Source organism: Phoenix dactylifera, unplaced genomic scaffold (genome assembly GCF_009389715.1).
Source record: "Phoenix dactylifera cultivar Barhee BC4 unplaced genomic scaffold, palm_55x_up_171113_PBpolish2nd_filt_p 001307F, whole genome shotgun sequence".
NCBI classification, from domain to species: Eukaryota; Viridiplantae; Streptophyta; class Magnoliopsida; order Arecales; family Arecaceae; genus Phoenix; species Phoenix dactylifera.
Genome location: NW_024068639.1, coordinates 20,346 through 148,051, shown reverse-complemented (window position 1 = coordinate 148,051; position 127,706 = coordinate 20,346). Strand labels below are relative to the sequence as shown.

Genomic DNA, 127,706 nt, shown 5'->3' with positions numbered 1-127,706 from the left:
AACTTTTTATTGATGATTTTTCGAGAAAGGTCTGGGTGTACTTCATGCAGCACAAGTCAGAAACGTTTGCCAAGTTCAAGTTGTGGAAAGCTGAAGTAGAGAATCAGACAGGGAGAAAGATCAAATGCCTCAGGTCAGACAATGGGACTGAGTACACAGATTCAAAGTTCATTGAGTTTTGTGAGCAGCATGGGATTAAGAGACACTTCACAGTACGCAAGACACCTCAGCAGAACGGTGTGGCGGAAAGGACGAACAGGACTATAGCTGAAAGAGCACGGTGTCTCAGGTTAAATGCAGGGCTTGCAAAGAACTTCTGGGCAGAGGCAGTGAATATGGCATGCTTCTTGATTAACAGGTCACCTAGGGCAGCACTAGATGGTAAGGTTGCAGAGGAGGTATGGACAGGTAATGAGGTAGACTACTCAAGTTTGAGAGTATTTGGATGTCCTGCCTATGTGCATATTCCTAGTGAGGAGAGGTCAAAGCTAGACCCGAAGTCTAGACAATGTATCTTTCTGGGGTATCAGAAAGGGGTGAAAGGGTATAAGCTTTGAGATTCGAAGGCAAACAAGGTGGTGATCAGCAGAGATGTGGTTTTTGATGAGAAAGCCATATTGAAAAGTACTCAAGAAGAAGAGAAGCAGATGCCAGAAAGTTGCAGCAGCAATAAGCAGGTGGTGCAGGTGGAGTTAGAGAGTTCTGTCAAGGAGAATAATGTTCAGGATATAGAGACGTCTACCTCAGCCGATCAAGAGCAACATAATATAACCACAGACAGACCCAAGCGTACTATCAAGCCACCAACTAGGTATGGTTTTGAAGATTTGGTTTCCTATGCATTAATCACTAGCAGTGGAGATCCTACTACTTTTCAGGAGGCAGTACACAGCCAGGAGAAGAGTAAATGGATGGGTGCTATGATGGAGGAGATGGAATCTTTGAATAAAATCAGACATGGAAGTTGGTGGAGCTTCCAAAGGGGAAGAGAGCGATAGGATGCAAGTGGGTGTTCAAGAAAAAGGAAGCAGTATCAGAAAAAGAAGGAGAAAAGTTCAAGGCACGTCTGGTAGCAAAGGGATACTCACAGAGAGCTGGGATTGATTATGATGAGATTTTCTCCCCAGTGGTCAGACACACTTCCATCAGGGTAGTGTTGGCATTGGTAGCACATTACAATATGGAGTTAGAGCAGATGGATGTAAAGACAGCTTTTCTTCATGGTGAGTTGGAGGAGCAGATTTACATGCAGCAGCCAGAAGGATTTTCAGAACCTGGACAGGAGCACTTAGTCTGTAAATTGAGGAAGTCACTTTATGGGCTAAAGCAGTCTCCGAGGCAGTAGTACAAGCGTTTTGACTCCTACATGATTCGGATTGGCTACAGAAGATGTGAGTATGACTGTTGTGTTTATGTGAGGAGCCTTGATGATGGTTCTTTTATTTTTCTGTTACTGTATGTGGATGATATGCTGATTGCTGCGAAGAGTATAAATGAAGTCAACAAGTTGAAGATTTTGTTGAGTAGAGAGTTTGATATGAAGGATTTGGGCGCGGCCAAGAAGATTCTTGGGATGGAGATTCGCAGGGACAGAGATTCCAGAAAATTGTGGTTATCTCAGGGTAGTTATATACAAAAGGTGTTGGAGAGGTTCAGCATGGGTAATGCGAAGCCAGTGAGCACACCTTTAGCGAATCATTTCAGATTGTCTACCTCACAGTGCCCAAAGACAGAAAAAGAAATTGAAGACATGTCAACGGTTCCATATGCTAGTGCAGTGGGGTGTCTGATGTATGCTATGGTTTGTACCAGGCCGGATTTGGCGCATGCAGTTAGTGCAGTGAGCAAGTTTATGGCGAATCCAGGGAGACAGCATTGGGATGCAGTCAAGTGGATTTTCAGATACTTGAGGAGTACTATAGACCATGGTATCATGTTTGTCAGACAGCAAGATGATCCTTCAGTCGTAGGATATGTTGATGCAGATTATGCAGGGGACTTGGATGACAGGAGGTCGACTACAGGCTATGTATTCACTCTTGCAGGAGGGCCTATCAGTTGGAGGTCCATGGTACAGTCTCTAGTTGCACTATCTACGACTGAGTCAGAGTATATGGCAGTGGCTGAGGCTGCCAAGGAAGCATTGTGGTTAACAGGATTAGTCAAGGAGCTGGGTGTTCAGCAGGTGGAGTTCAGTTGCATTGTGACAGTCAGAGTGCGATCTATTTGGCGAAGAACCAGGTGTATCATGCGAGAACCAAGCACATAGATGTGAGGTATCACAAGATCAGGGAGTTGGTTTCTTCCGGTGATATATGGCTTGAGAAAGTTCACACTTCTGAAAATGCAGCAGACATGTTGACAAAATCCGTTACTGCAGACAAGTTCAAGCATTGCTTGAACTTGGTTAACATCTCTAGGTGCTAGAGAGGATGTGTTCCAACCTATCAGCGTCAGGTGGTGTCCCAGGTTATTTTTCTCCTTAGAGGTGAATATTCGCCAAGGTGGAGATTGTTAGAATAAGTGGCTCATATTAAGTGGTATTCTTATTTGAGTGGTACACTGGTATTCTAACGGAGCGGAGCGAAGCGACGGAATATATTTATCTTTGGGATAATTATGTAATATTTTATTTTACCAGGGATGCTGATAGGGATTGGGACTCTAGGGTTAGGGTTTAGCTATAAATATCTTGTAATCCTTGTTATTTGGTGACAGAAGAAAAGTTACGGCCGTTTCGCTCCCGTGGACGTAGGCACATTGCCGAACCACGTAAATCCCTGTGTTCAATTTCTTCTTCCTCTTCCCTTCTCAATTCTGTGTATTGTTCTGTTCGTCATTTGGATCCTGTATTTTTGCACAACAGTCTCTAAGTGATGCAATGCTAGCTCAACTTTTTTGTTAACTCGTAGGCCATGCTGGGATCTTGATGTATGGTGTTCATCATAATAAATAATCCCATAACTTGTAATTAATTAATTAAACTGCTCAATGTATTCAACAATTGTTATATTTCCCAAGTTAAGTTGTATAAACCTCCTATAAATTTGATTGCGATATTTGCAAGTATGTACTTCTCTTTTAGCTTCTTGTGCATAGCATCTTAGATGTTAATAGGTTCATCATAAGCACAAGCATAATATTTGACAATCTTCCTCTAACTGTTAGCTTGGTTTTTTGAGCTTGTTTTGATGACATGCTTCATGGGTTGATAAGCTTATATCAATCAAGATAATCTTTAATAGATATAAGTCAATCAATAAAAGCGTCTAAATCCAATGTGTCAACTTATCAAGCTAGTAAAATCCCTAGCACATGGACCAAATGATTTGGAATCAATCCCTCCTTTACTTTAAAGTTGGGGATTTCCTACAAGCCCTTTTATTAAAAAAGAACAAAAAAACTCATGCAAAAACTTACAAGAGCAAGGAAAGATGTTACTTCATATTATCTTCATGGCTTTTGATCTATGAGATGGTTATGGAAGAGTTGCATTGACCAAAACCTTATGCAATTAAATACAAACACAAGATAGTATAAACCATCCCAAGTTGCAATAAGCACAATTAAGGGACTCAACTTGATGAGGAGATATGGTGCTAATGGTTTAGATAAGGATAACAACATATCAAATCTTGAGATATACTGAACTCAACCCCATGTTATGACTATACTTCTTGACTCATACCTACCCATGGGTGGGTTCCTTGATCCTAGCCATTCATTTGACCCTTATCGAATCTATTTTGCAAGATTCAATTCTCGATGGATCTAACTTGATATGTCAAATCCAATCCTTACTGGTTCTTGTCCATAAGGATTTAAACAAATGTTGCTAAAAAAAAATATCAATGAAGAAAATTTTTATCCAAGATGACAACATAAGCCAACTTATATGGTTTTGATCCAAATAGAACTATACATTTTATGTCACTGATTGGATCAAAGCTGTAAGCTATACATGATTCATTTAAAGTTCAGGTCAGAATGTTTGACCCATATATATTTGACAAATATTGTCGACCCAAGCTGACCAAAACAAGGTGGAATTTGGCGAGCCCTCTTAGTTGCGGTAATTTTTGCCACCATAAAAAGGTCGATATATAAGGTTACTGCTTAGCACAATGATAAAAGCTTCGGTTGACAAGTACAACAATAGCATAGTCTTGAAAAAAACCATTTAATGTAAAAAAAAAAGTGCCAAAGGTCAAGGCTGTCCTAGTTAGCCCCTCCCTAGAATCTAGATCGTTGGATACATAACTAGGTAATGGCCATAATAATTAAGAAAAAGCTATATCCTAAATATTATTTGTCACTTTTTCAAACAGAAAAGCCATTTTTTTGTTCAAACTATCAATATCTCTTAAATAAATAGTAGCAAAAATCGATTAGATTTTTACAAATTGGTCCTTAAATTCTATCATATTTATATATTAATCCTTATTATGTTATATATTTATATTTTAAGACTTGGAAACTTGTAATTTATTGTTCACACATCCATCAAGTTAAGTTAACAGGATGATAACAAAATAATCTGTTTATACTTAACATCATTAATCTCATATATGTTAAATATTTTTACTTTTAGTATGTACACTTAATCGAGTCTCAAGTTATGTCCTCCTAGCATTGGTCCCCTAGGGAGAGGGTGAAGTAGAGATGAGGGCAAACAAGGGAGAAAAAGCAAACTCTCTAGCCATTAATTAACATTTGGTTAATGAAAACTAGCTAAAGGACTGATTTGTACAAATAAAAAAAATAAAATGATTTTTATATAAATATGTAAGGATAGGAATTAACATTCAAATATGAAATATTTCAGAAACTAATTTATATAAAATCCTTTCTTTTTTGAAACATTAAGTAAGACAGGACATTAGTTTTATTTTATCTTTCTTTTTTGTTTTGATCATTTCACTCATTTATGTATTGCCAATCACAAGCCAATTAGACCATTCAAGATCTATCAACATTTTTATTTCAAAGTTTTAATTGTTAGAGTAATTCAATTTAAAATCATCAATTATTTTATGGAAATATCATTTTATTTTATTTGGTGGTACATTATTTTTGTTTAAAAACATTAATTTTATTAGGTAGTGAGGAAGTAAAATTCATGTTACCAAATAAATAATAATATAAGAAATAGAAATATAAAAATTCTAAAAGGAATTCCAGTGCACAAGACTCTCACCACTATGAAATTTGAAAAGGTCGGATAATATAACTGTTGCACGAAGGCTAAAGATACGAAAGAACTAAGTTATTATATTTTTCAATGTACAAGAATGGCTAAGTTTTGAATTTGTTTAAATATACTTATATCAAAATAAAATTATTTGATAAACATGAAAATTCGGTAGAACCTTGAATAGGATTCGCTCAAGATTTCCTCACTACTCGAGAATCATTTAATATATATAGAAAATAATTCAACACAATGATCTTATTAAAAGTATTAATATCTTACTGTAGAAGGATGAACATTTATGGTCAATATTTTGAGATATTTTTTTGAGTTAACTGGAGGATATTTTGACGGTAAAAATGAATAAGAGAATAATAGATTAGTATCACCGTGTATGGCGGCTATACACTGAAACCACGTGTATAGAGATTTCACACCTCTATCACGCCAAATTTTTGCCGCCCGCTGCGTGGACGCCAGGTGGTGTCCTTGAATTGTAGCTCTTAAGTGCCCATAGATTCCAAAATCCATCCAATGGCTAATAAACTACGTGCCGGCTTTACAAAGGTGGGTTCGTACACTGACTTCTGCTGTATTGTCCTCTGCCATCAGCACATGGACATCGGCGTCAACATTGATCCAACGGTCCGGATCAAACTACCAGTCGGTTTATTTGACCGAGACCCGACGGTCAACGTCAAACGAGTTTCCTAGTCTCGTCTCATCAGTCATCACATGCGCCGACTTCTCCACGAGACTTCTTCCATGTATCAGCCTCACAGGCTTCGTCCCGTTTTCCACACTTGCTAAAGAGGTGAATGGTATTTTAGTAATTTAACTTATATTTCCGCCTTATTTTTGATGAGATCGGAGAGAACTCATGCAGCGGATCGGTGAGAACTTATAACTCAATCGTTTCCCTAATCGTTTGACACGCAAATTATAAAAAAGTGGGATCAAATTAGCGTGTTACGTGTCACATAGTGGTGCAATCACTAAGGTTTTATTTGCAAGCAGCCTCATAGCGGATCTCTTCCGTACCGTCATTCACTCCTCCCTCCTTAAAAGCCCTCCCCTCTCTCTCTCTCTCTCTCTCTAAAACATTCATATAATAATAATAATTTTCTTTTTAATGACCTTTCTTTCCTTTTTCTTTGTTTTCTTCTTTATTTTCTTTATTTTTATTTTTAATTTTTCTACTTTTCGCTCTCTTTCTTTATCTTTATCTCTTATCTCCTTCTAATCGTTCCCAAGAATTCCCGACTTCTGAGGGCACGAAGGACGGAAGGAGAGAAACCATCGCTATATAAACCGAGGTAAAAACTCCCTCTCGCTTTCTGTCTTTAGAAATGATTATTTTTAATTTCTTATATATTATTATTACAAAATATATAAATGTGTGTGTATATATGTACAAGAGTTTGGCCTTTTGCCTTCACTTATATGTACCATTTTTTTTTCGTGAAGTTTTCGTTAAAAGCTATGCTCGAGTTCGGCTCTTTCTCGTCTGAAAAGTTACAGCCATCGATTTCGCTCTTGGCGTAACGATGGAAGATTGATACCCATTCACGTAGGTATTCTCTCTCTCCTCCATCTCTTTTCTTGTTCTTTTAGCAATCGAATATCTTGTCATCTATATGCTGTTAGTTCTCTGTAAGTGCTGCTGTCACAGTTTACTTTGTGGTTATGTGTTAGATTTAGTAGATCTTAACAAGGATCTTTAGTGTTGTTTGTATCAAATGTAGATTCTATGTTGTTTCATGTGTTCTTGTGGATTGAATTTTTTCCTTGATGCTGTGGTTCTTTTGGGTGAATCGATTGCTGGTTTTTGGATTTCTTGTCTCGCGTTATTGGTGCGTTGTTCTTGATGGTTGCAGTTTGGTCGATATATATATCTTTGCTCGTAGTATAGGTATTCTGGTGATCATCAAGGATTGTTTGCGATGATATGAATTTATGAGAATTCTGGTGCCCTTGCTTGCGTTGTTTCATTTTGCTGATTGAGAGGCCCTCAACTTATGATCATTTTATCATCGAAGGGAACTAGTTTCTTGTTAATATAAGGGATATCTAATGGGAATGGACGGGTTTTGTCCGGGTTCTTTGTGATTAGTAGCCTCTCTCTTTGGTTAATGTTAATCTCCATCAGCAGCTGCTTTTTGTTTGAATATGGATCTAACCTGATTGCCTTTTCTTTTCCAAGTTTGGTAATACTTGGATTTTCATTCAGCTTGGCGATCACTTGCATGAAGTCTGTTAGACTTTGATCTTCATAAGACTATTGCCAGCGACTACTTTCCCTATGATATATAGGGTTTATAATATAGATGAAATACCTGGTTTTGGTTTCATGAAAATTCTAATTCTCTTATTATGTCATTTCTGTTTTTCTAATTTTCAGATCCTGAATTCATAAGTTCATTTTTTCATTGATCTGAGTTAATTTCATGTTTATAACAAGTACATTTTCTGGATCCTTGTGATCTGTAGCCTTTTTCAATTTTTTGGATTAATGATGATTTATAACATTTTTTAAAAACATTTGAATAGCAGATCTTATTATGTTGTTTTAACTTACCTTATTTTGGAAATTTAATTTACTATTTTTTTTTTTGACCTCTAAGGTCTCATGCACGAACATTCTTTAACCTTGGGAGATAATCATTAGCAACAATTTTAATCTCAAAATATTTGAGTAGCTTTCATTCATGTGTTTACTATAAGCAACAAGTCAAATGGTCCCAGTCCTATCTGAGATACCTGACTGTTCATACTTCATAAAATATCATCTTTAGAGTGTGATCTTTATATTCCTATTTTCATATTGCCACCACTACTTTCAATGCTTACTATCACGCCTCTAGTGGATGTTAAACGTTCTGTCATGAGGGATTATGATCTACTCAGCAGTTGATGGTTATCCTTGAATCTGATCAAATGTATGGAACATTATTTTCTGGACTATCTATTGTGAAAAAGGAACACACTTGATATCTTAAAAGCCTATTAGTTCTGTGAGAATCATTCCTTATCATTTGAAATGTCAATGAGGTTTTAATCTGTAAGCACTTAGTAGCTTAACCATCTTCAGGGAACTCCTATATAACTGTTTGTAGCACCAAAATCTTGACCGTGGATCATCGATATATTAGCTTTAACCTCAATTTTCAATGTTTTATGTTGCATAGGATCTAATTGCAGATCTACCATAGTGCATAAATATTGTTTTTCATCAATAGTTTAGCATAAATTTTTGTGATTATGGAATCACAAAACAGAGTTCCAACTCATAGGCAAGTGGGGCTTATTCCTCTATAAAGTTGCTACATTGTACTTGAGGCTCTCAGATAGAAGAAGCTATTTTTTTTCATCATGGCAGAGGTGATATGTTGAGATATCTTGAGCTTATGATACTTGAAGATGAAACATCTTTGTTAATAGCAAGAAAGTCAGAAAATATACTTTGGAAGCTAATGGTTATGTTAGTAGTGCACTAATGGAGGTGCTAGGCTGGAGTTGTCTCTAAGGTACACTACAGCAGCAATGGGAAGTCTAGTCAGATGAGTTGAGGCTATTAAAGTTGAGTATAACTCCTACAATACTGTTATATAGAAAAATCCTTGTTAACGCGAACAAGTTTGTTGCTAGTTAGAGTTCTAGACTGCAACTTAGCCAAAAGGTTGGGGGTAGAGATTGCCTTCTTTTCTGACACATGAATAACTTTTTCTGTAGAAGGACGCAGTCAGTCTTCTTTACTTAATTCGATGCCTATCTAGGCTATGGTGCACATTTTGGTTGCAAGTATAGGCGTTGCAGGGCATTTACAGTGCTGCAGTTTCATGTGCTACTACCAGCTAGCTGTATGTAATTCTTTATTTGGCTTTGACATTTTCAACTTCTTTGTGTGCAAATACGTATGTACATTTTCCCTTATTAACTACTTGAGTTTGTTTAGTTTTGGTCAAGATGAAACTGACAGAAATATGGACAAGTTCTGCATTTTTCTAGTCAATATGCAACTGCCAATTCATTTTAGTTACCGTGGTAGTGACACAAATACTGGTCTATCAGAGTCACCTCCATTGGTTGGAACTTGGAAGGTTCAATGTTAGTAACATGGATATCTATAAGTCTTATGATTTAATTCTATTTCTTGTAGGAACAAATCTAAGTTTGATAACAGCTTACGAGAAGACGAGTTATGTTGATTGTTGACTCCTTTAGATGGAATACATGACAAGAGATTGCTTAGGCGAAGGATATGAATGTAGTAAGAAATAATGAAGCGTGTGATCAAGAAAGTTAAATCCAAATCAGGTGAAAATAAAGATGTCTTAAATTTCAATAGTTCTGGTGATACTTGGAAGGATGAAGTTATGATAATGGGAATCTTTGTTGGAGTGGTCTATGCTCAATCTCCTTTGATACAGATATGATAGGATCTCATTTTGAATTGTGGTTTTCTTCCAAATCAGTTATGTGGTATGACAAGACCGGGATTCAAGTATCAGTGTATACTGGCTGTACTGGATTGTATTGGTAAAGCATCTGTATCAGTACCATAGTGATATATGTTACTTCACTTCTCTTTTGCTGTGCCGGCACGAAGACACATACCATATGTCAGTATGGTACCATGCTGCACTGAACCATACGATACTAACAAGGGAAGTATACAGGTAGTTCTACCAATATTCAGCCCTTGATGTGAGATATTTGAAGGAAACAAAATTATTTGTTCTGGGTCAATTCTAGTGGGGGTTTGTGGTGTAATAGACAAATAACACTTGAAGCATATTAACTGCTTGCTAGTTTGGTGTCTCGGTAGGTTTGGCGATTGGTTAGATGTTGGAGTTAGGGTATTTAGAGGGGTACGCATGAAGGATGTCTAGTTTAAGGAATGTTTTAGGTATAGGGTGTAACATGGTTTTATATCTAATTCTAGTTTTGGGAATGTATTGTTTGGTTTATTCCCTTTAGATTGTTTGTGTTGCTAATCCTCTCCTTGAGATATACTTGAAAGGTTTCATTGGCCCATAAAATGCCCATTAGGATCATAAACTATTAAGAGTTTGCACGCGACTTGGTACCTATGGGTCTTCTAAGATTGTAATCATCTTTTTCATTGTTCTTTTGCTAGTGCTTTAAAAGATGGCCATAGTATGGGGCGGTTAAGGGGCCGCATACCGGACATGCGGTATGTGGGCTGCATTTGTGGGTGCATATAGGGTTAGAAGTTTTAAATTATATAAAATAAATAAACTATACCAAATATAATAATCAGTTTGAACATGTTCCATCTGCATAGGCCCATATAGGAGTGTGCCATATACTTGGCCTCAAATACTAAGTGGGAAACATCAGCTGTCATACTATGCTAATTGAGCCACATATGTGGCTGCATAGTGCTAAATGGACTGTTTTTTCAGCCTATATATGGTATGACCGCACATAGTAACTGCATATAGACAATGCGGTATGGTTAAGGCACCGCATATGCATATGCGGCCTCATGCACCACATTTTAAGACACTATCTTTTACTTGGATGCTTAAAGGCACATTAATTTAGTTTTTTAGGATCTATTTTGTGGATGATTTTATCAGTGACTTGTTTTCATCAACATACTTAACTGTTATTGTGCTTTGATGACAATGCATGCCTGCATCTTCCTCTTGAGTCATACTCATACAACAAATGAGCGAGCAAGAGAGAGGGATGCAAAACTGTGCCATGGAAACATGTGGGAATATCCTACTTTCTTCCTTAAGATATCGAAACGGAACACGGAATTCTGAAATTCTGTGTTCTAGAGGAGTGAAAGAGGTAACGGAGTTACCACTTTCACGTAGGAGTGTTATAAGGGACGAGGGATAAGAAACCCGAAGGGTTTCTTTTCCCGAAGCCGAAGATTAGAAACCCGAAGGGTTTCCGAGTTGATTTCCAAGCTCTCTTGCAGGACAACATATACACTTTAAAGAATTCTTGGTTTTTAGTTGTTGGCCAAAACATATATTTTCTGTTGTAGGAAGAATTAAGTCTCACATATTCTATAATACCTATACCCCAAGTAATGCATATACACTCCCAAGTAATGCATTATGCAACTATATGAATAAATCTAGTTGTTCTATGTTTATGTGAATGTTTGGCTTTGTCCATCCTGCATTGTAATTTGTTCCTATTACCTGTTCATCAACATTTTCCTTACATAATGCCTTAGAATTGGTAAATCTAATTTCATAATTTGAGCCTATTTTTTCCGGTGGTTGACTTCCATCCTGTCAAAATTGTCTGCTTTTTTATCTTGTTTATGGTCAATATCAACTGTCTTTGGGTTAACGCAGTCAATCTTATGACTGATTATAAAACCCTACTCCTATCTCTTTTCAACAAAACCATCTCTTTAAATATGACATTTACCCTTTGTTGCTTGAGGTAATGTAGGCTATATAGCATGCGAAAACATGAAATGTGAAACAAAGCCTTCACAAAACTTTTCAATGGTTTTACATAATATTCTTTAGGAGCATGTTTAGCATGCATGTGGCCTTCACCTTTTGTGCTGCCTTAAGACTTGGTTGCACCCCATGTTCATCAGTAAGGCTGCTGTCATAATACTTGGTAGCTTGTTGTGCACTACTTTATTTAAGAATGCTGCTTTGCTTATTGGCTGTTCAGGTACACTGCTTTTTTCATCATTTATCTGTAAGATAGAGAGTATTTGTTTCTTCCAAGTGCAAATTAATTGGGTAATATGCTTAGAGTTTGTAACTTCAAAGAGATTGTTGATCTAGTACATACCTTTAAACTTTCGTCTTCCTCTGCTGACTATCTTTTGTTGGGTTGCTTTTGTATCTTATATAGTCACATCCAGATAGTAAAGCTGTCAATCTGTTTGTGCTATCATTTGAGAATTCCTAAGATCATTAAGGTGAACTGAATATTGAAGGCCTTTGGCCATTTTCCTATAGGCACATCTCTATATCTTGATGTTGAATGCCCTGGCCTTCTGTTTTTATGAACTGCGATCTGATTAAATTCTAAATGGACCCAGATACCGAAGTATATCATATATTTATGCATGAAAATAGACCGGATTTATATTAAATATTATTCCTCCTAAATGGAATATTTGGCAAAAATCTACTCATTGAAGAAGTTGAATGACTCCAGCAGCTTAATTTTGTCAGTTAAAGTTTCAATGCATCCTATGAGCTTGTATTGTTAGTTTATCATAGTAGTTTAATGACCATTATTTTGGTTGATTTGGTGGCATTACCATTTGATTTTGAATCAGCCCTTCCAAATTTTATTGCATGGTATTCAGACTGTATTTTTTTTGGTGATCATGGTTTTTGGAGAAAAATAGTTGGTTTAACTTTATAGTTGATGTGTCATTGTAAAACAGCTTCCAAATTTGCCAAAGTGTGCGGAGACCTTATGCTTCCTGACTGACATTTTGGATGATGGACTCTGTTAAACTTATTCACAATGAAGAGTTACTAATTTGCAATAAAGAGTGTACTGCAGAGATATGCAATGATCAAATAACTTCTACAGGAGATCCACTAGTTCTTCCTCGTTTAGGAGATCAATATCAGGTTCGAATTCCATCCCTGATCACAGAATTTGAACATGATCAGCTGCAAGATAGGCCAATAAAAGGTGATGACATACTTGGTGTAGACTATTCCAGTCAAAACAGTTTACCCATCCCAATTATGTGGGTTAATTATGGAGGTGGTAATATCAAACATGAGCAGCAAGATTATCCTGGCACCACAAGTTGTAGTAAAAGAGCTGGGCCAGGGGACTTGATATGTAAAGTTGATAGTGGAATTAATCCCAAATGCAGCGTAACAAGTGGATTTCCACCTTACTGTTCAAACAGTTGCAGTACATTTTCTCAAGGTGCAAAACCTGAACATCCAAATAACTCCTTAGAACATGGTAAAGAACTTTTTAGATCCACAAGCCAGGAAGACATGAACCCATATAATCAGATGTATTTTGGTTTACGGTGGACTGGTGAAGGTTGCAATCCAGTGCCTGATTTACCATTTATCTCTTGGACTGATGCTGAAGTGCAGAGTTTTCTCCTTGGTCTCTACATTTTCGGGAAAAATCTTGTTCAGGTGACAAAATTTATGGAGAGCAGAAGTATGGGCGAGATATTATCATTCTATTATGGGAAATTTTATAGGTCTGACGCATACCGCAGATGGTCAGAGTGCCGAAAGATGAGAAGCAGGCGATATATATACGGGCAGCGAATTTTTACAGGCTGGAGACAGCAAGAACTATTATCACGTTTGGTGCCAGTCATATCTGTGGAAGTTCAACATAATTTGCTGGAGGTATTTAATTACTTAACATGCATTGCTGTTTGTTAGACTACTACTTGTGACATCTTTCAGATAATTTTGACAATTGTTAAAAATTTGAGCCTAGTTTATTCCTTTGTTAGCAATAAAAAGGCTTGATATTTGACATTCAGTTTTGCTTGAAATTCAGTTTACTTTGTTGATTATACACACATAACTGAAAAGTAACAGTGTCTAGGTGGGTGTGGTGAAACAACTAAATGCCTTACAGTAGTTTCAAGTGAAGTAAATGAGTAAGAGATGGAAGGGACATTTATACTGTTTCATATTAGTTTATAGAAGGTGGGAAAACAGATCAATCCTTGGAAAACAAATGATTAGACTCAACAATAAATGGGACCTTTGCAACTAAATACTTCTAGGCTGGCTATGGTATGTTTTTTCATAGTTCAGAGGGGCATCAACTTTGAGTCATATGCAGTCCAATCTATGGTTTCAGTCATAACTTTCAGATTCGTAGTTGTTTTACCATGGGTAAGATTTTGTAATTTTGAAGATATTCAGGAGATGGAAGTATTGAAGTTAAACATATAGTCTGATATAGACTTCCACAAACCCAAAAAATAATTCATCAAGTATTCACGTAAAAAAATATCTGTAAAAATAGCCAATACTTGGTAAAAATATTGCTTTTCTTCCTGTTCTGAAAATAAGTGGAGCATCTTTCCAATAATTTGGAGAATTTTGTCACTAAGATTGGCAGAATATATGCATATTTTTGGATGGTACCTGATGGGGGGATATGGTGAATTTGATTGCTGCCAAAATAAAACTCATCTGGGTCTCAAGCCTTTAATTAAGGGAATAATGTTCAACATAACCAGCTACCTTGTTTCACATTCTAACATGTAAACCAGATGAAATGTTGTAGACCTCATCTAGAATACTTGGTTGACTAGTAGGTTAGGTCTGAAATTTAATGCAGATCTGAGTTTCTTTTATAAATCTGAATTTCATTTCATTTTTATGCAAGATGTCAAATTAAACTTTGTTTAATTTGCACGCCAATATTCCATACAAACTACAAAGTGTATGCTCATATGTTGAAGCATGTAACTAGGAGCTTGCTTACTTTGGTTCAATATATTTGGTTTCTATTACTTTGTAAAGTTAAAGTGTACAACAAAAAATATCTGTGTTGCCAAATTTTGGCACTTTATCTGACAACTGATAATAGCATAGAAAGAGGGAAGAAATGCCTCTTTTTTTTTATTTTTCAACATGACTATTTCCATTGTTTCTTTATTTATCACTAGGTATATGATAGATAAAAGAAAAGAACAGAAGAATGTTTAAAATAAATGGGGCACCATCTTTACTTCAAAAATAAAAAGAAAACAGAAAAGAGAATAGAAAAGAATTATCTTTCACCCTTTCCTGTATATAGTAGCAAAAAGACAAAATAAATGCACTTCTCTTTCCTGCTCTTCCTACTCCATGGTCAATGATATGGGCTCTACATATTTTATCATGGTTGCTTGAAGCATTGGCAGGAAGAAGTTTCCTGAAGTGACTAATTGGTTCAAACGTTCCTGGGCCTTGTTTACTTTCTTTATTCCCCAATGCACTAACAGCTATATATTACATGTTTTGCTTCAATTAAAAATTTCACCATTACTGCATAAATCCCTTTGATATTAGCTACCTGGAATGCGTCAATTCAGAATAATTGGTATCATGTTTATTCTATTATCAAGAAATTTTCATTTCAGACCTGTGTGCGTGTTTGGAAGCCTGCCTACCTCTTCCATGAGTCTCAAAGTATATATTACTAAAACAAATAATTACAAACACTGATTGCATACAAGTTTCATAAAGATACAGGGTTGGGGACACTGATTGCTTTATTACAAGTTTCATAAAGATACAGGGTGGGGGCCTTTTTTCCATTAAAAATCATTTTGTAGGTTTTATGGCCTTGTAATAGTTGGTTTTTCCAATATGTGATTCATCAAAGCAAAAAAATAAAGAAGACAGCATCGACATGAAAGTTATTGTAAAATTTGTTAATCCTTGTTAAGCTCGATATACATTGTACACTCTTTCCGTATAATCTTAAGCTCTTAGGGGGCGTTTGGTAACCCTAACAGGATCACCACGGTGATCTAAGATCCTCGGTGATCCGAATGCTGGGGTGATTTGATCCTCGGTAATCTAAGATCAATGTGTTTGGTAGGCCATGGTTCAGTGATTAAAAATCCCCGGATATCCATGAGTAACTTATTTGGTATGGTATGGGGATCCAAGATCACTGACTATATAATACCACAAATACCCTTGATATATCTTAGATGGATTTTTTTATGTATTTTTAATTCTCATGAATTAAAAATGTAAGTCAATATACTAATTCCTATAATAACTCCATAATTTTGTCACATATTCTACTTTTAATAGTCCTTATCATATATTTATTAATCATATAAAATATATTATAATAAAATATTAATATATTTATCAATATATTAATTATTAATATATTCTATAAAATATATTTATTACTCCTATAAATTATTAATCTTATAAAAATATGTTATTTTTCATTATAGAATTAATATTTTTATTTATACTTATAACAGATTTTTTTAATAGTAATAATTATTTTGATTAGAAAAGTAAGGTAAATAGAAGTAATATAGTAATATATTAAATATTTTCATTATATAAATATAAAAAATAATAATATATTTCTACTAGAATTTAAAATTATCCTTCAATAATAATGGGATAATAATATGATTAGTAATATATTATAATATAATATATATCATTAATATAATATATAATATCAACATAATATATATATATTGACATAATATATTGATGGTATAGTGATATATCAATTTTTCTGCTAACTTGAGGGGTATTTTTGTCTTTAACTTTCAACCCAGGATCACTGCCTTGGGGTGATGTTGGATTTCCGACCTCAAGGACGGGTATCCTGTCACCGAGTTGGAGGGTGATTTGAGGAGTGGAGGTTATTTAAGATCACCGCCACGTAGGATCACCGTGATGCAACCAAACACGGTGATCTCATCACCTCCACCCACATCACCCTTGACGATCACCCCATACCAAATGCCCCCTTAGGGTCAATTGGAAAGTCAACATTGTATCAGATTTCAGCTTTGCTGGAGGTCACAACTTCCAATCCCCTACATGCTAATTATTTATTTAATTATTCCGATTATAGTCTTGTCTCATTTTAGTCATCGTTGTTCTTCCATGTGCATAATCCAGGATGCATGCGAAAGGAGGTGTTAAGCCTGATATACATTATTGACCCTTTTCTATTAGCTTAAGCTTTTGGGGTCAATTTGTTAGTCAACAATCCCATTTTAGAAAAACTTCACAAGCAAACAGTCCCTAAGTGCTTCACTGTGAGCTGTGAGATGAAATGAACTTCAAACTTTTATTCTAAAAGAAGTTAAACTTTCTAAAAAAGTAGACAACATACATGCTAGCAGACCAGGATTTTGGATTGAAGCACTTGGTAGTGATAATAATTTTACAGAACAAGCACTTGTGCCTTGTGAAGGACCCAAAGCAAATCTGTCAAAAATAAATTCTTGGGATCAACATGAGTCTCTTTGTTCAATCAAAGATTAATAAGTTATCTCACCAAAACCACTTACAGATGTCATGCTTTACAAAGGAATTTGATTTTCTAGACATGATGAACAAACAATACCTGAATTATTGGGTCAATCCTTTGTCTTGGGAAAAGTTTATCATCAATTATTTATAAAGTAAACCTTGTAATAGACTTTGCTCGGAAAGGCATAACAATGTAGTAAACCTACAAGTTGCAGTCTTTCAGGAAACCTAAAAGATAAGTGTTTGTTTGTATCTGTTACGAAAGGGGATTTCTCATACATATTTAATGACCAAAAAGTTGATGATCCCCATTTGGGACTGGTTTATCTCTTGAGACTATAGGATGTATTTGTAGCTCAGGAGGTTTTAATGAAACACATGAACTGGTTACTGGACACTGGTGTTGGGGAATATCTAGTGAAATGGATGCTAGGAAAGGCATACTGGTTTGGACCTTGTTTTTCCTTTGTTAGTCATGTGATGCTTTCTGTGTGTTTTGCCTGAATGAATGTCCCCTTTCTCATTAGAGTGAGGTGTCTTCAGTATGCCATATCTTATTCTTCCTTCAGAATGTAGTAATTGAGTTTATTTCTGGCTATTTTAACTTGGTGATGTCTTTTGATTTTTAGTATATAATCTTCTCCTCAATTTCCTGTTTTCCTGTATTTTTTTAAGCCTATTATTGAAGCCAATGTTATTGTAATTAAGCACGAAGGAGTAGGGTACACAAAACTTCTCTTTGGCATAGTGCAACAGGACACAAGCTCAAAGTAGCATGTTTTGGTGGAGACTAAGGAATATTAAATTAAAGCCTTAGGAAATATCTTTCTCAAATTCTTACTTATAAGTTGCTTCCAATTATTGAACAGGAGTTTGAACACAAATAACATACTTCTTTTCTTTGGTTCTTTTATCTTAGTACTCATTTAGATGTTTCTCATTCATAGTTAGCTCTATACAACTCTCAGTCAGATTTCCAGCATACACTGCCTGATAAGGATTAAGAGACATGTTTTCTTGTACTGTATCTTGAAGAAATCACTTGCTGATTGCTGTCTCCTCTGGGAGTGTTCAAAACTTCACTTGCTGATTGCTGTCCCCTCTGGGAGTGTTCAAAACTTCGAACGCCATGGGAGAAAATTTATTCCTGTCTATCCTTCTTTCTTTTTCTTTCCCCTATCCTTGTTTTGTTTAGAAAAGGTTGATGAATACTTTAAATGGCTAACAGCCTATGTATCATGTAGTGAATTGGATATCTTTATGCTTGGCTTCAATATGCATTAGAATATCCTATGCAAGATAATGTTTTACAAAAGTTTTTTTTTATAAAAAAAATCTACCCAGTAATCTAATATAATTTTTTTATCATTCACTATGTAAAGGTGTGTCAAGACCCTTTGTTATATTTTATATGCTGAATCTACCTGTGCTTGCACAGCTGCTGGGCACTATCAACAAGGTTTTATCCACTGGACCATACCAGTCCAGGCCAGACATATTGTACCATAGCAGTAGGTTTCTTACTGGTAGCACACCGTACTAAAACATGGTATCGGTGTTGTTCCATAGCACTTTTGCTGTGTGTTGGTAGTTGGTACAGTGGCATACCGCACCATACCAGTAAGGTACTTGTATGGGGCATGGTATCAAGATGCAAAACCTTGCTATACACAACCGAAAAGCTTTTTGAGTTAAGTGGAGGCAGTATGAGCTTTCCTTTTTCAACAGAACTCAATTCTTGCTTCTATTTAGGATGAGTTTCAAGTTTTTATTTGGCGTCTGCTGTGAAAGCTTCTGCACTGCATCTTGTTGTACTTTACCCTTGGTTTTTCATGAAATGAGTAGCATCTTCCTTGCCTTTTCTTGTGACTTCAAACTGCATAACCAACAAAGTAGGATTCCTTCCTGCTAAATGCTCTTCCAGGTAACATGGTAAACCCTTCTCTTCCCTTAAGTTGCTTTAACCAGCACTTCAGTAGTCACAAAGGTTAGCATATAGTTAAAAGCTGCCTTACTTAGACTAGGGCAAGTTGTGCCTGGTTCCAAAAATCCAATATTCAGTGATGAGTTAAGGTTTGCTATTTGTGTGGCTATCCTGAGCTGATGTATATGATTGGATTATTTTCTTTTTTATTATAACAATGTCCCTCCTGTTCAATTACTGTATTTCCTCTGGCAGGTTATCAAGACCTTCAGTGAGGGAAGGGTTTCTTTGGAGGAATTTGTCTTAAATTTAAAGGCCTTGGTTGGTATGGAAGTTCTTGTAGAAGCTATAGGAATTGGTAAGGGAAAGCATGACCTGACTGGATTTGTATCAGATCCAGTTAGAGCAAATCCAGTTAACCCTATCCTACCAATTGGCAAAGCTTTCTCATCTCTTACAAATGAAGACATCATCAAGTTTCTAACAGGAGGTTTCAGGCTAAGCAAAGCAAGGTCCAATGACATTTTCTGGGAAGCTGTTTGGCCCCGTTTACTTGCAAGAGGGTGGCACTCTGAGCAGCCCAGGGGTCATAGTTCTGTTGGTTCCAAAAATGCTTTGGTATTTCTCGTCCCTGGTATCAACATGTTCTCAAGGAGAAAACTTGTGAAGGGAAACCACTATTTTGATTCTGTCACTGATGTCTTGAATAAAGTTGTAGCAGACCCAAGGCTTCTTGAGCTAGAGGCTGAAGGAGCTAAAGGAAGTGACAGCACTGAAGACAAATTTCAATGGGATGTAAACACCAAATTGGACCAAACTTGTATGTTTGATCATCAGCGTCAACGGTATCTGCATCCAAGACTTCCAGGTATTAATTCGGAACTTATGAAATTCACTGTTGTGGATACCAGTCTTATTGAAGGTGAGACACAATCCAAGGTTCGAGAACTGCGGAGCTTACCTGTGGATGCTGTTTGTAGCTATGGTCCTATTAATCAGACAGGAGAAACATATGGTAATAGCTCAGTGGAGCAGCCAGATTCATCTGATACATCATCTAATGATCAAGGGGGTTCCAATCAAGGCATCTCTAATGACAAGAATTCGGGGAATGGAAGGTGCAACTTTGAAAGGGGTATGCTGTCTGACCTATCGGATTGTTTGTTTACTGTCTCGGAGCTAAAAATTTCAGCAGATGGACATGATATCAATGAACAGTACCATGTTCCATTTAGTGATAAGAATCCAGTGAAGGATATAAAGTGTCAGTACAATCGCAGGGTAAAATCTAGCCAAAGAAGCTATATAGCCCCTGCTTCAAAGCGACAGAAGTCAACTTCCTGTGACCATGTAGAAACCGGTTTTGGCCTTGACGGTTTTCTAAAAAGCCATCGGTCAAAGGAGGAGGATCATTGTCAACTGAAATCACATGATGCAGGTGAAAGCAACCATGCTGAGACTGGCATATGTCAGGGGAAGATACCTGCTGGCCCAGAGGATAGCAGTGAGTGCATCTGCGGCAGAAACCGTGCTGGTTCTGGTGCTGTTAGCATGGCAGGCATCTTTCTGGAAGATCCTCAACCACGAACTTTCATCGACCTTAACCTCCCTCATTTCCCTCCATATTTTGAAACTGAGGCCTGCCGAGCAGAGGTTACATGCGGCCAGGGGGATTCAAATCCAAAGGAATCTTCATTGCCGCTAGAAGAAAGGCAGCAGGGTGATGATTCCTCCACACTGGAGATTAACAACAAGTCTAGCAAGCAGGATCCTACCTTGAGCTCCCGAAGGCAGAGCACTAGAAACCGACCACCTACTACAAAAGCACTAGAAGCTCTTGCTTGTGGATTCCTTAGCACAAAGCGCAAGGGGAGGGGTACAAAGGCCTCTGCATCAAGTAATTTGGCATCCAGATTGTCACGCCATGCGCAAAAATCTGTTGGAGCTCCTCGCTCTGCTCCTTATCCCGATACCATTACCCCTAACATTACAGCCTCTAATGATGGTAATGGTCAAGAGTATGACATTCACAAAAGCCACGCAAGCATTTTCAGGAGGACCTTTATTCAGCCTGAGAGGAAAGAGACTCGGGAGTTACTTGGCATACTTTGAGTCCATAAATGTCGTGGTGGAGGTTGAGGGGGTGGCGGGGGGAGGTGTTGTTAGAATGGTCCACCGCTTGCTTGAAAGTCTCAAGGCTCTTGTTATACATCATGGAATGCCTCTTGGACCTGCCGTTCTGATGTTATACGGCAAGTCATTGGTGAGGTTACAAGGATATTCTGTTCATAACTGCAGTTTTGAAGTAATCTGGTGTCTCAGCAGATTCACTGTTCCTAAGGTCTTCAGATCATCATTTGAGTAAGTCTTTCAATTTAAAAAGGACCACTGATTATCAAACAGTTCATCTGTTCACTTGACAGATTCTTCAGCTTCCTGTCAGCTAACTTAAAAGTGAAATTCATCTGTTCATGATCATGAGTCTTGATCAAATAAATTGCAAAGCAATAGTGGCAACCTTTTTGAGGAAACTCATGCACCACTGTGAAAGCAAGCTCCCTGAGAAGGGCTCTGACCACAAATCTGAAGAAACTTATCAACTTGTTGACTTAAATTGATTATATGACTGCAGAAATTTTATGGGAATATGCTCTACTTTATAAGTTAGCAATTGCATTTATATTCAACCATGTACGAATATTTAGTTAACGTAAGGTGGCAACATTCTTATCTGGATGACTCGATTATATTACCAGAGCTGGATCACCTCCTTTCAGCAGGGGGGCTAAATCTTCATATTTGTGTATGTTGAAGCCTCCAAACTTAAAGGGGTTGATTCTCTTTCTTTTACATCTTGCCTTTGATCAGTGCATGGTGGGATTGGTCAAAGGCTCCCTTGTGTGCTATATATCTCAGGTTTATGAATAACTCTTTACTATTCCTGTTTCTCAATTTATAGGATGCTTCTCTTTTCTGACCAAAATGACAAAATCTACATTAAGTAGGTTTATTTTCATGCACTATTATGTTTATTCCGGCAAGCTTGTTGACATCAAGAAACACTAATAGTTTCTGTATGTGGTCTTTAATAAATATTAGGCTACTTGCAACCACTGTCGACTACATTACAGGTCAATTTCATTCTATAGATCAGTTCTTTCTTCCTGATTTGATGTCTATGTTTTCATTTGATGCCATGTTCATGTGATTACAGAACTAAATAAGGACAAACTTAAAACAGCTCATAAGAGTTGTTTGTGGCACTCTCGAGATGTGCCATTAACTTGAAGGAGTTCTAGTACTTTCTGATTCTGTAACAGGTTTTTAGCCAGCAGCTAAACAAAATCATCATGCATGGTGTTGTATATTTAGAAAAGGGAAGAGTTATGAAAATGTAGAACATCGAATGATGTAAGATATAACACATATCAGTACATTTAAAATAATGTTCAAATTATTGGGTTTGAATATATTAATTGATGAATATTTTTTGTTTATTTCATTTTGCAGGATTGCATGATTGTTGAGCCAATAAAAGAAATCTTTAATAGGCGGAAGTCTTGATTCAGATCAAATATAAAACACTTTTTTCTCATCTTCACTGAAAATATTCTCAGTTCATCTTAAAAATAAATGATTTCAGTGAACATCACGTTGATTTGTGCCAATATAAAATTTATCTTCCCGCAGAAATTTTTATGCAGTTTCCAGAATTTCTTTGACGGTAGCTTTTTTCTTGATTGTTAATGCCCCAAGACAGAGACTGTAGTAACTAGGCTTCCCAAAATATTTAGATATTCTTCCTATATTTTCTTTCTTTTCGCAATAACCTCTAGCACAAGAAAATTTGAGATAAGTCTGGTAATATGTTATTAACATATAATTATGATCATTTTGATCTTTTAATTTCACCATATGATAGCTTTGGAATTATGAACAAAAATGAAGATATATAATTTTTAAAATGCTTGCCAATGTTTCCTTTTTTTTTGGGTCACAAAGGCAATGACTTGCCAAGCTGATAAATTTTTTTGACAGTTGTACGAAAAGGTATGTAGGCCTTTATGTAGGTATAAATATAGATGTGTGCACGTGCCTATATAAATATGCAGGTAGAAACATACGTAGCTATATACAAATGTGCGTACATATGTATGTATACATAAATTTATGAATGTATATATATACGTACGTACAAACATATGCATGTATACGCGTTTGTATATATGCATACATATATAGGTTAGAGATCTTCAAATCATATAATTTTTAGTATGTAAGTATTTTAGATGTAGTAGTTATGTCCAATGGCTCGGATTATTGATATCGGACTCTATCGTCCAGCGAAGACCTAACTGAATCTAAGTAGAAATTCGGAATCCTAGTGTGTGTGTGTGTGTGTTTGTGTTCCAAATTGAGTAATCTTGTTGGGTTAAGCCAAAATAGCTCGACGCTTCGATCTAGTTATGCTAACTTATACATGATAGGTTTACACTCATTAAACCTGACATAAGCCAAACCTAATCCATTATTCTAGTTTATCTCCAACCTAGTTCCACGCCATGAGTGAATGGATTCTACCCGACCCAACCTAGCACGACTCAAACGAAGTAATTATTAAGTTGAATTTTTATGTTCAGATTTAGAATTATCAAGTTTGGTCAAATTCAATCGTTTGTTGGTGTGTTGGTCTTGGCTTAAACCTCAACCCAGTCCACTCTGCTGAAACTGAAGCCATCTTTGTGCTTTGATTTAGACACTTAACACAATTATGGGATCTCATAGCAGAGCTTAAGACTGTTAGCCTGTGATTTAACTTGCCCACCAGTTAGGCCACGCTTAAACCAGTCATATTAGACCAAATTAGAAAACATCCTCTGTCTCAAATTAAGGTTATTTAGTGTAAATGGACACCTAACGTGTCCCCTGCGTGGGCCATGATATATAAACTAACAATTTATCACACTTATAACGTGGTTAGGTATGCTATTACTTAATCAGAACTTGCTTACCCTGAGACCTGAGTCCAGTTAAATTAACCCATAGGTGATATCGGAAATCGAGGGGGTTGACAAAAGATCATGTAGCAGAGATCTTGGGATCCACAAAGTTTAGGGGAAATTTTGAGTGGTCTACTTGTTGGAGTACAGCAAAAAAAATGTTGATTTGTAGACTCTAACCATGTTATTTCCTAGGGCGAGACTTTCTTTATATTAGCCATCATTCTTCCTGGTTTTAATTTTCTTCCCTGGTTCATAGGATCCATAGAACCCTGGTCTACTCAGCTACATGGGGGGTGACTTTAGGTCAACTTTCCCTTGCCAATTTGTATAAACCGGACAATTTTGGGCAGCTGTGATTTCGATCATCTTCGATGAAGGTCGGTTTGGATTAATACTTAACCTACCTAAGTTATAAACATGGTTAGAGGCTCCAGAGGCAACCAACCCTGCCTTCTATTTCTTTAGTACAATATTGGAGTCAATGAATCATATAATAAACATTATAATTGTTATAATGTTTATTGATTCATTAACCCAAGGCAACCCATCCTGTATTATATTGTATCAAAAACTGAGTTAGGGAGGGGTATGAGGTGCAGTTTTGGTTAGCGCAATCTAATCCAAACTATCCTGAGCTGATCTGCTGGTCTGATGGGCTTAATTACCTACCTCGATCTAGAAGATTATATCTGTCGAATCCAAATATGTTAATTATTGACAACAAAATCTGTTAATTCGGAGATTCGACAGATTGCGAGCCACATAGTCTACCAAATCTCCCCCCCAATTATTTATGTAGATCTTAAAAGTTTGAGAGTGGATATGAAATTAATAGTTAGATCGCCGCGCATAAATTTGAAGTTTGTTAGTCAATTCATTTATTAAAAAGAAAAAGGCTTCAGCTAAATGAATCTTAGTTTGTTGTTGATTAAAACCCGGATTGAGTTTATTCATTGTCCCCTGAATCAAATCAGTGTATCAACTAGGAAAGTCTTGTAGATTGTTTCTCTAGTGTTGGTTTACACAAAAGTTCTATTTGTAGGGGACTTATTGCCAACATCAACATCATTGTTCGAATCCAAACCTTCCCTCCAAACACTAGGGCCCTTAGGGAAACCCTCAGGCCTCAAATTTTCTTCACAATTGCGTTAAGTATACCAAACTTCACCTCCAAAGAAACCCTATTTGAAGATGTAGGTTTCATGGGTCCGACATCAAGATGACAAATTCCTCTCGGCAACACCTAGATCCAAACAGTTTGATGTCATTTTCTGATAATGTCCTTGTCAATTGATTGGCTTTTCTCCCCATTTTTAATTCTCAAGCAACAAATTTATCATTTAAAAACTAGATATCAGATATTTTAATATGCAATATATGGGTGAAGAATGGAGAGCGTAATCTTTGGGCGACTACTTTTTTTTGCTAATGGGCGACTACTTCGGTGAATGAAAGGTTATCTTGCTCAAATCACCAAGTACTTGTCTAGATTGAGAAGTATAAAAAATGAGACATGGTTTGCCTTTTTCATAGTATGGTATGTGTGTTTCCTGCCTAAATTTTATTAATTTCTAGTCAATACGAATGACGTAGTTTAGTACTATTTGATGAGTAAGGTGATGATGACTCCTATTTTTGGTGTCATTTCATGCATGTAAGAATGAGCTAGTTATATTGTTACACGTTGAATGTGTTTCCACAAAAGATCTTATTAAAATTAAGATTATATTACTTGACTTCATATGCCGCGTTTTCCAGTTGCAATGCAGAAGATAGTTTGATTCCAAGGCCATGGCCGACAAGGGGCCAAAGATGTTATGGACTCCTTAGATTTGTAGAATTTAGAGGGAATTAGGGGATTTAAATTAATGCTGTCCCCAGCTAAGGGACCCTCCTTTGACACTTGATAAGCTGCATGTGGAAACTTCTCTTCCATTCTATCTTAGTTCTTTATGGCCAATAGGTACCTAATTTTTTTATATAAATCATCATTTATTAAAGAGTTTTTTTTTGCATGAATACCCTCCTAAATATCGAATTTTGCATATATATCATCGTAAAATACTTGTTTTGCTATTCTATCCTTTTTGTATCCTTATTTTTACACATGTACCCACGCCATCTAACGCTGATAAAAAATTAACGATTTTAAATTAAAATAACTAAAATATTCTTAATAGATAGATATGCAAAAAAAACTATTTATAAGGCGATCACGATGGAGGACAAGAAATTAATTTTAAAATTTTATTTTATTTTTAATTAAAATAAATATGGTTTTTATTATAAGTATTAGAAGAATCGTTGTATTAGGATATTTGTGTAAAAACAATGTTTTATGAGGATACAAAAATAAATATAAATTTAAAAGAATATTCAGAAAATTTTGATTTTTAGATAGGTATTCATGCAAAAAGCTCTTTAATAAAACATTTTCTCTCTCTCCGTCCAACTACCAAGATGATCAAATAAAACTATGGCAATGGATTTTAGCCCATTCAAGATCAGTGATATTTATTGGTCAACATGTTTAGAATGGGGGACACATGGATGGAAGCATGGGGGTGTGATTGCTTCAAACTTCACTATAAAATACTTACACGTTCATACACGGCCATTTTCTTAAAAGAATGCACTGTTATGAGAAAGAGAGAGAGAGAAAGAGAGGGGAAGGGGGGTGGATGAGGATGGGAGGCATAGATGAGAGCATGGAAAGGGATTTGGCCTTAGAATAAGAAGGGATTCGTACTATAGGTCAACATCTATCTCTTCCTTGTAACTTTCTTAGTCTATGCATTACATAATATGGACAGAGACCACGACATTATCGACCACACAAGGCACGTCATTCTAAAATCGCTTTCCTCCAACCCTAAGACTTGCTTAAAGATCTGAAGATTATAATAAAACTAAGATAGCCCCTGCAGCCCTTCCTCTCTTTTGCCATTTTTTTATGTATAAAATCTCTAGTTTTCATGGACTCTTGTGGTCGCACCGGCAAGCGAGAAACGAGTGGAGAGGGAAGAAGAAAATGGGACTGCCGCCTGCCGGCCTTCGTCGCGAGGTTGCTGCCAGGCTGGCAGTTTAAAATTTTTTAATGATTTCGAGCAAAAATGTAATATTCCTCTAATTTAATCTGTTAATATATAGCATACCATCTAAGTTTTGAAACTTTAATATCTCTAATTTTTTAAGTAAATTACAGGAGCACCCTCTCAATTTTGAATCAATCTCGAAAACACCCTTCATCATTAAAAAATTTCAAATGAAACCTTGAGTTTACGGACTGTTCTATTAGACGGCGTTAAGTCTGCCATTTCGATTAATGAAAATTCCCTCTCCCTCTTTCAATCTATTCCAATCTTAAAATTTGTATTGATGGATGAATAATCCAGATCATCCATATAGTCATTTTGAGATCTATCCAAAAGAATGAATATTTAGATCATTCATGTGGTGGCTTTAAGATCTATGCAGGCGGATGAATATTTGGATCATCGATCGCATGAATCTCGAAGTACTCTAAACTTCTTTTATTCATCTCTAGCATAGATCTCAAAGCAACCAGTGAATGATCTAGATTATCAACATGCCCGCACAAATTTCAAAGCGATCACATAGACGATCTAGATTATTTATCCTTCTGCACTGATCTCAAAGTGATTGGTGGATTATTAGAATTATTCATCCTTCTGCATAGACCTCAAAGCAATTGTGGATGATTTAGATATTCATCAGCATACACAGGTTTCAAAGCAACCACCGATTATCAATCTATTCATCCGCCTTGGCTGCTTTGAGATCTATGCAGGCAGATGAATATCTGGATCATCCGCAATTTTTTTGAGATTTGTATGGGTGGATGGATATTTAGACCGTTTGTGGTTACTTTAAGATCTGTGTAGTAGATGAATGTCCAGATCTTCTACGGTTACTTTGAGATTTATTCAGATTGATAAATAATCATGATCATCCACCGATCATTTTGAGATATGGGTAGAAGGATGAGTAAGTTGGATCATTCATGCGGGCGCTTTGAGATTTGTGTGAGTGGATGAACAATCTAATTTATTTACTAGTCATTTTGAGATATGTGAAGGTGGATGGATGATCTTGGTCATGTAGTTATTGCTTTGGGATTTGAGCGGATGCATGAATAAAGAAGTTTGGAGCATTATGAGATATGTATGTTGGATGATCCTATAGTGGATTTATATGAAGAAATGTGAGTTCTTACACTGCTGTACAATGAGATCCTTTTATGATATGAAGGACACTTTGGTCCTAATATAATTTATTTTACTATATGACTAAGGATCAGACTAGTTGGAATATTTTGTATATTTGAGTAATCTATTTGAAAATTTTCAAAGTTCGAATAAAATTGGCCTAAATATAAAGAGATGCCCTATAATTTTTTTTTGTTATTTAAAAAACATTTTTTTAAATATATAAAACATAATCTACATCTAATAATGCAAAGAACCTTTTCCGAGCCAAAAAAGCAAATCTGATATGATAAATAAAGATATTAAATTATCCTCTTTCCAGTTTCCTCTAACAAGTAACTAATTGGCTTCCTTGTGGTCGGTGATAACTCTTATGATAAACGCTTTTATAAGTACACGTGGTGTGTCACCACTGGACCATGGGTATCAATCATAGACACGTCCGTACAGTGATTTGGGGAGGTTAAGGCGTACGTTAATCTGAAGGTGAGCTCACCCCCTTGTTGGTGGAGGGATGCCATCATCAATAGGGGGTGGTTCTATATACACCCCCCCTATTGCTAAGGACACCCCAAAAACCAAAAAAAAATACCCAAACTAACCTTTAGTGTAATTACCATATTGCCCTTGAAATTTTCTCAGTACACCCCCTCTTCCTCCTCACTGCCGCCTCCTCCTCCTCCTCCTCCGCCTCACTGCCGCCTCCTCCCCTCCCCTCCTCCTCACTACCGCCTCCTCCTCCTCCTCCTCCTCCTCCTCCTCCGCCTCCCCCATCACCCCTCCTCCTCCTCTTCCTCCCCCCTCCCCCTGCGCCCGCTTCCTCCTCCTCCCCATCCCCCACCTCCCCGTCCTCCTCCTCCGCCTCCCCCCTCCTACCCCTCCTGATTCCCCGCCTCCCCCATCACCCCTCCCCCTCCTCCTCCTCCTCCCCATCCCCCACCTCCCCGTCCTCCTCCTCCGCCTCCTCCTCCTCCTCCTCCTCCGCCTCCCCCATCACCCCTCCGCCTCGTCTTCCTCCCCCCCTCCCCCCTGCGCCCGCTTCCTCCTCCTCCCCATCCCCCACCTCCCCGTCCTCCTTCCTCCTCCTCCCCATCCCCCACCTCCCCCCTCCTCCCCTCCACCTCCCCGTCCTCCCCCTCCACCTCCCCTCCACCTCCCCGTCCTCCTCCTCCGCCTCCCCCCTCCTCCTCCGCCACCTCCTCTCACTCCTCTTCCCCCACCTCCCCGTCCTCCTTCCTCCTCCTCCCCATCCCCCACCTCCCCCTCCGCCTCCCCCCGCCTCCCCGTCCTCCTCCTCCGCCTCCCTCCTCCTCCTCCGCCGGCGAGGTGCTCGTTGCTCGGGAGATGGCCGGGGAGGTGCTTGAGGCGAGGTTTTTTGGGCGGAAGGGAGAAGCCGGCGGGTGTTTTGGAGGGGAAGAGCGGGGTGGGGGGGGGTTTGGGGGGTGTAGAGAGCAATTTAGGTGAGGGGGTGGGAAGGGTGGGGGGTAATTTAGGAATTTTTAATTTTTTAGGGGTGTCCTTAGCAAATGGGGGGTGTAGAGAGTATTTAATTTTTTTTTAATTTTTGGGGGGTGTCCTGAGCAATAGGGGGGGTGTATATAGAACCACCCTCAATAGGGGAGAGATTAGCAAGTCCTGGGAACATGAAAGGTCACATAAACCCTCACATACAACTTGTGATTTGCAATTGTGCACAAATGTCTGTAAGATTATTTTTTTATGCATTTGTTCATTCCTCTATGATATGCAATAAAATATAAAATATATAAATAAATCTTCTTCATCTTATCAATTTAAGCTTTTAAGATAAATGATGATTTTAACATGGTATCAAAGCAGAGATCCTGAGTTTGAATCCTGTCTCCATACTCTTTAACTCCATTATTAAAAGTTTTACATGTTGAGCTCATCCATTAAAAGAAAAGTTCAGCCCATATGTGAGAAGGAGTGTAAGAAAATATAAAATATATAAATAGGCTTGTTGGGACAAGTGGTAATTTCAATATGATAACTCATACTTATTACATGGCATATCATTTTTAATGGTTGAAAGCCCAACATTACAATAGAAATACAAGCAGCCTCAGCCTGAAATATGGATGATTAATGATCTTGTTAAGGTGTTTTAAGATTTCAACCTAGTGTTGCAAGGTAACAAATTTGTCATTGTGCTCCCTAGGACTATGCAAGGATTGATGAGCTTTCTTCCTCCCCCCAACCAAGGTAAGTAAAAGGCATGAGTTTGTTTATCTGTTGGGATTACAAGTATATCATTCTCCAAAGTGGTTTACCGCAAACTATATCAGCTTAGTCATACTCAAATTTTAACTCAATTACAAATAATTAATAAATTAAATAAAAAATAACTTACAGTTCAATTAGTTCAGCTTGGTTGCATGAGACAAAGTAAACTATTACACTAAGGATGTAATCGAGTCGAAACAGTCAGGCTTAGTCTATATCCATTTGGTCGAGTTTGATCTTGCTCGATCCTCACTAGCTTCTCAGTTTGCTAATTGATCATCCGCTACTATGTCAAATCCTTGCTCCATTAACTTCAGCAATAAGATTAGTTGGTTATTTAACTCCAAAAACTTATAAATTTTTTTATCATAATCAAATGACTTCCATTATTTGCTAACTTTTGCAAACGAAGTGTTTCATTTCATTAAATATTTTAAGGAAAGGACTACAATCATATAATTGAATATTAATTTTTTATGAATTAATGTAAATAAGGCTTATCCCAAGGATTCTGAGTTCAAATCTTGGATGGTTAGGGTCATAAATTAATGTGCGGGTTAACTTGCAAGTTGACTCAAAGACTCGACCGAGTTTTAGTAGGCCGGCTTGACTCAGCACTAAGTTAATGACAATCATTTAATAAAAAGAAAGGCTATGATAAAAAACTTATTCCAAATAAATTCATGCTTCTAATAAAATAAGGGGAGGTGAGGTGAGGGGAGAGGACAGGAGACCCGGTTCCATTGTTGAAGCAAGAATTGCCAGCAGAATTCTTCCACCGCAGATTTGAAGGAGAATTCTCTGCCTTCTGTCTTTGTTGATCCCGAGAACACAGAGTCACTGCTCTTAATTAAAATAATAAAAAATAAATTTAAAAATATGATGAATTATATTATTTTATTCCACCAATGCTCTCCCCTCCTACCATAAAAGAAGCAAGCCACCACCCCATAGCCTCCCCCGTTCTTCTCCCCCTACCATATCATCACCATTAATCCAACATCACTACCAACAAGTAGGAAAAGAAAGAGAGATCTAAAGGAGAAAGAAGGCAAGGGAGCAAAAGGCATACAAGAAAGCAAGCAAAACAGAGAAGAAAGGAGAGATTGAAGTGAAGTTTGCAGCAACCAAATGTCAAATATAACAGGCGATGGTGGGAGCTTTTCATCTGAGAACCACACAGGAGAGGAAGTCCAGCAGAGCCAGCAGCAGCTTCCATTGCATGGAACCATCACTGCCACAACCAATGGCAATGGCTCTCAGCCAGCACCGTCGCCGCTGGTCAAGAAGAAACGGAACCACCCCGGGACACCAGGTATATATATGGATTTTTTATAAAAAAATTAACCTTTAAGTTGAAACTCACTTAACAACAGAAACAGATGATGATGATAATGAGAACATGAGGTTTGGTTTTTGGGTGGTTGGAAAGTTCAATTATTGGTGAGAGACTTGTTTGTTTGCTTCTCCATGTTTTTTTTAAAAGGCTCAAATCAAATAAAAGAGTAGTAACAAGCTTTTTTGATGGTTGATGAATAGTATTTCAATAACAGTAGTTGGTAATCAGTATTCAAATAACTGTGAACTTCACTTGCTGTGTACACAAATAACTAAAACTCTGAGAGCTAGTAATAATCAGCTAGCCTCATCCATCTATTTAAGGAAATGAAGCAGCTTGTGTTTGGAAGACTCTTACTGCAGTCAATGGATCAGCTATTCAATTCTGTCTGTGCTAAAAAAAAAAAAAGGAGCCTTTCTTGACATTTTCTGATCACTGAATCTGACTGCTGTTAAGTTTTTTCCCCTCTCCCTGTGATACTTAAAGTAGGAAACAATTGGATTTCAATATACCTTCTGAGAGTCATAAGCTCCAGGGAAGAGCTAGCTACATGTTAATCTGGTTTGGTTTGAATATACTTAACTTTAAATACAAATACTAGTAATTTCATTATTTAAAACTATTAACTCTTATAACACTATAACAAATATGCAAACAATATGACGTAAAAATACAGATCCATATTGAATTTTAATACACCAAAGTAGTCATGCTTAGTTTTTCCAATCAATAATAATCCTTCAGTAGACAATTCTCATGTTTAATAATTTCTGGAGAAAACCTTCCGGTGAACAGGTTTTCTATAGTAATTAACCTCCTCAAATCAAGATTAGATAACTCTCTTCTCAAAGAAAAAAGAAAGAAAGAAAGAAAAAGAAGATCAGATGATTGCGTAACCACTGAAGTAATTTTTGTTGTCAAGGTAACAATTGCCATTGGTTAATCTTTATCCAGACCCTACAGCAGAAGTGATTGCTCTATCGCCAGCAACCTTATTGGCAAAAAACCGCTTTCTGTGCGAGATATGCAACAAGGGCTTCCAGAGGGACCAAAACCTCCAATTGCACCGCAGAGGCCACAACCTCCCATGGAAGTTAAGGCAGCGGACAAGCACGGAGGTTCGCAAGAAGGTGTACGTTTGCCCTGAGACCACATGCGTGCACCACAACCCGAGCCGAGCTCTGGGGGATCTCACCGGGATCAAGAAGCACTTCTGCCGTAAGCACGGGGAGAAGAAGTGGAAGTGTGACAAGTGCTCAAAGAAGTATGCAGTGCTGTCTGACTGGAAGGCCCATGTCAAGATCTGTGGCACCAGGGAGTACAAGTGTGACTGTGGTACCATCTTCTCCAGGTTCACTTCTTCTGCTGAGCTTATACTAGATTCAACTTCTAATGTCCACAATTAAAATTTAGGAGTATTGCCATAACTAGATGCTCTATGATAAGCTGTTGCAACCTTATAACATTATAGTGGATCAATAGTTGGCAAAAACAATTCATGAATCTTAAAAGCACTAGAGAAAAATCAGACATTACCGACGCTTATGCTTTTTGAAAGCGTTGGTAATTACAAAATATGCCGACGCTTATAAGTATCGGTAATCGCTGATGTTTTTTTAAAAACGGTGTAATGACGGTATATATAATAGCTTGTAAGAACAAATTAACTCTGTTAGGGTATCATACCAAAAAATAGTGTAATAGATATCATTCATATATGTAACTCAGGCAATAGGTTGTGGTATATGTTTAGGGCATTAGAGGCTATTAGTGTTTTGGTTCATATAGAGATTGTCGTACACTATTTGCAACCATGATGTGAATACAAAATTAAGTTTGATAAATGGGTAGTATATATTTTAGATGTTGAAGATCAAAATACGGGGGGTTCTTTCTAAAGCTCTGTGGTGTTTTTTTTGTTTTTCGCTAACGCGGTTGATTCATACCATTCGAGTACGGATAATCCAATATGGTCAGAAAATAACAAGTTTCGAAGCATTTTAGGCAATTCCCCCTCACCAACCTATAGGATGTCTCTAGAGCGACTGGCCACATATGAAACTACCAAGTCCGCATCCCGTTTGCTTTTCTAAACACATGCTTATTACAAACGAGGAATGTGGTGTTTGAGCTTGTTATATAACGCAATATGAGGTCTGAAGATGGATCCAGTAGCCTTAAACTTTTTTATCTCTTGGAAATTGGAAACACACTGTGATTTCATCAAAGATATTTCCATCAGGACCGACAATTCTCTTGCAAGGGGTGTACTACTCTTAAAGTAGCTAGTTGATTACATCTAACTAAACAAAATAGTAGATGAACCTACCGGGCTGGCATCGGATTATTGAGGTTGTGGTGGGCTCACATGACAAAATTTAGCTTGACTATAGCTTGTAGTCACATCCTGTTAGACTTGTGACGTGTACTGGCCAGTGAAACTAGAATTAATTAATTAATTAGAGACCAAATTTAACTTATTTATATATATATGCCCTTGGGTTGCATTAAAAATTTCCTATCCTTTTGTTCGGCTTATTATTTAACATATAATAATACCCTTGAATTTTGAAACATAAATTAGGACTACTTCACAACAGCATCTTTCCTTGCATTTTCTTACTTAATTAGAATATCATATTTTCACCCCTTGAGTGCTACTTTATATGGAGCAGCTTCATCGTAAAACAAAGCAAGTGACATGCAATTAAACCAATCTATAAAGTTGATAATATTCGAGTTTTAAGGAACTTGAACTTGCACTCAAGTGACATAAAATTCTAGGGATCAAAAGCCATGGTGTTTGGAGGGGGCGGAAACAATATTCTTTTTGGTTGCAGGTCTGTCTGAAGAACATTAAAAGAAGAGGGGCTGCTAATAAAATCTATGGAAGTCAAAGTTTTGTCCCTTAAAGTTGAGTATCCTCACTTAGAAAAAAGTGCTTCACTACTGTGTGGTGTAGTCATACTACAAGCTAGTAGCTAGGGGAAGGCAAAAGTTTCAAACCCTAGTCCAAAGATCATAAATCACTCTTAAAGAGTCTCAGACTCGCCGTGCTCAAGACAACTAAATATCTTTTTTAGAACACATACCTCGCACATTGACCGAATTCTTGCTTTCAATAAGAGCATCATGAAGTAAAATTTTTGGTATCAAATTAACATAATACTGAAACTTTCTCTTATCCACAGGAAAGACAGCTTCATCACGCACAGAGCCTTCTGTGATGCTCTAGCCGAAGAGAACACCAAGGCCAAGAATGGCGTGATGCCCACCATGAGCCCCAACCTCCAAGCTCAACCCCCTGAGCTCATGATGCCCATTGGCACCAGCATTGGCAGCTTGCCCGTTGGAGTCTCCGACTTCGATAACCATGACATCAAGAACCCCCTCAAGGGCTTCGCCTACGACCTCATGCCCACTTCACTGCGTTCCCATACCATGGCTGGAACCATGCTCTCGTCACCCACTGCCGCCACCCTCTTCAGCTCCGGGACCTTCCCCTCAGGCTACAACGGGCTCAGTGACGACGCCAAGACAGGCCGGCCGGCCATTGCGTCGGCCCACATGTCGGCGACCGCATTGCTCCAGAAGGCGGCACAGGTGGGTGCGACGGCCGCCGGCGGCAGCGCTGGTGCCACGCAGAGGGGCTTCGTCTCGGGGATGGCCGGGCCCGATCGACACTGGGTGCAAGCACACGAGATGGGAGTCAATGGAGGAGCGTTTGCAAATCAATTCTTCGACATTGGAATGGGCGGAGGCTCGGCGGTGAGTGATGCAGCTGGGGTGTTGCCATCGAATGCTGGAGTGTTTGTAGGTGGCGGTGGTCACGGCCATGGGCTTTTGAAGGCTTTAGAGCATGCAAGTGGTGGTGGTGGTAGTTTGATGCAGGGAGGGAGTGGGAGGTCAGGGGTGAGATATGGAGGCGGGGGAACTGGGGATGTGACGACTTTGGATTTCTTGGGGGTCAGCGGAGCGAGGTCGGTGGCGGCGATGGGATTACATGAGCAGCAGCAGCAGCAGCAGCACCAAGGGATGGAGTTTGGAGGAGTTGGTCGGAAGAGGTTGCTGGGGCTGCACCCATTTCAGCAGCAGCAGCAGCTGAGCAATGGGCAAGGAGCTTCTATGGAGAAAGTCGTGTGGGACGTTTTGAGTGGATAAATAATGTTGAGAAGGATCCTAGCTACTCTCTCTCTCTCTCTCACTCTGTGTGTGTGTGTGTGTAGGTGGGTGGAATTGGCAGGAACATTTTGCATTAGAATCCAAGTTCCAATATAAAAGGCTCCAAAGCAAGCTTGGCTCTTGAATTTTTTGGATCAGAAAAAATTTCGAGACCTGGGTAAAAGTCCATGAAAAGTTATTATTTTTAAAGGGTTAAACAAAAGCATACAGCATTCCATGTTAAAAAAGGATTTTTTTTAAATAGAATTTCATAATACTAAACACAATAATATATTCTCACGATAATAGTGCCCTAACAAGCCAATTTTGTATTAGATACACTTTGAGACATTAATTAAACACAATAATAACGTGTGATGTCTATTTGATATTACATATCTAAGATCCAAAGGAACAATTTAAGTAACTTCCTCTAATGGGTCAATTGAAGGAGAACTGATACTTCTTGTTACTTGAATACACTGATTTTCTAGTATGTGAACACATCTAGTGAACCCCACGCTATGAAGATTCAGAAATAGTTTCTGAATTTTCCTTGAGGGGTTCATGCAAACTAATGTAGCTAAGTCACTTTGATGGCCAGGTTATATAGATCTAGATACGAGTCCATTTATTGTGACTCATAGGGTGTATAAACCGGCACTAAAATGCCTTAGATGCTCAACAAGGAATCCGCCTTCCGAAAGAGAGAATAACAAGTTCAATTAAAGAAATTGGGTTTGATCATACAAATTTGCAAAATGTTTCTGGAAAATAATTTCTCCATGTTTGTAGATCCCTAACCTCGATGGATGCGTGTTTGGCTATGGTTTGACCATGTTATATTATTTCCTTAACGTAGATATTGGACATAGTGGAGGTAGACAATTACAAACATCTACATCTCACAGCTTTCCTACTTTTAAGGGTTATGCTGCAATATCGTTTTCCTAAGTGACTTACAGCCATATGTGGAAGGGTAGAATGGGATGATGAGTTTGATTAAGTGCCCATCGTACACTTATTGTCTTTTAATCTTAATTTCGAACTTGACATACTAATATAGTCGCTTATGCTGTACATTTGTGACTCGTTTGGTTCGCATGAAATACTACCAGAAAACAAGCGTATTGTGACGGAAAACTAGTGACGGCCCGTTATCAGTCACTATTTATGACGGATTAGTGACAGACAAAAATTTGGTCACCGTGGTATGAACTTAGTGACAGATTAGTGACAGACCGGTTACAGAATATGCGGATAGGATGGACGCCAAAATTTAGTGACCACCGTAGTGACGGGGTATCTGTCACAAAACTGATAACCAAAATTACAACCAAACAGTGACAAATTTAGCCGTCACAAAAATCGTAACCCAAGTGTTTATAAATTTTTAAAAAATTATTTTTGACAGTGACGGATTATTGACAGAAATTTCCGTCACCAAATTTAATTTTTAATTCTAAAATATTAAAAAATATTATTTTTGAATAATTATAATTAAAAAAAAGAGTAAAAGGAGGGAATCCAAAATCAAACCCACTGCCCCGCCCAAATCTTTTCAATAGCCCAAATCCCAGTTGGGAAAAACCCTTTTTTTTTTGGTAAAAACGGGTTTTCATACAGTACGTGTGTAAATACACCCAATAAAGTCAAAAAAGGCTAACTCACGAAGAGCCAGTGGCAGCTCCCCCTCCCCCACCCAAAAAGTGTACCCTGAATGATGAGCCGCGAAGGCAGCCACCCAGTCGGCTGCCCCATTAGCTTCTCTGAATACATGTTTGGCCTGGATGGCCACCCCAACCCCACACATCGTCCCTATATCCCGAACCAAGGGATGGTCTGGTTGGAAAAACCCTTTTGCCTTCAAAAAAAAAAAAAAAAAAAAAAAAAAAAAAAAAAAAGAAAAAAAAAGAAAAAAGAAGAAGAAGAAGAAGAAGAAGAAAGAAAACCCAACTCCAAGGAAAGATCACCGCTCCAAGGAAAGATCACCGCTTCTTTTTCTTTTTGCCTCCAGGAAAAAAAAGAAAACCCACTGCCCTGTGCCCTAATATTCCCCGCTCCAAGGAAAGATCACCGCTTCTTAATATTTTCCGATCCAAGGAAAGAAAGATCACCGCTTCCTGATATTCCCCGCTCTTCCTCCCCGCTGCCGTCCGAAGCCAAGATCGCCTCTTCTCGTCTTCCAATCTCTGTAAGTTTTTTTTTTATCTGTTTGATATCTCCGTATAGGTTTAAATCTATTCCTATTTCGTTTCTTCACCGGCTTTTGCTTCGTCCAGCACAATAGGAGATTTCTTTTAATGCCCTAGATCTGAGCATCATTCCTTTCTTTTCTGGTTTTCTTGGATGCTTTGATCCGAGCACGCGACAAGGTAATCCAACGAGGGAGAGAGGGAGGGAGAGAGAGGGGGAGAGGGAGAGAGAGAGGGGGGAGAGAGAGAGGGAGAGAGAGGCGAAGGAGAGGGAGGGAGGGAGAGAGGTTCCTTGCCTCTTTTCTGTCTGTGACCAAAGGAAAGCAAAGGCCCCATATAAAATGGGAACATGAGCTGGCTACGAGTCTTCCCCCTTGATGGAAGGGAGGTGGAGAGTTTCCTGGCCTGCCGAGAGGCAATTTGGGAAGTTGGGGACAGTAGTTTTGTTTTGGGGAAGAAAGATAGAGGAGGGATTTGGTTGGCTGCAAGAGAAAAGGAGGGAGGGGGTTGAATGGCTGCTGTGCTGTGATGTTGCAGGTGCTGCTTGGGTACTCGCTCGAAGGGGAAATGGTGGGATGGGACTTTTATTAATTAGATGGTGTGAAATTCTCATAATGCCCCTACTTTCTCTCGTAGAGAGGTCCCTTTCCGGCCAAATTCTTTTCTTTAGCTTCCATGGGATAACCTTTTCCTATTGTGCTCTTGCTTGACATGGTAAACAGTATTGCCGCATTATCTCAATTATCTAATCAGTTTTATGGGCCCTTCTTTTAGAGTGATTACTTTTCTATGCTTTCATTTAAGAATTATATTAAACTGAAGAGGTTTATTATCTATCTTTGTTAGGTTCATGCACATCTTTGCTGAAATAGTGTACTCTATTTTTATATCATTTTATATCATCTTTGCTGAAGAGGCTTATTGTCTATCTTTGTTAGGTTCACTTTCTTCTTGATTGTCATTTGATTTTTAGAGGAACTATGCCATTTGATCGTAATTGGATGTACCACCGACTTTGTGAAAATGGTTACATAAGAGCTGAGTTCTGTGATGGAGTTAAAGGGTTCCTTGAGTTTGCATTTACTCAGTTAGAGTATTGTAGTGGGGATAAGATTAGATGCCCTTGTATAAGATGTGACAACCAGAAATTTCTTGACCGTGATACGATCAATGTTCATCTATTGAGAAAGGGGTTTACACTGGGGTATTCAACATGGTTTGACTTGTGGTTTGAGGCAACTGGTGTCCCAACTCATGGCCTTGTCTATGGCTTTAGTCCCCTGGAGGATCTTACTGGAATTATTGGGCAATCATTATCCTCTTCCACCTCTACAAGTCAAGCTCCAGAGTTGTATACGCGTGAAGACCTTCTAGGTATTCTTGAGCACGAAAAGAAAAAATGGTAAGACGAAGTTCTTCAAAAGATGAGAGAAGAGATTGGCTTTGGACCCAGGCATGCAGATCAGGGGAGTAATGGTGATTCTGGTTCTGCTGATCATGCTTCATTGTGATTGCTTTTGCCTTAGATGATAGATCTTTGCATTCGTAGGAGGAATGAAATCTCTGTTGATCTCTAGGACATACTTTTGGATTTTGATTTTGATGGATTTAGGACATGTTGATGCCTATTTTGAATGACATGTTAAATGACTTTTGCGTAATGTTGAATGTCTTTGATATTACTGATATTATTATTATTATTATTACTATTATTATTATTATTATTATTATGAGCCAATCAATGTACCAAATGTACCAGGTTATTAGAATGTGATTAGTGACCAAATTTGGTTACTGAATTGTTTACCAAGTATTGTGACGAGCAGCCATAAACTTAGTGACAGAATTTTGGTTACTAAAAATTGATTTTGCTCAGTGAGTTGTGACAAATTAGTGACGGTAATCTTGTCAATAGGTTAGTGACGGGATTAATGACAAATTTAGTGACAAAATTTGTGACCATATCTGTGACGACTAAATCTGTCACTGAAGGTTGTCACAGATCAGTGACCAAACTTGTGACCGAATTCTGTGACAAATCAGTGACCAAGTTATCTTCGTCACTAACTCAGGGACTGGTTAGTGACGGAAAATACATAATTTTTTAAATATTTAATTTTTGGATTTGTAACGGCTTTGTGACGGCGGTTCTGTCACGGAGTTTAGTGACGGGAATCGCTGCCGTCACTGAGAATTTAGTGACGCGTGTTTTTGTAACCAATTCAGTGACGGGAGCTCCGGTCACAAATTCCGTATTAGTAACCGGAAACACGGTATAGTGACGGGAATCGCCGTCACTATACGCGTGTTTTCTGGTAGTGATTAAATAATTTTTCTTACTAGAATATTTTTTTTAAAAAAAGTTGATTTCTAGAAATATGATACCTGAAAAAATAGTTTAGCATGTTTGGTTGACCATGAAAAAATGGTACATTTATGTAAAATATCTAGTATACTCTTAATAAAGAAAAAGACCTTATGCATAGATTTTGATGGTTTAAAGATAGTTTTGAAAAGAAAGAAAAAATCTCAATTCTCAACTAGTAAGAAAGTAGCTCTCATATTTCTCATGAATTTTTCTTTTTCGTGAAACATGGAATCTTATTCTCATGAAAATATTACTTTTCCATCTCTCTTGTTTGAAAACTCTAACCAAACAAGAGTTTTTTTATTATTATTTTTCTACTGACCATACATCTTTTTTTTTTGCGAACTAAATAAATCCTTGATGACTTGTTCAAGAATAGGAGCACCTATTTAGGTCTGGACCTATTGCCATTGCCTGATGAAATTGTAGAGAGCTGATGGAGGAGGAGTCTGTTTGTGCTAGGGAAGGGGTCCTTTGGGCTTATTGGATGGTGAGAGACGAGCCTTGGGCTGAGTATGTGATACGAGTCCGAGGTTATTGCAGTTCTTTGGGCTCTATATATGATGCTTTTCCGAGGAATTAAACGATTTGGGCTTTATGGCCATGAGGCGGCCTTGTTGCTCGACTTGGGCTAAGGAAGGGGGTCGTTAGTGGACCAGCCCCTTTTTTATAAAGAGAAAAAGGAGCTGGCTACCCTCATTTCTCATGCCACGGATATAGACAAGGCTGTGGGAGGGGTAGGGGGTGGGGGGCGGCCTGGCAACACTTGAACCGGACTATTCCCTTCTCTTAATGGGATTGAGGACATATTTGGTTGGGGATAGCTGAACTATGAAATAAGAATGAAAATGAGTAACTCCTGTTCTAGACATTTGGTTTAAAGGAGTTTCATTTCCTTTCCAATTTTAGGAAGTTGGACTCTTAAATAGTAATGGAAACGAGTAACTCCCATTCCAATTATTTGGTTGAGAAGAGCTTTGTTCCCATTTTGATTTTGGGGAGAATGAAAATATCATAATCCTCCAAAACTCAATCCCTACTCTTTTCTAATATTTAAATTCCATTCCGATTCCGGTCACGAACTAAACATGCGGGAGGATATGGCCATTCCAATTCCATTCTAATCTATTTCGATTCTCACTCCAGTCATAAACTAAATATGCCCTAAGAGAAAGAGCCTCATTCGGAATTGCTTTTGGAGGGTAAAAAAACGCTACTTGACGGGTCAAAATGTACCATTTGGAGAGCTAAACATATTTTGTATGATTTTGAGATAGTTTGATAAATATTTTAGTTCATCTAATAATTAAAAAAAGTCTGCTAGAAAAGCTGCAATTTGGAGCTTAGCTCTACTTGAGATGCATTGAAAAGCTATTTTTCATATAGAAGCTCACCCGAGAGATTCGGATTTAAATCAAGACAACGACAATTTTAAAAATTCAATTTAAAATAATTTTCATTTTCATTATTATTTAAACTGGTATTTTTTATTGCCATAATCATACAATTAAGAATTTTGAATTTAGCCTTTTAATGGTGAGGAGGATCTACTTTCATTTGATTGTTTAGATAGATAAACCATAGGAAGAAAGGAGAGCTGAACAAATGCAAATATTAAATAACTAGGAGTTAAATGTTTTGCACAATCTTATTATTATTCTTCTTATGAGTTGTTGATATGTTTATAGGATATTATGCATATAACATGGATACTTAAAAATATTTGTGAATATTTATGTTGCCTTGTGGATATATGAAAAATTCTATTGGCATTTTGTATTTGGGTAAATAAAGTCAAATATTTATGTTACCACTAAAGTTAAAAACTATGAAATTATTTATTACTTGGTTGTTGCCTCAAAAATAAATACACTATTTATTATATTATTTAGACTAAATTACAAAATTAATTTATAGATTAACAACACTTTACTATCACTTTAGGATAGTACAATATCATATATTATATTAATTTTATTATATTATTATTATATAATTATATAATAATTTCATTACAATAGTAGCATATTATTATATTATAACTATATAAAAATATTGTTATATTTTTATAATAAATATAAAATTTATTGTTATATTATTTAGATTAAATATTAAAATAATAGTTTCTATATTAAGAATTTTAATAGTACATGTACTTAGATAAAACACTCCACAACATCCTTTATTACCATTTCCGACTATTAAAAATTCTTTTTTCCCATCTAGTCATCAAGTAATCACTAAAAGCTCTTTAGTAATATGCTTATCAAACGGAGATTGCGGAAGGGGCGATTTGCTAAGCGAACGGAGATCGAAGTGGAGGTCGATTGTGTCTACTCCGCCTCAACCGCGGCCGCTCATGGTGGACCATAGTTACAGCATTGTGCCATCCTTCTGATCTCCACGATCTCGGGCTAGAGCCTGGAGCTCTGTTATAAGATTTATTGATGCTTTTGGCTTTTAGGTACTCTTTCTCTTCTTCTCTCGCTCTCGGCCGTATTAAGGGTCCCTCTGCAACGGGCCTAAATTGGGCTTTATCTAGGCTCAGGCTTGGTCCGGTCCTAATCTGATCGGTCCGAAAAATAAATTGGCTGTGTAATTAAATCCGAACCGTCTCAATTTTTTTTCCCGAAGTTGGCTCATCCTGGTGGGCTTCGGGCTGGCCCGAGCCCATTTTAACGGGGCACGCGAGCCCGGGAATACCTAATCCTGACCCAATCGGCCTAGGTTTTATACGGGACCCGCTGGGATGGTCCCTCCGAGACGGCTGTTTCGCCCTTTCTCTCCTCTCTTCCGCATCTCATTCTCCTCTCGTTCTCTCTCATCTCCGGCGGTAATCGACCTCAGGCTGCCCGTCTCCGCCTTCAGACAACCCCCGTCCCCATCGACTCCGTTCTCTCTCTGCATTCCGGCGGCGCTCCACCTCCCGCGACTTTACCACCAGCTGGAGTAGCCCCTTGGTCGTCACCGCCTCCGATTAACGCCGCTTTTCGTCTCCTACTTTATCCAGTTCGCCCCCTTTATGCTCTTTTTAAGGTGCAATATAATCTGTTGAATGCTATCTGCTGCCTAATACTTGTATCTCTTTCATGCCATGCAATTGTTTGTTGTTTTGTTCCAATGAAGAATTCAGAATGATTTTACTGCATTATATATCTGATGCTGTTTGTCTTTGTTATACATTTGATTTTGGGTCTCCAGAATGAGTTGGACCTTTCTGTTTGGAAAAAGTTATCAGTTTTAATTATACATGCAAGGTATCGGCCCAAGTGCATGTATATAAGGCATTACCTATTGTTTCACCTTTGTGCTCCGTTTGTTAAGATAGGATTTGGATCGGTAATACGCTGGGAATTGTGAGCTTTTAATTTATATGAACTAGAGCTAGCCTCAACCTGTTACTGTTAGACTTTAACAAAGCAATATTTTCATAAGATTTAGCTCCTAGATGTATTTTATCTATCCCTTCCTGCTTGATCCTAAGCGATACGGAATATTTTCATGTCCAACACTATATATGGCTTCCATTATTTGTATAGAAATTTGGTTTAGAAACTACAACGAAGCGTTTCTCTCATTGTTATGATGCTTTAGTAGAGTCTGCCAGTGCTTTTCTCTTTTATGTATTTGTTATATACTGGTACTAGAGGGGCACTTTTGTGTCTTTCTGAGAGGAAGATGATGTTAAAAACAATATATTTTCTGATCAGACTTCTCTGACTTGGAAACTATAACATAATTTTGATGAGTAAAGCAGAAAGTTTCACATCACTGGAGAAACTGAAACTCATGATTGTGGAGACAACATGTTGGTTTTCTGGGGTAGCTGGTTGGCAACCAAAGACATAATTTTATAATTCAAGAAAGCTTTTCCATCTAACAAGAATTTTATCCTAATGAAAAACAAATTCTCTTATGGGAACTTTTCTATATAATTGTTAGTTCAATTAAATTCTTGGTTTAAGGATTTAGGCATTTTATTGTCATGTAACTAGCTCTGACTTGCTGTTGCCCAAGATGTGGATGAAAGAAATTTGGGAGAAATAATAACACTACATACGGAAGAAAAGATAATCACATATAATACGGACTAACCTCCAGCCATAGTTGTTTAAGCCGATTAGAGAACCAAGAGATTAGTTGGATAAAATTCCAGCAAACCTCACAACCCTCACTGTCTATATGGAGAGTAAAGGATAGAGTTTTCAGTCTAGTCTATTTCCCATAAGTATGTGACCTGATGGATAATCACAGGCAATTTTATAGATAGGCCAAAACCCATATCCACATGAATATCTCACCCACTTTCCTTCCATCAAGGAAGTGGAGATACCCCACTCAACGTTAACTAGCCCTCAACGTTAACATGATCTGATTGAGTGGTTACAAGCAGTTACATTAAAATCTCAACTCCCAGATATGATTTTTTGAATAAAATAATATATTACATAATTATAATAATTTAAAAACTAGATGTGGCATGTGGGCCACCTTAAGTCTCCTACATGGAGACGTATGCTTACATTCTCCCACTTGGCTCTCATGGCACATCTAAAAGACTGTATGGGTTGAGAAATTCAAAAACTGAATATGGCCACCAATTACAAACTGCTCAAAATTTATTCTTAATTAGAAAGATAAAACACATGAATCATGGCGATTATGTCTCCACTTAGTAAACATTTCCTTCCATGTATTACAATGTTTTATTCACTCTAAATAAGATTTTAATGTGGTAATTCTTTATGAATGACTTCCAATAAGTCACTCGGGGTCCAAATGTCCCAATGGACAATATTAAGAGCAAAATTATATGTGCACAAATAAAATTACTTTTATTGACAATAAGCAAGTAAGACGAAAACAAGAAATTAAGCATCAAATGATCCAAGTAATCCCATGCTCTCTACATGTTGTGTATACACATTTATTTAGAGTCCTTTTGTCATAGGATCTGCAATCATTAAGTCTGTACTTATATGCTCAATGGCCACTTCTTGTTTCTTTACTCTTTTTCTGACAGCTAGATACTTTATGTCAATATATTTGCTTCGGCTTCCACTTTTGTTATTCTTTGAGAAGAAAACCGCTGTCGAGTTGTCACAGTAAATCCTCAATGGCTTTGATATTGAATCCACAACTTGAAGCCTTGTGATAAATTCCGTAACCATTTCGCCTGTGAAATTATTTCAAAGCACGCTATAAACTCTTCCTCCATGGTAGACGATGCAACTATTGTCTGTTTGGCGCTCTTCCACGATATAGCACCTCCAGCTAGCATAAAGACATATCTTGAAGTGGATTTTCTAGAATCTTGACATCCAGCAAAATTTGAATCTGAATATCCAACCACTTCTAGATTGTCTACATGCTTGTAAGTGAGCATGCGATTCTTGGTTCCTTGTAGATATCTCATAACCTTTTTGGCAGCCTTCCAATGATCCATTCTTAGATTACTTTGATATCTGCCTAGTATTCCCACAGCAAATGCTATGTCAGGTCTTGTACGGACTTGTGCATGCATCAAACTGCCAGCTGCTGATGCATAAGGAATGCTTTCCATCTCTTTCTTTTCCAAGGCATTTTTTGGACATTGACTTACACTGAATTTATCACCTCTCAGTATGGGCGCTGCATTCGGTTTGCATTCATTCATTTTGAATTTCTTCAGAACTCTTTCAATGTAGGCTTTATAAGACAATCCTAATGTCTTTTGAGACCTGTCTCTGTGAATCTCTATGCCAATGACATAAGAAGCTTCATCCATATCCTTCATTTCAAAGTTCTTAGAAAGAAACTCTTTAGTATCATGCAACAATGCCCAATCATTGGTTGCAAGCAGGATATCGTCAACATACAGAACTGAGAAAATAAACTTGCTCCCACTAATCTTGAGGTATATGCAATTATCCACGATGTTCTCTGTAAACCCATATGAAGTGATAACATCATGAAATTTTAAATACCACTGTCGGGATGCTTGCTTTAGTCCATATATAGACTTCTTTAACTTGCAAACCAAATGATTACCTTGATCAGAACAAAATCCTTTTGGTTGTTTCATGTATACCTCTTCTTCAAGATCTCCATTCAGAAAAGCTGTTTTCACATCCATCTGATGTAGCTCTAAATCAAAATGAGCTACTAGTGCCATGATTATTCTGAATTAGTCTTTCTTAGAAACTGGGGAGAAAGTGTTATGGTAATCAATGCCTTCTTTATGTGTAAAACTCTTGGCTACCAGTCTGGCTTTATATCTTTCAGTGTTACCATTTGAGTCTTTCTTAGTTTTGTAGACCCATTTGCGGCTTACAGCTTTATTTCCCTAAGGTAACTCAACAATATCCCAGACTTGGTTTTTAGCCATAGAGTCCATTTCTGCCTTCATGGCATCATACCAAACCTTTGAATCTTCCCTACTCATGGCTTGTGAAAATGAGATGGGATCATCCTTGGGTCCAACATCAAAGTCAGACTCCATTAGGTACACAAGGTAGTCACCAGAAATGGCAGATCTTCTTACCTTTGAAGATCTCCTCAGACCTTCAGTCTCACCCATACCAAGTGGGTGTTGAACTTCAGGCTCTATGTTGACTTGTTCCTTTTGAGGTAGAGGTGGTGGTGGTGGTTGTTCCTCCAAAAAATCAAGTTGATTTTCTTGGAAGATAACCAACTTACTTTTGTCCATGGATATAGTATCTTGATTCCGTGCTTCCTCCCACTCCATCTTTCGAGGAATGGTACTCCCACTAGTGTCAACATTTTCAATGAACTTTGCATTTCTGGCTTCAACAATTCTAGGTGTGTGTGAGGGACAATAAAATTTATAGCCCTTAGATTTTTCTGCATAGCCAATGAAATATCCACTGACTGTTCTGGGGTCCAATTTCTTTAAATGTGGGTTATATATCTTGACCAACTGGACAACCCCATATGTGCAAATGTCTCAAACTTGGTTTCCACCCTTTCCATAGCTCAAACGGCGTTTTGGGAACCGCTTTAGATGGAACTCTGTTTAAGACATACACTGCAGTTTTTAAGGCCTCACTCCCCAAAAGCAAAGGAAGATCATTGTTTCTCAACATACTTCTTACCATATCCATGAGGGTACGGTTTCGCCTTTCAGCAACACCATTTTGGTGAGGTGATCTCGGCATAGTATATTGGGCAATGATACCCTCTTCTCTAAGAAAATCTACGAATGGACCCGGTCTTTGCCCTGACTCTGTGTATCGTCCATAATATTCACCACCCCTATCTGATCTGATAATCTTAATTTTTCTTTCTAACTGTTTCTCTACTTCCTTCTTATATGTTTTAAAAGCATCTAGTGCTTCAGCTTTATCAAATAGAAGGTAGAGATATATATAGCATGTATGGTCATCAATGAATGAGATAAAATATTTCTGACCATTTAGACAAAGGGTACTGAATGGACCACAAATGTCAGTGTGTCTGATCCTAAGTACTTCATTATTCCTCTTGGCACCTTTACTGGTCTTGTTGGTTTGCTTTCCCTTTATGCAATCCACACAAGTACCAAAGTTAGAAAAGTCTAGAGCCTTGAGTACTCCATCATTAACCAACCTTTTCATTCTCTCTATGGAGATATGACCTAATCTCCGATGCCACAATGTAGAGGATGACTCATCAACAATGGTACGTTTAGTACCAACATCATGCATGTTTAGGAGACTTTGCTCATAGGCAGGATCTAAGTTCAATTTATACAAACCATTAACTAAAGTCCCAAACCCTATGGCAAAAGAATTTTTAGATAAAAGGAGGTTTGAGCCAATAAAATTAAATTCATAACCAAATAGTGCCAACCTAGATACAGAAACCAAATTTCTAGAAAATGAAGGAACATAAAAAATATTTACAAGGTCCAAAACATAGTCATTTTCTAAAATAAGTCTAAAAGTCCCCACAGCCTCGACGTGCGAACACATCCCATTTCCTGAATAGATGCCTTGTTCACTTCCCATCGGCTTCCTTAGGCTGAGAAAGCCCTGCATAATATTGACAACATGAATTGTGGTTCCTGAATCAATCCACCATGTATTATGATGAGCGCTAATGAAATTAGATTCATAACACACAAGAGCATTGAGACTACCTTTTTTTTCAAGCCATTGCTTGTATTTCAGACAATCTTTCTTTTGGTGCCCCTTTTTCTTGCAGAAGAAGCATGCATCCTTATGGCCACATCGCTTGAATGACGCTTTCCCATTCTTCTTCCATTGCTTAGTATCAGCACCTTTGCCTTTCTTTCCTTGCCCCCTTTAATGAGTGACAAAATTAGCACTCTCTAGATTTTCATGCTTCAACCTCTCCTCTTCTTGCACACACATAGTCAGAAGTTCATTAACGGACCATTTTTCCTTATGTGTGTTGTATGATATTTTAAATGGTCCATATTCTGCAGGGAGAGAGTTGAGTATGAAATGAACAAGAAAAGACTCTGAAATCTCAATCTCTAGGGACTTGAGTTGGGCTGCAATGTCCCTCATCTCCATTATGTGCTTACGCACACTCCTAGATTTGTGATGTTTCATCATTGACAACTTGTTTAGTAGGGTGTTAGCTAATGCCTTGTCAGAACTAACAAATTGCTCTTCAATGGCCTTTATGTAGTCCTTTACCTTATCACACTGTGGAATAGAGCCTCTAATGCTCTTGCTAACATATGCCTTGATGAGCATTAGGCTTAAACGATTGGATCGCTCCCATCGCTCATAGCCCATCCTTTCCACAGCGGGACTTGATTCCGTGGGCACAGCTGGCTCATCCACACGGAGTGCTAAATCAAGGTCCATACACCCTAATGTCAAAAGGATTGTCTTTCCAGTCCGAAAAATTTTCACTATTCAAGGTTGGAATATGAGAGTCATTGTTCAAAAAAGAATTAGCAGCAACTGCAATAACCAAGAATAAAATTAATGCTTTGAAACAATAACTGTAATTTGAATCAACCAATGTCAAATTCAATAGCAAAATCTAAACCTTCCTATGGGTAGAGGCTGCAAAATGCATTAGATTTGCGTATAGCTTTTATAATAAGATTAATGGTTTTTTTTTTAAGTACTTTTAAAAAAAAGGAATGCTACACCTGTGGGTATTTAGTATTCCCTTTCTTAATATTTAAACCACTATCTTATTCCAATTAAATCACCCAAATGATCGCCTCCCTATGGGGCCAAGTAACTACTTACTATGACTTAACTGCAATATGGATTGCCATTAGTGTAAATATCATGCAACATCTAGGTGTCATAAGATGCTGTGGCTAGTCTTAATACCCAATGATGTTCATGTCCTTAATATGGCCTTATCCAATATTTCAAAAATCTTTTATGCTTATGCAGTCATTTAAAATATGTTGATGCACAATAAAACCATACATCTCAAATAATCCGAAGTGCATAGTTTATCATGGCGTGTGCAACAGAATATGAGCAAGACTATGACAATAGTCCTATAGGATATTTGTATAACCCTTTTGCACACAGTACCAAAGGCACACTAAAAATCTAGCAAAGTGAAGCCACATAAGCATGGAGATATAAAATGCACATGTCCGCAAAATAAGAGCAAATGTCAATCTCATCTACATTTATTTCTCTTAAACATAATGCAATGAATTCGGCACTTTGAACTACGCATAGCACCAACACACCAAGCAAGCAGATAAGTAATCGGTGTGTACAAATATTTATATTGCAGACTTCAAAATGAACTTAATGCTGCTATCAACACATACAGGCAATAATAGTTGCCGTGAAATTCATCATGTATTGGAGTCCACATCATATTTAGCTTCTTAAAATTTAAGTGCCAATAGACTATGTGTTGATATGTGATAATGACTCACATATAATCTTCAGATATCATTCCAGCATAGTCAATTTCAAATTCGAAGCCTTTAATTTATTAAACATGTTGACAAGCTTATAGGCATATGGAAATTGATAAATGTCTTAGTATTGCAACATCTATCCAACTAATATTTCTAAAACAAGTCGATGTTGTATTTGAACTTTGCTTCTCTAAAGTTTTGATATCACCATAATGTTAGCCCTCAAGGACTTCGCCTAAAACCAGATTTCTTTAACACAGCAAAATTCAAATTGAACAGATAATCATAAATAGAAGAATAGATAATCATGAATATGTGTATTTGATGCAAGCTGAAATACACCTCTCTAATACATGAATAGATAATCACGGTAAAGTGCAATCAAACTCAAAATTCATGGTATTCACCGATAAATCATGACACTGGCTAATATCATAAGTTTATTTCAATTTAAAGATAGAGTTGATAACTAATTTAAAGTACTACAACTCTATCATTACATGTAAAAGAATATAGGTGTCAATAAACTTGCAAGTCATATCAAATGAAACACAGTAAACAGAGGCAAATCAGTGATAATTTTTATAAGCTAGCTCTCAGATAACAAGACCACAAATTTCTATTAGAAGGATAAACATGCTGGGCCATAATAGAAATCACAGATGCCTTTGTTTAATAGATTGCAAGAAGTAAAAATTGTTTGATTCTATCACCCTATCCAACAATTGATAAACGCTTGCAGGTACTTTCAAATGTAATCCACCCTTTGACTAAACAACATAGCATAGAAGCAGGCTCTGATACCAATAATGAAAGAAATTTGGGAGAAATAATAACACTACATACGGAAGAAAAGATAATCACATATAATACGGACTGACCTCCAGCCATAGTTGTTTAAGCCAATTAGAGAACCAAGAGATTAGTTGGATAAAATCCCAGCAAACCTCACAACCCTCACTGTCTATATGGAGAGTAAAGGATAGAGTTTTCAGCCTAGTCTATTTCTCATAAGTATGTGACCTGATGGATAATCACATGCAATTTTATAGACAGGCCAAGACCCATATCCACCTGAATATCTCACCCACTTTCCTTCCATCAAGGAAGTGGGAATACCCACTCAACATTAACTAGCCCTCAACATTAACATGATCTGATTGAGTGGTTACAAGCAGTTACGTTAAAATCTCAACTCCCAGATATGATTTTTTGAATAAAATAATACTATTACATAATTATAATAATTTAAAAACTAGATGTGGCATGTGGGCCATCTTAAGTCTCCTACATGGAGACGTATGCTTACAGTGGAGGCTCCCAATTTTTTAACCTGTGGTAGAAGTTCAAATAAGCCTTTAGTTGGTTTTGGCTTCAACTCTTAAGTATTTTTCCTTGTCTCTATTGAGCAAGTTGTAGAATCATATGAAGGATAACTGCTTCTTGTTGGGACGAGCCACTAAGATTGACAAGCCTAGGTGGGAAGGGAGATTAGAGAGCCTCATAGTCAAACTAAATTGGTTTTTTGTTGAGAATTATACCGAAAGCTGGGTTGTTTTGAGTTCAGTAAGGTCTAGTATAAGGTAGTAGGTTTGTGGTTGTTCGTCATGTTCTATGTTAATGGGTGGTGTGCTTGTAGGTGTTGCCGGTGGAAATCATTTTAATATTGCCAAATTCCAAGAAAGTCACTTTGTGTATTGATTATTGGATTAAGTATAAAATTATAGATCAAGATGCTGAATTTTTGTAGAGTTTAGGTTTTGTTTGGGTTTCTAAGTCCATTTGAAGCCACTTATGCAATGATAAGCTTGTTATATCAGAGGTTCTTTTTCTTTTTTTGGTGATCCTTTTTGCGAGATCACTTTATCTCTCTGGGGAATGGTGAAAGATTTATTAACCAATGAATTGGTTTGACAGGCTTCTCTATTTAAAAAGCTGTTATAATTGTAATTTTTACTTCTTTTTTTGACAATAAATTTGTTGGGTATTTGGTCTGATTCTTTGACTAAATATGGTTAGATACATCCTATATGCTTCGGCAGGATAAAACATTTCAAATCATTATAATGCCGTTATAGTACAGGTTTCCTTTCAAATTGGTCCAACATATGTTAGTTTCTTTTCTTTGATTAAGTTGTGCCTGCATGTTAGGAACCACCAGTGCTTGAAGTTGTTTTCCATCTAAATTACTATAAGCTTGGATAGAATGTCATTTCCTCCTGTTTCTCCCCCAAAGATATCTTATAAAACATGATCTCATAGTCACCTCACTTCCTCACTCATATGGTCCATAAGTGAGAATTTAATATTTTTATGAATGAAGTTTTGGTGAAAGTTATGCATGATTTTATGAATGAAAGTTTGGTGAAAGTTATACATGGGTAGTCTCTCAAAAAATCTAATCCTAAAATCCTTCCTAACCTCTCACATTAATATTCTTGGCCTTGCATGCCATATGATATTCTAACATTGCCTCATGACTTCAATCATCATTTTGAAAAGACTCGCGCTCACCTCTTGACAAATGCCTTAAGTCTCATGGATGAAACTATATGTTAAATAGGGGATCTATATGCATCGCCTGGGTGTTCAATGTGTGATGCATGCTTTTCTTCTTACTTTACACCTCTTTAAAGGCGTGCAGATTAGATTTTCCTTGTAAAAAACATTTAATCTCTTCGATGAGGCTATTGCAGGGAGGCATAAGCATCGCAAGCTGGTTCATGTGTGACACATGTGACATGACATGCACCTTAGTCTAATCCTTTTATAGAAGGCATGCATGTGAGAAAGTCATTCACATATCTTTTGATTTCATTGTGTTTATACTCATGTACCAAACTTTGGGTGTGGTATGATACATCATATGTCACTGTGAAAAATTTAAACTCTAAACAAATGCCAAACATGGAGATATTGAAACAAGAAGCCACCTTTGTTATATGTGCTTTGGCTTGTGCATTTTGGTTAATGAAATATGAGATATTTACAAAAGTTAAAGATGATGGCATGTTCCAAACATAACACTCGTACCCTTTCACCATACTTTATTTCACATAATTTTGTGCAGTACACTACTCTTGGATAAAAAGAAAAAATGTGTGAAGCTTACACCTTATGTCTTCAGGCTTGCACATTACCCTTTCAGCAGTTTAATTGCATGAGCTTACACTTCCACCTATAAATCATTGTTCTATGCAATTACCTCTCCTTTTGTGATATCTTATAACAAATCTTGACGTGCATTTTCCTTATTACCTAGTATCCAGTGAACTATTCCAGTAGGACCCTAGTCATGTCCTTAGCTTTCTCAACCTAAGGCTTCATTGTTTTTAATTAAAGAAAACTATGTACCAACCACTTCTCAGCATTCTACTTCTACCAAACAGAAACTTGATCATGAACATACTTTAGGTCTAAGTTGGGAATTGTCTCTCCAAAGAAAATCATCCAATTTTTCCTCCCTTCTTATCTAATTTCTCCACCACATAGTCTCGACCATGGGAAATTAAGTCCAACCAAGGCGACTTGAAGTGCTTGATTGCTAGTTTGTCACAAGGTTCTTAAATACCAAGATATCAATTATCTCAATGAGTGATAAAGGCTGAGGATCCGATATCTCAGTTTATCTCAGTCAATATTGATAGGTAGGGAAATTCTTAGGGAACGGATATTTTTCGAGATCTTGGCCGATATTTTAGGACTAAGATGTCTATATTCTGGTTGATATATTTAATCCGAGATTCAACCATCCGAGCAATAATTTTGAGATTTGTTATTTTAAAAAAACTTATTTAAGAAATAAAGAATGAAAAATATTGGTTGATATGAATACTGTACTGGCCAATATCTCGGGTTTGCCAATTTATATCAGCTGAGATTTTCATATATGTCATTCTGGGGCAGGTGCTTGATACTGTTACAAACAAAGATCTTGGCCAAGATGAAAACCTTGGTTTATTAATCATGCAGGCCCAAGCCCAAAGTTAAGTCTTTTGTCATCCACACCGATGCCACCAATCCACTCCGACTCATTGTGATGCTCAAAATCTATTTGCCATGCAAGCAAAAGTAGAAAAAAAAATAAAAATATGCAAATCACGTGCTTTTAGGGCTTTTTGGAATTTCCCAGAAACTCATTACCACTTGCTTCTTGACATATCCCTTTTTTTGGCCCAGCTATTCCCTTATCAATTAGTTTTCACTTTATTTTTCTTATACTCTTCCTGTATTGTTGCTTATGCAATTTAATTTCATCTAGCGAGCTGTCAAACACAAGATTTTAAATTTCCATAGCCTAATAAAAAAAAGAATAATAAAAAGAAAACAAGACTTTATATCGGGAACTTCTTGTATTTCCAGAGCACCATAATAAAGGTAAAGAGTGATGGTGAAACATAATCCCATGTTGGCATACTCTTCTCTTATAATTTAATGCTTGCTAGTTACCAACAAATTCTTTCCCTATGCTTATTCGTTTATCCAGTTCTAGAGCTACCTTCTTTTATCTTTCTTGTGTGATTTTGCCATCTTGATGGAATGCTACATGAATCCTGTATAATATCATGTCGTATCGTATTGTTGGAAGTATGTTGGTTTGCAAGCATGAAAATGAGGTACTATCATTAATATAACATGATATCAAGTACCCACCAAAACAAAGTGAACTTCTTGCTCCTCTACTGCAGTTTTTTCATCTGTGGAAGTTCATTATTTACGCTTCTTTGTCTCATCTTTTTTTTTCTATATCCTGTGAAAGGTTGAAGAATAAGCTTCTACCATGCTTTTTATTGACAAAAATTCGATCCAAAGGACACACTATGATGTTTTGTCAGTGAGGGAGGATGCGAGCTATGATGAAATCCGAGTGGGTTACAGGGCTGCTGTCCTTAGTTCTCATCCTGATAAATTGCATGGGACACTAGATGAATCGGATCTTCGACCCAAACAAGAAGAAAATTTCCTCGATGTGCAGAAGGCATGGGAAGTTCTTTCTGATTCCAAGTCCAGAGCAAACTATGATAGGGAGCTGCAAGCTTCCAGGCAGGTTGTGGAGGTTGTGGATGATGAAGTCAAATTGGGGGACATGGCAATGGAGACTCTAGGTGATGTTCAAGAGTTCTTCCATCAGTGCAGGTGTGGTGATTATTTCTTGATCACGTCATTGGAGCTTGGGGAGATGGGCATCTCATTGCATGAAAATGGAGTAGAAATACAGACATCTGCTGAACTGTCACCATCCTCAGTACTTCTACCCTGTGGTTCTTGTTCGCTTAAAATCCGTCTTCTTATAGATGCGAGCCGTTGAGTTTTTTGTGTGCTGCCTTCAGTTGTTTGTGGTGTCCGCAAATGGGATCTCAAAGTTTTGACTAGGAACGGTTCCTACTCAAATTTGACAGTTGATGTACTTATACTTGCTGCTAAAAGTTCTTGTTGTATTTTTGAGTACCGTGGATTCAAGCTTCAAGATCCGGACCGATTCATTTGGGGAGTGGGACAGTAGTTTTGTGCGACGGCCAACTTGCGACAAAGTCTAGCACTGTCAGTTCCTAAGATGTTTCTGAGCTGGCTTTTGTTAAGGCCTGTATTTATCCACCTTCTCTTCTGTTGCTTCTTGTATCCTCTTTAGGGTTTCCTCAAGAACATTAATTAAAAATCGGTAAATGATAGAGTAACAGATATAATTTTATTTGGGTACTCTGCAAGCCTTCTAAAGAAAGGTGTCGTAATCTCTATTTTCCCTCTTATCTCTAGATGCTCTTTTGGCAAATTATGAAATATTTTCCACTTGTTCAGTGCCAAGCAATATCCGCTCTCTCTGTCTGCTGTCCATATATTCAGAAGCCAAACCTCAGCTACCAGTTCTGAACAAAAAAGCAAAAAAAGCTCAGCTGCAAAGCTCGGTTGCTTGTGCATTTGATCTGGAAAAGGAAAGGAGTGCCAACATTTTCTAACAGAAATATCTAGATAAATGATTATGTTGTTATGCCTTTGATTACAAATAACGCAAGTTAGTGATTACAAAAAAGGCATTCATGTTGGTAAACATCCCAGGAAGATACATCAACATGTCATGATTTCATCGTTCTCATAGTAGAGTATGAGCTTGTGGTGTTACCATGGACTGTTCTCATCCCAGCAACTTTGCTTTTGCTAGTTTGGTTGCCACTCATTGCATGGTTCTGCTAAACAGGTTGCACATTAGGTACTAAGCTCTCATATTGTTTTTCATGATTTGAGTTGGTTCCTTTTTTTTTTTGGTGTGTGTGTGTTACCTAGCTTGGACCAGCTCTTTTATGGATTGATTTCAAGTACTCTTTGTGCTAATCATTTCCATGCAAGTTCATTTTTATGAACTAATCTATGTAAGCTCAATTGGACTTGGACAGCAGTCACCAACCTAGATTTGACTTGATTTTAGTGCCTAAACTTTGGACTCAATCCAGTTCAACTGACAGGAAAAGCAGGTCAAGCATGAAACCACTTATTCTGTTTTAAGGTTATACAGTGAAATGTTAATGGTAACAAAATTCTATTCTAATAATTAACTTGATATTATTAAAAAAACAATTAACTAGATGGCTCTAGCTTTGAAAACTAGCATAGCTGCACTGATTTTGTGAAAAATCAATCAATGTTCATCTTCTGATATGTATTGTTGATGATAATTGAAAATGCTATGAAAGTCGGTATGCATGGAGCTAGAATGGCAATTTTCAATTAAAACAACTCTAGCTATATTTGGATGCAACAGGAAACAAGTGTCTCAAAATCTTCTCACCTGCTACAAACTAAAGCTATAACTGTCCAGATCCTAGGTAGGGCTGCAACATCGTTTTCCTTTTAAAGTTGAAGTTGCATGCAAAATATACCATTAAGTACATGCAATGCACATGAGAGTGGCAAGAGAAGCAACCAAATTCTTAATTTCTATTTCTTTCTTTGACCCTCTGCAATGAGACTTCTCAACACAGTATACCAATTTCCTGAGAACTGGACTCTTGTTGCCTTCCTAAGATGAGAATCTGAGATAGGAATTTCTCATGTAATTATAGGGATGGTTAAACATTATCAAAAATCAAAATAGCACAGATGATCACAGGGACACTTGCTTTACAAATGTTAAGACATTTATGCTTATACAAAACCAAGTGCATAAACTTCTATTTAAAGTAATCAGACTTCAAATGCTTTAACTCATGCAGTCAACACACACCTAAATAGATCGAGAGCAATGCAATAAAATGCATTTGAGATCTTTTGGTTGCCGTTTACTTCATCTTGAGATTCATGCTAAATTCATCATTTAGTGTGCCATGCTTTATCACTAGCCCAGATCGTCCGTTCTTCCAAATATAGTGAAAGTAAATTGGATAATGTCCATTCGGATCTATTTTTGTATTCGAAACTATCCAAATATGGATAAAAATTTAAATATAAAAAATAGATATAAATATAGATAGCCAATTGTCCGATCCATTTTCAAATATCCTTATTTAGTTTTATATAATATCAATGAACTTTTAAAAATTATATATAACAACGTTAATATGTTATTAACTTAATTTACCATCCACTTAATAATATTTTTGATTGCCTTGTCACAAGTTTAATTATCTGATTTATATTCATATTTGTATCCATATTTTTAGTATCTAATGTGTATATGTATCTATTTAAAATAAATATAAATATAAATTTTTAGATCTAATAAATATTTATATTTATATATTTATTAAATAAAATAAATATAGATATTGATGTTTTTGGCATTTCATTGAGTTTCTAACATGAGGCAGATGCTCCTCAGAAACAACATAACGAAAACAGGTGACCCCACGAAGCGCCACGCGTTGGGTAGACGCTCCCCCTCTACTAGAGGTGATCACGGGCCTTCTGGCCTGCCCGGCCCGCCCAGCCCGGCCCGAAATTTTTCGGGCTTGGGCATTGAAAAAGAGCCCATTGGTCGGGCCTGGGCAGGAAAAACGGCCCCGATCAAAAAAATCGGGCCGGGCCTGGAAACTTTTAAAAATGGCCCGGTTCAGCCCGGCCCGACTATAAAACAGTAAAATATAATATATTAAAAAACATTAAGAAACAAAACTAAAGCCCTAATTCCTAAACCCCCCCTCCCCCTTCCCTCGTTGAGACCCCCCCCCCTTTCCCTCACTGAGTGCCGCCGCCCCCCTTCCCTCGCCTGAGAGCCCCCCCTTCCCTCGCGGAGAACCACCACCCCCTGTAGCCGGTTTCCGCCGGTTTCCCTGTAGCCGCCGCCTCCTCTCGGTTTCCGTCGGTGTCGTCGCCGCCGCCTCCTCTCGGTTTCCGCCGGTGTCGTTGCCGCCGCCTCCTCTCGGTGTCCTTCTCCCCCGGACGGCAACCTCCGCGGCTCCGGTCACCGACTCACAGTCGCCGGTAAGATCTCTCCTCCTCCTCCTCCTCTTCGAGCTCGATTCCGGATGAATTTTGCCCAAGCTCGGAAGTAAAGCCCCATATAGCTTCAAGCCCGGATGGAAGAGAGAGAGAGAGAAAGAGAGAGAGAGAGGTGGGGGGAGCGAGAGAGCTCAGAACTCGGAGGTGGGACTCTGGAGCTTCCCCATCGGGCCGGTTTTTAGGTGGGGGGGGAGAGGGAGGTGGCTACGAGTCTTTCCGTGGGTGGACCCAGTCGAAACTCTGAGGAAGAAAGATCCACTGTTCATCCCGTGACCCAGTCGAAACTCTGAGGAAGAAAGATCCACTGTTCATCCCTTCTCTTTTTCGGTTTTGGTCTTCGGACTCCTCCCCTCACATTGCTCCAGTTCCACTGTTTCAGGCTTCCAGCTATAGTTCTCCCTTGACCTGAGATGGGCTCCTGATTTTCTTTTTTTTTTTTGCCGGTTGGATGGGGCTTTATTTTTATTATGATAAATGCTACTATCCCAACTTCCAAGTAATGAAGGGATGGTTTGTTCATTGTTGATAGGATAATTCTTCCCCTCGCCCCCTCATGCGCTAGCCGACGATCCCACGACCGAGCAAGTCTCCTCCGCCGCCGCCTCCCCTGCCGAACTTCCAGCATCCGCCACCGCCAACCCCACCGTCGAGAACCAGCCCGCTCGGGTCCGGCTCAAGTACCGGAGCGGCACTGGGAAGAAGGCGGAGCAGCGGCGGGCTAGGAAGTCCGGCGGCAGCAAGACGAATGTGATGCGGCCACCGATGCCGCTCAAGGAGGCGGTGGCGGCGACGGCGCTGGCGGTGGAAGAGGAGTTCAGCCCCTACAGCGAGAACGGGAGGCTGGCCGGGCTAGGCCAACCACGGTGATGAAACCGAAGTCGGCCATTAGACATCACGGTGATGGAGCAATAGAAAAAGAGCAATAGGCCCAAACGAGAACGAAGATGAAAGAGAGAGGGGAGAGAGGGGAAGAGAACATGATAGCTCTAGTTCATATAAATTAAAAGCTCACAACTCCCAGCGTATTACCGATCCAAATCCTATCTTAACAAACGGAGCACAAAGGTGAAACAATAGGTAATGCCTTATATACATGCACTTGGGCCTGATACCTTGCATGTATAATTAAAACTGATAACTTTTTCCAAACAGAAAGGTCCAACTCATTCTGGAGATCCAAAATCAAATGTATAACAAAGACAAACAGCATCAGATATATACTGCAGTAAAATCATTCTGAATTCTTCATTGGAACAAAATAACAAACAATTGCATGGCATGAAAGAGATCCAAGTATTAGGCAGCATATTAGCATTCAACAGATTATATTGCACCTTGAAAAGAGCATAAAGGGGGCGAACTGGATAAAGTAGGAGACAAAAAGCGGCGTTAATCGGAGGCGGTGACGACCAAAGGGGCTACTCCAGCCGGTGGTAAAGTCGCGGGAGGTGGAGCGCCGCCGGAATGCAGAGAGAGAACGGAGTCGATGGGGACGGGGGTTGTCTGAAGGCAGGAGACGGGCAGCCTGAGGTCGATTACCGCCGGAGATGAGAGAGTACGAGAGGAGAATGAGATGCGGAAGAGAGGAGAGAAAGGGCGAAACAGCCGCCTCGGAGGGACCATCCCAGCGGGTCCCGTACAAAACCCAGACCGATTGGGCCTAGGTTTTGTACGGGACCCGCTGGGATGGTCCCTCCGAGGCGGCTGTTTCGCCCTTTCTCTCCTCTCTTCCGCATCTCATTCTCCTCTCGTACTCTCTCATCTCCGGCGGTAATCGACCTCAGGCTGCCCGTCTCCGCCTTCAGACAACCCCCGTCCCCATCGACTCCGTTCTCTCTCTGCATTCCGGCGGCGCTCCACCTCCCGCGACTTTACCACCGGCTGGAGTAGCCCCTTTGGTTCGTCACCGCCTCCGATTAACGCCGCTTTTCGTCTCCTACTTTATCCAGTTCGCCCCCTTTATGCTCTTTTCAAGGTGCAATATAATCTGTTGAATGCTAATATGCTGCCTAATACTTGGATCTCTTTCATGCCATGCAATTGTTTGTTGTTTTGTTCCAATGAAGAATTCAGAATGATTTTACTGCAGTATATATCTGATGCTGTTTGTCTTTGTTATACATTTGATTTTGGGTCTCCAGAATGAGTTGGACCTTTCTGTTTGGAAAAATTTATCAGTTTTAATTACATGCAAGGTATCGGCCCAAGTGCATGTATATAAGGCATTACCTATTGTTTCACCTTTGTGCTCCGTTTGTTAAGATAGGATTTGGATCGGTAATACGCTGTGAGTTGTGAGCTTTTAATTTATATGAACTGGAGCTAGCCTCAACCTGTTACTGTTAGACTTTAACAAAGCAATATTTTCATAAGATTTAGCTCCTAGATGTATTTTATCTATCCCTTCCTGCTTGATCCTAAGCGATACGGAATATTTTCATGTCCAACACTATATATGGCTTCCATTATTTGTATAGAAATTTGGTTTAGAAACTACAACAAAGCGTTTCTCTCATTGTTATGATGCTTTAGTAGAGTCTGCCAGTGCTTTTCTCTTTTATGTATTTGTTATATACTGGTACTAGAGGGGCACTTTTGTGTCTTTCTGAGAGGAAGATGATGTTAAAAACAATATATTTTCTGATCAGACTTCTCTGACTTGGAAACTATAACATAATTTTGATGAGTAAAGCAGAAAGTTTCACATCACTGGAGAAACTGAAACTCATGATTGTGGAGACAAGATGTTGGTTTTCTGGGGTAGCTGGTTGGCAACCAAAGACATAATTTTATAATTCAAGAAAGCTTTTCCATCTAACAAGAATTTTATCCTAATGAAAAACAAATTCTCTTATGGGAACTTTTCTATATAATTGTTAGTTCAATTAAATTCTTGGTTTAAGGATTTAGGCATTTTATTGCCATGTAACTAGCTCTGACTTGCTGTTGCCCAAGATGTGGATGAAAGAAATTTGGGAGAAATAATAACACTACATACGGAAGAAAAGAAAATCACATATAATACGGACTAACCTCCAGCCATAGTTGTTTAAGCCGATTAGAGAACCAAGAGATTAGTTGGATAAAATCCCAGCAAACCTCACAACCCTCACTGTCTATATGGAGAGTAAAGGATAGAGTTTTCAGCCTAGTCTATTTCCCATAAGTATGTGACCTGATGGATAATCACAGGCAATTTTATAGATAGGCCAAAACCCATATCCACATGAATATCTCACCCACTTTCCTTCCATCAAGGAAGTGGAGATACCCACTCAACGTTAACTAGCCCTCAACGTTAACATGATCTGATTGAGTGGTTACAAGCAGTTACATTAAAATCTCAACTCCCAGATATGATTTTTTGAATAAAATAATATATTACATAATTATAATAATTTAAAAACTAGATGTGGCATGTGGGCCATCTTAAGTCTCCTACATGGAGACGTATGCTTACATTCTCCCACTTGGCTCTCATGGCACATCTAAAAGACTGTATGGGTTGAGAAATTCAAAAACTGAATATGGCCACCAATTACAAACTGCTCAAAATTTATTCTTAATTAGAAAGATAAAACACATGAATCATGGCGATTATGTCTCCACTTAGTAAACATTTCCTTCCAAGTATTACAATGTTTTATTCACTCTAAATAAGATTTTAATGTGGTAATTCTTTATGAATGACTTCCAATAAGTCACTCGGGGTCCAAATGTCCCAATGGACAATATTAAGAGCAAAATTATATGTGCACAAATAAAATTACTTTTATTGACAATAAGCAAGTAAGACGAAAACAAGAAATTAAGCATCAAATGATCCAAGTAATCCCATGCTCTCTACATGTTGTGTATACACATTTATTTGGAGTCCTTTTGTCATAGGATCTGCAATCATTAAGTCTGTACTTATATGCTCAATGGCCACTTCTTGTTTCTTTACTTTTTTTCTGACAGCTAGATACTTTATGTCAATATATTTGCTTCGGCTTCCACTTTTGTTATTCTTTGAGAAGAAAAACCGCTGTCGAGTTGTCACAGTAAATCCTCAATGGCTTTGATATTGAATTCACAACTTGAAGCCTTGTGATAAATTCCGTAACCATTTTCGCCTGTGAAATTGTTTCAAAGCACGCTATAAACTCTTCCTCCATGGTAGACGATGCAACTATTGTCTGTTTGGCGCTCTTCCATGATATAGCACCTCCAGCTAGCATAAAGACATATCTTGAAGTGGATTTTCTAGAATCTTGACATCCAGCAAAATTTGAATCTGAATATCCAACCACTTCTAGATTGTCTACATGCTTGTAAGTGAGCATGCGATTCTTGGTTCCTTGTAGATATCTCATAACCTTTTTGGCAGCCTTCCAATGATCCATTCTTAGATTACTTTGATATCTGCCTAGTATTCCCCACAGCAAATGCTATGTCAGGTCTTGTACGGACTTGTGCATGCATCAAACTGCCAGCTGCTGATGCATAAGGAATGCTTTCCATCTCTTTCTTTTCCAAGGCATTTTTTGGACATTGACTTACACTGAATTTATCACCTCTCAGTATGGGCGCTGCATTCGGTTTGCATTCATTCATTTTGAATTTCTTCAGAACTCTTTCAATGTAGGCTTTATAAGACAATCCTAATGTCTTTTGAGACCAATCTCTATGAATCTCTATGCCAATGACATAAGAAGCTTCATCCATATCCTTCATTTCAAAGTTCTTAGAAAGAAACTCTTTAGTATCATGCAACAATGCCCAATCATTGGTTGCAAGCAGGATATCGTCAACATACAGAACTGAGAAAATAAACTTGCTCCCACTAATCTTGAGGTATATGCAATTATCCACGATGGTCTCTGTAAGCCCATATGAAGTGATAACATCATGAAATTTTAAATACCACTGTCGGGATGCTTGCTTTAGTCCATATATAGACTTCTTTAACTTGCAAACCAAATGATTACCTTGATCAGAACAAAATCCTTTTGGTTGTTTCATGTATACCTCTTCTTCAAGATCTCCATTCAGAAAAGCTGTTTTCACATCCATCTGATGTAGCTCTAAATCAAAATGAGCTACTAGTGCCATGATTATTCTGAATTAGTCTTTCTTAGAAACTGGGGAGAAAGTGTTATGGTAATCAATGCCTTCTTTATGTGTAAAACTCTTAGCTACCAGTCTGGCTTTATATCTTTCAGTGTTACCATTTGAGTCTTTCTTAGTTTTGTAGACCCATTTGCGGCTTACAGCTTTATTTCCCTAAGGTAACTCAACAATATCCCAGACTTGGTTTTTAGCCATAGAGTCCATTTCTGCCTTCATGGCATCATACCAAACCTTTGAATCTTCCCTACTCATGGCTTGTGAAAATGAGATGGGATCATCCTTGGGTCCAACATCAAAGTCAGACTCCATTAGGTACACAAGGTAGTCACCAGAAATGGCAGATCTTCTTACCCTTGAAGATCTCCTCAGACCTTCAGTCTCACCCATACCAAGTGGGTGTTGAACTTCAGGCTCTATGTTGACTTGTTCCTTTTGAGGTAGAGGTGGTGGTGGTGGTTGTTCCTCCAAAAAATCAAGTTGATTTTCTTGGAAGATAACCAACTTACTTTTGTCCATGGATATAGTATCTTGATTCCGTGCTTCCTCCCACTCCATCTTTCGAGGAATGGTACTCCCACTAGTGTCAACATTTTCAATGAACTTTGCATTTCTGGCTTCAACAATTCTAGGTGTGTGTGAGGGACAATAAAATTTATAGCCCTTAGATTTTTCTGCATAGCCAATGAAATATCCACTGACTGTTCTGGGGTCCAATTTCTTTAAATGTGGGTTATATATCTTGACCTCAACTGGACAACCCCATATGTGCAAATGTCTCAAACTTGGTTTCCACCCTTTCCATAGCTCAAACGGCGTTTTGGGAACCGCTTTAGATGGAACTCTGTTTAAGACATACACTGCAGTTTTTAAGGCCTCACTCCACAAAAGCAAAGGAAGATCATTGTTTCTCAACATACTTCTTACCATATCCATGAGGGTACGGTTTCGCCTTTCAGCAACACCATTTTGGTGAGGTGATCTCGGCATAGTATATTGGGCAATGATACCCTCTTCTCTAAGAAAATCTACGAATGGACCCAGTCTTTGCCCTGACTCTGTGTATCGTCCATAATATTCACCACCCCTATCTGATCTGATAATCTTAATTTTTCTTTCTAACTGTTTCTCTACTTCCTTCTTATATGTTTTAAAAGCATCTAGTGCTTCAGCTTTATCAAACAGAAGGTAGAGATATATATAGCATGTATGGTCATCAATGAATGAGATAAAATATTTCTGACCATTTAGACAAAGGGTACTGAATGGACCACAAATGTCAGTGTGTATGATCCTAAGTACTTCATTATTCCTCTTGGCACCTTTACTGGTCTTGTTGGTTTGCTTTCCCTTTATGCAATCCACACAAGTACCAAAGTCAGAAAAGTCTAGAGCCTTGAGTACTCCATCATTAACCAACCTTTTCATTCTCTCTATGGAGATATGACCTAATCTCCGATGCCACAATGTAGAGGATGACTCATCAACAATGGTACGTTTAGTACCAACATCATGCATGTTTAGGAGACTTTGCTCATAGGCAGGATCTAAGTTCAATTTATACAAACCATTAACTAAAGTCCCAAACCCTATGGCAAAAGAATTTTTAGATAAAAGGAGTTTGAGCCAATAAAATTAAATTCATAACCAAATAGTGCCAACCTAGATACAGAGACCAAATTTCTAGAAAATGAAGGAACATAAAAAATATTTACAAGGTCCAAAACATAGCCATTTTCTAAAATAAGTCTAAAAGTCCCCACAGCCTCGACGTGCGAACACATCCCATTTCCTGAATAGATGCCTTGTTCACTTCCCATCGGCTTCCTTAGGTTGAGAAAGCCCTGCATGATATTGACAACATGAATTGTGGTTCCTGAATCAATCCACCATGTATTATGATGAGCGCTAATGAAATTAGATTCATAACACACAAGAGCATTGAGACTACCTTTTTTTTCAAGCCATTGCTTGTATTTCAGACAATCTTTCTTTTGGTGCCCCTTTTTCTTGCAGAAGAAGCATGCATCCTTATGGCCACATCGCTTGAATGACGCTTTCCCATTCTTCTTCCATTGCTTAGTATCAGCACCTTTGCCTTTCTTTCCTTGCCCCCTTTAATGAGTGACAAAATTAGCACTCTCTAGATTTTCATGCTTCAACCTCTCCTCTTCTTGCACACACATAGTCAGAAGTTCATTAACGGACCATTTTTCCTTATGTGTGTTGTATGATATTTTAAATGGTCCATATTCTGCAGGGAGAGAGTTGAGCATGAAATGAACAAGAAAAGACTCTGAAATCTCAATCTCTAGGGACTTGAGTTGGGCTGCAATGTCCCTCATCTCCATTATGTGCTCACGCACACTCCTAGATTTGGGATGTTTCATCATTGACAACTTGTTCAGAAGGGTGTTAGCCAATGCCTTGTCAGAACTAACAAATTGCTCTTCAATGGCCTTTATGTAGTCCTTTACCTTATCACACTGTGGAATAGAGCCTCTAATGCTCTTGCTAACATATGCCTTGATGAGCATTAGGCTTAAACGATTGGATCGCTCCCATCGCTCATAGCCCATCCTTTCCACAGCGGGACTTGATTCCGTGGGCACAGCTGGCTCATCCACACGGAGTGCTAAATCAAGGTCCATACACCCTAATGTCAAAAGGATTGTCTTTCCAGTCCGAAAATTTTTCACTATTCAAGGTTGGAATATGAGAGTCATTGTTCAAAAAAGAATTAGCAGCAACTGCAATAACCAAGAATAAAATTAATGCTTTGAAACAATAACTGTAATTTGAATCAACCAATGTCAAATTCAATAGCAAAATCTAAACCTTCCTATGGGTAGAGGCTGCAAAATGCATTAGATTTGCGTATAGCTTTTATAATAAGACTAATGGTTTTTTTTTTAAGTACTTTTAAAAAAAAGGAATGCTACACCTGTGGGTATTTAGTATTCCCTTTCTTAATATTTAAACCACTATCTTATTCCAATTAAATCACCCAAATGATCACCTCCCTATGGGGCCAAGTAACCACTTACTATGACTTAATTGCAATATGGATTGCCATTAGTGTAAATATCATGCAACATCTAGGTGTCATAAGATGCTGTGGCTAGTCTTAATACACAATGATGTTCATGTCCTTAATATGGCCTTATCCAATATTTCAAAAATCTTTTATGCTTATGCAGTCATTTAAAATATGTTGATGCACAATAAAACCATACATCTCAAATAATCCGAAGTGCATAGTTTATCATGGCGTGTGCAACAGAATATGAGCAAGACTATGACAATAGTCCTATAGGATATTTGTATAACCCTTTTGCACACAGTACCAAAGGCACACTAAAAATCTAGCAAAGTGAAGCCACATAAGCATGGAGATATAAAATGCACACGTCCGCAAAATAAGAGCAAATGTCAATCTCATCTACATTTATTTCTCTTAAACATAATGCAATGAATTCGGCACTTTGAACTACGCATAGCACCAACACACCAAGCAAGCAGATAAGTAATCGGTGTGTACAAATATTTATATTGCAGACTTCAAAATGAACTTAATGCTGCTATCAACACATACATGCAATAATAGTTGCCGTGAAATTCATCATGTATTGGAGTCCACATCATATTTAGCTTCTTAAAATTCAAGTGCCAATGGACTATGTGTTGATATGTGATAATGACTCTCACATATAATCTTCAGATATCATTCCAGCATAGTCAATTTCAAATTCGAAGCCTTTAATTTATTAAACATGTTGACAAGCTTATAGGCATATGGAAATTGATAAATGTCTTAGTATTGCAACATCTATCCAACTAATATTTCTAAAACAAGTCGATGTTGTATTTGAACTTTGCTTCTCTAAAGTTTTGATATCACCAGAATGTTAGCCCTCAAGGACTTCGCCTAAAACCAGATTTCTTTAACACAGCAAAATTCAAATTGAACAGATAATCATAAATAGAAGAATAGATAATCATGAATATGTGTATTTGATGCAAGCTGAAATACACCTCTCTAATACATGAATAGATAATCACGGTAAGTGCAATCAAACTCAAAATTCACGGTATTCACCGATAAATCATGACACTGGCTAATATCATAAGTTTATCTCAATTTAAAGATAGAGTTGATAACTAATTTAAAGTACTACAACTCTATCATTACATGTAAAAGAATATAGGTGTCAATAAACTTGCAAGTCATATCAAATGAAACACAGTAAACAGAGGCAAATCAGTGATAATTTTTATAAGCTAGCTCTCAGATAACAAGACCACAAATTTCTATTAGAAGGATAAACATGCTGGGCCATAATAGAAATCACAGATGCCTTTGTTTAATAGATTGCAAGAAGTAAAAATTGTTTGATTCTATCACCCCTATCCAACAATTGATAAACGCTTGCAGGTACTTTCAAATTTTATCCACCCTTTGACTAAACAACATAGCATAGAAGCAGGCTCTGATACCAATAATGAAAGAAATTTGGGAGAAATAATAACACTACATACGGAAGAAAAGATAATCACATATAATACGGACTGACCTCCAGCCATAGTTGTTTAAGCCAATTAGAGAACCAAGAGATTAGTTGGATAAAATCCCAGCAAACCTCACAACCCTCACTGTCTATATGGAGAGTAAAGGATAGAGTTTTCAGCCTAGTCTATTTCTCATAAGTATGTGACCTGATGGATAATCACAGGCAATTTTATAGACAGGCCAAGACCCATATCCACCTGAATATCTCACCCACTTTCCTTCCATCAAGGAAGTGGGAATACCCACTCAACGTTAACTAGCCCTCAACATTAACATGATCTGATTGAGTGGGTTACAAGCAGTTACGTTAAAATCTCAACTCCCAGATATGATTTTTTGAATAAAATAATACTATTACATAATTATAATAATTTAAAAACTAGATGTGGCATGTGGGCCATCTTAAGTCTCCTACATGGAGACGTATGCTTACAGTGGAGGCTCCCAATTTTTTAACCTGTGGTAGAAGTTCAAATAAGCCTTTAGTTGGTTTTGGCTTCAACTCTTAAGTATTTTTCCTTGTCTCTATTGAGCAAGTTGTAGAATCATATGAAGGATAACTGCTTCTTGTTGGGACGAGCCACTAAGATTGACAAGCCTAGGTAGGAAGGGAGATTAGAGAATCTCATAGTCAAACTAAATTGGTTTTTTGTTGAGAATTATACCGAAAGCTGGGTTGTTTTGAGTTCAGTAAGGTCTAGTATAAGGTAGTAGGTTTGTGGTTGTTCGTCATGTTCTATGTTAATGGGTGGTGTGCTTGTAGGTGTTGCCGGTGGAAATTATTTTAATATTGCCAAATTCCAAGAAAGTCACTTTGTGTATTGATTATTGGATTAAGTATAAAATTATAGATCAAGATGCTGAATTTTTGTAGAGTTTAGGTTTTGTTTGGGTTTCTAAGTCCATTTGAAGCCACTTATGCAATGATAAGCTTGTTATATCAGAGGTTCTTTTTCTTTTTTTTGGTGATCCTTTTTGCGAGATCACTTTATCTCTCTGGGAATGGTGAAAGATTTATTAACCAATGAATTGGTTTGACAGGCTTCTCTATTTAAAAAAGCTGTTATAATTGTAATTTTTACTTCTTTTTTTGACAATAAATTTGTTGGGTATTTGGTCTGATTCTTTGACTAAATATGGTTAGATACATCCTATATGCTTCGGCAGGATAAAACATTTCAAAATCATTATAATGCCGTTATAGTACAGGTTTCCTTTCAAATTGGTCCAACATATGTTAGTTTCTTTTCTTTGATTAAGTTGTGCCTGCATGTTAGGAACCACCAGTGCTTGAAGTTGTTTTCCATCTAAATTACTATAAGCTTGGATAGAATGTCATTTCCTCCTGTTTCTCCCCAAAGATATCTTATAAAACATGATCTCATAGTCACCTCACTTCCTCACTCATATGGTCCATAAGTGAGAATTTAATATTTTTATGAATGAAGTTTTGGTGAAAGTTATGCATGATTTTTATGAAATGAAGTTTGGTGAAAGTTATACCATGGGTAGTCTCTCAAAAAATCTAATCCTAAAATCCTTCCTAACCTCTCACATTAATATTCTTGGCCTTGCATGCCATATGATATTCTAACATTGCCTCATGACTTCAATCATCATTTTGAAAAGACTCGCGCTCACCTCTTGACAAATGCCTTAAGTCTCATGGATGAAACTATATGTTAAATAGGGGATCTATATGCATCGCCTGGGTGTTCAATGTGTGATGCATGCTTTTTCTTCTTACTTTACACCTCTTTAAAGGCGTGCAGATTAGATTTTTCCTTGTAAAAACATTTAATCTCTTCGATGAGGCTATAGCAGGGAGGCATAAGCATCGCAAGCTGGTTCATGTGTGACACATGTGACATGACATGCACCTTAGTCTAATCCTTTTAATAGAAGGCATGCATGTGAGAAAGTCATTCACATATCTTTTGATTTCATTGTGTTTATACTCATGTACCAAACTTTGGGTGTGGTATGATACATCATATGTCACTGTGAAAAATTTAAACTCTAAACAAATGCCAAAAACATTGGGAGATATTGAAACAAGAAGCCACCTTTGTTATATGTGCTTATGGCTTGTGCATTTTGGTTAATGAAATATGAGATATTTACAAAAGTTAAAGATGATGGCATGTTCAAACATAACACTCGTACCCTTCACCATACTTTATTTCACATAATTTTGTGCAGTAACACTACTCTTGGATAAAAAGAAAAAATGTGTGAAGCTTACACCTTATGTCTTCAGGCTTGCACATTACCCTTTCAGCAGTTTAATTGCATGAGCTTACACTTCCACCTATAAATCATTGTTCTATGCAATTACCTCTCCTTTTGTGATATCTTATTAACAAATCTTGACATGCATTTTCCTATTACTAGTAATCCAGTGAACTATTCCAGTAGGACCCTAGTCATGTCCTTAGCTTTCTCAACCTAAGGCTTCATTGTTTTTAATTAAAGAAAACTATGTACCAACCACTTCTCAGCATTCTACTTCTACCAAACAGAAACTTGATCTTGGCCAAGCTGAAAACCTTGGTTTATTAATCATGCAGGCCCAAGCCCAAAGTTAAGTCTTTTGTCATCCACACTGATGCCACCAATCCACTCCGACTCATTGTGATGCTCAAAATCTATTTGCCATGCAAGCAAAAGTAGAAAAAAATAAAAATATGCAAATCAACGTGCTTTTAGGGCTTTTTGGAATTTCCCAGAAACTCATTACCACTTGCTTCTTGACATATCCCTTTTTTTGGCCCAGCTATTCCCTTATCAATTAGTTTTCATTTTATTTTTCTTATACTCTTCCTGTATTGTTGCTTATGCAATTTAATTTCATCTAGCGAGCTGTCAAGCACAAGATTTTAAATTTCCATAGCCTAATAAAAAAAGAATAATAAAAAGAAAACAAGACTTTATATCGGGAACTTCTTGTATTTTCAGAGCACCATAATAAAGGTAAAGAGTGATGGTGAAACATAATCCCATGTTGGCATACTCTTCTCTTATAATTTAATGCTTGCTAGTTACCAACAAATTTCTTTCCCTATGCTTATTCGTTTATCCAGTTCTAGAGCTACCTTCTTTTATCTTTCTTGTGTGATTTTGCCATCTTGATGGAATGCTACATGAATCCTGTATAATATCATGTCGTATCGTATTGTTGGAAGTATGTTGGTTTGCAAGCATGAAAATGAGGTACTATCATTAATATAACATGATATCAAGTACCCCCAAAACAAAGTGAACTTCTTGCTCCTCTACTGCAGTTTTTTCATCTGTGGAAGTTCATTATTTACGCTTCTTTGTCTCATCATTTTTTTTTCTATATCCTGTGAAAGGTTGAAGAATAAGCTTCTACCATGCTTTTTATTGACAAAAATTCGATCCAAAGGACACACTATGATGTTTTGTCAGTGAGGGAGGATGCGAGCTATGATGAAATCCGAGTGGGTTACAGGGCTGCTGTCCTTAGTTCTCATCCTGATAAATTGCATGGGACACTAGATGAATCGGATCTTCGACCCAAACAAGAAGAAAATTTCCTCAATGTGCAGAAGGCATGGGAAGTTCTTTCTGATTCCAAGTCCAGAGCAAACTATGATAGGGAGCTGCAAGCTTCCAGGCAGGTTGTGGAGGTTGTGGATGATGAAGTCAAATTGGGGGACATGGCAATGGAGACTCTAGGTGATGTTCAAGAGTTCTTCCATCAGTGCAGGTGTGGTGATTATTTCTTGATTCACGTCATTGGAGCTTGGGGAGATGGGCATCTTCATTGCATGAAAATGGAGTAGAAATACAGACATCTGCTGAACTGTCACCATCCTCAGTACTTCTACCCTGTGGTTCTTGTTCGCTTAAAATCCGTCTTCTTATAGATGCGAGCCGTTGAGTTTTTTTGTGTGCTGCTTCAGTTGTTTGTGGTGTCCGCAAATGGGATCTCAAAGTTTTGGACTAGGAACGGTTCCTACTCAAATTTGACAGTTGATGTACTTATACTTTGCTTGCTATAAGTTCTTGTTGTATTTTTAAGTACCGTGGATTCAAGCTTCAAGATCCGGACCGATTCATTTGGGGAAGTGGACAGTAGTTTTGTGCGACGACCAACTTGCGACAAAGTCTAGCACTGTCAGTTCCAAAGATGTTTCTGAGCTGGCTTTTGTTAAGGCCTGTATTTATCCACCTTCTCTTCTGTTGCTTCTTGTATCCTCTTTAGGGTTTCCTCAAGAACATTAAATTAAAAATCGGTAAATGATAGAGTAAACAGATATAATTTTATTTGGGTACGCTGCAAGCCTTCTAAAGAGAGGTGTCATAATCTCTATTTTCCCTCTTATCTCTAGATGCTCTTTTGGCAAATTATGAAATATTTTCCACTTGTTCAGTGCCAAGCAATATCCGCTTTCTCTGTCTGCTGTCCATATATTCAGAAGCCAAACCTCAGCTACCAGTTCTGAACAAAAAAGCAAAAAAAGCTCAGCTGCAAAGCTCGGTTGCTTGTGCATTTGATCTGGAAAAGGAAAGGAGTGCCAACATTTTCTAACAGAAAATATCTAGATAAATGATTATGTTGTTATGCCTTTGATTACAAATAACGCAAGTTAGTGATTACAAAAAAGGCATTCATGTTGGTAAACATCCCAGGAAGATACATCAACATGTCATGATTTCATCGTTCTCATAGTAGAGTATGGGCTTGTGGTGTTACCATGGACTGTTCTCATCCCAGCAACTTTGCTTTTGCTAGTTTGGTTGCCACTCATTGCATGGTTCTGCTAAACAGGTTGCACATTAGGTACTAAGCTCTCATATTGTTTTTCATGATTTGAGTTGGTTCCTTTTTTTTTGGTGTGTGTTACCTAGCTTGGACCAGCTCTTTTATGGATTGATTTCAAGTACTCTTTGTGCTAATTATTTCCATGCAAGTTCATTTTTATGAACTAATCTATGTAAGCTCAATTGGACTTGGACAGCAGTCACCAACCTAGATTTGACTTGATTTTAGTGGCCTAAACTTTGGACTCAATCCAGTTCAACTGACAGGAAAAGCAGGTCAAGCATGAAACCACTTATTCTGTTTTTAAGGTTATACAGTGAAATGTTAATGGTAACAAAATTCTATTCTAATAATTAACTTGATCTTATTAAAAAAACAATTAACTAGATGGCTCTAGCTTTGAAAACTAGCATAGCTGCACTGATTTTGTGAAAAATCAATCAATGTTCATCTTCTGATATGTATTGTTGATGATAATTGAAAATGCTATGAAAGTCGGTATGCATGGAGCTAGAATGGCAATTTTCAATTAAAACAACTCTAGCTATATTTGGATGCAACAGGAAACAAGTGTCTCAAAATCTTCTCACCTGCTACAAACTAAAGCTATAACTGTCCAGATCCTAGGTAGGGCTGCAACATCGTTTTCCTTTTAAAGTTGAAGTTGCATGCAAAATATACCATTAAGTACATGCAATGCACATGAGAGTGGCAAGAGGAGCAACCAAATTCTTAATTTCTATTTCTTTCTTTGACCCTCTGCAATGAGACTTCTCAACACAGTATACCAATTTCCTGAGAACTGGACTCTTGTTGCCTTCCTAAGATGAGAATCTGAGATAGGAATTTCTCATGTAATTATAGGGATGGTTAAACATTATCAAAAATCAAAATAGCACAGATGATCACAGGGACACTTGCTTTACAAATGGTAAGACATTTATGCTTATACAAAACCAAGTGCATAAACTTCTATTTAAAGTAATCAGACTTCAAATGCTTTAACTCATGCAGTCAACACACACCTAAATAGATCGAGAGCAATGCAATAAAATGCATTTGAGATCTTTTGGTTGCCGTTTACTTCATCTTGAGATTCATGCTAAATTCATCATTTAGTGTGCCATGCTTTATCACTAGCGCAGATCGTCCGTTCTTCCAAATATAGTGAAAGTAGATTGGATAATGTCCATTCGGATCTATTTTTGTATTCGAAACTATCCAAATATGGATAAAAATTTAAATATAAAAAATAGATATAAATATAGATAGCCAATTGTCCGATCCATTTTCAAATATCCTTATTTAGTTTTTATATAATATCAATGAACTTTTAAAAATTATATATAACAACGTTAATATGTTATTAACTTAATTTACCATCCACTTAATAATATTTTTGATTGCCTTGTCACAAGTTTAATTATCTGATTTATATTCATATTTGTATCCATATTTTTAGTATCTAATTTGTATATGTATCTATTTAAAATAGATATAAATATAAATTTTTAGATCTAATAAATATTTATATTTATATATTTATTAAATAAAATAAATATAGATATTGATGTTTTTGGCATTTCATTGAGTTTCTAACATGAGGCAGATGCTCCTCAGAAACAACATAACGAAAACAGGTGACCCCACGAAGCGCCACGCGTTGGGTAGACGCTCCCCCTCTACTAGAGGTGATCACGGGCCTTCTGGCCCGCCCGGCCCGCCCAGCCCGGCCCCAAAAATTTTTCAGGCTTGGGCATTGAAAAAGAGCCCATTGGTCGGGCCTGGGCAGGAAAAACGGCCCGATCAAAAAAATCGGGCTGGGCCTGGAAATTTTTAAAAATGGCCCGGTTCAGTCCGGCCCGACTATAAAATAGTAAAATATAATATATTAAAAAACATTAAGAAAAAAAACTAAAGCCCTAATTCCTAAACCCCCCCTCCCCCTTCCCTCGTTGAGACCCCCCCCTTCCCTCACTGAGTGCCGCCGCCCCCCTTCCCTCGCCTGAGAGCCCCCCCTTCCCTCGCGGAGAACCACCGCCCCCTGTAGCCGGTTTCCGCCGGTTTCCCTGTAGCCGCCGCCTCCTCTCGGTTTCCGCCGGTGTCGTCGCCGCCGCCTCCTCTCGGTTTCCGCCGGTGTCGTCGCCGCCGCCTCCTCTCGGTGTCCTTCTCCCCCGGACGGCAACCTCCGCGGCTCCGGTCACCGACTCACAGTCGCCGGTAAGATCTCTCCTCCTCCTCCTCCTCTTCGAGCTCGATTCCGGATGAATTTTGCCCAAGCTCGGAAGTAAAGCCCCATATAGCTTCAAGCCCGGATGGAAGAGAGAGAGAGAAAGAGAGAGAGAGAGGTGGGGGGAGCGAGAGAGCTCAGAACTCGGAGGTGGGACTCTGGAGCTTCCCCATCGGGCCGGTTTTTTAGGTGGGGGGGGAGAGGGAGGTGGCTACGAGTCTTCCCGTGGGTGGACCAGTCGAAACTCTGAGGAAGAAAGATCCACTGTTCATCCCGTGACCCAGTCGAAACTCTGAGGAAGAAAGATCCACTGTTCATCCCTTCTCTTTTTCGGTTTTGGTCTTCGGACTCCTCCCCTCACATTGCTCCAGTTCCACTGTTCCAGGCTTCCAGCTATAGTTCTCCTTGACCTGAGATGGGCTCCTGATTTTCTTTTTTTTTTTGCCGGTTGGATGGGGCTTTATTTTTATTATGATAAATGCCTACTATCCCAACTTCCAAGTAATGAAGGGATGGTTTGTTCATTGTTGATAGGATATTCTTCCCCTCGCCCCCTCATGCGCTAGCCGACGATCCCACGACCGAGCAAGTCTCCTCCGCCGCCGCCTCCCCTGCCGAACTTCCAGCATCCGCCACCGCCAACCCCACCGTCGAGAACCAGCCCGCTCGGGTCCGACTCAAGTACCGGAGCGGCACTGGGAAGAAGGCGGAAGCAGCGGCGGGCTAGGAAGTCCGGCGGCAGCAAGACGAATGTGATGCGGCCACCGATGCCGCTCAAGGAGGGCGGTGGCGGCGACGGCGCTGGCGGTGGAAGAGGAGTTCAGCCCCTACAGCGAGAACGGGAGGCTGGCCGGGCTAGGCCAACCACGGTGATGAAACCGAAGTCGGCCATTAGACATCACGGGTGATGGAGCAATAGAAAAAGAGCAATAGGCCCAAACGAGAACGAAGATGAAAGAGAGAGGGGAGAGAGGGGAGAGAGAACATGATAGCTCTAGTTCATATAAATAAAAGCTCACAACTCCCAGCGTATTACCGATCCAAATCCTATCTTAACAAACGGAGCACAAAGGTGAAACAATAGGTAATGCCTTATATACATGCACTTGGGCCGATACCTTGCATGTATAATTAAAAACTGATAACTTTTTCCAAACAGAAAGGTCCAACTCATTCTGGAGACCCAAAATCAAATGTATAACAAAGACAAACAGCATCAGATATATACTGCAGTAAAATCATCTGAATTCTTCATTGGAACAAAACAACAAACAATTAATTGCATGGCATGAAAGAGATCCAAGTATTAGGCAGCATATTAGCATTCAACAGATTATATTGCACCTTGAAAAGAGCATAAAGGGGGCGAACTGGATAAAGTAGGAGACGAAAGCGGCGTTAATCGGAGGCGGTGACGACCAAAGGGGCTACTCCAGCCGGTGGTAAAGTCGCCGGAGGTGGAGCGCCGCCGGAATGCAGAGAGAGAACGGAGTCGATGGGACGGGGGTTGTCTGAAGGTGGAGACGGGCAGCCTGAGGTCGATTACCGCCGGAGATGAGAGAGTACGAGAGGAGAATGAGATGCGGAAGAAGAGGAGAGAAAGGGCGAAACAGCCGCCTCGGAGGGACCATCCCAGCGGGTCCCGTACAAAACCTAGGCCGATTGGGCGAATAACACAACCTATTGCCTGTGTTACACATATGAATGATATCTATTACACTATTTTTTGGTATAATACTTAATTTTGTTCTTACAAGCTATTAACATATACCGTTATTAACACTATTTTAGAAAAGCATCAGCGATTAGCGATACTTATAAGCATCGGCATATTTTATAATTACCGACGCTTTCAAAAAGCGTCGTAAAGTTTGTTTTCGATGGTAGCATAACCGACGCTTTAGAAAGCATTGGGAATAAAACTACCGATGCTTTTTCGCATCAGTATATACCTTAAAAAGCGTCGGCAATGTCTGATTTTCTATAGTGCTTTTAAGATTCATGAATTGTTTTTGCCAACTATTGATCCACTATAATGTTATAAGGTTGCAACAGCTTATCAATAGAGCATCTAGTTATGGCAATATCCTAAATTTTAATTGTGGACATTAGAAAGTTGAATCTAGTATAAGCTCAGCAGAAGAAAGTGACCTGGAGAAGATGGTACCACAGTCACACTTGTACTCCCTGGTGCCACAGATCTTGACATGGGCCTTCCAGTCAGGACAGCACTGCATACTTCTTTGAGCACTTGTCACACTTCCACTTCTTCTCCCCGTGCTTACGGCAGAAGTGCTTCTTGATCCCGGTGAGATCCCCCAGAGCTCGGCTCGGGTTGTGGTGCACGCATGTGGTCTCAGGGCAAACGTACACCTTTCTGCGAACCTCCGTGCTTGTCCGCTGCCTTAACTTCCATGGGAGGTTGTGGCCTCTGCAGGTGCAATTGGAGGTTTGGTCCCTCTGGAAGCCCTTGTTGGCATATCTCGCACAGAAAGCCGTTTTTTGCCAATAAGGTTGCTGGCGATAGAGCAATCACTTCTGCTGTAGGGTTCTGGATAAAGATTAACCAATGGCCTAGGTTTGTACGGGACCCGCTGGGATGGTCCCTCCGAGGCGGCTGTTTCGCCCTTTCTCTCCTCTCTTCCGCATCTCATTCTCCTCTCGTACTCTCTCATCTCCGGCGGTAATCGACCTCAGGCTGCCCGTCTCCGCCTTCAAACAACCCCCGTCCCCATCGACTCCGTTCTCTCTCTGCATTCGGCGGCGCTCCACCTCCCGCGACTTTACCACCGGCTGGAGAAGCCCTTTGGTCGCCACCGCCTCCGATTAACGCCGCTTTTCGTCTCCTACTTTATCCAGTTCGCCCCCTTTATGCTCTTTTCAAGGTGCAATATAATCTGTTGAATGCTAATATGCTGCCTAATACTTGGATCTCTTTCATGCCATGCAAATTGTTTGTTGTTTTGTTCCAATGAAGAATTCAGAATGATTTTACTGCAGTATATATCTGATGCTGTTTGTCTTTGTTATACATTTGATTTTGGGTCTCCAGAATGAGTTGGACCTTTCTGTTTGGGAAAAAGTTATCAGTTTTAATTATACATGCAAGGTATCGGCCCAAGTGCATGTATATAAGGCATTACCTATTGTTTCACCTTTGTGCTCCGTTTGTTAAGATAGGATTTGGATCGGTAATACGCTGGGAGTTGTGAGCTTTTAATTTATATGAACTAGAGCTAGCCTCAACCTGTTACTGTTAGACTTTAACAAAGCAATATTTTCATAAGATTTAGCTCCTAGATGTATTTTATCTATCCCTTCCTGCTTGATCCTAAGCGATACGGAATATTTTCATGTCCAACACTATATATGGGCTTCCATTATTTGTATAGAAATTTGGTTTAGAAACTACAACAAAGCGTTTCTCTCATTGTTATGATGCTTTAGTAGAGTCTGCCAGTGCTTTTCTCTTTTATGTATTTGTTATATACTGGTACTAGAGGGGCACTTTTGTGTCTTTCTGAGAGGAAGATGATGTTAAAAACAATATATTTTCTGATCAGACTTCTCTGACTTGGAAACTATAACATAATTTTGATGAGTAAAGCAGAAAGTTTCACATCACTGGAGAAACTGAAACTCATGATTGTGGAGACAAGATGTTGGTTTTCTGGGGTAGCTGGTTGGCAACCAAAGACATAATTTTATAATTCAAGAAAGCTTTTCCATCTAACAAGAATTTTATCCTAATGAAAACAAATTCTCTATTGGGAACTTTTCTATATAATTGTTAGTTCAATTAAATTCTTGGTTTAAGGATTTAGGCATTTATTGTCATGTAACTAGCTCTGACTTGCTGTTGCCCAAGATGTGGATGAAAGAAATTTGGGAGAAATAATAACACTACATACGGAAGAAAAGATAATCACATATAATACGGACTAACCTCCAGCCATAGTTGTTTAAGCCGATTAGAGAACCAAGAGATTAGTTGGATAAAATCCCAGCAAACCTCACAACCCTTACTGTCTATATGGAGAGTAAAGGATAGAGTTTTCAGCCTAGTCTATTTCCCATAAGTATGTGACCTGATGGATAATCACAGGCAATTTTATAGATAGGCCAAATCCATATCCACATGAATATCTCACCCACTTTCCTTCCATCAAGGGAAGTGGAGATACCCACTCAACGTTAACTAGCCCTCAACGTTAACATGATCTGATTGAGTGGTTACAAGCAATTACATTAAAATCTCAACTCCCAGATATGATTTTTTTGAATAAAATAATATATTACATAATTATAATAATTTAAAAAACTAGATGTGGCATGTGGGCCATCTTAAGTCTCCTACATGGAGACCGTATGCTTACATTCTCCCACTTGGCTCTCATGGCACATCTAAAAGACTGTATGGGTTGAGAAATTCAAAAACTGAATATGGCCACCAATTACAAACTGCTCAAAATTTATTCTTAATTAGAAAGATAAAACACATGAATCATGGCGATTATGTCTCCACTTAGTAAACATTTCCTTCCAAGTATTACAATGTTTTATTCACTCTAAATAAGATTTTAATGTGGTAATTCTTTATGAATGACTTCCAATAAGTCACTCGGGGTCCAAATGTCCCAATTGACAATATTAAGAGCAAAATTATATGTGCACAAATAAAATTACTTTTATTGACAATAAGCAAGTAAGACGAAAACAAGAAATTAAGCATCAAATGATCCAAGTAATCCCATGCTCTCTACATGTTGTGTATACACATTTATTTGGAGTCCTTTTGTCATAGGATCTGCAATCATTAAGTCTGTACTTATATGCTCAATGGCCACTTCTTGTTTCTTTACTTTTTTTCTGACAGCTAGATACTTTATGTCAATTATATTTGCTTCGGCTTCCACTTTTGTTATTCTTTGAGAAGAAAACCGCTGTCGAGTTGTCACAGTAAATCCTCAATGGCTTTGATATTGAATTCACAACTTGAAGCCTTGTGATAAATTCCGTAACCATTTCGCCTGTGAAATTGTTTCAAAGCACGCTATAAACTCTTCCTCCATGGTAGACGATGCAACTATTGTCTGTTTGGCGCTCTTCCATGATATAGCACCTCCAGCTAGCATAAAGACATATCTTGAAGTGGATTTTCTAGAATCTTGACATCCAGCAAAATTTGAATCTGAATATCCAACCACTTCTAGATTGTCTACATGCTTGTAAGTGAGCATGCGATTCTTGGTTCCTTGTAGATATCTCATAACCTTTTGGCAAGCCTTCCAATGATCCATTCTTAGATTACTTTGATATCTGCCTAGTATTCCCACAGCAAATGCTATGTCAGGTCTTGTACGGACTTGTGCATGCATCAAACTGCCAGCTGCTGATGCATAAGGAATGCTTTCCATCTCTTTCTTTTCCAAGGCATTTTTTGGACATTGACTTACACTGAATTTATCACCTCTCAGTATGGGCGCTGCATTCGGTTTGCATTCATTCATTTTGAATTTCTTCAGAACTCTATCAATGTAGGCTTTATAAGACAATCCTAATGTCTTTTGAGACCAATCTCTATGAATCTCTATGCCAATGACATAAGAAGCTTCATCCATATCCTTCATTTCAAAGTTCTTAGAAAGAAACTCTTTAGTATCATGCAACAATGCCCAATCATTGGTTGCAAGCAGGATATCGTCAACATACAGAACTGAGAAAATAAACTTGCTCCCACTAATCTTGAGGTATATGCAATTATCCACGATGTTCTCTGTAAGCCCATATGAAGTGATAACATCATGAAATTTTAAATACCACTGTCGGGATGCTTGCTTTAGTCCATATATAGACTTCTTTAACTTGCAAACCAAATGATTACCTTGATCAGAACAAAATCCTTTTGGTTGTTTCATGTATACCTCTTCTTCAAGATCTCCATTCAGAAAAGCTGTTTTCACATCCATCTGATGTAGCTCTAAATCAAAATGAGCTACTAGTGCCATGATTATTCTGAATTAGTCTTTCTTAGAAACTGGGGAGAAAGTGTTATGGTAATCAATGCCTTCTTTATGTGTAAAACTCTTAGCTACCAGTCTGGCTTTATATCTTTCAGTGTTACCATTTGAGTCTTTCTTAGTTTTGTAGACCCATTTGCGGCTTACAGCTTTATTTCCCTAAGGTAACTCAACAATATCCCAGACTTGGTTTTTAGCCATAGAGTCCATTTCTGCCTTCATGGCATCATACCAAACCTTTGAATCTTCCCTACTCATGGCTTGTGAAAATGAGATGGGATCATCCTTGGGTCCAACATCAAAGTCAGACTCCATTAGGTACACAAGGTAGTCACCAGAAATGGCAGATCTTCTTACCCTTGAAGATCTCCTCAGACCTTCAGTCTCACCCATACCAAGTGGGTGTTGAACTTCAGGCTCTATGTTGACTTGTTCCTTTTGAGGTAGAGGTGGTGGTGGTGGTTGTTCCTCCAAAAAATCAAGTTGATTTTCTTGGAAGATAACCAACTTACTTTTGTCCATGGATATAGTATCTTGATTCCGTGCTTCCTCCCACTCCATCTTTCGAGGAATGGTACTCCCACTAGTGTCAACATTTTCAATGAACTTTGCATTTCTGGCTTCAACAATTCTAGGTGTGTGTGAGGACAATAAAATTTATAGCCCTTAGATTTTTCTGCATAGCCAATGAAATATCCACTGACTGTTCTGGGGTCTAATTTCTTTAAATGTGGGTTATATATCTTGACCTCAACTGGACAACCCCATATGTGCAAATGTCTCAAACTTGGTTTCCACCCTTTCCATAGCTCAAACGGCGTTTTCGGAACCGCTTTAGATGGAACTCTGTTTAAGACATACACTGCAGTTTTTAAGGCCTCACTCCACAAAAGCAAAGGAAGATCATTGTTTCTCAACATACTTCTTACCATATCCATGAGGGTACGGTTTCGCCTTTCAGCAACACCATTTTGGTGAGGTGATCTCGGCATAGTATATTGGGCAATGATACCCTCTTCTTTAAGAAAATCTACGAATGGACCCAGTCTTTGCCCTGACTCTGTGTATCGTCCATAATATTCACCACCCCTATCTGATCTGATAATCTTAATTTTTCTTTCTAACTGTTTCTCTACTTCCTTCTTATATGTTTTAAAAGCATCTAGTGCTTCAGCTTTATCAAACAGAAGGTAGAGATATATATAGCATGTATGGTCATCAATGAATGAGATAAAATATTTCTGACCATTTAGACAAAGGGTACTGAATGGACCACAAATGTCAGTGTGTATGATCCTAAGTACTTCATTATTCCTCTTGGCACCTTTACTGGTCTTGTTGGTTTGCTTTCCCTTTATGCAATCCACACAAGTACCAAAGTCAGAAAAGTCTAGAGCCTTGAGTACTCCATCATTAACCAACCTTTTCATTCTCTCTATGGAGATATGACCTAATCTCCGATGCCACAATGTAGAGGATGACTCATCAACAATGGTACGTTTAGTACCAACATCATGCATGTTTAGGAGACTTTGCTCATAGGCAGGATCTAAGTTCAATTTATACAAACCATTAACTAAAGTCCCAAACCCTATGGCAAAAGAATTTTTAGATAAAAGGAGTTTGAGCCAATAAAATTAAATTCATAACCAAATAGTGCCAACCTAGATACAGAGACCAAATTTCTAGAAAATGAAGGAACATAAAAAATATTACAAGGTCCAAAACATAGCCATTTTCTAAAATAAGTCTAAAAGTCCCCACAGCCTCGACGTGCGAACACATCCCATTTCCTGAATAGATGCCTTGTTCACTTCCCATCGGCTTCCTTAGGTTGAGAAAGCCCTGCATGATATTGACAACATGAATTGTGGTTCCTGAATCAATCCACCATGTATTATGATGAGCGCTAATGAAATTAGATTCATAACACACAAGAGCATTGAGACTACCTTTTTTTTCAAGCCATTGCTTGTATTTCAGACAATCTTTCTTTTGGTGCCCCTTTTTCTTGCAGAAGAAGCATGCATCCTTATGGCCACATCGCTTGAATGACGCTTTCCCATTCTTCTTCCATTGCTTAGTATCAGCACCTTTGCCTTTCTTTCCTTGCCCCCTTTAATGAGTGACAAAATTAGCACTCTCTAGATTTTCATGCTTCAACCTCTCCTCTTCTTGCACACACATAGTCAGAAGTTCATTAACGGACCATTTTTCCTTATGTGTGTTGTATGATATTTTAAATGGTCCATATTCTGCAGGGAGAGAGTTGAGCATGAAATGAACAAGAAAAGACTCTGAAATCTCAATCTCTAGGGACTTGAGTTGGGCTGCAATGTCCCTCATCTCCATTATGTGCTCACGCACACTCCTAGATTTGGGATGTTTCATCATTGACAACTTGTTCAGAAGGGTGTTAGCCAATGCCTTGTCAGAACTAACAAATTGCTCTTCAATGGCCTTTATGTAGTCCTTTACCTTATCACACTGTGGAATAGAGCCTCTAATGCTCTTGCTAACATATGCCTTGATGAGCATTAGGCTTAAACGATTGGATCGCTCCCATCGCTCATAGCCCATCCTTTCCACAGCGGGACTTGATTCCGTGGGCACAGCTGGCTCATCCACACGGAGTGCTAAATCAAGGTCCATACACCCTAATGTCAAAAGGATTGTCTTTCCAGTCCGAAAATTTTTCACTATTCAAGGTTGGAATATGAGAGTCATTGTTCAAAAAAGAATTAGCAGCAACTGCAATAACCAAGAATAAAATTAATGCTTTGAAACAATAACTGTAATTTGAATCAACCAATGTCAAATTCAATAGCAAAATCTAAACCTTCCTATGGGTAGAGGCTGCAAAATGCATTAGATTTGCGTATAGCTTTTATAATAAGACTAATGGTTTTTTTTTAAGTACTTTTAAAAAAAAGGAATGCTACACCTGTGGGTATTTAGTATTCCCTTTCTTAATATTTAAACCACTATCTTATTCCAATTAAATCACCCAAATGATCACCTCCCTATGGGGCCAAGTAACCACTTACTATGACTTAATTGCAATATGGATTGCCATTAGTGTAAATATCATGCAACATCTAGGTGTCATAAGATGCTGTGGCTAGTCTTAATACACAATGATGTTCATGTCCTTAATATGGCCTTATCCAATATTTCAAAAATCTTTTATGCTTATGCAGTCATTTAAAATATGTTGATGCACAATAAAACCATACATCTCAAATAATCCGAAGTGCATAGTTTATCATGGCGTGTGCAACAGAATATGAGCAAGACTATGACAATAGTCCTATAGGATATTTGTATAACCCTTTTGCACACAGTACCAAAGGCACACTAAAAATCTAGCAAAGTGAAGCCACATAAGCATGGAGATATAAAATGCACACGTCCGCAAAATAAGAGCAAATGTCAATCTCATCTACATTTATTTCTCTTAAACATAATGCAATGAATTCGGCACTTTGAACTACGCATAGCACCAACACACCAAGCAAGCAGATAAGTAATCGGTGTGTACAAATATTTATATTGCAGACTTCAAAATGAACTTAATGCTGCTATCAACACATACATGCAATAATAGTTGCCGTGAAATTCATCATGTATTGGAGTCCACATCATATTTAGCTTCTTAAAATTCAAGTGCCAATAGACTATGTGTTGATATGTGATAATGACTCTCACATATAATCTTCAGATATCATTCCAGCATAGTCAATTTCAAATTCGAAGCCTTTAATTTATTAAACATGTTGACAAGCTTATAGGCATATGGAAATTGATAAATGTCTTAGTATTGCAACATCTATCCAACTAATATTTCTAAAACAAGTCGATGTTGTATTTGAACTTTGCTTCTCTAAAGTTTTGATATCACCAGAATGTTAGCCCTCAAGGACTTCGCCTAAAACCAGATTTCTTTAACACAGCAAAATTCAAATTGAACAGATAATCATAAATAGAAGAATAGATAATCATGAATATGTGTATTTGATGCAAGCTGAAATACACCTCTCTAATACATGAATAGATAATCACGGTAAAGTGCAATCAAACTCAAAATTCACGGTATTCACCGATAAATCATGACACTGGCTAATATCATAAGTTTATCTCAATTTAAAGATAGAGTTGATAACTAATTTAAAGTACTACAACTCTATCATTACATGTAAAAGAATATAGGTGTCAATAAACTTGCAAGTCATATCAAATGAAACACAGTAAACAGAGGCAAATCAGTGATAATTTTTATAAGCTAGCTCTCAGATAACAAGACCACAAATTTCTATTAGAAGGATAAACATGCTGGGCCATAATAGAAATCACAGATGCCTTTGTTTAATAGATTGCAAGAAGTAAAAATTGTTTGATTCTATCACCCTATCCAACAATTGATAAACGCTTGCAGGTACTTTCAAATTTTATCCACCCTTTGACTAAACAACATAGCATAGAAGCAGGCTCTGATACCAATAATGAAAGAAATTTGGGAGAAATAATAACACTACATACGGAAGAAAAGATAATCACATATAATACGGACTGACCTCCAGCCATAGTTGTTTAAGCCAATTAGAGAACCAAGAGATTAGTTGGATAAAATCCCAGCAAACCTCACAACCCTCACTGTCTATATGGAGAGTAAAGGATAGAGTTTTCAGCCTAGTCTATTTCTCATAAGTATGTGACCTGATGGATAATCACAGGCAATTTTATAGACAGGCCAAGACCCATATCCACCTGAATATCTCACCCACTTTCCTTCCATCAAGGAAGTGGGAATACCCACTCAACGTTAACTAGCCCTCAACATTAACATGATCTGATTGAGTGGTTACAAGCAGTTACGTTAAAATCTCAACTCCCAGATATGATTTTTTGAATAAAATAATACTATTACATAATTATAATAATTTAAAAACTAGATGTGGCATGTGGGCCATCTTAAGTCTCCTACATGGAGACGTATGCTTACAGTGGAGGCTCCCAATTTTTTAACCTGTGGTAGAAGTTCAAATAAGCCTTTAGTTGGTTTTGGCTTCAACTCTTAAGTATTTTTCCTTGTCTCTATTGAGCAAGTTGTAGAATCATATGAAGGATAACTGCTTCTTGTTGGGACGAGCCACTAAGATTGACAAGCCTAGGTGGGAAGGGAGATTAGAGAATCTCATAGTCAAACTAAATTGGTTTTTTGTTGAGAATTATACCGAAAGCTGGGTTGTTTTGAGTTCAGTAAGGTCTAGTATAAGGTAGTAGGTTTGTGGTTGTTCGTCATGTTCTATGTTAATGGGTGGTGTGCTTGTAGGTGTTGCCGGTGGAAATCATTTTAATATTGCCAAATTCCAAGAAAGTCACTTTGTGTATTGATTATTGGATTAAGTATAAAATTATAGATCAAGATGCTGAATTTTTGTAGAGTTTAGGTTTTGTTTGGGTTTCTAAGTCCATTTGAAGCCACTTATGCAATGATAAGCTTGTTATATCAGAGGTTCTTTTTCTTTTTTTGGTGATCCTTTTTGCGAGATCACTTTATCTCTCTGGGAATGGTGAAAGATTTATTAACCAATGAATTGGTTTGACAGGCTTCTCTATTTAAAAAGCTGTTATAATTGTAATTTTTACTTCTTTTTTTGACAATAAATTTGTTGGGTATTTGGTCTGATTCTTTGACTAAATATGGTTAGATACATCCTATATGCTTCGGCAGGATAAAACATTTCAAATCATTATAATGCCGTTATAGTACAGGTTTCCTTTCAAATTGGTCCAACATATGTTAGTTTCTTTTCTTTGATTAAGTTGTGCCTGCATGTTAGGAACCACCAGTGCTTGAAGTTGTTTTCCATCTAAATTACTATAAGCTTGGATAGAATGTCATTTCCTCCTGTTTCTCCCCAAAGATATCTTATAAAACATGATCTCATAGTCACCTCACTTCCTCACTCATATGGTCCATAAGTGAGAATTTAATATTTTTATGAATGAAGTTTTGGTGAAAGTTATGCATGATTTTTATGAATGAAAGTTTGGTGAAAGTTATACATGGGTAGTCTCTCAAAAAATCTAATCCTAAAATCCTTCCTAACCTCTCACATTAATATTCTTGGCCTTGCATGCCATATGATATTCTAACATTGCCTCATGACTTCAATCATCATTTTGAAAAGACTCGCGCTCACCTCTTGACAAATGCCTTAAGTCTCATGGATGAAACTATATGTTAAATAGGGGATCTATATGCATCGCCTGGGTGTTCAATGTGTGATGCATGCTTTTCTTCTTACTTTACACCTCTTTAAAGGCGTGCAGATTAGATTTTCCTTGTAAAAAACATTTAATCTCTTCGATGAGGCTATAGCAGGGAGGCATAAGCATCGCAAGCTGGTTCATGTGTGACACATGTGACATGACATGCACCTTAGTCTAATCCTTTTATAGAAGGCATGCATGTGAGAAAGTCATTCACATATCTTTTGATTTCATTGTGTTTATACTCATGTACCAAACTTTGGGTGTGGTATGATACATCATATGTCACTGTGAAAAATTTAAACTCTAAACAAATGCCAAACATGGAGATATTGAAACAAGAAGCCACCTTTGTTATATGTGCTTTGGCTTGTGCATTTTGGTTAATGAAATATGAGATATTTACAAAAGTTAAAGATGATGGCATGTTCCAAGCATAACACTCGTACCCTTTCACCATACTTTATTTCACATAATTTTGTGCAGTACACTACTCTTGGATAAAAAGAAAAAATGTGTGAAGCTTACACCTTATGTCTTCAGGCTTGCACATTACCCTTTCAGCAGTTTAATTGCATGAGCTTACACTTCCACCTATAAATCATTGTTCTATGCAATTACCTCTCCTTTTGTGATATCTTATAACAAATCTTGACATGCATTTTCCTTATTACCTAGTATCCAGTGAACTATTCCAGTAGGACCCTAGTCATGTCCTTAGCTTTCTCAACCTAAGGCTTCATTGTTTTTAATTAAAGAAAACTATGTACCAACCACTTCTCAGCATTCTACTTCTACCAAACAGAAACTTGATCATGAACATACTTTAGGTCTAAGTTGGGAATTGTCTCTCCAAAGAAAATCATCCAACTTTTCCTCCCTTCTTATCTAATTTCTCCACCACATAGTCTCGACCAAGGTTCGCCGTACCGGTACCGAACCCCGTACCGGTGCCGCACTAGCATAAGCGTACCGATACCGGTATCGGTACGCCAGTGTCGGTACGCCTGACGTACCGCGTACCGTACCGTACCAACACTCGGTACGCTTATGCTAGTGCGGCACCGATACGGGGTTCGGTACCGGTACGGGGTTCGGTACCGGTACGGGGAACCTTGGTCTCGACCATGGGAAATTAAGTCCAACCAAGGCGACTCGAAGTATTTGATTGCTAGTTTGTCACAAGGTTCTTAATACCAAGATATCAATTATCTCAATGAGTGATAAAGGCTGAGGATCCGATATCTCAGTTTATCTCAGTCAATATTGATAGGTGGGGAAATTCTTAGGGAACGGATATTTTTCGAGATCTTGGCCGATATTTTAGGACCAAGATGTCTATATTCTGGTTGATATATTTAATCCGAGACTCAACCATCCGAGCAATAATTTTGAGATTTGTTATTTTAAAAAAAACTTATTTAAGAAATAAAGAATGAAAAATATTGGTTGATATGAATACTGTACTGGCCAATATCTCGGGTTTGCCAATTTATATCAGCTGAGATTTTCATATATGTCATACTGGGGCAGGTGCTTGACACTGTTACAAACAAAGATCTTGGCCAAGCTGAAAACCTTGGTTTATTAATCATGCAGGCCCAAGCCCAAAGTTAAGTCTTTTGTCATCCACACTGATGCCACCAATCCACTCCGACTCATTGTGATGCTCAAAATCTATTTGCCATGCAAGCAAAAGTAGAAAAAAAAATAAAAATATGCAAATCACGTGCTTTTAGGGCTTTTTGGAATTTCCCAGAAACTCATTACCACTTGCTTCTTGACATATCCCTTTTTTTGGCCCAGCTATTCCCTTATCAATTAGTTTTCATTTTATTTTTCTTATACTCTTCCTGTATTGTTGCTTATGCAATTTAATTTCATCTAGCGAGCTGTCAAGCACAAGATTTTAAATTTCCATAGCCTAATAAAAAAAAAGAATAATAAAAAAGAAAACAAGACTTTATATCGGGAACTTCTTGTATTTCCAGAGCACCATAATAAAGGTAAAGAGTGATGGTGAAACATAATCCCATGTTGGCATACTCTTCTCTTATAATTTAATGCTTGCTAGTTACCAACAAATTCTTTCCCTATGCTTATTCGTTTATCCAGTTCTAGAGCTACCTTCTTTTATCTTTCTTGTGTGATTTTGCCATCTTGATGGAATGCTACATGAATCCTGTATAATATCATGTCGTATCGTATTGTTGGAAGTATGTTGGTTTGCAAGCATGAAAATGAGGTACTATCATTAATATAACATGATATCAAGTACCCACCAAAACAAAGTGAACTTCTTGCTCCTCTACTGCAGTTTTTTCATCTGTGGAAGTTCATTATTTACGCTTCTTTGTCTCATCATTTTTTTTTCTATATCCTGTGAAAGGTTGAAGAATAAGCTTCTACCATGCTTTTTATTGACAAAAATTCGATCCAAAGGACACACTATGATGTTTTGTCAGTGAGGGAGGATGCGAGCTATGATGAAATCCGAGTGGGTTACAGGGCTGCTGTCCTTAGTTCTCATCCTGATAAATTGCATGGGACACTAGATGAATCGGATCTTCGACCCAAACAAGAAGAAAATTTCCTCGATGTGCAGAAGGCATGGGAAGTTCTTTCTGATTCCAAGTCCAGAGCAAACTATGATAGGGAGCTGCAAGCTTCCAGGCAGGTTGTGGAGGTTGTGGATGATGAAGTCAAATTGGGGGACATGGCAATGGAGACTCTAGGTGATGTTCAAGAGTTCTTCCATCAGTGCAGGTGTGGTGATTATTTCTTGATCACGTCATTGGAGCTTGGGGAGATGGGCATCTCATTGCATGAAAATGGAGTAGAAATACAGACATCTGCTGAACTGTCACCATCCTCAGTACTTCTACCCTGTGGTTCTTGTTCGCTTAAAATCCGTCTTCTTATAGATGCGAGCCGTTGAGTTTTTTGTGTGCTGCCTTCAGTTGTTTGTGGTGTCCGCAAATGGGATCTCAAAGTTTTGACTAGGAACGGTTCCTACTCAAATTTGACAGTTGATGTACTTATACTTGCTGCTATAAGTTCTTGTTGTATTTTTAAGTACCGTGGATTCAAGCTTCAAGATCCGGACCGATTCATTTGGGGAGTGGGACAGTAGTTTTGTGCGACGACCAACTTGCGACAAAGTCTAGCACTGTCAGTTCCAAAGATGTTTCTGAGCTGGCTTTTGTTAAGGCCTGTATTTATCCACCTTCTCTTCTGTTGCTTCTTGTATCCTCTTTAGGGTTTCCTCGAGAACATTAATTAAAAATCGGTAAATGATAGAGTAACAGATATAATTTTATTTGGGTACGCTGCAAGCCTTCTAAAGAAAGGTGTCATAATCTCTATTTTCCCTCTTATCTCTAGATGCTCTTTTGGCAAATTATGAAATATTTTCCACTTGTTCAGTGCCAAGCAATATCCGCTTTCTCTGTCTGCTGTCCATATATTCAGAAGCCAAACCTCAGCTACCAGTTCTGAACAAAAAAGCAAAAAAAGCTCAGCTGCAAAGCTCGGTTGCTTGTGCATTTGATCTGGAAAAGGAAAGGAGTGCCAACATTTTCTAACAGAAATATCTAGATAAATGATTATGTTGTTATGCCTTTGATTACAAATAACGCAAGTTAGTGATTACAAAAAAGGCATTCATGTTGGTAAACATCCCAGGAAGATACATCAACATGTCATGATTTCATCGTTCTCATAGTAGAGTATGAGCTTGTGGTGTTACCATGGACTGTTCTCATCCCAGCAACTTTGCTTTTGCTAGTTTGGTTGCCACTCATTGCATGGTTCTGCTAAACAGGTTGCACATTAGGTACTAAGCTCTCATATTGTTTTTCATGATTTGAGTTGGTTCCTTTTTTTTTGGTGTGTGTGTGTTACCTAGCTTGGACCAGCTCTTTTATGGATTGATTTCAAGTACTCTTTGTGCTAATCATTTCCATGCAAGTTCATTTTTATGAACTAATCTATGTAAGCTCAATTGGACTTGGACAGCAGTCACCAACCTAGATTTGACTTGATTTTAGTGCCTAAACTTTGGACTCAATCCAGTTCAACTGACAGGAAAAGCAGGTCAAGCATGAAACCACTTATTCTGTTTTAAGGTTATACAGTGAAATGTTAATGGTAACAAAATTCTATTCTAATAATTAACTTGATATTATTAAAAAAACAATTAACTAGATGGCTCTAGCTTTGAAAACTAGCATAGCTGCACTGATTTTGTGAAAAATCAATCAATGTTCATCTTCTGATATGTATTGTTGATGATAATTGAAAATGCTATGAAAGTCGGTATGCATGGAGCTAGAATGGCAATTTTCAATTAAAACAACTCTAGCTATATTTGGATGCAACAGGAAACAAGTGTCTCAAAATCTTCTCACCTGCTACAAACTAAAGCTATAACTGTCCAGATCCTAGGTAGGGCTGCAACATCGTTTTCCTTTTAAAGTTGAAGTTGCATGCAAAATATACCATTAAGTACATGCAATGCACATGAGAGTGGCAAGAGGAGCAACCAAATTCTTAATTTCTATTTCTTTCTTTGACCCTCTGCAATGAGACTTCTCAACACAGTATACCAATTTCCTGAGAACTGGACTCTTGTTGCCTTCCTAAGATGAGAATCTGAGATAGGAATTTCTCATGTAATTATAGGGATGGCTAAACATCATCAAAAATCAAAATAGCACAGATGATCACAGGGACACTTGCTTTACAAATGGTAAGACATTTATGCTTATACAAAACCAAGTGCATAAACTTCTATTTAAAGTAATCAGACTTCAAATGCTTTAACTCATGCAGTCAACACACACCTAAATAGATCGAGAGCAATGCAATAAAATGCATTTGAGATCTTTTGGTTGCCGTTTACTTCATCTTGAGATTCATGCTAAATTCATCATTTAGTGTGCCATGCTTTATCACTAGCCCAGATCGTCCGTTCTTCCAAATATAGTGAAAGTAAATTGGATAATGTCCATTCGGATCTATTTTTGTATTCGAAACTATCCAAATATGGATAAAAATTTAAATATAAAAAATAGATATAAATATAGATAGCCAATTGTCCGATCTATTTTCAAATATCCTTATTTAGTTTTATATAATATCAATGAACTTTTAAAAATTAAATATAACAACGTTAATATGTTATTAACTTAATTTACCATCCACTTAATAATATTTTTGATTGCCTTGTCACAAGTTTAATTATCTGATTTATATTCATATTTGTATCCATATTTTTAGTATCTAATTTGTATATGTATCTATTTAAAATAAATATAAATATAAATTTTTAGATCTAATAAATATTTATATTTATATATTTATTAAATAAAATAAATATAGATATTGATGTTTTTGGCATTTCATTGAGTTTCTAACATGAGGCAGATGCTCCTCAGAAACAACATAACGAAAACAGGTGACCCCACGAAGCGCCACGCGTTGGGTAGACGCTCCCCCTCTACTAGAGGTGATCACGGGCCTTCTGGCCTGCCCGGCCCGCCCAGCCCGGCCCGAAATTTTTCGGGCTTGGGCATTGAAAAAGAGCCCATTGGTCGGGCCTGGGCAAGAAAAACAGCCCGATCAAAAAAATCGGGCCGGGCCTGGAAACTTTTAAAAATGGCCCGGTTCAGCCCGGCCCGACTATAAAACAGTAAAATATAATATATTAAAAAACATTAAGAAACAAAACTAAAGCCCTAATTCCTAAACCCCCCCTCCCCCTTCCCTCGTTGAGACCCCCCCCTTTCCCTCACTGAGTGCCGCCGCCCCCCTTCCCTCGCCTGAGAGCCCCCCCTTCCCTCGCGGAGAACCACCGCCCCCTGTAGCCGGTTTCCGCCGGTTTCCCTGTAGCCGCTGCCTCCTCTCGGTTTCCGCCGGTGTCGTCGCCGCCGCCTCCTCTCGATTTCCGCCGGTGTCGTCGCCGCCGCCTCCTCTCGGTGTCCTTCTCCCCCGGACGGCAACCTCCGCGGCTCCGGTCACCGACTCACAGTCGCCGGTAAGATCTCTCCTCCTCCTCCTCCTCTTCGAGCTCGATTCCGGATGAATTTTGCCCAAGCTCGGAAGTAAAGCCCCATATAGCTTCAAGCCCGGATGGAAGAGAGAGAGAGAAAGAGAGAGAGAGAGGTGGGGGGAGCGAGAGAGCTCAGAACTCGGAGGTGGGACTCTGGAGCTTCCCCATCGGGCCGGTTTTTTAGGTGGGGGGGGAGAGGGAGGTGGCTACGAGTCTTCCCGTGGGTGGACCCAGTCGAAACTCTGAGGAAGAAAGATCCACTGTTCATCCCGTGACCCAGTCGAAACTCTGAGGAAGAAGATCCACTGTTCATCCCTTCTCTTTTTCGGTTTTGGTCTTCGGACTCCTCCCCTCACATTGCTCCAGTTCCACTGTTCCAGGCTTCCAGCTATAGTTCTCCCTTGACCTGAGATGGGCTCCTGATTTTCTTTTTTTTTTTGCCGGTTGGATGGGGCTTTATTTTTATTATGATAAATGCTACTATCCCAACTTCCAAGTAATGAAGGGATGGTTTGTTCATTGTTGATAGGATAATTCTTCCCCTCGCCCCCTCATGCGCTAGCCGACGATCCCACGACCGAGCAAGTCTCCTCCGCCGCCGCCTCCCCTGCCGAACTTCCAGCATCCGCCACCGCCAACCCCACCGTCGAGAACCAGCCCGCTCGGGTCCGGCTCAAGTACCGGAGCGGCACTGGGAAGAAGGCGGAGCAGCGGCGGGCTAGGAAGTCCGGCGGCAGCAAGACGAATGTGATGCGGCCACCGATGCCGCTCAAGGAGGCGGTGGCGGCGACGGCGCTGGCGGTGGAAGAGGAGTTCAGCCCCTACAGCGAGAACGGGAGGCTGGCCGGGCTAGGCCAACCACGGTGATGAAACCGAAGTCGGCCATTAGACATCACGGTGATGGAGCAATAGAAAAAGAGCAATAGGCCCAAACGAGAACGAAGATGAAAGAGAGAGGGGAGAGAGGGGAGAGAGAACATGATAGCTCTAGTTCATATAAATTAAAAGCTCACAACTCCCAGCGTATTACCGATCCAAATCCTATCTTAACAAACGGAGCACAAAGGTGAAACAATAGGTAATGCCTTATATACATGCACTTGGGCCGATACCTTGCATGTATAATTAAAACTGATAACTTTTTCCAAACAGAAAGGTCCAACTCATTCTGGAGATCCAAAATCAAATGTATAACAAAGACAAACAGCATCAGATATATACTGCAGTAAAATCATTCTGAATTCTTCATTGGAACAAAACAACAAACAATTGCATGGCATGAAAGAGATCCAAGTATTAGGCAGCATATTAGCATTCAACAGATTATATTGCACCTTGAAAAGAGCATAAAGGGGGCGAACTGGATAAAGTAGGAGACGAAAAGCGGCGTTAATCGGAGGCGGTGACGACCAAAGGGGCTACTCCAGCCGGTGGTAAAGTCGCGGGAGGTGGAGCGCCGCCGGAATGCAGAGAGAGAACGGAGTCGATGGGGACGGGGGTTGTCTGAAGGCGGAGACGGGCAGCCTGAGGTCGATTACCGCCGGAGATGAGAGAGTACGAGAGGAGAATGAGATGCGGAAGAGAGGAGAGAAAGGGCGAAACAGCCGCCTCGGAGGGACCATCCCAGCGGGTCCCGTACAAAACCTAGGCCTCTGGGTTTTGTACGGGACCCGCTGGGATGGTCCCTCCGAGGCGGCTGTTTCGCCCTTTCTCTCCTCTCTTCCGCATCTCATTCTCCTCTCGTACTCTCTCATCTCCGGCGGTAATCGACCTCAGGCTGCCCGTCTCCGCCTTCAGACAACCCCCGTCCCCATCGACTCCGTTCTCTCTCTGCATTCCGGCGGCGCTCCACCTCCCGCGACTTTACCACCGGCTGGAGTAGCCCCTTTGGTCGTCACCGCCTCCGATTAACGCCGCTTTTCGTCTCCTACTTTATCCAGTTCGCCCCCTTTATGCTCTTTTCAAGGTGCAATATAATCTGTTGAATGCTAATATGCTGCCTAATACTTGGATCTCTTTCATGCCATGCAATTGTTTGTTGTTTTGTTCCAATGAAGAATTCAGAATGATTTTACTGCAGTATATATCTGATGCTGTTTGTCTTTGTTATACATTTGATTTTGGATCTCCAGAATGAGTTGGACCTTTCTGTTTGGAAAAATTTATCAGTTTTAATTATACATGCAAGGTATCGGCCCAAGTGCATGTATATAAGGCATTACCTATTGTTTCACCTTTGTGCTCCGTTTGTTAAGATAGGATTTGGATCGGTAATACGCTGGGAGTTGTGAGCTTTTAATTTATATGAACTAGAGCTAGCCTCAACCTGTTACTGTTAGACTTTAACAAAGCAATATTTTCATAAGATTTAGCTCCTAGATGTATTTTATCTATCCCTTCCTGCTTGATCCTAAGCGATACGGAATATTTTCATGTCCAACACTATATATGGCTTCCATTATTTGTATAGAAATTTGGTTTAGAAACTACAACAAAGCGTTTCTCTCATTGTTATGATGCTTTAGTAGAGTCTGCCAGTGCTTTTCTCTTTTATGTATTTGTTATATACTGGTACTAGAGGGGCACTTTTGTGTCTTTCTGAGAGGAAGATGATGTTAAAAACAATATATTTTCTGATCAGACTTCTCTGACTTGGAAACTATAACATAATTTTGATGAGTAAAGCAGAAAGTTTCACATCACTGGAGAAACTGAAACTCATGATTGTGGAGACAAGATGTTGGTTTTCTGGGGTAGCTGGTTGGCAACCAAAGACATAATTTTATAATTCAAGAAAGCTTTTCCATCTAACAAGAATTTTATCCTAATGAAAAACAAATTCTCTTATGGGAACTTTTCTATATAATTGTTAGTTCAATTAAATTCTTGGTTTAAGGATTTAGGCATTTTATTGTCATGTAACTAGCTCTGACTTGCTGTTGCCCAAGATGTGGATGAAAGAAATTTGGGAGAAATAATAACACTACATACGGAAGAAAAGATAATCACATATAATACGGACTAACCTCCAGCCATAGTTGTTTAAGCCGATTAGAGAACCAAGAGATTAGTTGGATAAAATCCCAGCAAACCTCACAACCCTCACTGTCTATATGGAGAGTAAAGGATAGAGTTTTCAGCCTAGTCTATTTCCCATAAGTATGTGACCTGATGGATAATCACAGGCAATTTTATAGATAGGCCAAAACCCATATCCACATGAATATCTCACCCACTTTCCTTCCATCAAGGAAGTGGAGATACCCACTCAACGTTAACTAGCCCTCAACGTTAACATGATCTGATTGAGTGGTTACAAGCAGTTACATTAAAATCTCAACTCCCAGATATGATTTTTTGAATAAAATAATATATTACATAATTATAATAATTTAAAAACTAGATGTGGCATGTGGGCCATCTTAAGTCTCCTACATGGAGACGTATGCTTACATTCTCCCACTTGGCTCTCATGGCACATCTAAAAGACTGTATGGGTTGAGAAATTCAAAAACTGAATATGGCCACCAATTACAAACTGCTCAAAATTTATTCTTAATTAGAAAGATAAAACACATGAATCATGGCGATTATGTCTCCACTTAGTAAACATTTCCTTCCAAGTATTACAATGTTTTATTCACTCTAAATAAGATTTTAATGTGGTAATTCTTTATGAATGACTTCCAATAAGTCACTCGGGGTCCAAATGTCCCAATGGACAATATTAAGAGCAAAATTATATGTGCACAAATAAAATTACTTTTATTGACAATAAGCAAGTAAGACGAAAACAAGAAATTAAGCATCAAATGATCCAAGTAATCCCATGCTCTCTACATGTTGTGTATACACATTTATTTGGAGTCCTTTTGTCATAGGATCTGCAATCATTAAGTCTGTACTTATATGCTCAATGGCCACTTCTTGTTTCTTTACTTTTTTTCTGACAGCTAGATACTTTATGTCAATATATTTGCTTCGGCTTCCACTTTTGTTATTCTTTGAGAAGAAAACCGCTGTCGAGTTGTCACAGTAAATCCTCAATGGCTTTGATATTGAATTCACAACTTGAAGCCTTGTGATAAATTCCGTAACCATTTCGCCTGTGAAATTGTTTCAAAGCACGCTATAAACTCTTCCTCCATGGTAGACGATGCAACTATTGTCTGTTTGGCGCTCTTCCATGATATAGCACCTCCAGCTAGCATAAAGACATATCTTGAAGTGGATTTTCTAGAATCTTGACATCCAGCAAAATTTGAATCTGAATATCCAACCACTTCTAGATTGTCTACATGCTTGTAAGTGAGCATGCGATTCTTGGTTCCTTGTAGATATCTCATAACCTTTTTGGCAGCCTTCCAATGATCCATTCTTAGATTACTTTGATATCTGCCTAGTATTCCCACAGCAAATGCTATGTCAGGTCTTGTACGGACTTGTGCATGCATCAAACTGCCAGCTGCTGATGCATAAGGAATGCTTTCCATCTCTTTCTTTTCCAAGGCATTTTTTGGACATTGACTTACACTGAATTTATCACCTCTCAGTATGGGCGCTGCATTCGGTTTGCATTCATTCATTTTGAATTTCTTCAGAACTCTTTCAATGTAGGCTTTATAAGACAATCCTAATGTCTTTTGAGACCAATCTCTATGAATCTCTATGCCAATGACATAAGAAGCTTCATCCATATCCTTCATTTCAAAGTTCTTAGAAAGAAACTCTTTAGTATCATGCAACAATGCCCAATCATTGGTTGCAAGCAGGATATCGTCAACATACAGAACTGAGAAAATAAACTTGCTCCCACTAATCTTGAGGTATATGCAATTATCCACGATGGTCTCTGTAAGCCCATATGAAGTGATAACATCATGAAATTTTAAATACCACTGTCGGGATGCTTGCTTTAGTCCATATATAGACTTCTTTAACTTGCAAACCAAATGATTACCTTGATCAGAACAAAATCCTTTTGGTTGTTTCATGTATACCTCTTCTTCAAGATCTCCATTCAGAAAAGCTGTTTTCACATCCATCTGATGTAGCTCTAAATCAAAATGAGCTACTAGTGCCATGATTATTCTGAATTAGTCTTTCTTAGAAACTGGGGAGAAAGTGTTATGGTAATCAATGCCTTCTTTATGTGTAAAACTCTTAGCTACCAGTCTGGCTTTATATCTTTCAGTGTTACCATTTGAGTCTTTCTTAGTTTTGTAGACCCATTTGCGGCTTACAGCTTTATTTCCCTAAGGTAACTCAACAATATCCCAGACTTGGTTTTTAGCCATAGAGTCCATTTCTGCCTTCATGGCATCATACCAAACCTTTGAATCTTCCCTACTCATGGCTTGTGAAAATGAGATGGGATCATCCTTGGGTCCAACATCAAAGTCAGACTCCATTAGGTACACAAGGTAGTCACCAGAAATGGCAGATCTTCTTACCCTTGAAGATCTCCTCAGACCTTCAGTCTCACCCATACCAAGTGGGTGTTGAACTTCAGGCTCTATGTTGACTTGTTCCTTTTGAGGTAGAGGTGGTGGTGGTGGTTGTTCCTCCAAAAAATCAAGTTGATTTTCTTGGAAGATAACCAACTTACTTTTGTCCATGGATATAGTATCTTGATTCCGTGCTTCCTCCCACTCCATCTTTCGAGGAATGGTACTCCCACTAGTGTCAACATTTTCAATGAACTTTGCATTTCTGGCTTCAACAATTCTAGGTGTGTGTGAGGGACAATAAAATTTATAGCCCTTAGATTTTTCTGCATAGCCAATGAAATATCCACTGACTGTTCTGGGGTCCAATTTCTTTAAATGTGGGTTATATATCTTGACCTCAACTGGACAACCCCATATGTGCAAATGTCTCAAACTTGGTTTCCACCCTTTCCATAGCTCAAACGGCGTTTTGGGAACCGCTTTAGATGGAACTCTGTTTAAGACATACACTGCAGTTTTTAAGGCCTCACTCCACAAAAGCAAAGGAAGATCATTGTTTCTCAACATACTTCTTACCATATCCATGAGGGTACGGTTTCGCCTTTCAGCAACACCATTTTGGTGAGGTGATCTCGGCATAGTATATTGGGCAATGATACCCTCTTCTCTAAGCAAATCTACGAATGGACCCCGTCTTTGCCCTGACTCTGTGTATCGTCCATAATATTCACCACCCCTATCTGATCTGATAATCTTAATTTTTCTTTCTAACTGTTTCTCTACTTCCTTCTTATATGTTTTAAAAGCATCTAGTGCTTCAGCTTTATCAAACAGAAGGTAGAGATATATATAGCATGTATGGTCATCAATGAATGAGATAAAATATTTCTGACCATTTAGACAAAGGGTACTGAATGGACCACAAATGTCAGTGTGTATGATCCTAAGTACTTCATTATTCCTCTTGGCACCTTTACTGGTCTTGTTGGTTTGCTTTCCCTTTATGCAATCCACACAAGTACCAAAGTCAGAAAAGTCTAGAGCCTTGAGTACTCCATCATTAACCAACCTTTTCATTCTCTCTATGGAGATATGACCTAATCTCCGATGCCACAATGTAGAGGATGACTCATCAACAATGGTACGTTTAGTACCAACATCATGCATGTTTAGGAGACTTTGCTCATAGGCAGGATCTAAGTTCAATTTATACAAACCATTAACTAAAGTCCCAAACCCTATGGCAAAAGAATTTTTAGATAAAAGGAGTTTGAGCCAATAAAATTAAATTCATAACCAAATAGTGCCAACCTAGATACAGAGACCAAATTTCTAGAAAATGAAGGAACATAAAAAATATTTACAAGGTCCAAAACATAGCCATTTTCTAAAATAAGTCTAAAAGTCCCCACAGCCTCGACGTGCGAACACATCCCATTTCCTGAATAGATGCCTTGTTCACTTCCCATCGGCTTCCTTAGGTTGAGAAAGCCCTGCATGATATTGACAACATGAATTGTGGTTCCTGAATCAATCCACCATGTATTATGATGAGCGCTAATGAAATTAGATTCATAACACACAAGAGCATTGAGACTACCTTTTTTTTCAAGCCATTGCTTGTATTTCAGACAATCTTTCTTTTGGTGCCCCTTTTTCTTGCAGAAGAAGCATGCATCCTTATGGCCACATCGCTTGAATGACGCTTTCCCATTCTTCTTCCATTGCTTAGTATCAGCACCTTTGCCTTTCTTTCCTTGCCCCCTTTAATGAGTGACAAAATTAGCACTCTCTAGATTTTCATGCTTCAACCTCTCCTCTTCTTGCACACACATAGTCAGAAGTTCATTAACGGACCATTTTTCCTTATGTGTGTTGTATGATATTTTAAATGGTCCATATTCTGCAGGGAGAGAGTTGAGCATGAAATGAACAAGAAAAGACTCTGAAATCTCAATCTCTAGGGACTTGAGTTGGGCTGCAATGTCCCTCATCTCCATTATGTGCTCACGCACACTCCTAGATTTGGGATGTTTCATCATTGACAACTTGTTCAGAAGGGTGTTAGCCAATGCCTTGTCAGAACTAACAAATTGCTCTTCAATGGCCTTTATGTAGTCCTTTACCTTATCACACTGTGGAATAGAGCCTCTAATGCTCTTGCTAACATATGCCTTGATGAGCATTAGGCTTAAACGATTGGATCGCTCCCATCGCTCATAGCCCATCCTTTCCACAGCGGGACTTGATTCCGTGGGCACAGCTGGCTCATCCACACGGAGTGCTAAATCAAGGTCCATACACCCTAATGTCAAAAGGATTGTCTTTCCAGTCCGAAAATTTTTCACTATTCAAGGTTGGAATATGAGAGTCATTGTTCAAAAAAGAATTAGCAGCAACTGCAATAACCAAGAATAAAATTAATGCTTTGAAACAATAACTGTAATTTGAATCAACCAATGTCAAATTCAATAGCAAAATCTAAACCTTCCTATGGGTAGAGGCTGCAAAATGCATTAGATTTGCGTATAGCTTTTATAATAAGACTAATGGTTTTTTTTTTAAGTACTTTTAAAAAAAAGGAATGCTACACCTGTGGGTATTTAGTATTCCCTTTCTTAATATTTAAACCACTATCTTATTCCAATTAAATCACCCAAATGATCACCTCCCTATGGGGCCAAGTAACCACTTACTATGACTTAATTGCAATATGGATTGCCATTAGTGTAAATATCATGCAACATCTAGGTGTCATAAGATGCTGTGGCTAGTCTTAATACACAATGATGTTCATGTCCTTAATATGGCCTTATCCAATATTTCAAAAATCTTTTATGCTTATGCAGTCATTTAAAATATGTTGATGCACAATAAAACCATACATCTCAAATAATCCGAAGTGCATAGTTTATCATGGCGTGTGCAACAGAATATGAGCAAGACTATGACAATAGTCCTATAGGATATTTGTATAACCCTTTTGCACACAGTACCAAAGGCACACTAAAAATCTAGCAAAGTGAAGCCACATAAGCATGGAGATATAAAATGCACACGTCCGCAAAATAAGAGCAAATGTCAATCTCATCTACATTTATTTCTCTTAAACATAATGCAATGAATTCGGCACTTTGAACTACGCATAGCACCAACACACCAAGCAAGCAGATAAGTAATCGGTGTGTACAAATATTTATATTGCAGACTTCAAAATGAACTTAATGCTGCTATCAACACATACATGCAATAATAGTTGCCGTGAAATTCATCATGTATTGGAGTCCACATCATATTTAGCTTCTTAAAATTCAAGTGCCAATAGACTATGTGTTGATATGTGATAATGACTCTCACATATAATCTTCAGATATCATTCCAGCATAGTCAATTTCAAATTCGAAGCCTTTAATTTATTAAACATGTTGACAAGCTTATAGGCATATGGAAATTGATAAATGTCTTAGTATTGCAACATCTATCCAACTAATATTTCTAAAACAAGTCGATGTTGTATTTGAACTTTGCTTCTCTAAAGTTTTGATATCACCAGAATGTTAGCCCTCAAGGACTTCGCCTAAAACCAGATTTCTTTAACACAGCAAAATTCAAATTGAACAGATAATCATAAATAGAAGAATAGATAATCATGAATATGTGTATTTGATGCAAGCTGAAATACACCTCTCTAATACATGAATAGATAATCACGGTAAAGTGCAATCAAACTCAAAATTCACGGTATTCACCGATAAATCATGACACTGGCTAATATCATAAGTTTATCTCAATTTAAAGATAGAGTTGATAACTAATTTAAAGTACTACAACTCTATCATTACATGTAAAAGAATATAGGTGTCAATAAACTTGCAAGTCATATCAAATGAAACACAGTAAACAGAGGCAAATCAGTGATAATTTTTATAAGCTAGCTCTCAGATAACAAGACCACAAATTTCTATTAGAAGGATAAACATGCTGGGCCATAATAGAAATCACAGATGCCTTTGTTTAATAGATTGCAAGAAGTAAAAATTGTTTGATTCTATCACCCTATCCAACAATTGATAAACGCTTGCAGGTACTTTCAAATTTTATCCACCCTTTGACTAAACAACATAGCATAGAAGCAGGCTCTGATACCAATAATGAAAGAAATTTGGGAGAAATAATAACACTACATACGGAAGAAAAGATAATCACATATAATACGGACTGACCTCCAGCCATAGTTGTTTAAGCCAATTAGAGAACCAAGAGATTAGTTGGATAAAATCCCAGCAAACCTCACAACCCTCACTGTCTATATGGAGAGTAAAGGATAGAGTTTTCAGCCTAGTCTATTTCTCATAAGTATGTGACCTGATGGATAATCACAGGCAATTTTATAGACAGGCCAAGACCCATATCCACCTGAATATCTCACCCACTTTCCTTCCATCAAGGAAGTGGGAATACCCACTCAACGTTAACTAGCCCTCAACATTAACATGATCTGATTGAGTGGTTACAAGCAGTTACGTTAAAATCTCAACTCCCAGATATGATTTTTTGAATAAAATAATACTATTACATAATTATAATAATTTAAAAACTAGATGTGGCATGTGGGCCATCTTAAGTCTCCTACATGGAGACGTATGCTTACAGTGGAGGCTCCCAATTTTTTAACCTGTGGTAGAAGTTCAAATAAGCCTTTAGTTGGTTTTGGCTTCAACTCTTAAGTATTTTTCCTTGTCTCTATTGAGCAAGTTGTAGAATCATATGAAGGATAACTGCTTCTTGTTGGGACGAGCCACTAAGATTGACAAGCCTAGGTGGGAAGGGAGATTAGAGAATCTCATAGTCAAACTAAATTGGTTTTTTGTTGAGAATTATACCGAAAGCTGGGTTGTTTTGAGTTCAGTAAGGTCTAGTATAAGGTAGTAGGTTTGTGGTTGTTCGTCATGTTCTATGTTAATGGGTGGTGTGCTTGTAGGTGTTGCCGGTGGAAATCATTTTAATATTGCCAAATTCCAAGAAAGTCACTTTGTGTATTGATTATTGGATTAAGTATAAAATTATAGATCAAGATGCTGAATTTTTGTAGAGTTTAGGTTTTGTTTGGGTTTCTAAGTCCATTTGAAGCCACTTATGCAATGATAAGCTTGTTATATCAGAGGTTCTTTTTCTTTTTTTGGTGATCCTTTTTGCGAGATCACTTTATCTCTCTGGGAATGGTGAAAGATTTATTAACCAATGAATTGGTTTGACAGGCTTCTCTATTTAAAAAGCTGTTATAATTGTAATTTTTACTTCTTTTTTTGACAATAAATTTGTTGGGTATTTGGTCTGATTCTTTGACTAAATATGGTTAGATACATCCTATATGCTTCGGCAGGATAAAACATTTCAAATCATTATAATGCCGTTATAGTACAGGTTTCCTTTCAAATTGGTCCAACATATGTTAGTTTCTTTTCTTTGATTAAGTTGTGCCTGCATGTTAGGAACCACCAGTGCTTGAAGTTGTTTTCCATCTAAATTACTATAAGCTTGGATAGAATGTCATTTCCTCCTGTTTCTCCCCAAAGATATCTTATAAAACATGATCTCATAGTCACCTCACTTCCTCACTCATATGGTCCATAAGTGAGAATTTAATATTTTTATGAATGAAGTTTTGGTGAAAGTTATGCATGATTTTTATGAATGAAAGTTTGGTGAAAGTTATACATGGGTAGTCTCTCAAAAAATCTAATCCTAAAATCCTTCCTAACCTCTCACATTAATATTCTTGGCCTTGCATGCCATATGATATTCTAACATTGCCTCATGACTTCAATCATCATTTTGAAAAGACTCGCGCTCACCTCTTGACAAATGCCTTAAGTCTCATGGATGAAACTATATGTTAAATAGGGGATCTATATGCATCGCCTGGGTGTTCAATGTGTGATGCATGCTTTTCTTCTTACTTTACACCTCTTTAAAGGCGTGCAGATTAGATTTTCCTTGTAAAAAACATTTAATCTCTTCGATGAGGCTATAGCAGGGAGGCATAAGCATCGCAAGCTGGTTCATGTGTGACACATGTGACATGACATGCACCTTAGTCTAATCCTTTTATAGAAGGCATGCATGTGAGAAAGTCATTCACATATCTTTTGATTTCATTGTGTTTATACTCATGTACCAAACTTTGGGTGTGGTATGATACATCATATGTCACTGTGAAAAATTTAAACTCTAAACAAATGCCAAACATGGAGATATTGAAACAAGAAGCCACCTTTGTTATATGTGCTTTGGCTTGTGCATTTTGGTTAATGAAATATGAGATATTTACAAAAGTTAAAGATGATGGCATGTTCCAAACATAACACTCGTACCCTTTCACCATACTTTATTTCACATAATTTTGTGCAGTACACTACTCTTGGATAAAAAGAAAAAATGTGTGAAGCTTACACCTTATGTCTTCAGGCTTGCACATTACCCTTTCAGCAGTTTAATTGCATGAGCTTACACTTCCACCTATAAATCATTGTTCTATGCAATTACCTCTCCTTTTGTGATATCTTATAACAAATCTTGACGTGCATTTTCCTTATTACCTAGTATCCAGTGAACTATTCCAGTAGGACCCTAGTCATGTCCTTAGCTTTCTCAACCTAAGGCTTCATTGTTTTTAATTAAAGAAAACTATGTACCAACCACTTCTCAGCATTCTACTTCTACCAAACAGAAACTTGATCATGAACATACTTTAGGTCTAAGTTGGGAATTGTCTCTCCAAAGAAAATCATCCAACTTTTCCTCCCTTCTTATCTAATTTCTCCACCACATAGTCTCGACCATGGGAAATTAAGTCCAACCAAGGCGACTTGAAGTGCTTGATTGCTAGTTTGTCACAAGGTTCTTAAATACCAAGATATCAATTATCTCAATAAGTGATAAAGGCTGAGGATCCGATATCTCAGTTTATCTCAGTCAATATTGATAGGTGGGGAAATTCTTAGGGAACGGATATTTTTCGAGATCTTGGCCGATATTTTAGGACCAAGATGTCTATATTCTGGTTGATATATTTAATCCGAGATTCAACCATCCGAGCAATAATTTTGAGATTTGTTATTTTAAAAAAAACTTATTTAAGAAATAAAGAATGAAAAATATTGGTTGATATGAATACTGTACTGGCCAATATCTCGGGTTTGCCAATTTATATCAGCTGAGATTTTCATATATGTCATACTGGGGCAGGTGCTTGACACTGTTACAAACAAAGATCTTGGCCAAGCTGAAAACCTTGGTTTATTAATCATGCAGGCCCAAGCCCAAAGTTAAGTCTTTTGTCATCCACACTGATGCCACCAATCCACTCCGACTCATTGTGATGCTCAAAATCTATTTGCCATGCAAGCAAAAGTAGAAAAAAAAATAAAAATATGCAAATCACGTGCTTTTAGGGCTTTTTGGAATTTCCCAGAAACTCATTACCACTTGCTTCTTGACATATCCCTTTTTTTGGCCCAGCTATTCCCTTATCAATTAGTTTTCATTTTATTTTTCTTATACTCTTCCTGTATTGTTGCTTATGCAATTTAATTTCATCTAGCGAGCTGTCAAGCACAAGATTTTAAATTTCCATAGCCTAATAAAAAAAAAGAATAATAAAAAGAAAACAAGACTTTATATCGGGAACTTCTTGTATTTCCAGAGCACCATAATAAAGGTAAAGAGTGATGGTGAAACATAATCCCATGTTGGCATACTCTTCTCTTATAATTTAATGCTTGCTAGTTACCAACAAATTCTTTCCCTATGCTTATTCGTTTATCCAGTTCTAGAGCTACCTTCTTTTATCTTTCTTGTGTGATTTTGCCATCTTGATGGAATGCTACATGAATCCTGTATAATATCATGTCGTATCGTATTGTTGGAAGTATGTTGGTTTGCAAGCATGAAAATGAGGTACTATCATTAATATAACATGATATCAAGTACCCACCAAAACAAAGTGAACTTCTTGCTCCTCTACTGCAGTTTTTTCATCTGTGGAAGTTCATTATTTACGCTTCTTTGTCTCATCATTTTTTTTTCTATATCCTGTGAAAGGTTGAAGAATAAGCTTCTACCATGCTTTTTATTGACAAAAATTCGATCCAAAGGACACACTATGATGTTTTGTCAGTGAGGGAGGATGCGAGCTATGATGAAATCCGAGTGGGTTACAGGGCTGCTGTCCTTAGTTCTCATCCTGATAAATTGCATGGGACACTAGATGAATCGGATCTTCGACCCAAACAAGAAGAAAATTTCCTCGATGTGCAGAAGGCATGGGAAGTTCTTTCTGATTCCAAGTCCAGAGCAAACTATGATAGGGAGCTGCAAGCTTCCAGGCAGGTTGTGGAGGTTGTGGATGATGAAGTCAAATTGGGGGACATGGCAATGGAGACTCTAGGTGATGTTCAAGAGTTCTTCCATCAGTGCAGGTGTGGTGATTATTTCTTGATCACGTCATTGGAGCTTGGGGAGATGGGCATCTCATTGCATGAAAATGGAGTAGAAATACAGACATCTGCTGAACTGTCACCATCCTCAGTACTTCTACCCTGTGGTTCTTGTTCACTTAAAATCCGTCTTCTTATAGATGCGAGCCGTTGAGTTTTTTGTGTGCTGCCTTCAGTTGTTTGTGGTGTCCGCAAATGGGATCTCAAAGTTTTGACTAGGAACGGTTCCTACTCAAATTTGACAGTTGATGTACTTATACTTGCTGCTATAAGTTCTTGTTGTATTTTTGAGTACCGTGGATTCAAGCTTCAAGATCCGGACCGATTCATTTGGGGAGTGGGACAGTAGTTTTGTGCGACGACCAACTTGCGACAAAGTCTAGCACTGTCAGTTCCAAAGATGTTTCTGAGCTGGCTTTTGTTAAGGCCTGTATTTATCCACCTTCTCTTCTGTTGCTTCTTGTATCCTCTTTAGGGTTTCCTCAAGAACATTAATTAAAAATCGGTAAATGATAGAGTAACAGATATAATTTTATTTGGGTACGCTGCAAGCCTTCTAAAGAAAGGTGTCATAATCTCTATTTTCCCTCTTATCTCTAGATGCTCTTTTGGCAAATTATGAAATATTTTCCACTTGTTCAGTGCCAAGCAATATCCGCTTTCTCTGTCTGCTGTCCATATATTCAGAAGCCAAACCTCAGCTACCAGTTCTGAACAAAAAAGCAAAAAAAGCTCAGCTGCAAAGCTCGGTTGCTTGTGCATTTGATCTGGAAAAGGAAAGGAGTGCCAACATTTTCTAACAGAAATATCTAGATAAATGATTATGTTGTTATGCCTTTGATTACAAATAACGCAAGTTAGTGATTACAAAAAAGGCATTCATGTTGGTAAACATCCCAGGAAGATACATCAACATGTCATGATTTCATCGTTCTCATAGTAGAGTATGAGCTTGTGGTGTTACCATGGACTGTTCTCATCCCAGCAACTTTGCTTTTGCTAGTTTGGTTGCCACTCATTGCATGGTTCTGCTAAACAGGTTGCACATTAGGTACTAAGCTCTCATATTGTTTTTCATGATTTGAGTTGGTTCCTTTTTTTTTGGTGTGTGTGTGTTACCTAGCTTGGACCAGCTCTTTTATGGATTGATTTCAAGTACTCTTTGTGCTAATCATTTCCATGCAAGTTCATTTTTATGAACTAATCTATGTAAGCTCAATTGGACTTGGACAGCAGTCACCAACCTAGATTTGACTTGATTTTAGTGCCTAAACTTTGGACTCAATCCAGTTCAACTGACAGGAAAAGCAGGTCAAGCATGAAACCACTTATTCTGTTTTAAGGTTATACAGTGAAATGTTAATGGTAACAAAATTCTATTCTAATAATTAACTTGATATTATTAAAAAAACAATTAACTAGATGGCTCTAGCTTTGAAAACTAGCATAGCTGCACTGATTTTGTGAAAAATCAATCAATGTTCATCTTCTGATATGTATTGTTGATGATAATTGAAAATGCTATGAAAGTCGGTATGCATGGAGCTAGAATGGCAATTTTCAATTAAAACAACTCTAGCTATATTTGGATGCAACAGGAAACAAGTGTCTCAAAATCTTCTCACCTGCTACAAACTAAAGCTATAACTGTCCAGATCCTAGGTAGGGCTGCAACATCGTTTTCCTTTTAAAGTTGAAGTTGCATGCAAAATATACCATTAAGTACATGCAATGCACATGAGAGTGGCAAGAGGAGCAACCAAATTCTTAATTTCTATTTCTTTCTTTGACCCTCTGCAATGAGACTTCTCAACACAGTATACCAATTTCCTGAGAACTGGACTCTTGTTGCCTTCCTAAGATGAGAATCTGAGATAGGAATTTCTCATGTAATTATAGGGATGGTTAAACATTATCAAAAATCAAAATAGCACAGATGATCACAGGGACACTTGCTTTACAAATGGTAAGACATTTATGCTTATACAAAACCAAGTGCATAAACTTCTATTTAAAGTAATCAGACTTCAAATGCTTTAACTCATGCAGTCAACACACACCTAAATAGATCGAGAGCAATGCAATAAAATGCATTTGAGATCTTTTGGTTGCCGTTTACTTCATCTTGAGATTCATGCTAAATTCATCATTTAGTGTGCCATGCTTTATCACTAGCCCAGATCGTCCGTTCTTCCAAATATAGTGAAAGTAAATTGGATAATGTCCATTCGGATCTATTTTTGTATTCGAAACTATCCAAATATGGATAAAAATTTAAATATAAAAAATAGATATAAATATAGATAGCCAATTGTCCGATCCATTTTCAAATATCCTTATTTAGTTTTATATAATATCAATGAACTTTTAAAAATTATATATAACAACGTTAATATGTTATTAACTTAATTTACCATCCACTTAATAATATTTTTGATTGCCTTGTCACAAGTTTAATTATCTGATTTATATTCATATTTGTATCCATATTTTTAGTATCTAATTTGTATATGTATCTATTTAAAATAAATATAAATATAAATTTTTAGATCTAATAAATATTTATATTTATATATTTATTAAATAAAATAAATATAGATATTGATGTTTTTGGCATTTCATTGAGTTTCTAACATGAGGCAGATGCTCCTCAGAAACAACATAACGAAAACAGGTGACCCCACGAAGCGCCACGCGTTGGGTAGACGCTCCCCCTTCTACTAGAGGTGATCACGGGCCTTCTGGCCCGCCCGGCCCGCCCAGCCCGGCCCGAAATTTTTCGGGCTTGGGCATTGAAAAAGAGCCCATTGGTCGGGCCTGGGCAGGAAAAAACGGCCCGATCAAAAAATTCGGTCCGGGCTTGGAAACTTTTAAAAATGGCCCGGTTCAGCCCGGCCCGACTATAAAACAGTAAAATATAATATATTAAAAAATATTAAGAAACAAAACTAAAGCCCTAATTCCTAAACCCCCCCCTTCCCTCACTGAGTGCCGCCGCCCCCCTTCCCTCGCGGAGAACCACCGCCCCCTGTAGCCGGTTTCCGCCGGTTTCCCTGTAGCCGCCGCCGCCTCTCGGTTTCCGCCGGTGTCGTCGCCGCCGCCTCCTCTCGGTGTCCTTCTCCCCCGGACGGCAACCTCCGCGGCTCCGGTCACCGACTCACAGTCGCCGGTAAGATCTCTCCTCCTCCTCCTCCTCTTCGAGCTCGATTCCGGATGAATTTTGCCCAAGCTCGGAAGTAAAGCCCCATATAGCTTCAAGCCCGGATGGAAGAGAGAGAGAGAAAGAGAGAGAGAGGTGGGGGGAGCGAGAGAGCTCAGAACTCGGAGGTGGGACTCTGGAGCTTCCCCATCGGGCCGGTTTTTTAGGTGGGGGGGGAGAGGGAGGTGGCTACGAGTCTTCCCGTGGGTGGACCCAGTCGAAACTCTGAGGAAGAAACTCTGAGGAAGAAAGATCCACTGTTCATCCCGTGACCCAGTCGAAACTCTGAGGAAGAAAGATCCACTGTTCATCCCTTCTCTTTTTCGGTTTTGGTCTTCGGACTCCTCCCCTCACATTGCTTCAGTTCCACTGTTCCAGGCTTCCAGCTATAGTTCTCCCTTGACCTGAGATGGGCTCCTGATTTTCTTTTTTTTTTTGCCGGTTGGATGGGGCTTTATTTTTATTATGATAAATGCTACTATCCCAACTTCCAAGTAATGAAGGGATGGTTTGTTCATTGTTGATAGGATAATTCTTCCCCTCGCCCCCTCATGCGCTAGCCGACGATCCCACGACCGAGCAAGTCTCCTCCGCCGCCGCCTCCCCTGCCGAACTTCCAGCATCCGCCACCGCCAACCCCACCGTCGAAAACCAGCCCGCTCGGGTCCGGCTCAAGTACCGGAGCGGCACTGGGAAGAAGGCGGAGCAGCGGCGGGCTAGGAAGTCCGGCGGCAGCAAGACGAATGTGATGCGGCCACCGATGCCGCTCAAGGAGGCGGTGGCGGCGACGGCGCTGGCGGTGGAAGAGGAGTTCAGCCCCTACAGCGAGAACGGGAGGCTGGCCGGGCTAGGCCAACCACGGTGATGAAACCGAATTCGGCCATTAGACATCACGGTGATGGAGCAATAGGCCCAAACGAGAACGAAGATGAAAGAGAGAGGGGAGAGAGGGGAGAGAGAACATGATACCTCAATGGAACCACAGTCGGCCGACGATAGGAGGCTCGCCTTCGGCTTGGACCGCCGACCGGCGATGAGCGACGAGGTTCAGGGATCGAAGAGGCGGTGGAGGCGGAGAGACGAGAAGTCGAGAACCCTAGCCGCTGATCGATGATTTCTTTTTCTGTTGGTTGAAGGGTTTGACTGTTGATTTTGATTAGGATCGGGGCTCTTCGAGAGAAGAAGAGCCCGGCGAACCAGCGGTCAGGATTTCGACCCCTGCATCAGTTGGTCTGATCAGACCACTTACCTCAATTTTCCGGGCCAAACATCGGCCCAGATATCGGGCCGGATCCGGGCCTGTCCGGGCTCGATTTGCAGACTCAAACAGGCCAACACAACTACCGGAGCCGGCCCGAAATATATTCGGGCCCTAATTTTGAACCTGAATCTGATCCCAATTTCTTGGGCATAGCCCATAGCCCGACCCGAAGTCGGACTGACCCGGGCCCACTTCCCGTCTTACTTAAAGTGAATTTGTACATAAACACTGATGTATCATATTTATATACAGATCCCTAAAAAATAAAATTAATCACCCATATATCCCTAAACTTTGCATATTGGACAATCTAACGAGCACAAAATTAGTCAAGGGTCTTATTGACCATGTCAAACTTTTCAAATCTAGAACCTTTCATTTAAACAAGATATAAGGAAGGCCTCTTAGAATAAATCAGTTTAGATGATACTGATCAGAAAAAAGAACACTGCATTGTGGGAAAGTAAAATTTTACAATCATCACTTTCTAAAAATTGATCTCTGGTAATCAATACAAGGAATTTCCAAAAGAAATTTGCAAAGATATCACAAATAACCTATACTGTGTGGAGCTTAATTATCATCAGCCTGCAACCTCCAAAAGATATTTTGCCATTCAGAAGCACTTAACCAATCCTAAACACATGTTACTTCGTTCTAAGTAAAATTATAAGGTTATTATCACTGATAGACATACCTGAAGGTCATTAAGGTAACGACCGTTGTGATTTCCACCAAAAACATACATCTTGTCTTGCACCACAGCTGCCCCATGCTGTGCACAGATGGCAGATACTATTTAGTATTTAACAACAGAAGAATAACTCTGTCCTATAAATAAACATCAAATCAGATAATGAGTACAGGACCACGTAGCGGGGCTTTGGGCGTTGCCCAGATATTGAAGGTGCAATCCATTGATCATAAATACTGATTGAACCAAGACCCTCCATTACGACATCCTTATCCTGAGTCTCCAGCACACTTCCATTTTCTGGCGAAATAGTTTTAGGCTCTGGAAAAGAATTTCCATTAGGGATGGCCGACTGAGTTGCTGGCTCCACCTTTGGCTTCTGCAAGAAAACGAAAACAGAATAACAATGAGGGCTTAATCAATATATGCATTATAATTTAAGAGAACAAACAGTATAATTAACCATAAGTGGATATTTGATAGTTAAGGGAGAGTTTTACTTCTCAAGAATATTCTTGTGCCATTGAGCCAGCCCTATATTAATACAGGTCACTGAATATAAAGTAATGCTTGCAAAATGCATGCAAGAATTGCCATTTAAGTCCCACCAACAACTTGTGCGTGCTTACTAGCAGAATTCTTGTCTGCATCTAGCAGCCATTCCCATAATATTTCAGCTATTGACATCAGGAGAAAGATTGATATAAAGAAAAACCGAATTATGATAAGGTTCAGGGCAGTGCATAGCAAGGTTCAAAATATCATTGATTGTGCCTGGATCAATCAACACAACATAGACCCAATTAAACCCTGTAATATTACAGAGCAAAATGGTGGATAATTGGTCTTAGCATTATTTCGCATCCATCTGAGCCTCATTTTGGTGTTTGTTGGCCTCAAATCCCATCAATTCATCCCGTTAGTCAATTGCTCTTTCCTTAAGCTCCTGATCTTAGAGAGTTTAAAGCTGATTTGGTACCCTTCAAGCTGCACAAACCCTGCTTGAATTTAATTGTACTCAAGGTTTGTCGTACCGGTACCGAACCCCGTACCAGTGCCGCACTAGTATAGGCGTACTGAGTGTCGGTACGGTACGGTATGCGGTACGCCAGACGTACCGACATTGGCATACTGATACCGATACCCATCGGTACAGATATGGTACGTCCGGTACCGACCGGTATAGCATACCATGCTTGTACTCCCTTTCACTTAATGCCAACATCTTCACTTCTTCCTTAAGTTACTAATACATGAACTTATTTGGACACTCACTATGTTCTATGTATATGTAGATAAACTATACTGCTAGCTTGTATGCTCTTTCGTTGAACTGAATATTTTAGCGTGTACTGAAATTCTTTGACTATCTACAAGTTTGATAACATTACTTAAGAGTGGCTTTTTTTTGTGAGACCAGGTCGGGCTAATCCCCACCAACTTCCCTATACCTGCCCTGCCCCCCCCAGGCTGCAGGCTAGGCCCCTAGATAGACCAAGCCACTGCCCGCAGAACAAGGAATTTACTAACCGGGGGTCAAAAAGGGGGTGTTGCCACCTGGAATCAAACCCTCAACCTCTTGCTTAGAGGGCAAGAGGAGGTACCATCCAAAGTCCAAACTAAAGTTCGAGGGCTTTGTTAATTTTAGTCATCATCATCTAGCCTTCAGGACTAACATGGACCCACTATCCAGCTAAGAGACACTCTGTCTTCCAATTAGTCAGTAAATCTTTGCCATCGAATCAGGCTTCCTTAAACTCGTTAACCTGTCTACAGCATTCATTATAATATTCCAACTTATTCCACATCACCATGTCAAAATTCCTATATTATAAATTTTGTGGAAACAAGAGGGCACTGTCCACCTGTTCTGCTTCTTCTGCTTCTCGTTACAGCCACTCCAACAAGAATTAGTAGGGCTACAGTCATGGCATGAGGAGATCTTGTGGATTGTGCTCTATGCATGTGACATTATCAACAAAATAGCATTATCCCATCAATCCACCATCCAAGGAAAGCCACATCCTTTTAATTCATGTTTCAAATTTCAGTACATGACTGTAATGATCCTTACCATGGTCCAACAGATGAAGTTTACTATCTGCTACATGTCCTTGATCCAAATGTGATTCTTTAGTTATGTCTTGGCCTTTCCTTGGTGCATCATTAGATGTCTTGATGAGTCCACTATTTAGCATTTTCACTAAACATTCAAGTTACTCTTGTTTCAAGACATCTCATTACTTTTACATGGTGCCACTGCTATTCTTTCAAGTTTTCAGATATGAAGACCTTGCTCCACTGATTATGGCTCACGAACAAGAGATACTTAAGATCTTAAGCATTATTATTTGTCACTCATCAAACATGCGCTAAAAGGATCCATGCCAAAAATCTATATTCATTGTCTATGATACCAGTGGAGCTTGAAGATCAGCCTCAAGCTTCTCCCGTGCTAATGGCCGATATCTTGGTGGGCTCCAAGTATGTTTCATCATTGCAAAAGTATGTCCTTATAATCATATTCCACCTATGGTGATTGAGAGATGAAGTGGGCAAGCAACATCATGTATTTAAATAAGGGGTGCAAGTAGGTTAGCTCATAAGGAGAAGAACTCATAAGGGAGTAAGAAGAAACAGATAGAGCAAAGGAAGGCCTAGCTTAGCAGGTCAGATCTTGGCTCAGCAGACTCAATAGATCATAGCTCAGAAACAAGACTTTGAAAAGGCACGGAGCAAACACCGGTATCTGCCTTAGATGGCTTTGATTGATTTCCACCCTCAAATCTTAGATTAAATGACTTTCCCCACTTGATTGAGTTCTTCTGACTTCCTTATTGAACTTGAAGGCTGCTCAATTCCTAGCTTGACCCAGAACAAGAATATATAAGACAAGCATCAATGCCCAACCCCAGTTAAGCAAAACACCCAGCCTTTGGTTCAGGTCCTGATTTAAAGTATGTGGTGGCCATATCGGAGGTTCATCTCATCTACATTGTTTGCATGCAAATTACCATTCTAGATTTGCTTCCTTCAAGTACCCATTCCATATAGCATCAACCTGTACTTCTTACCAATCTACTTTGCCAATTACCTCAGCTTGCAACCTGTAGTATCCAACTGTCATTTATTAGCTTTTTTGAAGGTAATTTGATCATTTGTCCAGTGTCCGAGGGATGTTTAAAGTCTTGACTGCATTACTTTAAATTATAGCATATCTTCATATCATGTCACCTTCTATTATCACCACATTTTTTAGATGCAGCCCCTCCCAGTACCATCTAAGGTTCCATATTCTCCTACCTTATTGGTGGTTCTGGATATTTCAAGCTTTTAATAATTAATTGTTTGTATTGACAGCAATTGTGACCTCAAGCATCATATTTCAAGCTTATCCTTTTCAAAAAAAAGTACCTTGGCCACTTTTTATCTAGTCTCCTTATACTTCTATTAATATGCTACCATTCTTGCGCTATAATTTTCCCATAAAGGATATACTGCAACTTGAGTTTGAGAAAGATGGAGGTTCAACATAGTAGTACAACCCAGAGTTTTATTATATATTAGTAAATTACAGCATGTGTGTTTCCATCATTATCACCCTATCATCCCTCCGATCTTCTGTATGAAATAATGCATGGACTATCTTCAATAGAACCTGTCTGTCAGTTTCATTTATGTTACTTCATGTGCTTTTATCAATAATATATGGGTTATTTACAACCATGCAGAGTTGGCATTGCTACTCTAGCACTTGCCTAAACGATACTAGGAGAGACATGTTCACATAGTTAAAGAATATTTGCCATCCAAAGGGCTGCAATAACTGGTTCATGGAAAACAAAAACTTAGCTCATACATTTTTACAAGAAAAGGGATTGATACCACCGCCAGTAGGAATGCTAAACAATAACATATATGTTGGTTAAAATATTGAGATCCCTAGGTTAACAGGCTAAAAGAACAGAGTAAGTACTGAACCATTGATCAAAAAACAAAAAAAAAAAGAGAAATTCACTGAACAGTTTCCAGAAATCATGAATTCAAGGAAAAAAAAAATTTAAAGATATGAAGATGTATAAAATAGCTTTTATGAAGAGCACATCTTATTGAATAAATGAATAACTACTGCAACCAGATTCTGTTCAATCATAATCAATTTTTTGATTTCCTTATTCGATATGCATTTTAATTTATTAGCACATAAAAGAAGGTATATTAACCAATCCTCTTTCCATCTGGCAGCCAAAAAAGATGACAACTTCAGTTTTTCTAGGGGAGAGAAAAAAAAAAGGTAATTCAATGAAACTAAGAATGAACAAACAAAGACCTCCTACTAACATAACAAACAAACTATGACCTAGCCAAATTAGTTTCAGCCTCAGTATACTTACATGCATCTCAACATCTACAATAGGCTCCACAGTAAATTCAGGGACCTTTGAATACCAAGCAGGATCCTCCTCCTGTCAAGGATGTTACAGTGAACAGTTATTTGACCCATATATACATTTTCAACAATATTAAGTCTCCAAATGTACCTCCAAAATTTTCACAAAAAGACGCATTGCCTCTGCTGAAGACATGTTTCCGAGCCCATGCCAACTGAAAAGATGAATAAAATCAGTTTTAAATACTCCATATAATCAAAAGATGAGAGGGAGAGGAGGGAGAGGGAAGAGAGATAGCAGTTCATGCTGCAAAATGTAATTAAAATTCGACTATATGATCATATCATCAGAAAACAGTTTCCTATTAAATTAATTAAACTGAACCTTCATATGTACATACTCATTCGAAATATTCATCCAAAATTGTTGAACATGGTTCAATAAGGTGAAAAAGATCATGCCAAACAATCTATCTTATGCAACCGAACAATATAGTAATTCTCATGGTTTTTTGCAAAAAAAGGAATCATGAAACAGGATGTGGAAAACTTTGATTAAGTGCCTGATAGAACACCAAATTTCTAGATAGCTAATCTTTAAATAGTCTATTTTAACCAGAGACTCTTCAGAATCAATGAACGCAGAGGCATTGTAACAGAAAGAATTTTATAATATAAAAAATAGTAATAGTAAGAAAAATTCTCTTCCACTGATCAAATGGCATAATTTGAACCCATTAGCCATATTGTTGTGTGATGCTCTTGCTAATCATAGCCCTAAGATTCAAGAATGGACCACCACATGTTCCATCATGCCCAAAATATATACCTTCACAAAAATAAAGACCACCAAACATTCTCCAAGAGCTTATTGATTTCAACAGAGAATCAGGACTAAAGATAATACTCTCAGTGTCAAGTCAAAGGTCACAATACTCTGAAATTCAGTTGACTAAGAACAAGAAATTTGAAGAAGACTAAATTGCACCCAAAAGTAGGCACTATGAAGCAGATAAATGAGTAATTTATTTCATGTACAACAAGTTGGCAGGCCAGAGACCACCACAGATCGGCTCAAAATAGTGAATGTGATCATACTTTGAATATCAGTTCACAAGGAGAAAAACTAGAGAGCCTCTCTTTTCAGCCAAGCAAGCAGCAACCAAAGGTCCAAAACATTGTTTTGAAATCAAATATTGACAAGATTCTCCAACAATAAACTTCTGGAGAACATCAGCTGGCAATACCTTAAGTCACCTAGATCACAACTCTAACTCTAAGCATCATAAGTATTTAAAGAGTATCAAAACCTGTTTGATTCCATACTTTAAGGCTCAGTCATGGACGTGAAACCATATTTCAATGTCACTCTTACTAGGTCCACTTTCTCAAATCAGTGTGGTCAAAATCTTACAACCCACAATTGAGATCATAGCATCTTATAATCCAGATCAAATGCCCAATGTAAATTTCATCCTTGGAATAGGTCTAGAGAGAGTCACATTATCTAGATAAGTGTTCATATACAGATCGTGGGATTACTCAAATGGAAGGTCTACTTCATATGATTTATATGATTATTAGCTTTTAGAATTATAAATTTTATTAGAAAGCCTCAAATGCATAAAATTAGCAATCATGTCATGGTACTCAACTTCTCAAAAGTAAACACAAAAATTTTTGAGTTTGTAGAGAGACTACACCTTAGCAAACTTGGCCTAACCCATGCTATCGAACATGCCTAGCCCATTTGGGCTGGCAGTAGGATTCATATTGCTCTGTACCATCCCGGCCACCCCATCAAGATTGAATCATGGTTAAATTGACCATACCAGCCTATATAGACCTCTTACAAGTCCTTTGCTACTCAGCACCACGCTGGCTATAGGATTCAAATCAGGGTTTGCCAAATCGTGCATCTTGCCGATCGGCAATTGGTTCGGTATGGTACCACTAAGTAATGTACCACCCCAAGATGTGCCGGAACTAGGGGAGGGATAGGGAGAGGGGAGAGGGAGAAGGAAAGGGAGGCAAGCAAGAAAGAGCGGAGGGCTTCTTGAACGGAGAGGATGAGAGAGAGAGGAGAGAGAGGAAAACAAGAAAGATGAAAAAGAGAGAATGGGTAGGGCGAGACAGAGATTGAGAGAGTAAAGAGGGATGTGTATTGGTCTGTCATCGTCATCGTTGGCGGTGATGGCAACGACGAATCCCCAGCCCTAGCGAGATGCGAGTGAGAGAGAGAGAGAGAGAGCAAAGGGCTTCCTCGAATGGAGAGGGCAAGAGAGAGAGGAGAGAGGTGAGCAATAGAGGGAGAATGGAGAGGGTGAGAGAAAGATTGAAAGAGGACACGTACTAGTCTATCAGCACCATTATTCACGTTGATGTCGTGACAACAACGAAACCATAGCCCTAGTGAGAGACAAGCAAGAGGGTTATATAAAGCCCGAACTCAAAACGAATCAAAAGCTTGTTCAATCTCGATAACCAACTAGTTCAGTTCTGTATGCACCGAACCAAACGGTTCAGGATGGTTTGGTCATCCTTGAGACAAATATTGGCCCATATTGTTTGGTACCCTATCAGCTAGAAGTTTATATTTAGGATCCCATCGTGATTGAATCATGGGTACGTTGACCCGTACCAGCCTATACAGACCTCTTACAAGCCCAAATCTACTCGGTACCAAGCTCTAATGTATTTTTACACCCTTTTTTGTTTTGGCACTAGCTGGTGAAATGAATCAGTACAATAGACACTATACTACATAATATAATGACTAAGGAGTCATATGATACCATATCTCAAGATTTAAATCTTTGGATAAACACAGAGAAGCGATTTCGGCCCAATCAGCTCACCTAACATCGAATCTCTAGGTGTCATCAAGACTTGAGCCAAGCAGTTCTCAATCAACAATGAAAAGGTCTAGCTTGACCCAACCTGACCATGCATTTTATGCAGGGGTGACAATGCTTAACTCGTTTAACTTGATTCAACCCATTATAGATCAAGTTAAGTTACCAATTTAATAAAATGATCAAGTGTGGGTTTGGATTTTTGACCTGTTGAGGGGTTCAAGTTTACAAATTTTTGACCTAACCTAGATCCAACCCGACTCATATTTGGTTCGACCCGACCCAATTGCCACCCCTAATTTTACATAGTATTTTATAAAATTGGTACATAAACTTTATCAATACTATGACTCCACTTCTTGAACGCAACTAATCTAGGAGAGACAAGTTATCTACACCAAATCCCTTTAACCCTCTCACTTCTCTCTTCTTTAGTACCTCCTCTCCTCTTTCTAGTCAACTTGCAGCTGGAATGCCACAGCTGCATGCTGATTAGCAATCTTGGACCTCTTGGCATGCCTCTCTCTCATCCTTGAAAAGTATCTCCTTAAACCAGCTTTAGAAAAGAGTAATTGGGATTGTGAATCCTCTAGAGATGACAACATAGAGGAACCTCTATGAGGATTAGGGATTCTCCTCTCTATGTTCTATTAAAGTACTTCTCGCAATCTAAAATATGACTAGGTACGAACTTGAGGGCTTGGATTAGGCACGGGATTAGTGAGGGGATTAGGCCTAAAGAGGAGAAAAGGGGTGGATGAGGCTAGGGGGGAGGTGATGGAGGGTGGAGGTTTAGCCAAGTGGGGTTAGGTCGAGCTCAAGCCAAGCTTAAGCTTTAAATCTTAGGCCCGAAGTTAGATTGGAAAGACCTCTCGTTAGTTGATGATGGACTATGACCCAGCCTAACAAATGCTCCAGTGTACAAGAGACTAATTTTTATATTCTTGCAATCAATTGTCAAAATCTAATTCTTTGCATCATAAAAATATCCTACCTAGAAGGATAATTGAGCTTATATATTCAAGGTAGTGTACAAACACCTTTTAATAACCAGATGATGTTTGTTTTCATCAAACACGCTATATATAGCCTTGTGGTGGCGATAGACTCTTTTCTTTGTGCTTCATTGCTCTTTGCTCCTCCATCAACTTCACTATTAGCTCACCCTTCCAAATTTGACATTAAAATTTTGGAAGAATTTCATTAAAAGAATGGCTTATTTCAATCCATGCAAATTATGATCTTAATCATTCTGCCATTCCAATATTTATGACTTGATCTTGATCAATCTAGACAATCGCCTACACCATTCATCTTGATTCTTCACTATAGCCTGCCTTAATTATAAATTTCTTTGTCTAGATACACAAAAATATTTTTATTATAAAATCGGTTTTTCTACCAAAACCTTTAAAAATGTATATTTCTTCTTTTGCTACACTAATAAAAAATAATTTTAAGGTTTAGTAGACATTTGAATTGTATTATTAAGAAAGATCATAAAACACAAGAAATCAAAGTGGATAGTCACCTCATAACTACAAAGTTAATTGACAAATAGTTGGCACCCAATGTAAAAAAGCGATGTAGCAAATGGATAAGAGATTGAAAACACTAGAAAATGTTCAATCAAATGGGGTTGCAACTGAAAGTTTACATCGATCAACTACAAAAAACAGTAGTTATAATAATGCCCCACAACTTGCATCCATTAGACACTCTTTTCTATTAATTTTCACGTACTCCCCCCCGAGAACATACAAAACAGGCAACAGACGATTTTGTTGTTTGTAGTATGAATATTTCTAATTGTAACACATTTATATTGCAACTAAGAAGGCTGTTACTGCACATGTTGCCAACTTAAAGTACCGTACATACAGCCAAAAACAACTTATGCATCATATCATAGTGAAGAAGATAAAGAGATTGCCACATTTTTGTCCTCACACTAACAATAAATGCCATCCACATTGTTCACTCTCGGCTAGATGTTATCTAAATATAAGATCCTTTCTGTAGTGGTCAATAAGGTGAAAGCTTTAGGCCTTAAGCAGAGGCGTAATGTCCCAAACATCTCTCTCGCCCACTAAAAGTATCACAGTTTGTCATTTTATATATGACCTAATAACAGACACCTCAAAATTCACTGTGTCCATAATTGCTCTCTTTTTTTTTTACCTCCTTGTTTTTCAAAAGCCATCTCATCTAACAAAACTAATAACCGAACATACTTCATCTTGATAAAGATTCCTTAAATACGTCAAATTGTAGTTATCACTCTTTAAATAATGCTTGATTAATCATCGTGATTTTGGCATTTTCATGATTTTTTTTCAAATAGTTTTAGCCTTTATCTGCTATGTAGCATGTTTAATTTGGCAAAAGCAATTGTAGCATCAAAGAGAACATGGGCAAATATCCATAAAGAAAGTAGAAGAAAAGGCCCTAATCTCCCCTAATCCTAGCATAACATAAGAAATGAGAGGAATTTCATGCTTCTTCGGTAGGTAGAATCAAACGTTCAACTAGTTCAAGTAGCATTTCTAGACAGTGACGAGTATATATTACATCCCCAACGACCGTAGCTTTAGATTTTCCCCAAGTTGATGAGGTTGATAATTTTTGTCAAGTCTTCCATTTTTCTTCAAAATTCAAACAGAATGCTAGCATGACAACTTTTACTTCCTATCAGGTCTGGCAGAAACGGCCATTGAATGACACCAACCTCATCCATTTGCTGTTCTCCACAGGATTCCATGCCCTGGGTTTTGGAATATTGCAAGGCCCTACTGTTGCCTGCAACCAAGAAAAAACGCAATGGTTGATCATAAACTATAACATTTTTGAAGCTAATTGTACAATCACATGCACTTCACCTCAAACATCACAGATCGAAATGAGACAAAAAACAAAAAGAAACATCAGCGTATCTATCTCATTTCCAATAGCCCCTCGATTCACTCAATATTGCAAGACTGATCCACGGACGACCCCCCCCCCCCTTCCCAGATCTACCACCATTCCAATACGAAAACGATATTCAACATATATATATATATATATATATATATACCGAAAAATCGAAAAACAAAATTATAGACGCGGATAAATAAAACTATACACAGATCTCAACCCCACGAACAAATCGAAACCTAGAAAACATCAAACTCTCAAAAAAGACCCCCAGATCAACGAAAAAAATCCCAGAAAAATGGGTAAGAATCCGCTCTCTTACTTGCTGGTAGAGCGCGTAGAGCAAGAGAGCAACATCATTCCGGAACTTGGAGATCGCACCAATGGAGGAGGAGTTGGAGGATCCGCCAAATCCGGCGTAGGCGGCGGCGGCGTAGAACCTCTCGGGGTACGCAGGGCCGGAGCTCCCCCTCGCCATCGCCATCCCTCCGACGAGGAGATCGAGAGCCGGCGGCAAGATCTCGTACGACGCCACGAGGCCGAGAAGAAAAAAACCGAAACCGAGAACACGTATTTATAGAGCCAGACGTCGAGCGAAGGCCTCTCTCGCCCTCTACTCCTTTTCTTGAGATCGCGGGATCTTCTTCTATCTTATCTCGCTCTCGCCCTCTTTCCTTTTTCTTTAGATCTGGAGCTCTTCTTCTCGCTTTCTTTCTTCTTTTTTTTTTTTGGTCAAAACGGCAAATTATATAGCTCTAAAGTGAGTACATCCTGCCAGATCACGATAAAGTAAAGAGTACAGATCTGAAGAAATATCTCCTACAGATGTCCAAAGGAACTCTCCAGAGTGTCGTGCGACGAAGGAGGCGACCCAGTCTGCTGCCCTGTTCGCCTCCCGATATACGTGGGCTACCTGGAAGCCACCGAACTCCTGAGCCAGTCTCCGAATCTCTCTAATGAGGGGATGACCATCCCCATATCTATCCACACCTCGGATCCAATCAACCACCACAGAGGAATCCCCCTCCAATAGCACCCACTCGGCACCAAGGACTCTCTTCGCAAAAGACAAACCCTCCCATGCAGCTCGAAGCTCAGCCCCAACAACTGAAAGACCCGTCGTGCGCTGCCCCCCTGCTGCCACCATCCTACCCCAGGAATCCCTGATCACAAATCCAACCCCTCCAAATCCACCATCCATCATCATGCTCCCATCGAAATTCACTTTGAGATGACCAGGGGGTGGGGGCACCCAAGAGACGAGGGCGAACCTGGGCGCTGTAAAAGCGGGTGAAGTGCCCCAGATGTCCCTAGCCATCTCACTAGTGAATACCGCAGAGTAGGGGTGGCAAAATATGACCCGACCCGCCAACCCGACCCGTGTTCGACCCGCCATAAACAGGTTTGGGTTTGGCCTAAACGGGTTCGGGTCGTAAACAGGTTGACCCGTTTAACCTGTTTATTAATTGGGTCGGATACAGGTTTTAGATGTCTGACCCGTTTAACCCGTGTAACCCGTTTAACTATTGGGCTGATAGATAAGGGCCACAATCCACAAAGCCTAGGGCTGACCCAACTCCCCGCCTCAGCCCATTTTCTTTGCCTCGGCCCAACTCCCCGCTCGGCCCAATCTCAACGCAAGGGCCACCAGCCGTCCACTGCAGCACTGGCTTCACTGCTCCACCCATCCACCGTCCGCGACTTTAGATGGATGATGGATCTTTTAATTGAGACTTCTCCGTTGTTAGGGTGAGGAGTGAGGACTTAGGGTTTGTGCGCCGGCGCCGCCCGAGCTCTATTCCCCCCCTCAGCATCCCTCTCGAGTGTCTCCCCTCTCCTCTCCAGCTCTCCTCCGGAGTCCGGACTCTTCGCCTCCCAAGCCCTCTCCTCCGGACCTTCGCCCTCTCCTCCCCCGTGCCGACAACTTCGGCCTCCCCGTCGACGGCGACCGCGGCGGCTCGACGGGTCTTAAGATTTTTTTGGCTCCCGTCACCTTCCCTCTCCCTCTTCCGTTCGAAGTCTTCCGTGCGTGCGAGGTTGGATCCTCTGCTCTACCGAGGTAAGAAAGATCCATCTTTTCTTCTTTCTTCCCTTGATCTTTCCTATTTTCTTCTCAGATCTGATACGGATTCATCCCTTCCTTTGTTTATTTCTTCGATTTCTAAGTTTTTTTTTGTTGTTCTCTTTTCTATTGTGTTCTAGGTCATCGGTCGATGCAGGCTTTATAAGCGATTCATTTCGGTATAATTTATGGTTTTATTTTCTAGGTGAAGTTGATGATTTCAGTATTATTTTTTTGTTCTTCCGGCATTGGTTCTCCTAGAACCTAGATGCTGATATCTATTTTTTTTTCCTTTTTTGTGGGCTTTCGACAATAATATGATGTTAGGGTTTGGGGTTTACTTCATGTGGCAGAATATTTATGTTGTATGCGTGATTGCGTAGTTGTGATTTTCAATCATTTTAGTTAATTGGAATTTGTTGCTTAGCAATGCATTCCTCTTTTGTTGCAGGAGCTTGTGACCGAGTTTCAGGGCATATCCAAAGAAGGTAATAGATGAGAAAGCCTTTTGTTTTTCTGTCATCTGGATTAAGCAGCAGTGTATTGATGCTTTGTTGTTAGTTGTATAATAGAATCAGAACCAGTAAATGTGCCAGGCCAGTGCCTTCTTATCATTATTAATGTTCAGCTGGAAATGGATGAATCTTTATGAGGGTTTTTTTTTATTGCATACCTACAGTCTTTATTGCACATATCCACCTTAATATACTTATATTGTTCAGTTCTCAAACATTGTGAACTATGCTGCTGTTGATCTTTCTGTGTCCTTCCAGGCATGCCATGAAAATGTAATAATTATGCAATGCTGACAATTTTATCAGCATGAATTTCAGCACAACATGTCTTTGCTAGCGATGACCTCTAACAAACAAAATTTAGCGTTCTTATTGAAATACAAAACAGAGCCATCACATTTTTCAATATAAATTTGAGTGGAGGACACTCAGATTTAACAGAATCTTAACCATCCATCTTTTTTTTTCTGAACATTTTTCAATATAAATTTGGGACTTTTTTTAGTTTTGCTTTGACTATGGATACTCCTTTTTTGATTTTTTTGTTGTCATTGGACTTATGGAGTTATGGACCTTATAGCCAATGTGGTTTCCTTTGATATTTATAGCTATTTGGTAGTTTCTTTTGCTAGATTCTATGCAATGCTGTTTTTATTTTTATTCAATAATAGTCTAACTCTTCTTGGGGTAAGTTTTCTGAATTCCTTGAAAGTAGAAGATCTGACCTGTACCAAACCAGAAGTGAAGAGATTGTAAGTTTTTCAGACATTGCAGTGTGGTGAGTTAGTACCTCTCTTGTATGCTCAGCATGTTGTGGAGGTAAAAAATGTTGATGCTTGTATGCATAAGTTTCAGAAATATATAGTACTTATCAAAACCAATTTTCTGGTAGATGTCTGCAGCAGCATTTGCCAAAGGGCTTCTTGATTTGGAGGGTCAGTTAACTCCAATTCTGGTTCATTTTCAGTTTTTTTTTTGTATTTTTCATTGTAAATTATTGATAATAGTTTATTAGTTTTACTTTTGTCTATCTTTTTCTGTCCTTTAGGTTTCACTGGTTAGTAAAGACTCTTCTATGCTGGATGGACTAGAAGATGCTAGCACTGAGATGGATGAAGCAAAGGTTTGTTTTCTAATATAGATATGCTGATTAGTTAGACCAACATGTTTATCAAAGATGAAAAATCACTGATATTTGGACCATCATGTTTATCAAAGATGAAAAGTCACCTATTGATATTATCTTGCACGGTGGTTTTGCGCTGTTGCCCTGAGAGTATTGTCTTCACTGCCATCTAATGATATTAGCCATTGAATTGCTGGCACGTGCAACTGCAAAAGTGCAAATCATCCAAACTCAGAATTGTGCTGGAATCTGAAAATTGACATAGTATCTCATTTCCTATTATCTCTTTTATTTTTTGGTGTTGGCCTAGTCTAATGAATTTGAATTCAGGGCCTGGTTGTTCTTCTATTGGCTTTGGAGAGGCAGAGGAACTTGGACCTTGCTTAATGCAAAAAGGTGTGCCAAGACTTTAACAGGGGACTTGCAACAAGGTATGCAAAAAGGAACTTGGACCTTGCTTAATGAACAGGGGAGATGCAATTTGCAGCAACAAAATATTATACTAATGCTTGATTATGTCTTCTGCAGGCAGAGAAAATAGGGCTTGACTATATGAATGTTGAAGCACTAAAAAAATGAACAAAAACAAAAAGTTGGTCAAAAAGCTTGTTAAAAAGTACCATGCTTTCCTAGCATCAGATGCGATTATGTATATTGACATTTGTTCTATGTCAAGCAGATAGAATTTTCGGGCTATTCCATATGTAAATTTGGATGATTTGACTTGTATTCCTTGTCTTTGTAAAGATTAAATGCTTTTTGAA

At 38.5% G+C, this 127,706-nt stretch overlaps 11 protein-coding genes and 1 long non-coding RNA gene across 18 annotated transcripts in view; 9 read left to right on the top strand and 3 right to left on the bottom strand.

Moving 5' to 3' along the window:
• Positions 1–6,377: 6,377 nt before the first annotated feature.
• LOC103724027 lies at positions 6,378–22,842 on the top strand. 2 transcript variants are annotated; one of them, XR_005509757.1, is made up of 5 exons: positions 6,378–6,507; positions 6,659–6,765; positions 12,603–13,551; positions 19,355–21,460; positions 22,610–22,842. XR_005509757.1 is itself a non-coding variant. In XM_017846860.3 (4 exons), exons 3-4 carry the CDS (start codon positions 12,658–12,660, stop codon positions 21,209–21,211), a joined length of 2,751 nt encoding a protein of 916 aa, XP_017702349.1. In that variant the 5' UTR covers positions 6,378–6,507; positions 6,659–6,765; positions 12,603–12,657; the 3' UTR covers positions 21,212–22,115. The 2 variants fall into 2 exon arrangements, 1 of the variants encoding a protein (XP_017702349.1); XM_017846860.3 differs by lacking the exon at positions 22,610–22,842 and having other exon boundaries at positions 19,355–22,115.
• Positions 22,843–31,706: 8,864 nt separating this feature from the next.
• Positions 31,707–33,320, top strand: LOC103724028 (zinc finger protein GAI-ASSOCIATED FACTOR 1-like). Its single transcript, XM_039121975.1, has 2 exons — positions 31,707–31,890; positions 32,869–33,320. Exons 1-2 carry the CDS (start codon positions 31,707–31,709, stop codon positions 33,318–33,320), a joined length of 636 nt encoding a protein of 211 aa, XP_038977903.1.
• A 1,759-nt stretch (positions 33,321–35,079) lies between these two features.
• On the top strand, positions 35,080–36,221 carry LOC120108387 (zinc finger protein GAI-ASSOCIATED FACTOR 1-like; the record flags this gene model as incomplete). The annotated part of the gene is made up of 1 exon (XM_039121974.1): positions 35,080–36,221. A coding segment is annotated over one exon (996 nt), but the record flags the coding sequence as incomplete, so codon positions are not given.
• A 1,792-nt stretch (positions 36,222–38,013) lies between these two features.
• On the top strand, positions 38,014–56,244 carry LOC103699309 (DPH4 homolog). The gene is made up of 2 exons (XM_039121984.1): positions 38,014–38,269; positions 55,257–56,244. The coding sequence occupies exon 2, from the start codon at positions 55,278–55,280 to the stop codon at positions 55,803–55,805; it is 528 nt and encodes a 175-aa protein (XP_038977912.1). The 5' UTR covers positions 38,014–38,269; positions 55,257–55,277; the 3' UTR covers positions 55,806–56,244.
• On the bottom strand, positions 48,924–49,457 carry LOC103699105. Its single transcript, XM_008781157.2, has one exon. It carries the CDS (start codon positions 49,455–49,457, stop codon positions 48,924–48,926), a length of 534 nt encoding a protein of 177 aa, XP_008779379.2.
• Positions 56,245–58,287: 2,043 nt separating the features above from the next.
• LOC120108386 lies at positions 58,288–59,794 on the top strand. Its single transcript, XM_039121972.1, has 2 exons — positions 58,288–58,378; positions 59,490–59,794. The coding sequence occupies exons 1-2, from the start codon at positions 58,288–58,290 to the stop codon at positions 59,792–59,794; spliced, it is 396 nt and encodes a 131-aa protein (XP_038977900.1).
• A 15,571-nt stretch (positions 59,795–75,365) lies between these two features.
• Positions 75,366–91,301, top strand: LOC120108389 (DPH4 homolog). 2 transcript variants are annotated; one of them, XM_039121983.1, is made up of 2 exons: positions 75,366–75,618; positions 90,314–91,301. In XM_039121983.1, exon 2 carries the CDS (start codon positions 90,335–90,337, stop codon positions 90,860–90,862), a length of 528 nt encoding a protein of 175 aa, XP_038977911.1. In that variant the 5' UTR covers positions 75,366–75,618; positions 90,314–90,334; the 3' UTR covers positions 90,863–91,301. The 2 variants fall into 2 exon arrangements, with proteins under 2 accessions (XP_038977911.1, XP_038977910.1); XM_039121982.1 differs by lacking the exon at positions 75,366–75,618 and adding an exon at positions 78,403–78,513.
• Positions 83,767–84,300, bottom strand: LOC120108385. Its single transcript, XM_039121971.1, has one exon. The coding sequence runs from the start codon at positions 84,298–84,300 to the stop codon at positions 83,767–83,769; it is 534 nt and encodes a 177-aa protein (XP_038977899.1).
• A 2,041-nt stretch (positions 91,302–93,342) lies between the features above and the next one.
• On the top strand, positions 93,343–94,843 carry LOC120108384. Its single transcript, XM_039121970.1, has 2 exons — positions 93,343–93,433; positions 94,539–94,843. The coding sequence occupies exons 1-2, from the start codon at positions 93,343–93,345 to the stop codon at positions 94,841–94,843; spliced, it is 396 nt and encodes a 131-aa protein (XP_038977898.1).
• Positions 94,844–95,638: 795 nt separating this feature from the next.
• Positions 95,639–108,467, top strand: LOC120108388 (DPH4 homolog). The gene is made up of 2 exons (XM_039121980.1): positions 95,639–95,942; positions 107,530–108,467. The coding sequence occupies exon 2, from the start codon at positions 107,551–107,553 to the stop codon at positions 108,076–108,078; it is 528 nt and encodes a 175-aa protein (XP_038977908.1). The 5' UTR covers positions 95,639–95,942; positions 107,530–107,550; the 3' UTR covers positions 108,079–108,467.
• A 26-nt stretch (positions 108,468–108,493) lies between these two features.
• Positions 108,494–123,953, bottom strand: LOC103699147 (acyl-CoA-binding domain-containing protein 6-like). Of its 3 annotated transcripts, none has more exons than XM_039121979.1 (7): positions 123,562–123,953; positions 123,052–123,122; positions 117,620–117,683; positions 117,473–117,544; positions 113,254–113,457; positions 113,082–113,159; positions 108,494–108,634 (listed from the first exon to the last, which is right to left on the bottom strand). In XM_039121979.1, exons 1-7 carry the CDS (start codon positions 123,721–123,723, stop codon positions 108,626–108,628), a joined length of 660 nt encoding a protein of 219 aa, XP_038977907.1. In that variant the 5' UTR covers positions 123,724–123,953; the 3' UTR covers positions 108,494–108,625. The 3 variants fall into 3 exon arrangements, with proteins under 3 accessions (XP_038977907.1, XP_038977905.1, XP_038977906.1); XM_039121977.1 differs by lacking the exon at positions 108,494–108,634 and adding an exon at positions 112,362–112,756; XM_039121978.1 differs by lacking the exon at positions 108,494–108,634 and adding an exon at positions 112,815–112,972.
• A 1,842-nt stretch (positions 123,954–125,795) lies between these two features.
• Positions 125,796–127,706, top strand: part of LOC103698965 — a 2,012-nt gene continuing 101 nt past the window's right edge. The window contains exons 1-5 of one of the 3 annotated variants that reach the window (XR_005509760.1): positions 125,796–126,635; positions 126,709–126,751; positions 126,865–126,939; positions 127,273–127,373; positions 127,471–127,706. The exon at positions 127,471–127,706 is cut by the window's right edge and continues 101 nt beyond it. This is a non-coding gene — a long non-coding RNA (uncharacterized LOC103698965). Of the gene's footprint in view, positions 126,772–126,864; positions 126,940–127,272; positions 127,374–127,470 lie in introns of all 3 variants that reach the window. The other 2 variants (XR_005509758.1, XR_005509759.1) reach the window with 2 other exon arrangements.

What these genes read in the sequence shown, in the direction of transcription:
- LOC103724027 (XM_017846860.3), top strand. Translation starts at nt 12,658, where the DNA reads ATGATGGACTCTGTTAAACTTATTCACAATGAAGAGTTACTAATTTGC. An exon ending in TTCAACATAATTTGCTGGAG is followed by an intron (nt 13,552 to 19,354) that starts GTATTTAATTAC and finishes TTCCTCTGGCAG; the next exon opens with GTTATCAAGACCTTCAGTGA.
- LOC103724028 (XM_039121975.1), top strand. Translation starts at nt 31,707, where the DNA reads ATGTCAAATATAACAGGCGATGGTGGGAGCTTTTCATCTGAGAACCAC. An exon ending in GAACCACCCCGGGACACCAG is followed by an intron (nt 31,891 to 32,868) that starts GTATATATATGG and finishes ATCTTTATCCAG; the next exon opens with ACCCTACAGCAGAAGTGATT.
- LOC103699105 (XM_008781157.2), bottom strand. Translation starts at nt 49,457, where the DNA reads ATGGACCTTGATTTAGCACTCCGTGTGGATGAGCCAGCTGTGCCCACG.
- LOC103699309 (XM_039121984.1), top strand. Translation starts at nt 55,278, where the DNA reads ATGCTTTTTATTGACAAAAATTCGATCCAAAGGACACACTATGATGTT.
- LOC120108386 (XM_039121972.1), top strand. Translation starts at nt 58,288, where the DNA reads ATGAGGCAGATGCTCCTCAGAAACAACATAACGAAAACAGGTGACCCC. An exon ending in ACGCTCCCCCTCTACTAGAG is followed by an intron (nt 58,379 to 59,489) that starts GTGATCACGGGC and finishes CTCATGCGCTAG; the next exon opens with CCGACGATCCCACGACCGAG.
- LOC120108385 (XM_039121971.1), bottom strand. Translation starts at nt 84,300, where the DNA reads ATGGACCTTGATTTAGCACTCCGTGTGGATGAGCCAGCTGTGCCCACG.
- LOC120108389 (XM_039121983.1), top strand. Translation starts at nt 90,335, where the DNA reads ATGCTTTTTATTGACAAAAATTCGATCCAAAGGACACACTATGATGTT.
- LOC120108384 (XM_039121970.1), top strand. Translation starts at nt 93,343, where the DNA reads ATGAGGCAGATGCTCCTCAGAAACAACATAACGAAAACAGGTGACCCC. An exon ending in ACGCTCCCCCTCTACTAGAG is followed by an intron (nt 93,434 to 94,538) that starts GTGATCACGGGC and finishes CTCATGCGCTAG; the next exon opens with CCGACGATCCCACGACCGAG.
- LOC120108388 (XM_039121980.1), top strand. Translation starts at nt 107,551, where the DNA reads ATGCTTTTTATTGACAAAAATTCGATCCAAAGGACACACTATGATGTT.
- LOC103699147 (XM_039121977.1), bottom strand. Translation starts at nt 123,723, where the DNA reads ATGGCGATGGCGAGGGGGAGCTCCGGCCCTGCGTACCCCGAGAGGTTC. An exon ending in GAGAACAGCAAATGGATGAG is followed by an intron (nt 117,684 to 123,051) that starts GTTGGTGTCATT and finishes TCATCTTTTCAG; the next exon opens with TTGGCATGGGCTCGGAAACA. An exon ending in GTTACCTTAATGACCTTCAG is followed by an intron (nt 112,757 to 113,081) that starts GTATGTCTATCA and finishes TTTAAATGAAAG; the next exon opens with GTTCTAGATTTGAAAAGTTT.